Source organism: Oryza sativa, chromosome 8 (genome assembly GCF_034140825.1).
Source record: "Oryza sativa Japonica Group chromosome 8, ASM3414082v1".
Classification (NCBI taxonomy): domain Eukaryota; kingdom Viridiplantae; phylum Streptophyta; class Magnoliopsida; order Poales; family Poaceae; genus Oryza; species Oryza sativa.
In genome coordinates this window covers 4,607,448-4,745,155 of record NC_089042.1, presented here as the reverse complement: position 1 = coordinate 4,745,155, position 137,708 = coordinate 4,607,448, and the positions used below count along the sequence as shown (strand labels likewise).

At 41.0% G+C, this 137,708-nt stretch overlaps 14 protein-coding genes, 2 long non-coding RNA genes, 3 other non-coding genes and 1 pseudogene across 29 annotated transcripts in view; 9 read left to right on the top strand and 11 right to left on the bottom strand.

Moving 5' to 3' along the window:
• LOC4344819 (histone-lysine N-methyltransferase ATXR3) overlaps positions 1-10,259 on the bottom strand; it is an 11,454-nt gene extending 1,195 nt beyond the window's left edge. The window contains exons 1-19 of the mRNA XM_015794437.3: positions 9,973-10,259; positions 7,837-9,846; positions 7,015-7,059; positions 5,559-6,716; positions 4,915-5,285; positions 4,284-4,829; positions 4,092-4,192; positions 3,186-4,002; positions 2,891-3,094; positions 2,735-2,806; positions 2,532-2,642; positions 2,325-2,425; positions 1,306-1,405; positions 1,133-1,228; positions 846-1,013; positions 627-752; positions 500-553; positions 127-374; positions 1-32 (exon numbers count right to left, since the gene is read on the bottom strand). The exon at positions 1-32 is cut by the window's left edge and continues 77 nt beyond it. Coding sequence (XP_015649923.1) covers positions 1-32; positions 127-374; positions 500-553; positions 627-752; positions 846-1,013; positions 1,133-1,228; positions 1,306-1,405; positions 2,325-2,425; positions 2,532-2,642; positions 2,735-2,806; positions 2,891-3,094; positions 3,186-4,002; positions 4,092-4,192; positions 4,284-4,829; positions 4,915-5,285; positions 5,559-6,716; positions 7,015-7,059; positions 7,837-9,727 — 6,241 coding nt within the window. The 5' untranslated portion in view covers positions 9,728-9,846; positions 9,973-10,259. The remainder of the gene's footprint in view (positions 33-126; positions 375-499; positions 554-626; positions 753-845; positions 1,014-1,132; positions 1,229-1,305; positions 1,406-2,324; positions 2,426-2,531; positions 2,643-2,734; positions 2,807-2,890; positions 3,095-3,185; positions 4,003-4,091; positions 4,193-4,283; positions 4,830-4,914; positions 5,286-5,558; positions 6,717-7,014; positions 7,060-7,836; positions 9,847-9,972) is intronic.
• A 4,777-nt stretch (positions 10,260-15,036) lies between these two features.
• On the top strand, positions 15,037-19,174 carry LOC4344818 (mRNA cap guanine-N7 methyltransferase 1-like). The gene is made up of 13 exons (NM_001422465.1): positions 15,037-15,238; positions 15,357-15,502; positions 15,625-15,693; positions 15,782-15,853; positions 16,292-16,390; positions 16,731-16,787; positions 17,184-17,322; positions 17,428-17,492; positions 17,586-17,636; positions 18,260-18,322; positions 18,520-18,643; positions 18,726-18,787; positions 18,868-19,174. The coding sequence occupies exons 1-13, from the start codon at positions 15,169-15,171 to the stop codon at positions 18,958-18,960; spliced, it is 1,110 nt and encodes a 369-aa protein (NP_001409394.1). The 5' UTR covers positions 15,037-15,168; the 3' UTR covers positions 18,961-19,174.
• Positions 19,175-19,491: 317 nt separating this feature from the next.
• LOC112936241 (small nucleolar RNA U3) lies at positions 19,492-19,714 on the top strand. Its single transcript, XR_003238368.1, has one exon. It is a non-coding gene; the product is annotated as a small nucleolar RNA U3 (small nucleolar RNA).
• A 358-nt stretch (positions 19,715-20,072) lies between these two features.
• LOC4344817 (uncharacterized) lies at positions 20,073-22,688 on the bottom strand. Its single transcript, NM_001422463.1, has 4 exons — positions 22,249-22,688; positions 21,269-21,413; positions 20,727-20,820; positions 20,073-20,601 (listed from the first exon to the last, which is right to left on the bottom strand). The coding sequence occupies exons 1-4, from the start codon at positions 22,629-22,631 to the stop codon at positions 20,321-20,323; spliced, it is 903 nt and encodes a 300-aa protein (NP_001409392.1). The 5' UTR covers positions 22,632-22,688; the 3' UTR covers positions 20,073-20,320.
• A 2,707-nt stretch (positions 22,689-25,395) lies between these two features.
• Positions 25,396-25,617, top strand: LOC112936240 (small nucleolar RNA U3). Its single transcript, XR_003238367.1, has one exon. It is a non-coding gene; the product is annotated as a small nucleolar RNA U3 (small nucleolar RNA).
• Positions 25,618-46,436: 20,819 nt separating this feature from the next.
• Positions 46,437-51,083, top strand: LOC9271688 (transcription factor bHLH112). 2 transcript variants are annotated; one of them, XM_015793334.3, is made up of 7 exons: positions 46,437-47,110; positions 47,339-47,855; positions 48,227-48,346; positions 48,562-48,627; positions 48,767-48,832; positions 49,175-49,225; positions 49,992-51,083. In XM_015793334.3, the coding sequence occupies exons 1-7, from the start codon at positions 46,710-46,712 to the stop codon at positions 50,163-50,165; spliced, it is 1,395 nt and encodes a 464-aa protein (XP_015648820.1). In that variant the 5' UTR covers positions 46,437-46,709; the 3' UTR covers positions 50,166-51,083. The 2 variants fall into 2 exon arrangements, with proteins under 2 accessions (XP_015648820.1, XP_015648821.1); XM_015793335.3 differs by having other exon boundaries at positions 46,439-47,110; positions 47,339-47,837.
• Positions 51,084-56,528: 5,445 nt separating this feature from the next.
• Positions 56,529-60,768, bottom strand: LOC9270084 (G-type lectin S-receptor-like serine/threonine-protein kinase B120). 3 transcript variants are annotated; one of them, XM_015795650.3, is made up of 9 exons: positions 60,619-60,768; positions 59,830-59,939; positions 58,606-59,630; positions 58,276-58,374; positions 58,018-58,199; positions 57,719-57,929; positions 57,390-57,627; positions 57,144-57,297; positions 56,529-57,073 (listed from the first exon to the last, which is right to left on the bottom strand). In XM_015795650.3, the coding sequence occupies exons 1-9, from the start codon at positions 60,631-60,633 to the stop codon at positions 56,780-56,782; spliced, it is 2,328 nt and encodes a 775-aa protein (XP_015651136.1). In that variant the 5' UTR covers positions 60,634-60,768; the 3' UTR covers positions 56,529-56,779. The 3 variants fall into 3 exon arrangements, with proteins under 3 accessions (XP_015651136.1, XP_066159722.1, XP_025875664.2); XM_066303625.1 differs by lacking the exon at positions 60,619-60,768 and having other exon boundaries at positions 58,606-59,704; positions 59,830-59,897; XM_026019879.2 differs by lacking the exon at positions 60,619-60,768 and having other exon boundaries at positions 58,606-59,933.
• On the bottom strand, positions 60,709-62,857 carry LOC107281898 (cysteine-rich receptor-like protein kinase 10). Its single transcript, XM_066303626.1, has 7 exons — positions 62,830-62,857; positions 62,609-62,719; positions 62,258-62,440; positions 61,905-62,159; positions 61,426-61,687; positions 61,181-61,328; positions 60,709-60,932 (listed from the first exon to the last, which is right to left on the bottom strand). Exons 5-7 carry the CDS (start codon positions 61,644-61,646, stop codon positions 60,738-60,740), a joined length of 564 nt encoding a protein of 187 aa, XP_066159723.1. The 5' UTR covers positions 61,647-61,687; positions 61,905-62,159; positions 62,258-62,440; positions 62,609-62,719; positions 62,830-62,857; the 3' UTR covers positions 60,709-60,737.
• A 94-nt stretch (positions 62,858-62,951) lies between these two features.
• On the bottom strand, positions 62,952-64,840 carry LOC136351192 (S-locus-specific glycoprotein S13-like; annotated as a pseudogene).
• Positions 64,841-75,035: 10,195 nt separating this feature from the next.
• Positions 75,036-77,946, top strand: LOC4344814 (glutathione S-transferase T3). 2 transcript variants are annotated; one of them, XM_015793619.3, is made up of 4 exons: positions 75,036-75,224; positions 75,377-75,710; positions 76,409-77,469; positions 77,586-77,946. In XM_015793619.3, exons 2-3 carry the CDS (start codon positions 75,598-75,600, stop codon positions 77,463-77,465), a joined length of 1,170 nt encoding a protein of 389 aa, XP_015649105.1. In that variant the 5' UTR covers positions 75,036-75,224; positions 75,377-75,597; the 3' UTR covers positions 77,466-77,469; positions 77,586-77,946. The 2 variants fall into 2 exon arrangements, with proteins under 2 accessions (XP_015649105.1, XP_015649104.2); XM_015793618.3 differs by having other exon boundaries at positions 75,036-75,710.
• A 4,688-nt stretch (positions 77,947-82,634) lies between these two features.
• Positions 82,635-84,915, top strand: LOC4344813 (uncharacterized). Of its 3 annotated transcripts, none has more exons than XR_001547928.3 (4): positions 82,635-83,315; positions 83,543-83,787; positions 83,899-84,002; positions 84,533-84,915. XR_001547928.3 is itself a non-coding variant. In XM_066303618.1 (4 exons), exons 1-3 carry the CDS (start codon positions 82,725-82,727, stop codon positions 83,962-83,964), a joined length of 852 nt encoding a protein of 283 aa, XP_066159715.1. In that variant the 5' UTR covers positions 82,635-82,724; the 3' UTR covers positions 83,965-84,002; positions 84,533-84,915. The 3 variants fall into 3 exon arrangements, 2 of the variants coding, with proteins under 2 accessions (XP_066159715.1, XP_015648392.1); XM_066303618.1 differs by having other exon boundaries at positions 83,949-84,002; XM_015792906.3 differs by lacking the exon at positions 83,899-84,002.
• A 5,873-nt stretch (positions 84,916-90,788) lies between these two features.
• Positions 90,789-95,723, top strand: LOC4344812 (diacylglycerol kinase 1-like). The gene is made up of 13 exons (XM_015792632.2): positions 90,789-90,909; positions 91,188-91,416; positions 91,528-91,650; positions 91,755-91,883; positions 92,094-92,179; positions 92,457-92,580; positions 92,708-92,756; positions 93,040-93,122; positions 93,615-93,682; positions 94,109-94,186; positions 94,611-94,698; positions 94,830-94,946; positions 95,109-95,723. The coding sequence occupies exons 2-13, from the start codon at positions 91,195-91,197 to the stop codon at positions 95,448-95,450; spliced, it is 1,509 nt and encodes a 502-aa protein (XP_015648118.1). The 5' UTR covers positions 90,789-90,909; positions 91,188-91,194; the 3' UTR covers positions 95,451-95,723.
• A 2,940-nt stretch (positions 95,724-98,663) lies between these two features.
• On the bottom strand, positions 98,664-99,703 carry LOC136351283 (uncharacterized). The gene is made up of 2 exons (XR_010734251.1): positions 99,463-99,703; positions 98,664-99,009 (listed from the first exon to the last, which is right to left on the bottom strand). It is a non-coding gene; the product is annotated as an uncharacterized lncRNA (long non-coding RNA).
• A 3,019-nt stretch (positions 99,704-102,722) lies between these two features.
• On the top strand, positions 102,723-103,460 carry LOC136351318 (uncharacterized). Of its 2 annotated transcripts, none has more exons than XR_010734326.1 (2): positions 102,723-102,792; positions 102,897-103,460. It is a non-coding gene; the product is annotated as an uncharacterized lncRNA (long non-coding RNA). The 2 variants fall into 2 exon arrangements; XR_010734327.1 differs by having other exon boundaries at positions 102,723-102,826.
• A 762-nt stretch (positions 103,461-104,222) lies between these two features.
• On the bottom strand, positions 104,223-108,919 carry LOC4344809 (uncharacterized). 2 transcript variants are annotated; one of them, XM_015792630.3, is made up of 9 exons: positions 108,743-108,919; positions 108,297-108,574; positions 107,309-108,182; positions 107,160-107,224; positions 107,005-107,060; positions 106,057-106,160; positions 105,733-105,805; positions 105,461-105,641; positions 104,223-104,578 (listed from the first exon to the last, which is right to left on the bottom strand). In XM_015792630.3, exons 2-9 carry the CDS (start codon positions 108,514-108,516, stop codon positions 104,493-104,495), a joined length of 1,659 nt encoding a protein of 552 aa, XP_015648116.1. In that variant the 5' UTR covers positions 108,517-108,574; positions 108,743-108,919; the 3' UTR covers positions 104,223-104,492. The 2 variants fall into 2 exon arrangements, with proteins under 2 accessions (XP_015648116.1, XP_015648117.1); XM_015792631.3 differs by having other exon boundaries at positions 108,297-108,567.
• Positions 108,920-111,969: 3,050 nt separating this feature from the next.
• On the bottom strand, positions 111,970-114,027 carry LOC4344808 (sugar transport protein MST5-like). Its single transcript, NM_001422455.1, has one exon. It carries the CDS (start codon positions 113,953-113,955, stop codon positions 112,396-112,398), a length of 1,560 nt encoding a protein of 519 aa, NP_001409384.1. The 5' UTR covers positions 113,956-114,027; the 3' UTR covers positions 111,970-112,395.
• Positions 114,028-114,715: 688 nt separating this feature from the next.
• LOC4344807 (vacuolar sorting protein 18) lies at positions 114,716-124,437 on the bottom strand. Its single transcript, NM_001422454.1, has 23 exons — positions 124,190-124,437; positions 123,894-124,106; positions 123,639-123,778; positions 123,438-123,533; positions 122,969-123,036; positions 122,472-122,573; positions 121,485-121,623; positions 121,217-121,357; positions 121,013-121,132; positions 120,818-120,874; positions 120,656-120,715; positions 120,142-120,249; positions 119,121-119,281; positions 118,584-118,662; positions 117,924-117,986; positions 117,625-117,758; positions 117,164-117,269; positions 116,683-116,871; positions 116,293-116,520; positions 115,932-116,087; positions 115,460-115,624; positions 115,247-115,363; positions 114,716-115,170 (listed from the first exon to the last, which is right to left on the bottom strand). Exons 1-23 carry the CDS (start codon positions 124,371-124,373, stop codon positions 114,994-114,996), a joined length of 3,003 nt encoding a protein of 1,000 aa, NP_001409383.1. The 5' UTR covers positions 124,374-124,437; the 3' UTR covers positions 114,716-114,993.
• A 913-nt stretch (positions 124,438-125,350) lies between these two features.
• Positions 125,351-129,114, top strand: LOC9268720 (uncharacterized). 3 transcript variants are annotated; one of them, XM_026027450.2, is made up of 10 exons: positions 125,351-125,477; positions 125,564-125,864; positions 126,280-126,438; positions 126,982-127,029; positions 127,147-127,209; positions 127,368-127,460; positions 127,559-127,702; positions 128,144-128,251; positions 128,543-128,594; positions 128,674-129,114. In XM_026027450.2, the coding sequence occupies exons 2-10, from the start codon at positions 125,769-125,771 to the stop codon at positions 128,706-128,708; spliced, it is 798 nt and encodes a 265-aa protein (XP_025883235.1). In that variant the 5' UTR covers positions 125,351-125,477; positions 125,564-125,768; the 3' UTR covers positions 128,709-129,114. The 3 variants fall into 3 exon arrangements, with proteins under 3 accessions (XP_025883235.1, XP_015648429.1, XP_015648428.1); XM_015792943.3 differs by having other exon boundaries at positions 125,351-125,480; XM_015792942.3 differs by having other exon boundaries at positions 125,351-125,864.
• A 293-nt stretch (positions 129,115-129,407) lies between these two features.
• Positions 129,408-129,488, bottom strand: TRNAL-AAG (transfer RNA leucine (anticodon AAG)). Its single transcript has one exon. It is a non-coding gene; the product is annotated as a tRNA-Leu (tRNA).
• Positions 129,489-130,087: 599 nt separating this feature from the next.
• LOC4344803 (sm-like protein LSM7) lies at positions 130,088-133,104 on the bottom strand. Its single transcript, XM_015794252.3, has 6 exons — positions 132,945-133,104; positions 132,804-132,842; positions 132,600-132,681; positions 131,220-131,291; positions 130,804-130,856; positions 130,088-130,394 (listed from the first exon to the last, which is right to left on the bottom strand). The coding sequence occupies exons 2-6, from the start codon at positions 132,804-132,806 to the stop codon at positions 130,308-130,310; spliced, it is 297 nt and encodes a 98-aa protein (XP_015649738.1). The 5' UTR covers positions 132,807-132,842; positions 132,945-133,104; the 3' UTR covers positions 130,088-130,307.
• Between the last annotated feature and the right edge of the window lie 4,604 nt (positions 133,105-137,708).

Below are 137,708 nucleotides of genomic sequence, written 5' to 3'. Positions count from 1 at the left end.
TGCATGAAAGAGTTCTCAGCTCATCACGCAACCTGAAGAAAAGGGCGGTCAGATTCCAGATACAGGTGACTGGAGGGAAGAGTCAGATTAATGGTCAAACAAAACAAGAATATATTCTAAACTCACCATAAAAGAGAACTTCGGATTTCTCCCTCAATGTCCTCGGAACCAGATGGATCATGAGCACGAATTTTGGCTTTGAGGTCAGTAAGTACATCTTCCTCAACATGAGGTTCCATTGACTCAAGAAGTTCATCAACTAACGAGCCTTCCCCTTTCCAGATGGCAGAAACTAGACTTCTCCCAGTTAGCCTCACCAGTGGAGGAGGAGCATTCTTGGGATCCCCAAATATGCATCTCATGACATATCTTACCTGAACATAACAATGATCCATAAAAATGCATCAGAAGAGACTTCTTTTGGGTTGTTAGTGCATAGTGCATGTTTTTTGTTCACTTATACTGAATAACTTCAAGCTAGGGGGCATAAAATGCGCACCTTGTCAAGTGTATGAGTCAAATTCTGTAATCTTGAATTCAGAACTCCCTCGGCCTGAGTAGTGATGACAGAATTAGATCGATTTTATGTAAATTACGTTGCAACTTGTAGCCGTTCGAAGACCCACCTGAACCTCGGCATCATTCTTCTCGGAATCCATGTTTATATCTGTGAAAAACTGGCGCTTCTCGTCCACATTGTGTTTAAAGATCTCATGAGGAAGTTTCTGTCTCTCAAAGAATATAAACCGCACCTTTGTTTACAGGAAAAATAGCCATGAGGGATCACGATACTGATTACTGTATCAAGAAAAAAGAAGCTTTAAGAAAATGGTAACTACAATTACCAGGTGAGCAGTGTAAGCAACAAGCCATCCAGGCAAACCAGCAAGCAAACAGGTACCAAGACCAGCTCTCCCCAAGTCAATTAAGTCTTGTTGAGAAACAGAGTTTGCTTCACAAGCCTGTAACAGAAGACTATGTCGATCGAGCACACCATGGAATTCCATCAAGACCTGTTCCAAATGATATTAGTAGATGAGAGGAAATGATGCAGTATAAAATTCAGTGTATGACAATTTGATAAACTGCAAGTGTCAGTTCCTAAATTACTGTAAACAAGAATGAAGTTTACCTTTTCAAAAGCTCCTTCCCCAGAAAAATTTAAATAGCTGCCCCTGCATATTTGACTTCCACAGAGACAAACTGACGCTTCGTGCTCTTCTTTACTCTGGCATAATTAGAATGTATTCATAAGATAAAGCAATTTACGTTAGAACTTATACAGAAACTAGAAATGGCAATCACCTCAGTAACAGAGTTGTAATCAAAAGTGATTTCCTCGCCTTCTGCAATTGGTCGAACAGTGTAAATTCCAATCTGATAATGACCATCCACAGCCGTTACTCTGGAAATATATTTTAATAATCGTGAGTTATTATTACAGGTATAACATGTAATCTTATGAGTGCATTTTACTAATTTATAAATTTGACTAGCATGGAAAGTGGGCTTTGTGGAAACCAATATGGGCCAGTTCTCCTTCAATCTTAAGAGTCCTTCAATATTAGGTACAGGTGTACAGAAAATGCTTAAACTATAAATGTGCAGTTCAGTTTTTATAAATTGTTAGCCATCCATTGATTGCTGCCCCCTTCCCTGTTTGTTCTCAATTTCTGAATTTCACTACTGGAACAACAAAAACAGGCCATCAGGGACTTTGTTCAGAAAAAAATACAACAGCGCATGGTGAACCAAATAGAATGAAGTAGACATGCAGGAAGAGTGAAATCGCATTCCCCCACTACAGTTCAAAGCATAGGATGGATCCACCACAGAATACAACAACAATGAAGTCACAAAGGCCTTTCAAAATATGAAAAAGACAATAGAAGGTAGTTGCGTAAATGATAGGGCCAAGCATATATCACGTGCAAACTGCAACACCACATATATAAATTTAGTTAACAGAGTAAACCCCTTCCACAAATACAGTCCAAAAGTACAGGTCAACACTAAAAAGGTACTCCCTCTGTTTCAAAACAAAGGGCATATTTTGTTTCGTTAGGACGACTTTGACCAACAATCGCTCTATTAGAATATCATTTGTGATACAAAAGTATAATCATAAGTACTTCTGGATATGAATCTAATAAATTTATGTGTCGTAAAAATTATATCATAATAGAGTAATCGTTGGCCAAACTCTTGTCCTAACGAAACAAAATGCACACTATATTTTGAAACAGAGGAAGTACTATAGGAGGAGTGATAAGGCAGTACACATACACCACACAAGGTACTAATCTGAAGATTAAGAAGCTTACTTTGCTTCACAGTTAGGGTTGCAGGAGTGACAAATTCTGCTCGCATAGTTAGCCTTATGCATTGCATCAACGAAAACCAAGTCATACCCATCACGGTCTCCCTTTTTATCATAACAAAGGTAAAACGATCAGTTATATGTACCTTGACCTGGAATAACATAAGTCACATGCAAGGTCACATTAAAAAATTTGAGATTGCACTAATACCTTTGGCCGTTCTAGCATAATGTTGTAAAACTCAGGAGCTTGATCGTCGCTATTGTTTTGTATATGCTTAATGCCATCTTGTTTTTCATACCATCTCCAAGAAGGGTATACCTGCAGATATTGCAATTTCACAAATATTATACCATTGTTATATCCCTTTGCATGTCATCTAGGAAGATTTGTTGATCGTAAAAATCACATACCTCCCCAAAGAACTCGATGACAAAGTCGTCTACACCAAATCCACCCGTTTTGTTACAAACAACTCCAAGACCCTGAAAGAAAATGCAGAGAAAAAGTTAAAAAGACTGAAGTTAGTTAAGATGGTATGCAGGGATTAGTTATCACGAAATGCATGCCTTCCTATAGGCGACATAGTTATATTCTGGGTGGTTCCTCATGGCCTTTAGCATTCCAAGGCACATCTTTGAAGTCCGTCTGTCACCACTCTCCTCTGCAGACTTTTGGATTTCTTCAATTACAGGTTTAAGGGGGTAAACCATGGGAGTATTTCCAGAACCAGTGAACTGCCTCACTTGCTTATTCAAGGTGTTCAGAAGCAACTGCAGTGAAAAAAAAATAGTACAAGTGCAAAGAATTAGGCCTGCATGTAAACTAAAAACGAAATTAAAATGGCTATTCACCAGGACAAACCTCTTCAACAAAGGTATGTTTGTCAGAGGATGGCCAATCAAGTTCAGTAGGCATCATTTCAAGTAGGAGATTATGTGTATATGGATCTATTCCATACACTTCTTGCTCAAGAACTTCATCCCCAGGTACTTTTCTAGGTTGATAATCCTTAACCTCTGGTAGTTCCAAATTTTCAGTGCCGTTCTTCTGCGAGAGCAGTTTCTCTGAATAGTCATCAGGTAAAGCGACCCGCATCTTTCTCAGTACTTCCTCCTCATCTGCTACAATTAGGTACTTCTCAATAACCTCATACTTCCTAGTCACTGGGGGAACAAGGCTTGCTTTTGTCATGCGAGCACCCCATCCACGATCATCCGTCAAAGACTCGCTTGATTCAAATAACTTCATACCATTTCCCTTTAAATCCCATGCTCCCGAATTTACATCAAGATCACTCTCTGTATCAGAAACAGTAGTTTCACTCTCAGTCTCATCACCTTCAGAGTAGCCATCATCATCATCAGATGTTTCACTACCAGAATCGATATCCCTTTTCTTTAATTTAGAAAGACTTCTTTTGATTTCACGGTCAAATGCACGAGATGACGGATCTGCTCCAGCAGTAGTCCAGTTTGCTCCCCTTCTTTCTGACATAGTTTTACTCTGTTTCTTTTTGAGTTTCAGATCTGAAGAATACTGACTCATGTCAGAACTGTCCTTCTGAACTGCTGTCCCATCTCTATCAGAAATCAACCTTGGGTTCTCAAGTTTCTTTGCTAGCTGGATGAAGGCCACGACAATCTGTTTCATATCTCCCAAGTCACTTCGACCTTTATATCTGTAATGGCATATCAAATGTCAGATAGTGCATTATCACATAAAATTCAACTACTTTGCAAGCCTTCATTTCATTTAGACCCACTTTACCTTAATGCATCTCGGCACATAGAACGGATGTCATTCTTGATATAACTAAAGCCATGGCGAGCATAGTATCCATTTTTCAACCTAACTTCAATTTTCGCAACCTGGAATAGAAAATAAAGTACCGTGAACTATTATTAGGGTCAACCAAAACATCAAGGTTCAGAAAATTGTATTAAAGGATTTCGATAGTACCTTTGGAACAAAAAAATCAAATCTACTGCTCTTCATGATTTCTTTTAGTTTGTTGATGACAAACTCTTCCATCTTCCGGTAGCTATTCTCGGCCTTCCGCTGCATCAAACGCCTCATCTGTGCATCCCTTGACAAAACCGCAGACGACTTTCTAATATCAAGCCACTTTGATCGTTTATAGAACCCTTGTCCAAAGGAAAGGGTGGAACTCTCTCTATTTGAAATATCAGCAAAATAGCCATCAAGCTCATCAGAACCACCCATCTGACTGGTCAAGATCCTTCCAGCTTTGGATGTGCTGTTGCTCCCATCATCTATCTGCTTCAAGCTTCTAATTTTCTGGTATGATGCATCTGGATTCAAAGAGCTCTTAATCCATTTTACATGCTGAAATTTGTTTTTAAGATCCCCTAGCTGACTGCAACCTTGAATGTGCACATATGATATGTGCGGAAAACGCTTAAGTACTTCCGCAAGGGCAAGAGAACTAAGATTTGAACACCCTGTTAAAACAAGTGTTCTAATATTTTGCATGTCATAACCAGCCTGAAAGGAAGATACATGATTTTGAGCCCGAAGTTAGAAGATGACAAAGGAAACATCTTGAAGTTAGAAAGATGAGCGAATATACCATGATGTCGTGGAAAACATTATCAGTGCACTGAGGGCCCAAAGAAGACAAATCAATGAATCTACAAACACTCCTGTAATACTTGGCTGCAGTGTTCCACCAGCTACAGGTAGCTGCAGAAGAAATAAGTGACTTCACGTCTGCCCTCAGAAAATGGAAAATTCTTGCTAACACATGTTCATTTAATAAACCCCAGCTTTCACTTTCCGTTCTGGAATTCAGAGGGCTTTCTTTAACATGAGCAGCCCCCTCAAATAAGTCTTCAAAACAACAATCATCCTTCTGACTGGCAAGAATGTCCTCAGACATATCAGTATATTCATCACTTTGATCAGGCAGCAACCTTGCCCTTTTTGTGGACCCGCCATCCTCTACATGAATCAAAAGGGAAAAGGAGAATTGATGAGAAGGTCCACAAATCAAAATGCAGGCCAGAAGAAATAAATGACCAGGATAACAATTGCATTACTAGAATAAAAGAAATATAGCAAAGAGTGTGTATCGTGCAACTGGAATGACTTGAAAGCAACAGACGAAGAAAAGATAAACTTGCTTCTTGACATGCGTCATGATAGCTGAGAAGAAAATTTTTACAGCAAAAGGTAGGGGAATAAGTTGTATTTGGACAAGACCTGATACAGTACCTTGCACAAAATTCTTTGAAGCTGAACTGTGAGAAAAAAATGTTTCTAGTTCTTTTCTGGGCTGCTTTGTTGCAATCCATGGTTCCAAGACCTCATTTATAGCCAAAGTAAGTTCCCTGCTCTTGAAATACTTCATGACTAGTTCATGCAGTTTACCACGAGTATAACCCACAAACTGTGGATGCATCTCGTGGAAGTTGGACTGGTTTGAGTGTGTGAGAGCAGAGGTAGAACTTCCAGCCTCCCCATTCCGAGCAGAGCAACCAGATTTTAAATCCTTAAGCACTGGAAGCCATGTGTTATCAATCTTCCGGAAAACACTGCTCCCTTCAAGGATAGTGCCCTTCTTAGCTAATTCTTGCAATTCAGAATAAGAAAATGGGCCACGCTCATGACCAGTTCCATCCAGGTAGTACCAGTCACCTACTTTGACTGACAATTCTTCAACAGTACATACATGGTCCTTTGGAATGTTTGGAACAGACTTGGACTTGTGCAAACTTTGTGAATCGTGTTCATGATGTTTCTTAGAATGAGACGAACCTTCATGGGTAGAACTCCTATCAGTCCCAATTGAATGGGAGCGCGAAGATCTAGAAGGTGGCCGATCAGCTACTTTGGGCTTTATACGGAGTTCAGAAGAGGATTGGTCCTTAACAACACGGGCATTTATCTTAACGACAGGAAGCGTTGTCCCCTTCACTCCCTTAGGAGGTTGTTTAGTCTGACCTGACCTCCCAGGCATAACACCACTTTTACTGGCATCATCTACAGTGTCATCATTTTCTTCTGTTGATGAGAATGCCCACAACGGCAGATCAAGCTTTTTAGCACGTAAAGGGTAGTAGAGGTCATCCTTGCAGCCCCAACGAGGATCCTCATGATTCCCTTTTGGCATTTGACAAAGAGGATAGCCTTCATTGAGAACAAGCTTCTTCCTGTAAGGCTTATCTTGGCTGAAATCATCATTTCGCTTCCAGTCACCACCTTTGCATGACCATCTCCCAGAATACCATTCACTAGACTCAATATGAGGCTGATAGGTATCCCTCTCAGCAGGAACAACGCCATAAATGTGTGCAGTCCTGCTATCTGGAAATTCAGTGCTTCTTTTGGTTCCATCATCTCTTTCCAATTTAACTTGGAACCTTGAAAGATCTAGCATAAGAATTTTAAAACATGTTAATGGTAACAGAATGAAGGGTAACAAAAAGAAACTTAATTATGGTATCATGACATCATATTCACGAAAGAACACATTAAACTTTATCTGAAGGAAATATTATGCTCAATTAACTGATTAAGCTTTAGAAATTAAAAAAAAAGAATACAGTTACTCTGCCTAAGAGATGAATGGCATCTACATAATTGAAGGAAACCATACACTAGTATTGAGAATTCAAACGTGTATGAGAGCACATCCTAAAACCAAGTGAAGAGAAAACTGATTCAATACCTTCGCTTTCCCAGTTGACTGGCTCAAAATGTGCATTTAGAAGCTCTGCAATTTACAAATGACAGAAGGCGACAACATTAGTACAACCATGAGGAAGTGGAAGTAATTGCGGGAAAAAAGGCTTCTGAAGAACAACCAAATAACAAAAATATAATTATTTGTAAAGCTTCTGGAATTTCTACACTTCTAACACTCATCAAAGGTTTATATTTAAAAAAAATGAAGTCAAAGATGCAGGTTAACTTCACACCAACAATCCAGAGTTGCAGAAAATATGAATCCGAGAGATGAAGAGAGAGCACGAAGTGATGTCATAACTCATAAGAATAATTAATTTCCAAAAGGAGACATGTATATATAAATAAATCTGAAGGGCATTTGTGGAAATCGTTACTTTTTTTTCATGACAGTCAAACTAAAAACAGAAATACATGGGGGTGCATATGCAAAACAAAGATGCAACGAAAAAATCCAAGAAAACACAAGGTCCGCGCTACTAGATTTTGCAACGGAAAAAACTGTATCCAAAAGAAGATCTATACACCTTATAAAACCCGGGCCCAACCACGTGGACAGCATGAAACACCTCACCATTAGGTTTAAACAGCAAAATCACGGATGAAGCATCACCCGCCCCTCTACAAACCTACAAAGAAATCGAGGGGTGTACCAATACCACCAAGAATTATGCAACCCCAAAAAGGATATAACCAAGCAAACTGAAGAAAAACCCAAATTGAGCTAGCCCATTGGCACCAAAAGAGAACGGGAAAAAAAAAACATTTTGAATCTCAGGTTCAAACGACAAGGGAGCATTTTTACCTCCAAGAATCTCAAGCTCCTGACCATCCACCATGATAGATCCATCCATCAATGCATCAACCCTGTCATCAATGTAGAAATCTTCCTGCTCTTCTGCAGAAGCTTCCTTCATTTGTTCATGGTCAGTACCAGATGCCTCCTCTCGAGCTTCATCAAGTAAATTACCTGGGGCTTCTGGCGGGCTAACCAGCTGTGTTGAGACATCTGAATATACTGAGGGGAATTCGGATGGAACCAGTGGTGAAGCTGCATTCTCAACAGTCACCCACCGATTGCTGTCAGCATGCTTTATTAGATGATCAGAAAGAAGATATCCATCTTCCACCAGCTTCTTCAAGTCAGCAAGCTTAGAAGGTCCTTGCTCAATACCGTAATGGTCAAGATAAAACCACTTCCCCACATCGCTTGCGGGTGGTTCAGTGGGCCCAGGTGCTGAGCTAGTAGTGTGAGGTGGAGTGTCACAGATGTCCATGTCTTCTTCCATTGAGACATCTTCTGCAGGAGCTCCATTCAGTTCAGGTTCTGGTGGTGGAGGCAGGGGAGGAGGCATGTTAGGCGGTAAAGGCGGGGGTGGCGGCGGAGGAGGTGGTGGCGGCGGGGGTAGAGGGGGTGGTGGTGGCAACTCAGTGTACTGAATGGTCTCAGTTGCCTTTTCCTTGGATATCTTCTCATTACTTCCATTGCTACTGCTCTTAGACTTAGTTGATTGCTTTGTTGATTTACTTTTGTGTTGTGCCTTTTCCAGGCTGTTGTTTTCAAGCTTAGCACCTCTGCTCTTCTTGCCTGCTTCATGGCTTTCAGTAGTCCGTCCTCGTTCAGATGGCGATTTATCACGACGAGATGGGCTTCGGTCTCTGAAGTCCTCGTGCTGAGATCTCCGAGGAGAACTATCAACGCGGCTCGGTGTGTTATCCCTGTGATGGTGCATCTCACCACGGCTCGGTGTGTTATCCCTGTAATGGGATGGGCGCATTCTGTGGCGTGGAGAAATGTATGGGCTGCGGTCTCTGTTGTCATAGTGGCGACCGCGGTCCCGTGGGGAGGGCTCCAAGCGGCTTGGGCTCCTGTCATGGCGGAGGCGATCATGAGGAAAGCGCCCCAAGATCCCTGGGCTCCTCTCATGTCGATCCCGTGTCATTGGCGAGATGTCACGATTCCTTCCTGACAAATGCCTGCCAGAACTCTTTGCCTCTCCCTTCCTGCGACTCTTAGAACCTGTTTGATCACATGTATCAGCTTGGTGCTTGTGGTTGCTGTTCTCAGGCTCTGTTGCCCTGCTCTTCCTTGCACTGCCAGTGCTGCTGCTCTCTGGCCTAATCTCACCTGGCTCCTCATCTGAATCCCGCGAGGAGCCCTTCTTGCTGCCGTCATCGCGTACCTGAGCCGACGAGCCGAGCTTCTTGTTATGATCCCGGTCCTGCTTCTTATCTGGTGGAGCAACTTCCCCTGGTTCCACCTCATCCTTATTCGACTTCCTCCCACTCTTATCAGACTTGTCCTTCCTCTGTCTCTCGGGGGCAATCTCCCCCTTCTCGAGCTCCCCGTTCTTCCTCGCCTTCTTGGAGGGCATCACAATCTCCCCCGGCTCCACCTCTGCAGCAGAGGAGGCAGCCAGCACCTTCCGCCACTTCTTGGGAGGCATGCTCCTCTCCAAGTCCCGGCTGCTGCTGTTGTCAGCCTCCCCATTGAGCAGCTCCCCTTCCTCCAGCTCGGCATGATGCTTCCGGTGGCTGTGGCTGTGGCTGTGGTGGTTGTTGCTGGTGGTGTGGTGTCCCCTCTCCCCCTTGTCCGGCATGGCTTCTCCCCCTGGTCTCCTCACGAGGCCCCCGGCGCGGAAGCCCTCCACTGCACGCTGCGGCGGGACGGCGCACGCGACACCTCCATCTCCCATGGAAGACCTAGGAGCTTGTCGGGGCGGCCGTCGTCCCGGTCCCGTCGCGCGAAACCCTAGCTCCCGGGGGCTCCTCCAGGGCTCTCCACGCTCATCTCCGTCTCCACCGCCGCAAAACCCTAATTCCAAGCACAGAGGAGAGCAGGTCAAAAAAAAAAATCCAAACCAAACCAAACGCAATGAACCACGAACCCAATCGGGATCGAGCCCCGCCGCGGATCGTGGGGGGTGGAGCGCGCGCGCACCTGCGGGGGAATTGGCGCGGGGGCCCCTCAGATCGCGAGATCCGGCGTCGCGCGAGCTCCCCACGGGCGTCGCCTCCTCCTCCTCCTGCGGCGGCGGCGGTGGCGTCGCCTCTTCCTCCTCGTCGTCGGCGGGGCGGCGCGGCGGAGGCGGAGGCGGAGGCGAGCTCGCTATCGCCTCGGGAGGAGGTGGAGGCGGAGGCGTGTGTCCCCTCCTCCTGTGTGTTTTGCCTTTCTCTCTTTCTCTCTCTCTCCCTTAGTTTTTGGGGGTGTAATGGCCTGGTTTGCTCGTAAAGCCTTCCTCCGCCCTCGCCTCTTATGGGGAGAGAGACGGAGACGGGGGACGGAGTCTATCTCTTTTGGAGGAGAGGAGTTTGGGAGTTGTGTTGGTGAATGGAGTACTACTTGTGAATTGTGATGTGGTTTTTATTTTGGGGGGTTGCATTTTACCGGCTAACGAATTTTCCCTTTTGGGGGCCCTTGTGTTTCTGAGTATTTGCAAACGAGTCCTTGGTATCGTTCTTGTGGATTGCTGACTTGCCCTGTGGCCTGGTCTACGGTTCGTTTTTCTCAGCATTTTGTGACGGTAGAGGAGAGGCGCTACTGAAGTATGTAACTGATCTCCGATGAAGGTTCAAGCTTTAAATCCCACAAATCAACTGTACCAAAATGATTGGAACGGTAAAAAGAAAAAGTTACCAAATTATTCGGCACACATTTGATTTTCTCTTTTTGCCCCTGGGGGGGAGAGCTTTATTGACTACATAACAGGATCAAGAATAGTGGTACCAAATTATTTGGCACACATTTGATAATTTGCTAGCAATTAGTCAATCATATCAGATAATTTGGTAATAATTCAAACAACAACATTATGAGAATTTTGTCAATGGTTAAATCTTGTCGTTTGAAAAAAAAAGGATAAAGCTAACAATGGCGTTAAACAAAGCACGTCTTTGGTTTATATAGCATTTTTCTTCACCACATGTAGGTATCTCTAACATGGAGGAGGTGATGATATCAATTCAATGTGATGTAATTCTTGGAGTAAAGCATGTCATGTAGTATGTTTTATGTTGTATTATCGGTTTTCCCGACTGTATCGTCTTGGCTATTTATATTGGTTTTGCTAGTACGACGATAGCAATGGATCTACACTTTGATATGACAAATGAGTAGATGCCCGATCCATGTTAGGTTCCGTTCGTTCAACTAAAAGCAGATAATGGATTACGGAGTATCAAGCGGATTATTCATGCCATGCTTTGAAAATTTTGTTTTCTCTAAATAAACTTTTCATCAACATTGCTTTGATTACTTTTTCAAGCTATTGGTTAGCTTTATATTATATAAATTTAACTAAACCCCACGATTATCCATCATCTGCCATTTTATTTGTTTCATAATGGCCCTACGTTTTGGGTCCCCTTACTAGATTGGGTGTTACCTCCTTCGTATTGAACCAAAATGTGAGTGCATATTCTGTTTATCATCCTTAACATTATTCTTCATCAAGCGTGAGGTCAGTATGCTGGAGAACAAGTGGACGTTTTGAGATGGGTGATGGAATAAGAAGGTTTAGGTCTCCTTTCGATTGAAGGATTTTTACGGGAAGTGCACGTTTTGAGATGGGTGATGGAATGAGAAGGTTTAGGTCTCCTTTCGATTGAAGGATTTTTATGGGAGTTTCGGAAGATCCAAACTCTTAGAAATAAAACCATGTGAGGCCCTTTGCACACAAAGGAATATGATGCAAATAAATCCTATGAAATTAATGACCTTCTATGCCCCCCAATTCCATAGAAAAGTGAACATACGCTAAAACTTTTTTTCCCTTTGAAAGTCCAATGCACTATCTAGTTTTTCCCTCTATCGCGTCACGTGCAAGTTTCTTTGAAACTAGATGAAACACTGCGCATTGTTGCAGGAATTTTGTATGATATTAGTAGAAATAACATGTAAGATAGCTATATTTTATATAACTTTTATCTCTAATTTACTATTAAAAAGCTATAAACAATTGAGATAGTGTGGCTTATATCAGTTTTAATTATATATGAATTGATCGTTCAAAAACAAAAGTAAGGCTATATGGATCAATGAGAGAATGAAAACAAAGAAGGTAATATATATTAATCATCCAAAGACAAAACTAAGGTGATATGACTTTATAAGAGAAACATAATTTAGACCATAGATCAATCATCTAAGGGCAAGAAATAATTGAGGTGATATGGCTTAATGATAGAAGAGAGGAATAACATTAACTACATTTAGTGAGGATGAACTTTACGCTAGTGTTTAATCACTGCGAACTATCCAAAGGCAGCACGCCTAGTGTTCCTATGTTTTAGAATCATATAGGATTCTATGGGGTGTGACATCATATTCCCGTGTTTACCTATTAATGCGTTTCAAATGAGCTATTATTATACTTATGAAATTTTGATCTCTTCCATTACTCTTGAATAGTCATAAGATGTATACCATACTATACAATGTAGGGCTTCACACCCTTGTATAAAAATGAAAAATAATAAAATAGAGGAGCTGTAAAAATACTGACTGCAAATGCCACTATATTAACGGTTTTGCTGGAAATGCATTGAAAAGATATCCCATCAAAACAAGTGCATTGAAAATATTACAAGGTGTTAAAAGAAGTGGTTGGACTATTGTTTTAGTCATCTTACATTGTTTCGGAAAAGCCTAAGTTTTTTAAGCGAAGAACGTGAAGAAATGACTAATCATATGTATACATTTGAAAACTTTTGGAACAAACATATTATAAGCGAAAGATATTGAAATGGTACAATTCCATTATGGACAAGGGATACACAAAATCATTATGTCATCAATTGCTTTGTACAAATGGTTATGCTGGCAACATTCATTTTAAATGCCTGTATCACTAGAGTATCTTCTCCATCACTATATGAAAATTATCATAATTCAATATTTGGTAGATGAATAATATTTGTTTTCTATACTCTTCCAAAAGGGAACAATTATGGTGGCACGTTAATCAACCAACTTTGTTCTATACTCTATTTTATATTTTGTTTATCAACTACTCAATGCACTTTCATATTACAAAATCATTCTTGAGCATATTACATCATTTCATCTCAAGTTATTATGCAAAGATATATGCGGAAATGAGTTGTTCTAGACACCTCATAATTAATTTGCTCCAAACAATAGTAGCATAGGTATAATTCATATTTTTAATAATATAATGAAATATACTAGCCTTTGCATGCGTATAATTCATACTTAACCATAGTAGAGCACGGGTATTTAGCTAGTAGTACTACGCAGTATTTAGTAAAGGAAGAAACAAGTTTGTTAGAGAGAGAGAATTTTTCAAATCATTGGAGCTATAAACTGAGCATCAAGATTGGGAAAGAAATCTTAAAGACTGTCAACTGAAGAAAATCTCGCCATGCATGCCATCACAACTGCAGGTTAAACATTGCACAATTCAAACTTACATGGAGTCCTCTAATCTAATCATGTGATGTGACGCTGAGATCTGGTTACATTTCAACCTTATTTGAAACACGAGAGAACACTACACACAGCCACAGTCATGAGTCATCTTCCAAAACTTCCCCCCAATCCACCGAACCCGAGCTTAACAAGAACACCGCCACGCCACGCCACGCCACCACTCGACCACACCTGACCCCGTTTAGCCCAAGCCAAACCTCTTCGAGACTAGGGATGGCAGTTTTGCCCATTTACCCGTTTACCCGCGGGTAAAAACCCTAATAGAGCTGGGTTTGTTCTCCATTTAGTACCCATGGGTATTTTTTTGGGTCAAAACATATACCCAACGGGCACACGGGCACGGGCATGGGTAGTCACTACCCATGCCCGCTTCGCCCGTTTACCCGCGAAACCAACTGACATGTGGGCCCTCAGTCAACTTAGTATAAAAACCACCGTCTAAAATCTTTAGGGTTTCTCTCCCTCCGGCCTCCTCCCACTCCCACTCCCAGCCGCCTCTCCTCCCACTCCCAGTCCCAGCCGCCTCCCAGCCTCGACTCCTCCTCCTAGCCACCCCGGTCTCCGCCGGCGCCCCTACCCCCGCCGCCGGCGCCCCCACTCCCGCCGCCGGCCGCCGAGCAGTCGTCGCCGTGAGGGGACGAGAGAGGACGGGAGGGGCTTTGCCTCACGGCCGCAGAAGGGGACGGGAGGGGCTTTGCCTCCGGGAGGGGCTTCACCTCTGCGCCGAGCACCCCTCCGGCCGGTCGTCCTCCATCCAGGCCCCCTCCGTTTGCGGCCGCCGTCGCCGCTGCTTCCTGCCTCCACTGCGCCGAGCCGTGGTCCCCCCTCCCCCCGGTCGCCGCCGTCTCCGGTCGCCGCCGCCTCCGGTCCTCCGCAAGGTATTCCCCTTCTTTTCCCCTTCTATTCCCCTTCTCTCCTCTAGATCTAGGTATCTATTTTTTTCGATCTAGTCTCTCCTGATTTTGATCTATTATTTGTGATTTGATTGCTAGTGATTTGAACTAATGGCAACTCCAGCAAGCAGCAGCAAGCATACAAATACTCCGGCGAGTAGCAGCCGGCGTGCTACTCCTCCGGTCAGCAGCAGCCAGCCTGACCGTGAGCAAGCCTCACAAACTGCTCCTCCTGTTGGTGTGGATGCATCTGCAGAACATGCTGAACAGGAAGAAGAAGAAGAAGAAACTTTACATGCGATGGCTTGTTTGGCTGCCTCAAAACTATGTCATTTGAAGTTTGTTGATTGTGCTAAACTATGTCATTTGAAGTTGTGATTAATGAACTTGTAATGCTTGTATTGAACTTGGTACTATTGTACCATTTCTTTAGATTCTTTAAATTGTGACATTGTCTTTGCTAGTGGGAAACTGGGAATTATAGTTGAACTGATCTTGGACGGGTAAACGGGCATACCCGCGGGCACATGGCGCCCGCGGGCAACGGGCATGGGAAGTACTCCTTGCCCGTCACGTAGTAACGGGCATGCCCGCGGGCATAAATTACCTCGCGGGCACGGGCATGGGTAGTCACTACCCGTGCCCGTCGTGCCCGACTGCCATCCCTATTCGAGACAGACGCAGACGCAGAGCCGACCGAGCGGCGGCCGAGCCGAGCCGAATCGAATCGAATCGAATCGAAACCCTCCTCCTTCCAATCCAGGCGGCGGCGGCGGCGGCGATCGCCGGCGGCATGAACAAGCGGCCCCGCGACGAGCCCTCCTCCTCCTTCGCCTCCGCCCCCAAGCGCCAGTACGGCGCAGGTAACTCACTCCTCCTCTCCACCAACCCTCTCGTCAAATCAACCCCTCAATCCAGCCAAAACCGATGCTGCGGGTGGTAGCTAACTACGGTTTTGGCGTTTTTTTTCTTGGGGGGTAGGCGGCGGAGGGTATGGGGGGCATGGGTACTCGGAGGAGCGGAGCAGCGCGCGGCGGGTGGCGGACCACTACAGCGCGAGGTCGAACCAGACGCTCGAGGAGCGGGAGAACAGCCCCATCATCCACCTCAAGAAGCTCAACAACTGGGTATTTCCTTCCTATCCGTCCACCCCTAAATTCCTTTGACGAATTCAGATGTTTATTGATGTTTGGTACAACTTGCTAAGTGGCCGTCCGGAGCTTAACCCTTCCAATCTCGATGTGGGCAGATTAAGAGTGTTCTGATCCAGCTCTACGCACACCCCGGAGACTGCGTTCTTGATCTGGCTTGTGGAAAGGTGATCAGCATGCGGAGAATTGGTTGGAAACATAATGACTTTTTTAGTAAAAGTAGTGTTAACCTGTTTCAACTGTTTTGATTCTCAGGGAGGTGACTTGATAAAGTGGGACAAAGCCAAGGTTGGATATTATGTAGGAGTTGATATCGCCGAAGGCTCGGTTAGTTTTCTATCAAGGGACATCTGTACTATATGCATTCAACTTATTGTCATAACATGATATGGTGTTCAATGAATTATTTGTCTGCTTATGATTCTTGGCAATGCATACCCTGTATTTGCTTTTCTGCCTAGGTAGGATGGCACCATTTGGTGATTTGGTGTAGTTGTATATGTAACACATACTGTATTTTTCTCCTAGACACTTAAGACTGTCTGAAGCTTGGAAGTGTGTGTGCATATATTCAATCTATATTCCACTTCATCTTTGTTTGTATCATTTCAGTCCTAAGAATCTTGAATACTCTCTTTTGCTTTTTAGTGAATTATTTCTGTTCTTCCAGGTCTCAAGTAGGCAATAATAGATTGAATGCTCTTATTGATGTATTTGCATTACTTTGGAGTTTGGACCACGAAAAAAATGACATTACAATTTCAGATAAAAGATTGCATGACTCGCTATAATGGTGACACTGATCAACAACGAAGGAAGAAGTTCAGTTTTCCTGCACGGCTTATTTGTGCTGATTGTTACGAGGTAAAACAGAAATTAAATGCTGCAACACACCTGATTTGCTATAACCAGATGTGATATTATATTGTTATTATGCTTTGTAAGCACAAACATGCTGATAATGTTATTAGCACAGTGCCTTGGATTTTTTCCCCCAAAGTACAAGCGCACTTTGTGGAGTTGTGTCAAATCATATGCAAGCTGTATGCATTTTCATAGTCTTGTTAACATATTCATACATTTTGCTAATGGCAGTTGTTTTGCCCTATGTTTTTGCTCCACGAAGAACATGCTTCACCCTTCACTTCTAAATTCTCTTCCATTGTTATAATGATGTGACTAGTTTTTTTTATGTATTCCTTAGGCTCGTTTGGATGAGCATTTATATGAGGATGCTCCGTTTGACATATGTAGCTGCCAGGTGAGTGACCTACCTTTATATTTCCTAGCTATGTGCTCTTATTTGGGTCCATTGTTTTTGTTGTTGTGTGTGTGACTGATTATTTGGTAATTTCTAGTGGAATTTTATATTTCTTTGAATTTTCTCTAATTACACATGTTTTCAGTACATTCACTATTGACAGTTAGCAATAGAATTTTTTTTTCATGAGATGTTGAAACTGAAAGGATCGTTGATTCATTAAATGTTCAGACAGAGCAAATAAAATGTAACAACGGTGGCTTTATTCTGTATTAACTGATAAAACCTAAAAATATCTAAATATTAAATGAGAGTGATTATAGTGAGCTATGTAGTTATCTCCTTTGAATTGCTTCGGCACTTTCCAAAATTTTAAGTTCTCTTTGTATTTTCCAGTTTGCGTTACATTACTCATGGTCAACTGAAGCACGTGCAAGACAAGCCCTAGCTAATGTATCTGCTTTGCTTCGTCCTGGAGGAGTTTTCATTGGGACAATGCCTGATGCTAATGTCATCATCAAAAGGCTTAGAGAAAGTAGGTCACTGTTTTCACTGGCGGGCCTATATTTTGATTAATTTTGGTCTAACTGTACTTGCGATAAAGCTACATGCCTTTTTTCTCAAACTTTCCTATCCTCAGCTGATGGCATGGAATTTGGGAATGGTGTTTACTGGATTAGTTTTGGCGAAGAGTATGCTGAAAAGGTAATTGTGTTCATATGTTCATAATAACCACTTTCTGTTGGGTCTTGATACTAACTAGCCTGTTTTCTATTTTTGGTTTTCACAATGGTGTAGAAATTCCCCGCATCCAGACCTTTCGGTATCAAATACAAGTTTCACTTAGAGGTAAGGGATTACTCATAATTTGTAATCATGTTGCTTTAGTGTGTGTTTCTATAGGGTGATTTATCTTAGCACTTGTTTCTTAGTTGCTTTAATTGAGTACTGATAAACTAATTGAGTAATTTTACTCAACCAGTAACTAAGTAAAATTAGAGAATTTGTGATGCAAACAAAATTTGATATGTTTGCATTCTGGTGGTTTTGTATGCTTTGCTTTTTCTGATGCTTGTTCTAAAGTATTGAAAATACTCAATTGATGTGCATCCATTTACACTATTTTGATTTTTTTTTAACAAACTATAGGTTCTTCTAGGTCACACAGAACATAATGTCGATATTGGCAATGATTACTGTTTATTTACCCTAGACATTTTCTTTGGAGTTTAGAAGCAAATGCCTCTGGTCATTTTACTAACATATATGTGCTACAACTTGTTTGGGCGTCCTGGTCCTTCATTTTTTATGGTCTTCGTTGTCCCACATTTTGGCTTCATACTTGTGTTGTATTGGAATGCTAGAATTTTTGTTTCCCTCCAGACTGGACTTCCTTCTTTGTGTTCTTTCTTGTTGGCTGCATTGGCTGTTGGGAAACTTATGATGTATAAGACGTCTATGGCAATATGCAGGATGCTGTTGATTGCCCGGAATGGGTTGTTCCATTCCATCTCTTCAAATTGCTGGCAGAGGAGGTATTCTCTTCCTTAAACTATTGCGAGTAACACTCTGCTGTTTTCCCTTATTTTGCAGTAAGTTGATTGTAAAATCTATGGAAGTTCATTTTATTTCTCATGTGTACTACTGCGTGTACACCTTTTTATATTTTGTATGCGCATATAAAGTTGCAATCAGATGCATGTAGTTCTGACACGTTTTGAATGTATTGCAGTATGACCTGGAGTTGGTTCTGACGAAAAACTTCCATGAATTTGTACACGAGTACTTGCAAAAGCCAGAGTTTGCTGAGCTCATGCGGAGGCTGGGTGCCCTAGGTGATGGAAGGCAGGACCAAAGTAATTTTCACTCGGAACCAAGTAAATTTCCTACCTCCAACATAATCCACTCTCGCCACCACTAACATCAGAAACTTTGCAGGTACACTGTCACAGGATGAATGGGAGGTAGCCTATCTCTACCTCGCATTTGTTTTGCGCAAGGTACAGTACAAAATTTCACTTCTCATTCTGTTAACTAGATGGAACCACATCTTCTGCTTCTAAAAATGTTGTTATTACAGAGAGGCCAACCCCCCTCCCAGCGGAGGGCCAACAATGCAAACAGAGGAAAGATGTTTCTCACTGAGAACGACATCGATTTCCTTGGGGTATAAAGCAAACAGAACTGTACTCTAGAGCTTACTAACAACTTACCGATTCAATGCTTCATACAGCATAAAAAGAAGAAAGTTGTACCTTTAGTAGCTCACCAGTTATTCCTCGAAGCTGTACCTGTTGTATACTAAATGTATAAACCCTATAAGGACTCTTGATGCAATTTTGCAGAAATGAATGAAATGAATAATAGGTCCCGTAATAATTCTTATATAAGCTTTGACACGTTTTATTTTATATTGCACATTTCCACCAGAACATCCTCGTTCGGTAATACCAGACAGATACGTCTACATATGAAACATAGAACAAATGGACAAGTCGTATCCGAAAGGGTAGATATATAAACAATGTACACGGGACGGGACTCATCGCGACTAGAGATCATCTTTTAAATGGGCTGGGCCTTTACCTTTTTGTCAACCTGGGCTGCTTCGAGTCCTTTAGTTGAAAGGACATAGTTTAGTACCACCTCGCCAGTTTGGAAGAAGCTGGAGCTGCTTATAAGTTGGAGCGCGGGGCTTTGTGGCACGACCTTACTTGAACAGGATCTGTTCTATAGGCTCGTACCGTTGCATCCTTTACCGATAAGGAGGTAAGCACTCAAGTCTGGTTGATGCGATATGGCCTCTGGGCCAGAGCGTGATTAACGGGCCAGGATGAATCCGATGCGGTCTCATCCGACGGCTGTAGAGGATCGTTCCTGCCTGGTTCACTCCAGTGCAGGGTGGCCCAGAGGTTGTCTGACAGACATCCCCAATTTTTTCTTTTCTCATCTTTTTTTTTTCTCTTTTTTCACTATGACAAACAACCTGATTCGTGGCAAATTAAACGCTCAAGAAAATTTGGACGGCGAAGGCCGAGTTCAGTTTACCTTTTAAACTTGGTTGCCTGGTTAACTTTGCGGACGAGTTTATAATCGGTTCATGCATGGTTCATTTACATTTATGATGACATAACCACCTATATGAGGGTCTTTTTTTTAAAATTCAGACCCAGCAAGTTCTTTTTTTTTTTTAAAAATAATGTCTTTCGCAAGTTCTCCCTCCCAACATTTTCTTAACACACCAGTTCTCATTTTTGGAATGTCCATTTTATCAGTAGCCTAAATACACAACGAAACGACTATGCTTCGGCAAATATAGACGATATTCAGCCATTTACATAAGGTACTGTACAATATTAGATATTAGATAAAACGATGTCTTTATTGTACTGTCCTGTGTCCTCAAATATATTCAAGGACGCAGTAGACACAGCTATATAGTATTACATTGTAGTAGTACTTAATAATACGATGCCAGTTATTTTCGACGAATTTAAAGCACAATCATTCCCAAGGGAGGTCGAACCAAAATCTCACGCCTTCTTAAACATAATTAACAGGATGACTGCTATGGCCAGAGCCATGAATGATCCACCAAGAATCTCGGCTTCATTGGGTTTGCGGAACATATCTTGGAAAAAGTTGGTTATATTGTTCACAATGTCGATCACCGTCTTCCTTGCATTATCCATGAAGTCTGCAAAAGGGGAGCTCTCAGGCTTCTCCCCGGAGGATGAATTCTCTGAGGAGGCGTCTGCAAGCTTCTCAGGTGAAACTACCGAGGCAGTGCCCTCAGGGAAAGTATAAACCAGACCTGTGTCATAGGAAGATGTAATTATTGTATCATCTCAAGAAAGGAAATAAGGGTAATACAGTTTGGTTGAAAGACAAATAGGAGATATAAAATGGCGAATGGTTAGTAATCGAGGTGGTACATACTTTGCTGGTGCGTCTTGTAAAATTCCATGACCTTCTCATTTTTCAACACTGCGTCCCAGACATTTTTATCAGAGGCAAGAGATGCAACAACACCCTGGAGACCAATAAAAACAAGATTAGTGAAACATGAGCCATCAGAATGAATCAAGCTGAATTAAAAGTTGCATCCATGGTGAGCAATCAACCAACACAAAAATTATGCAATGATGAAGTGCCATGCTCATATGTGAAGTCTGAACTACGAACCCTCAACATGGAGTGTATACTATGTAATCACTGAAACATGCAAAAATACTAAATATAAAAAGGGCACATGATAACAGTAAATACACAAACCAAAAACTGATTGATGACTTCCAAGTTTCTAAACACAGTACATCCTCAGCAACAATAGTGCATAAAGTTTTCCTGATGTATATATTCGTTCATAAAAAATATATGAACACAAATAATATGAGATACCCTAACTCAGAAATAGATATGATCATAATAACAGCTGACGGAGATTGATTAAAACAACAATAAAGTAATATAATACAAACCTGTGCCTCTGGGCTTGATTTCAACAAGGTAAAAGCTTGCATCACATGTCCTGGCATAGCAGGAATTATTGCATCGGCTCCCAGCTTGCTAAGATCTTTATCCTGTTCTTTCACAACTTCTATGGGAGCCTCAGAAAAATAAACCCTACAGCAATCATTTCATAACAACCAAATAAATATGTACTAATCTCAAATTAAATTTAAAGATAAAGAAAACTGTGCATATGCAGATTACAGTACTCAGTGCAGCATTCGAAATTTAATGAAATGCACAAAATATTTTCTCTTGCCAACAAAGCATGAATAGGCGTAGGTATATTCCATGATTAGTTGCTGAATTAACACATGAACGAAGGCTAGTTATAAACCTAAAACTGGATTCATCTTTCAATTTAAGCTGATAGGGTTGGTACAAAAAAAAGCTGATAGGGGTAGTAATGTGTAGAGTGCTTAGCAACAACGGCAAACAATAATTTTGTCATATTTATCTAGACTTTAGAACACAAAAGATCATTTCAATTTCGTGTTCTAAAATATAGTAACAACGCAGCATAATCTATCATTTTTAATGTATTTCTCAGTTTTGAATGAGGAGTCCCCTGAACTGGCCCATGGTTGATCACCACACAGCACGATTTTAATTCCACAGTTCGACGCTCTAACAAAATATGTGACCCATTCCTTAATCCTAAAAGTCTAAAATAGATTCTGCAAACCATCCAATCAGTAACATCCCCAAATCTAAGACAGTATGAACTCCGAAATCCGAACCCTAACCATTCGAAATCCAAATCATAAGGGACAGGTCACCAAGTGCTAATTGATAATCGAGACAATCCCAAAAAGCATCTAAGGGGGAAAAAAAATCCCCAATTTATCCCCTCTCAACAGTAAAAAGGGGAAAAATATACGGCCTCCCCGAACCCTGGTCAATTCGACGAATTGGCAATCAAGGCTCCTAAAATCTTGCAATCTTTCACCTGTCTATGGCGTCCCTGAGCTCGGTGGTGGCCTCCTCGGCCTCCTCCCGCGACGGCGGCGCGAACACCAGCCTCGGCTTCCCGGCCGCCGTCACCTCGGGCTCCGCCGCCGCCACGTCCCTCCAGTCCGCGAACTCCCAGTCGTCCACCTCCCACGACGACGCCCACTGCGCCCCCGACGCCGCCACCGCGGGGACCTCGCCACCGCCGCCGCCGCCCGCCGCGGACACCAGCGTCGGCGCGGCGGCCTCCGCGGAGGCGGCCGTGGCGAACGCCGGCGCCACGTGGCGGAACCTGCCCCCGCCCGCCGCCGCCGCCGCGGCGGCCGCGCCCCCGGCGATTCCGACCTTCGCGGCCGCGGTGCGCATGACGCCTCCTCCCATGGCGATGGCGATGAGCTCTCTCTCTCTCCTTCGTTTGGATTTGCCTCCTCCTATAGGTGTGGAAGAAATTTTGCAGATTAGTCCATAAAATTATGTGAAATATAAATTTGTTGATCTCGAGACATACTTCCTTCATAAAAAAAAGTCAATTCCTGGCATCTTAAGGTAAAATTAGTGAAAAGTAAGAATGAATAAAATACCTTTAATTATTAAAAAAGTATAATAAGAGTGGTAGATAGGTAAAATATATTAATGAAATAAAATTTCTCGTTTTACATGTTGAGGATAGGTAAGATGATAGATTTTTTTTTATAAAATTTAAACTGAGTTGAGTGGTTTTTTTTTTGACGGAGGAGGGGTGTTTTGGTGGTGATATGTTTGTTCAGGGTGTTTTGTGATAATTGTGTAGTGGGGGGAAAGATCTTGCGTGTGGTGAGGAAGGGAGGTGACGAGACGAGACGGTGTAGGGGGAGATGAGATAAGAAGAGTGGAGTTTGACTTAACGGCGAAGTTATCCGGAAGGGGACGGGTGTGTGTGGTGGATGGCATGTGGGGCCTATGTGATTTACTCCCTCCATTTTTTAATAGATGACGCCGTTGACTTTTTCTCACTGTTTGACCATTCGTCTTATTTAAAAAATTTTATGCAAATGTATAAGATATAAATAACACTTAAAGTACTATGAGTGATAAAACAACTCATAATAAAATAAATTATAATTACGTAAATTTTTTAAATAAGACGAATGGTCAAATATGTGAGAAAAAGTCAACGGCGTCATCTATTAAAAAACGGAGGTAATATTATTTAAGGTGCTTTTCGTTGGGGATTTTATTTTTCCTTCGAGAATGTGTGGCGGAATGCCGAAACTAAGGTGTCAAAAAAAAAAGAATGCTGAAACTAAATTTTTTCGTCAGTTTCCATTAGCCCGCTTTTTAAATTACTAAACATTTTATCTTAAAAAAATTCTATATAAAAATTGCTTTAGAATATCAAATTTCCCTATTTCTTAAATTTGTACTGGTATCTAAAACTTAATTAATTATATACTAATAGATAATAGATTTCTTGTTCTACACGTCAGCATTTAATCTTAATCAAAGCAGAAACGAACGGCAAGCCAGAGCAAGGGAATACTGGAATAGGGATATGTACAAACGGCAACTATTTTTAAATTATTAAATGATGCATTTTAAATATTTTATGTAATAGTTTCTTTTAAAATATTAAATAAATTATTTTTAAAGTTTGTACTAATAATTAATACTGCGAAAGGCTTACTTTTTTACACGTCGTCAAAAGGCTATAATAGACCTAAATAAAATATGATATTGTTAGGTCGTTTTCGATAATCATTTTTAATACTCCAGTGGAGTATTAATAGTTTTGTTGAGCGCTGACTTCTACTGCATACGCGTAGCTCGTAACAAGAACTGAAAAATTGTGAATATTTTCTGCGATTTTGGTATTTCCTTTTTTATATATAAAATAAATCGCATATGACCTATTGCGGAAAAATTAAGAAATATATCACTTACGTTTGCCATCCATCGCATATGCTCTCGCCCTTTTCTCGGATACTTGTGAACCACACACTATTCATATTTAATACTTTGACTATATATCCGTTCTTCATAAAAAAATAAATATTTAGAAATTGACGTATTATGAAGTGTATTGTATTTTAAACATAAGCATTAAGTTTTCATCAATAGTAGTATAACCATGTACTACCTCCGTCTTAGGTTATAAGACTTTCTAACCTTGTCAACATTCATATATACGTTAATGAATCTAAACACATGGATTCATTGACATATATATGAATGTGGGTAATACTAGAAAGTCTTATAATATAAAACAGAGGAAGTAGTAAATATTAATGATTAAAGTCGAAGAGTGTCAGTGAAGTAGTAGTATTTGATGAAAGGTCGGAAGGAGGGACAGGGAGTACTTGTGTTGGAAAATATGGGCAATCCTTTTGTGGTGAAATGTTAGCATTGGGTTCAAATCCAAGATTTGATACGAGAGTTTATATTTATGATTAATTTTTTTAAGTAGTGGGCTATGTATTCGTTAACGGTTTCTTGGATGTGTTTATAAAAGTACGATGTGCGTTTGTAGCGGTGAGTATGCATGCGTATATTTGAGTACAAAGTAATAATAAATATTTATACCATATACCATATTTCTATAATAATAATAATAATAATAATAATGATAAGTATTTACTCAGTACAAAGTAATGAAGTGCAAATGAAGAACTCGAATGTCTAGGATAACCTATATTCATAGGACACTTGGAAAATGATAACTTATATTTTGGATCGAGTGTGTACAACAAATTAACCGTGACAATTCCAATGGTATGGGACATTGATATATCACTGTAAAATAATTTATCCTAGTATCCTATATGAGAAACTCGGACGCCGTTCACACACGCGAACTAAATATTGGTATGAAATATAATGAATAAATATTGGTATCACTGTAGTGAATACTTACTCCTACTTGAATAGAACGACAGCATCGCGTTTCTGTCTTAGAGCTGAGACGGTCAACATTTGTAGAATTCAAACTCGATAGGACATCCTTGGAGTGAAAGCCAACGTGGGCCTGTACAACTTGCAACATCTTTAAACAGGGCCGGCCCATTGCACTATCAGCAGAGCGCAAGCGGCGGAGCTAAATATTAGTACCACCTCGCCACTTCACACGAATCTTGAGCTACTTATAAGGTGTAGCCGGGTGACCCAGGGCACGACCTTACTTGAACAGGATCTGTTCTATAGGCTCGTACCGTTGCATCCTTTACCAATAAGGAGGCAAGCACTCCAGTCTGGTTGATGCGACATGACCTCTGGGCCAGAGCGTGATTAACGGCCAGGATGAATCCGATGCGAGCTCATCCGACGGCTGTAGAGGATCGTTCCTGCCTGGTTCACTCCAGTGCAGGGTGGCCCAGAGGTTGTCTGACAGACATCCCCAATTTTTTCTGTTGAATCTTTTTTTTTCTCTTTTTCACTTTGACAAACAACCTGATTCGTGACAAATTAAACAAGCTTACCGCTTGGTTAACTTCAAACCAATTTATTACTAGTAGCATGTCCATGCTAACGCTACGGTAACATTCGGTAATATACGTAGTCACGCTTTTACAAGCATATATATGTAACAAATAATACATAATCATATTCGCAAATAAATCGCGACCGAAATCGTTCATAAAAAAAATTCAAAACATCTAGGAAACAACAAAATACAGAAGTAATTATGCTAGCAAACAACAACTAAAAAGCAAAATGCTTAGAGATGTTATATTAATTGATCCACTTCTTTTCTCCGACTCGACCGCCTTCCATGACGGGCCTTCCATGACGAGCACATGATATTTTGGCTGCTTGATACAATCTCTATAGCACATGCTGGCTGCAACGGAGGAAGTATTATTTTTCATTTGGATGTATACAAATAAAACTCATTACAATTTGCAAGTGAGGTGAATCAAAAATACCATAGCTTGGCCTTACAAAGAGAGAAAATCAGAATATTCTAGACCAAAAGCTTTCTAAATCAGCATACATGATATTATTACTATATGAAAATAATAATCCATGACCATAGACAATTATATATAATCACTTCAATATACAATATATGTCCACACAAAAAGAAACAGTAGAGTTATTTTTATAGCTATTCATATAATCTTGTCAGTTTTGACAAGTATAATTCAAGACCAGAATCTGGATAATTTTTCACACGATTTCCATGATCCGCATCAGAAAAACAAATAATCCTTACCCTAAAATCCTAGGCAACTTGGTAGTCCTACTAAAATCGATCCTTGTAAGTTGCAACCTGAAATTTATCGGATCTGAAAAATAAGAATGCTAATATTAGCCATAAAACAACATTTCCAATATGGCCCATGAAAATATATACAATGTTTGATGTTTGATGTAATTTGGTAGAAAAACACTTGGTAAATTACCATCATTTACGTGATTTACCATTGTCATAGTTGCCCAAAGGAATTTTACTGAAAACACCTTAGCAAACAAATGGTGTATCTAGAGCTTGGCAAACATCTTGGCAGATTCACATCTTCCAGTGTATTCATATTTCTCATTCTAGTTGAGAATGCCAAAAAATCTGGCGTTTTCTCTCACGCTCCTCCCTCTCAAAGAAACATGTATTCACAGACAGCACAACGCCACACTGCCCTGACATGTTTTCCAGTACAGAATCCTCAGTAGACAAACTACCAATAATCTGGGACATGAATTAGCAATCTGGGAAGCTTGAGGTTACAAACAAAAGAATAAAAAATAATATTTCAGTCGATATAACACTCCATATACTGCAAACTCAAATCGTTGATTTGTTTCTTACCCAACACATTATGAAGGCGATGGATCGACGGCAACCTGATGTCAGGGTGAAGGAGACCCCAGCAAGCCAGCACCCTTGACCACATAGGAAAGATTCCCTGCTATTGACTGCATTTACACCAGAAAGGCTATAAGCATCTCATTAAATCATAATATGGTCGATAGAACGTGCACTTGGAGTGATCACTGTTTGAAGTAGAGGAATGGATTTTTTTTTCTAAAATGAGCTCATATTTGTCTTAAAAAAAGGTTTCTTTGAACAATTATGTACAGCAATTTTTTGTCTGAATTAACCACATGATCCACATGAATTAGCCTGATATGTAATTTGTTCAGAACCTGACTATATACATGATTTTATGGTTGCAATTTTTTTTCTGTTACCACACATACAAATTTTCATCATATATTTTCGCTAAACAAAAATGATATATGAGCAAAAGACGATGCTATAATTTGAAACATATATACAGAAACTCTCTAATTGGAAACAATAAAATTGGGGAAATTTGACCTAATCTCAATGGAGATTAGCAGCACAAACAGGGGAGCACAAAGATCGTTAGAGCTGCCACACTGATCGGTCGTCGGGGAGCGCCATGCTACTGTTCAAGCCGCCACTTGCCAACGAGGAGCACAATTGCCGATGGAAGATGGAGCAATGGCGCTGTGATGTTGCCGAAGATCCGCTGCAGTCCACGTCATGCCGGCGAGGCGCCTTTCGTTCCAGCCACCGCGCCACCTCGGTCAGAAATGAATTGCCGCGCGCGCTGCATGTCGATTTCGCCGGAGATCACCGCGCCACCGCTTCACCACCGTCGAGGACTCACAGTGGGCGGCGACAGGGGAGAGATGAGGGCGGCGATGGAGACCACAGCGAGCCGGCGCCCTTGACCACGGAGGATTGAAGGCGGCCGCGGCAGGGGAGAGATGAGAACGGCTATGGAGACCGCGGCGAGCGGCGCGAGCCGGCGCCCTTGACGACGGAGGATCTAAGGCGGCGGCACGCGGCAGGCGGCGATTAGGGCGGCAGCGTGGTTAGGGGAGGGAGCAAGGTTGCGGCGATTAGGGCGGCAGACGGCGACCTTGGATGAGGCCGGACCGACGGAGAGGAGACGCGGATCTGGGAGAGCGAGAGAGAGAGTGGGGCGTGCGCGATTCAGGAGGTGGGAGGTGGAATCGGCGATTCCGGGAGGGGGGAGGTTGGATCGATCTCCATCGTTCGATTTTACACGGACGATCTGAACCGTTGAGTGATGAATGTAAGAGTGTAGGAGTGAAAGATGAGTAAAATGAGTTAGTGAATTATAGGGTAGATAGATAGATATGCTTCACATAAGATTCATTTATAGGACATAATCATCTATATGAGGGTCTTCTTTTTCTTTTTTTTTTGAAATAAAAAAATTGATTGACTATTTTACGTATGAGTACATGCAGTTCACCTGAAAAAAGTCTGAAACAATTTGCTGGAGGGGGAAACTTCTATGTTTTGGCCCAATCGGCACAATACATATGGCCGCACTGTAGTGTTTTGGTCCAAATATTTTGGGCTGGTCTGTATTTCTTGATTGCTCCGTTATCTACTGTAAAGGTGTATGTATTCGAGGGGAATAAGTTCACTTTACATATCTCATCCTGGCATAGTGACATCTTGTTACATCCTCAAACCACAATACTAGAAATGTTCAACCCTCGTCTTACAATATGGATAACTGTTTTGGCTTACGTAGTATCTAGTAAAAAAACATAAAAAATATCATGCGGGGGCTCACATAGTCACATGTAAGTGGCTTCCACCCCTTCCCTCTCTTCCTCGTGAGCTCGCAGACGGGGAGAATCGCAACGGTGGCAATGATAGTGAGAAGTTGGCGGTGAGGAGTTACTGGTGGTCCACGGTGGACGAGGAGGGAGGCGAGGGCATCGGCGTGCGGCGCAACGAGCTGTGCCGCCTCCAGTCCATGCATGAGGCACCTTGTTGCACCAAGAGCCCCGAGCGAGGGAGGCAGACGGGGGCGCTTGTGATGGTGCGGGAGGAGAAGGGAGGAACGGTGCGTGTCCTTGTCGTTATCGTCGTTGTTGCCACCCACAACCATGTGGCGTTGAGGTGGAGGCGAAGGGGGGGGAGGAGGCCGAGGCCGAGGCGTCGGAGTTGTGTTTTGCGGAGGAGTTGGACAATCAAAAGTGGTTGTTAGTTTGATTAAATTCTTGGGCTTAAAAATACTAAAAGCAGGCTGTGCAGGATTAAATTGAGAAAAGTCTAGGGGGTCTTTCGGTTAGCTGTACAAGATGGTGGGCTAGCGGCTTGGCTGGGTTCGAAGCTCACCCCTTCTATTTGTTTGATATTAGGTCATTCCCTAATATTCACGTTTTTTTACAGGATTAAATTGGTTGACCAAAACGAGGAAACTAAAAGATTTTCATTGTTCCACGGTAACCACTCCGTTAAAAAAAAAATCCTCTTCATAGCTGATATTTCAGTTTTTTTTCCTAACAGAGGGTTTACTACTCCCTACATTTCAGATTATATTTCATTCTAGCAAACTTCACACCAAACAAAGAGAGATGGCAAATTACAATATTACCCTCATTAACTTCGATTAACAATCGAAATGACTGTATTAATAAGATATGAGCATCGAGAAGAAAGGTCACCACTATAAAATGTTTGAAATATGGGAATGAAAGGTACTCTCTTTAAGTAAAATATATATTTTGAAATGTGAGAATAAAATGGAGGGGTTTGTCCTTATAGTAATATGAAATGGAGGATCCGTCCTCTCTCCCAACTTAGGAGGTGGATTGATGGTGCTGTTAAACTATTTATCGCCCCTTATGATATGGGATATGGAGCTCATGTGCCTAGCATCTTCGTCCTCACACAACCTTATCATCCTTGAATAAACGAAAATTGAAGAGCTAAGCGCCAAATAGGCAGGAACTGTTTTTGGTCCCCAAGAAGAAAATATCTGCGAGTAGACTTTGGCACTAAAAGTCAGGGATCTCACAAAAAAGATTTTCCAAGGTTGACTTTGTACTACCGAGAGTACTTCGAAGAAACGACACATATCCATGGGACTATAGAATCCAAACCAAACATTCTTCCATCATCTAAACAGGTCGATCTAGCTAGCTAGCTGCATGCTGGCGATCGATGGCGATCATGATCAAATTCATGATGAACACGGCAAAAACCAAAAGGTGATAGATCGATGGATCGAAAGCTAGATCCTCATGTTGACCAATTGAGTCCACACAATGAGATAATCAGAGGGCTAGAGCCAGTCATGCCTGCCTCAAAAACTAATAAAAGCCTTAAATCATCATCATAGCTCTCGCGTCGTGTCAACGCTGGACACATCAAAGCATATGTCAAAGACGTCGTCCTTTCTCTCTCCTTTTCTCCTCTCTTGACAGAAACATCCACTTTGGTTTGCTCTCCTAGCTCTCGCTAGCTTTTGCCAACCACACACGTTTTTTATTAGTCAACCCCAGTTGACTCTTTCAAGTGGTGCACGCGTGTGATTGTGTTTTGTTTTAAGTGTATACGAAGTACCTTGTTAATTTGGACGCAGCTACGGATCGAACGTTTATTCTGAATAAATTTGTCAGACAGTTCAAATATGGTAGTATATGGCCAAAACATTCTCAATCGAGGCAATTGCAATCAACGCTTGTAACAAGGATATTCCCTCTAAAATAATGTACACAACTTGTCTGTACTAGTAATATGTTATTAAATCTTTGTTCAAGAAGCCTCGACAAACATCATTTTATACATGTATGACTAGAAAGAGACAAAATATTGACCCATTATTAATGTAGCAATTTTTTCTTCTGTGAACGAATTGAACCACTTCCAGCATACTACACTTGGAGTCATTGTCTCTGCCTTTTTCAAGAGAGATCGGTCTTGCTCATTTCGACCATTTTATGGTCTCATGGATCATAGCTAGAAGTGGTGTTGTGTATAAGCTTGAGAGTATTGGCTAGTTAAGGCTATATACATTGACAATAAATGAATTGGTCCATAGCATGTGCAACTAATGCTGACACGAAACGATAACACGTAGAGAGAGAGAGAAATAATCACTCTTCGAGGCACAAGATAGGAGGAGAGTTTCACGGGAAGAGGATAGCTAGGGAAGATAAAGCAAAAATATTTTTTTAACATGCAAAAGTATTATACATGCTATTATGTTAGAAGAAGCAATTTAAGTTTATACAATATATAGGAAGCCATCGCACAGGAACTCAAAGGATTAAGTGAGCTCCAGACTAAACAAGGGAAGAAAGAGAGAGAGAAAAAAAAAGCCTAACCTCATCCATTTTTAAACGTATGGCGACGTTGACTTTTTTTATAACGTTTGTCTATTTATTTTATTGTGTCTTATTTTATCATCAATTAATATAGTATAATCTTAATTTATACTTTTACATTTTTATATATTTTTTAAAAAACGAATAGTCAAAATTTAAAAAAAAGTCAACGACGTCTTACATTTGTGAAAATGAGGTAGTATAATTTCTAAACTAATCATTCGTGTCAAGATTCATCTAATTATTGAATCGATGGTAGATTCTCGATGACATGACAAATCTTAGGGTTTGAACCTGTTTCAACTGTTAAACTATACTGTATATAATTTATTCTATCGGTTGTGATGCAGGGCTTGCAACCGATCGAGTAAGATGAATGGGGAGTGTGTCAAGTGTGTGTGTGCGCTGTGTAGATTACGTATGAATATATCAAGTGCAGCTAGCAAACAGGCACGCGTGCGTGCGTCAGTGCGCGGGGTGGATCGCTATCTGGAGGGGGCACGCGTGCGACCCCGTGTGGGGCCCACTGCAGCGATACATTCCCCAAACCTGGCCTGCCTGCCTACCTACTTTACCTGATCTAAGCCTGACGTCACCGTCTTCTTCCGTATTCTCCCGTACTGTACGTCGGTATTCTGGCAGATATACTCCTTTCGAATGTACTAGTGTCCTAAAATTTAGATATAAAATATGAATATAAGCTACTACTATGTTAAAATTCGTGTATAAATTTGTTGGCAAAATTGGTTTTAGAGCATATGAAGTTTATATTTTTGACTTTATTGAACTGAAAGTTACCGGTCCATTTAAATAGATTCCAAAGGTTTTTTCTGCTCCTATTTCTTGTACTTCTGTTACTTTTCAACCCATTGCTGTATCAAAGAGAACAACCGATCGAACCCATCACTCTAATGTCTAGATCTAGTATCCCAACCTCTCTCACTGCTGGTGGTACTGTAGCGACCTCGTCCATTCCGCTGATAATGTCTGCCCTCAACTTCTCCTCCGTGCCAACCCATTGCTTGGCTCGCCATCAGCCATCGCTCGCACATCAGCTAGTTTTCAGTGACAGTAATGAAGCTTGGCCGACATCAAGCTTGGGCTAATCTAATTTGCACCTGCTTAAATTGCATCAAGATTTTGACTAATCAAGTCTTGGTTGTGCTAATGTCTTCAGATTTATAGCTGATATGAATGGATGAATTTAGTGCTTGGATCCTGTATTGTCGTCTGTATATTTGCTGCCAATCACGGAGGTCACCAGATGCCACTTCAGTTGTTGCAGTTGGAGATACTCTAGCTTGTTGACAGTGAGACGGAGCTTCAGCCCGCCGATGTACTGGGGCACGAGCCTTCGTAGTTCACAGATAGGAGCAACACGATGAGGTGCATGGATGGGCTTCACAAACATCGCAGGTTGAGACCACTGGCGGAGCGGCCACGACGGACGTCACGGAAACAATTCTTCTAGCCAGTAGCAGGGACAATGCATCCATGACGCCACCGCCAACGAGAGGTTGGCTCGCTTGATCTGAAGAGATGTTCGATCTCTTTGATGGCAAAAGAGAGAAAAGTAATGGAAGTATTAAAAGTAGGAATGAAGAAAACTTTGGATGCTATTTAAATGAACGGTAACTTTGAGGGATATAAACCTAGAAATGCAAACTAGTTTTACCAAATTTATTTTAGGACGGAAGAGTGGAAGAGTAGTAGTGCATCATATCATAGTTCTATCATTAACTAAATTGAGCGTATCTAAATCGTGTTGCAATGCTCCACATAAGATGTACTAGTGAACATATACTCCCTTCATTTTTATTTACATGACATTGGTCGTTAGATCTATTCTGAACTAACCAACATTAAATAAAAAATAGAAGTAGTATATATTTGTAACTGTCTTGCAAATTGGTTATATGGGAACATTAATTTGTTGATATATACTCTATCCGCTCTAAAATGTATGATACTATAACTTTCATATAACGTTTGATCATTCATTCTATTCAAAAATTTAGTATCAACATGTAAAGTATAAGTTAAGGTTTTAGTTTTCTTTGATGATAAAACAAGTCATAACAAAATAAATAATATTTATATAATTTTTTAGTAAGACGAATGATCAAATGCTTTGTGAAAAGTCAACGCCTTTATACATTTTTGGATGGAGGAAGCATATATCGGTAGTATGTATGAGAGTCTAAGATTGAAAATGGCAAATCACTAGTATGCTCGGGCTAATAAATTTTCAACATGTCTTTTTCACTGTTCTGGTGTGCGTATATCTAGTAGGCATGACATAATGAAATGTATCGAGTTTCGGGTTATATGTAGCTCAAATATAGTACTACTTTGGGTGAAAAAACAAACATGTCTTTATAACTAAAATGTACGGTATACAAAATACAACTGAATTGATCGACGGTTTCTAATGCAATTTGAAATAAGTCTATAGAAACCCAAAGACCTATATAATACTGTTAAAATACTTTATGAGGCAAATCTAAATGCATCACTTCTTCCATCCGGCATACTATTTTAAAAGATATCGGTACCCATTTTTAATTTAAAAGTTGAGACATTTTGAAAGCAACATATATAATACTATGAAAATACTTTATGTACGGTTTAATGAACAATGGAGTATCATTGAATATAGAATCAAAATTTGGACGGAGTTTATATTATGTGGTGTTTTACAGCACTATCTACCGGTAGTAGAACCAATGTAGACCTTTTATTTTTCTAATTCAATGAATCATATCTATTTATACTGCCAAATTAATTACTGATAGTATAATAATTAATTTTTTTCTACTAATAGTAGAACTCATAAATCAATGGTTTAGATCACTTCTATTGATGATTATATTATATATTTGGTTTCAAGTGAATTAATTTGGCAAGCATTAATCATTTATACTTCGTGCCAATAGTTTGGTATGGATCAGTTTGTTCCAATTGGGATTTTGAACATCTAAAAGGGTCAGAAGAAAAATGCAAAATATAATAACAAATTAATATGATGCCGATTAGTATGGAACTAAAAACCTATTAATTGATTATGTTTACATCAATTAGACTAGAATAGAGAGGACCACAACACATATATAAACTACTAGCGTTAGGTGTAACACTACTACTTTCACCAGCATGATCAATTAATCTTATCCCATGTCAAACATGAATTGTTATTTATCAAGCATTTTAGAGCTTATAGCTACTTCCTCCGTTTCATAATGTAAGTCATTCTAGCATTTTCCACATTCATATTGATGTTAATGAATCTATGTCTAGTTTCATTAACATCAATATGAATGTGGGAAATGCTAGAATGACTTACATTGTGAAACCGAGGGAGTAGATCATTTGTTGCCGAGGCCACGTGTGGTTTTCATATAAATCGATTCGAGAGAGGCCACTCAAGATTGTGGAGCGATCTCTCTAGAGAGTGTGTCACAAATACGAGATCATCCATCGATCAGTCCACATATATAGGCCGGTATTTAACTTGATTGGGATTATTCTTGGACAATTGATTACTAGTTTCTTAAGTAATCGTACATACCACTACTACAGAAAGCGTTTTTGCATACGGGCGGAATCGATCTTCACATGCGGTTGGCCGGCCCGCATGCGCGAAATGGTCTGCGAAGATTACCATTTGCGCATGCGGCCGTCGCAGCCGCATGCGAAGATCGATCTTCGCATGCGGTCACTTAAGACGGCCGCATGCGAAAATAGATCTTCGCATGCGGTCCATCTAAGAAGCCGCATGCGAAGATATATTTTCCCATGCGGTCGACCTAACAAGACCGCATGCGAAGATCTATTTTCGCATGCGGGCGTCTTCAGTAGACCTTTCCGAATAGCTAAAATAATATTTATTCTAGCCTTTTGGTGAGATGTGTCTCGTAATTAATATTAAATTATTGAGGGATTTATTATCGTATTTTGGAATAGTAAGCATATAAGATAATACAAGTGCCGCAGTAACAAACATGTAATACATAACCATTAATTCAATCGTAATTTACATACGAAATATATAATACAAGTGGCACAGTTTTTTCATCATATGTATAAGTAGTGTACATGTTATTGCATATGTTCTTTCTCCCACTCTCTGAGAGGTTTAAATTTGTCGTCCATTGCAAGTTCACTCTGGTTGTCGTAGAAGAGACCTCTTGCGTTGCAGACATCGCGACGGATGAATCGGCAGAGGTCAGCGGCCACGTTCAAGATAGTAGTGTCGTTGAATCGTTGTGCAATATATGGGATTTCGGGGATCTGCGCACAGAAAGGAAAATAAAATGGTACTCAGTGAGAAGTGTGTGCGAGATGGGTTTCTTTGTAGAGAAGAGTTCGATGACTTACTCGGTTACTGGTTGTTTTGTACCTTCCATTTACTCTGAGCATCTCGCACACGTAATAACCGCACAAGTTGGTTCTTGGTGGTTGTTTGTAGCACTGCGATATAATTATGGGGACCGATCTCAGTAGATATATTTAGTATATATGTACTGTTCGATAATTAGTTGTATTGGTATAAATTTGATAGTACCGGCCAGCCAGTCCTGACGGATAACTTCTTCTGGGATGGAATATGTACTGGTCCACCTCTTTTGCGGTAGTACTTGTGTGCTCTGTTTGAAGGAAACAATTGTTTTATTAGTAGTTAGAAGACTGGTGATCGACCTAAACAATTTATAGTAATGAAATGTTTATCACTTACAAATTCAAAATAGTGAGGAATTCCATAAATGTCTCCTTGTCATAGTGTGCGGGGTCCAATGATATGATCAATTGGTCTTTCGGATATACAAGGAATAATATGTAGTGGTCTCTACATATAAGATAGGCTTATTGGAGACAGAAAATTCCGAAGAAGATAAATTAATTAAACAAAAAGAAGAGAGAGCTTACGTGAACTGGTAGGGGACCATTAAGACATCTTTGTCGGCGTGCGCCAACATTGCTATTGCCAAGTATGTTGCTACTTCTAGTTTCTTCCTCTTGTGTAATGTCTTCACATATTCTTCCTTTTCTTCAGGGGTCTTGCCAACCAATTGCTCGCAGTCCTCTCTCAGCTCTACGGTGTGTTGTGTTTTGCATATTCTTGTTGGATCGACATATCCAACCTTTGCTCCAGTTCTATCAGGTTCGTGGAATTGCATACTGTACAATGAATAAAGAAGAAATGAGATTTGGTTTATTTGTTTGGAATGAAACGTGCAACATGTAATAAAGAGTTTAGACTTACAGACAGAACGCCGCAACGAGATTAATGTCCATTTTATCTAGCTTGTAGAGGGCGTAAAGGTCTCGGAAAGAGATAAAAAATATCCCATTAGGACCACTCATGAAAGCGCCTTCCAGGACGGCGACGCTTATGAAACCGAGACCTTTCCTAGATGCCTTCATATACCATTCGTGCATTACCCTCATTTCCCATGGTAGCTTGTTCATAAGATAAGTTGGCAAGAATGGCTTGCCATACTCATAAGTTTCAGGCACATCGGCAGATAACCAGGATTGCACTTCATCTTGGGCTGCTAGTACTGACTTCTGGGAGTCTGACAAGACGTGAGCAAGTTCTTTTCTCTTCTCAGAATTCCTGAAAGCTGAAAACATGAACTTCTTATCCTTGTCAATCTCCTTTGGGTCGTATGTCGATATCAACTTTGGAATTATACGACGAGGTTCCAAAGGATTAGACTTCGGTTCGGATGTAGTACCATTTGGTATGTGCACTTGTTCTACCAGAGCAGATTGGGGTGTAGGTGGAGAGGTTTGAACTGAGGGCGGAGCCGGGGGAGCATGCTGTTTAGCTGGGGAGGTGGGAGAGGCTTGAACTGGTTGTGGGGCTGGGAGAGGCGGCTGTTGAGAAGGGGAGGGTAGTGGTGTAGGTTGGTGTAGACCCCCGATTTTGGAAATCGGAAATCTTCTATGTTTATCCGTACCAATCCCTGGATCAGTAGTTGGTACACACACACATAGTTGGATCACAACATATCACGAATGAATTTAGGCTAAAAGAGTTAAATACTTACATTAGGGCCAGGTAGGCCAACAACTATCAGAGAACAACAGCGGAAGACAAAATAATATAAGGGCCCGGTTAACATGCCACAGGCAGTCGACTGGGGAATGAGACCTAGAACAAGACCGCACTCCGATCATCTTGTTGGATACGCAAGCGTACCGACAAGGGCTTCTCTTCAACACTCTCCTAAAAGATATATGAATAGCAAGGGTGAGTACCAACCGTACTCAGCAAGCCACCACAATAACAATGCATATGATAGAGGGTATTTCAAGGAATGGCTTCAGGTTCTTTTGCATAAAGCTAATTTTACAATTCTTTTCACAAGCCTAAAACCTAGCATAGACTGATCAAATTTTAGTACCAGTGTTCACTTTAAACAACGACGGTTCTGTCCACCATCCATTGTGATCCCAAGGATAGCTTCCCGCCATTGATTCGTCATGGTTTTCTGAGGATGTCCACCTTCCCTCCTCTCGGGAAGTGGCTCCATCAGCATAAAATTCATCATGCAATATCCCATCCCCCACAAGTTAAGAATTTAGAGTCTAGCCAAGTGTAATACATGTCCCGGTGCTCAATAACCGCGAGCACGGCTATTCGAATAGATTTGGTTTACTCACACTGCAGTGGATGTACACTTTACCCGCACTCCGCGACTGCCCAACACATGAGCCTCGTCCCAACACATGAGACGCGTCACGGCAAAGCTTTTCGATAACCTCGCATTGGCAGTACCCGCTCCATGAACTTTTCATCCTCATGCACTCTAGGCGTACACGGTTTCTAGCAGTGAGAGGAGTTCTGGCGCACCCGGGAAGGGAAGACTCACACATGCATTAAGTTATAATTATGTTTTAGATTCTCACATGGCAGTCCTACCGATGGCGACACCACTGTAGACACCCGCCTCGCGGTCCTACCAATGGCTGCCCCACCGTAGAGCCACTGCCTCACACATCAAGAAACCACTATGCATGGATACTGCCTCTGCTCAGCTATCTACTCCGCTAGGTCTATACCCATACGAGAAGTGCGGTTGTACGGGGGTCGTTTCATGCTTAACTTCATGGCCCGGTCCTTAATTGACCAGGGACGGCACTAGCCTTTTCCGGACACCACCCAAGTCCTCCAGCCACCCCAGTCGAAAACAGTTGTTTTACTTTATTTTCCTTTCACAAATTATGTCATCAATATCATGGCAATGTGGCGCCCATGTCTCCACATGCCGCACCTCAATTACCTTCCCAAAGGTAATTGCCCAAGCATATAGCATTTGATAAATATGAGTATGCATGAATCTAAAATAGCATTTCTAAGCAAGTGTCATAGTTGACTAGGGACTCGTACGTATCTATGGTTACAAAGATTTAAAGGTGAACAATAATCAAGGCATGGTATAATCACAAGTAGGAGGTTCATAATTGCATGCAATTTTATTTGTAAACAAAACAATTTCGCAATTGGGATCAACATGTTCAAAGAATAGTGATGACTTGCCTTGCTCAGGATAATCCTTATTATTGATATAATCTTGATCAACCTTCACCTCCTGGAAGTTGCAGACGTTGCCTCACGACTAACCGATACACAAGGTCTATAATACGCGAGAAAAACCAATATTCAAACAACAATCAAATATGCGCAACAAAATGCACTATTCGTGTTTGCTAATGGATCCCAATCATGCTAAGGCTAAAGTTTCTTAATCTTTCTATTGTCATCGTGGCCTATTTAGGAGTTAACTAACATAGCATTTATGGGATACATATATATTTGGCTAATCAGTGGTTTAGTCTATCAAATGGCTATGGAAGGATTTTGGCTATGTATGCATCTATCTAAATAGGACGGTTATATACTAGAGGTTCTGTTGCTAGATGGATTTAGGATCAATCAAACAATTACAGTGAATTATTTGTATTATTATTTTATTGACGGAAGCTTTACTTTAATTATGAACATATTTTACTTGCCATTATAAATTATAAAAGGGCTAATGATTATCCATGCTCTATATGTTAAATTCGGGAAGTTTATAATATTATAGTTACAGATTATCTCTTAATGAACAATCCGGAGTTACAATTGAACTATGAACATATGAGGTCAAGATTTATAATTAGTACTTATCTACTATTCATGTTTGTTATATACTTCCTAGTTTGATATATGAAAAAGATAAATTAATTGTGTAACTATAATGGGATGTACAAAATATATGTGTGCAACAACGTATAAGGTTCTGGTCGCCTACTGTTCATGAGCTTATTTAGAAGGTTTACTACCCAATGCTCCAAGTGATTCCTGAGTATATTGTAGTTTAATTATACATTAGCTAGTTTCTATGAGTGATATTGTATATGTGATGCGACAAGTTTAAGCACTGGTTCTATTGGGTTACTAATAAGTGGTAATCAATTTAGGCATATATAAGCTATTCTATATGGTATTGCATTGATTAATTTACTTAGTGATTCCTCCACATCTAGCTCTATTATTATTCTCCTAAACAGGTTAAAGATTCATCTATGTGTGTTTATATTTTAGTTGCATAATCATAAGGCTACACTTGATTTAAATAACCTATAAGCCATGGATTTAATTATATGGCCATCGAATATTAAATAAGTACTAGTATTTTCCTATACATCCATTCATTTGATACATCACATAAAATTAGTTTGTGTGGTTGTTACAGTGGCAAGACATGTTAGAGACAAATATTATTACATCTACTCTACGGTACAATACTAATTTTATTTATTAACATATTTTTAAGTTGACTATTATGCATCATCTTGATATTAATTATTTAATATTTATAAATATATTTTATCAAATAGTGAATTATATATCATTGGAAAGCTTATGAATTTAGATGAATTTAGGTTCAAGTTTCACTCAAATTGGAGCTAAATATCGAACGAAATCCTAGAAATATTATATGATTTAATTTAGTCTATGACTAGATGATTAAATATAACACCCGTCTAAAATTCCTAGCGATTAAGTCCAAATTTCTACCGTGAATCGATTACTTATAGGGTTTACCCAAAAATAATCTATAAGAATTCATCTATTTGTTTAGTTATTAATTACGTCTAAATTACTACCGCGAATTGATTTCTTATAGAAATTACCAAGAATAATCCATAATTTATATTAAATTTTGCAATTCTACGACTATAATTAATCTATAATTAAATTCTAATTATTTTAAATTTTCTAAACTTCCCTAATTTCCTATTTATTTCCTTTTCCTTTTTCTCCCTTTCCTTTCCTTTTCTTTTCTTTTTCCCTTTTTCTCTCTTTTCCTTTTCTTTTCTTTCTCTCCTCTCTTTCCCTCTCTTTCTTTTTCTCTCCTTTTTCTCTCCTCCTTTTCTTTTCTTTTTCCTTCTCTCTCTCCCTTCCGGTTTCTCTCCTCCTTCCCTCTTCTTTCTCTCCCTCGGCTTCTTCCTTCCTCTCTCTTTCTCGGCTCCCTCTCTACCCGGCGGCACGGCGACAAATAGGGGGGGAGGGCGGCGGCTTACTTACGGCGGCGGCGGCGACGGCGGCGTAAGGCGGAGCGTCGCACGGCGCGGCGCGGCGGCACCGAGGGTGGCGGTGCGACGGCGCGAAGGCAGCTGCGCGGCGGCACGAAGGCGGCGGCGCGGTGGAAGAGAAGGGGAAAATGGGGAAAGAGGAGGTGGGGTGGTGTGGGGTGGAATGGCGACCGGGGGGGATTTATAAGGCGCAGGGAGGGGTGGCCGGCCCTAATGGCGATGGGACGTCGCGGCGCGACGCGGCGAGGGTGACGGCGACGGGTGACAGCGACGCGCGCGGCGCGGTAGGGGCGCGGGGGAGCGAGGCGGCGCGGCACGGGGCGCGACGCGGGGGCGACGACGACAGCGCGCGCGGAGGGGAGGGGCTCGAGACGATGCGACCGACGACGGCTACGGCGATGTGGGCGGCGACGCGACGGCGATGGGACGATGCGCGGCAGCACGGGGCTCGGGGCTCGAAGGTGCGGCAGCGCGACGGCGACGGCTCGCGGCGCGCGGCGATGGCGACGCGACGGCGACAGCGCTCGGCGCGGCAGCGGGGACGGGATGCGACGGCGACGACGCACAGCAGCGGCGCGGGGCGCGAGACGGCAGGCTCGCGTCGCGGTCGACGGGACGGGCGAGCGGCGTGCGGGCGCGAGGCGCGAGGCGACGCGACGGCGGCGCGGCGCGGCAGCGGCAATGGTGACGGCGCGCGGTGCGGCGGCGGCGACAAGACGCGACGGCGATGGCGCGACGGCGACGGCGGTGCGGTGGCACGGGGCTCGGGGCGGCCGGGTGCGCGGCGCGCGGCGACGGGACAGAGGGGGCCGGGCTAGGGGACCACATCAAACACCTAGGGGCTAATGAATAGTGTATTTTTCTAATTAACCCGATTTTAGTGTATTTTCCATATAAATTTGATTCCACAATTCCTAATTTTTGCATATATGTATTTTACTCAATATTTGTGTTATCTTAACTAATGAATTCACCCTAAATTAATATTACTCATATTTTATTGGTATAATTTATTTGAATTTTTAATTAGGGTTAATTCTTGTTCCGACACTTTTAAATTTAATTAATACAAATATAATCGTAAGAATATTTTACTCATTTCTATCCTCACCAAATATTATTTTAAGTTGCACTTTAGTTATTTACTTAGTCAATTTACTTTTTAGGGTTTATTCCTAAGCATTTGGGTGACCGTATTAAGTGTTCAAATGTGAATTTGCCCAAAATTTAATATTGTCCAATATTTAAGGTTTATTAAAGATTCTATAATTTTCTAATGAGACCGTTATTAACACAATAGCACATTAGTTCAATTTATTTATATGTTAGTTTATATGGAGGGGTTTAATATATTAAATTTCAATCCCTAAATGCAATTAGGACTTGGTGTAATATCGATCTATATATCGAATTAAATACTCCCATAATTCTATTATATATACAGAGAGCTCAGTTTATTTGAATAATCATCATTTCATGTGTACTCATATTATGGCACCCACCTACATTATTCAAATATTTTAATATTTGATAAAATAGGTTAATAATAACTTTTATTTTATTTGATTTTAATATCTTGTGCATAATTATTTGTAGGATTAAATATATTCTCGTAAATCATATCTATTGCTTAAATGTAGTTCTTTTCTTTACTTTCTTGGTGATCATTTATGGTTTGGCAAGCAACAGGAATCATAACAACCAGCATGATGCAAAAGTTTTAAAAAGTTTTTGAAAATCCGTATTTTTAGAGTTTTGATTTTGTCGGTCGAATTTTCAGGGTGTTACAAACCTACCCCCCTTAAAGAAATCTCGTCCCCGAGATTTAGTGGGACTACGGAGACATTAAACTATTTTGGCTTAAATATTGTTCGACAAACAAACATGCAAATCAAAAGTAGGAAATCCCGGGTCTTCGTGGCTTCTGGATGTCATGAGTCGATGGGCGAAGCGAAGCGACACTCTTTGTACTTCCGCCGTCTTGGTCAGCAACGGACTTAGTTGACAATCTTGGGGCACATGATCCGTCTTTTCGCAGAGGAAGCACGTGATCTTCGTTGTTGGGCATTCTCCGTTTGGATGGTCTTCGTCACAGTAGGGGCATTGAGTAATGCAATTACTACTGTAGTGTCCTATCTCTCCGCAACGACTACATGCCTTAATCTTCGAAACTTCTTTGGATGGGTCTGGAACTCTATCCTCTTCCGGGCCGATCTGTGAGGGCAGTGTTTCTTGTTCTTCATTGGTGTCTTGAGTACAGCCTATCGCATAATGTCCAAATTGTCCACAAGAAAAACAACAGCCATCTCTCTTTCATTGCCATAGTTGTAGTTCTTCAACTTCTTCAGGCAAATCACCGATTTCTATTCCCATTTTACTGAGGTCAAGTTCAGCATATGTTATTAGTGATGACGCTTTTCTTTTCCGTTTTCGATTCCAGGTTGGTTTGGACCTTGTATGAGGATAGTGAGAAGAATGTACTTTCGTTTCTGACATATCCATGTTGGAAGATTATACATTGTGAGAAGGACTGGCCATGTGCTGTGCGAGCTGCTTAAGTCACCAAACGGGTTCATTCCATCAGTGCTCAACGCAAACCTTACATTCCTAGAATCCTTAGCAAATTCTGGGTGTTTTACATCAAATGTCTTCCACTGGCGAGCGTCGGCGGGATGTCGAATCATACCATCTATTTTCCGGCTCTCTTGATGCCATCTCATCAACTCAGCTTCAGTCGGGTTTGAGTACAGACGCTTCAGGCGGTCCTTAATTGGTAGGTACCACATCACCATTGAAGGAATCTTTCCGCGCTTACCCTTATCAGAATCTGGATCGGTACACTCTGAATCTACGGGCCCATTCCCCGTTTTATACCGACTTGTGCCACACGTTGGGCAAAATTCCAAGTCCGTATATTCTTTACGGTATAATATGCAGTGATTCTTACAAGCATGAATCTTTTCTACACCAAGAGATAAAGGACATATGAGTTTCTTCGCTTGATACGTGTTTGATAGTACAAAGTTAGGCTTAGGAAGCAACACACACAACAAACTCATCAGATCATTAAAACTTGTGTCCGACCATCCATGTTTAGCCTTCAATCTCAGAAGTTCAAGCACTGAACGCAAGACTGTGAAATCCTTATCACATCCCTTCGTTTCATCGTAAAGAAGATCCTTCGATGCCTTCTCTAATGCCTGCCAATTCTCCAATCCTCGTGACCTGCCCGCTAGCACCTCTGGTTCGACATGGCGTAGCATATCCTCTAAATCAAAACCACCATCGAAATCATCACTATCGGTGGAAACATCGACATCCATTCTTTCACGCGACATGTCTTCGATTATAAAATTCTCTGCCTCATTCATCTCGAAACTTAACTCTTCATCGTCATCTTCCGGATTGGCGAATTCCCCGTGATAGGTCCAAACCTTGTAGTTATCGGTGAATCCGTACTCCATTATGTGACCCAATATTTCACCAGGATCTACCAACAATTTCTGATTCTTGCAATGACGGCACGGACAAAAGATCTTTGTCATATTCTCCCTCAAAGCATGTGCCTTAGCCTGATCAATAAATTTAGATGCTTCCTTAATAAATATCGGCTGCGTTCTCCACATCTCATACATCCATGACGACCGATCCATCTAATTATATAAATGCAAAAAAGTTACAGATAAAAAAATAGACCGCAGGTATTTCATACAAAAGTTTAAATGCATTTGTCTCCAAAAAAAAATTACAACAATACTCCCTCCATACTCATAAAGGAAGTCGTTTAGGACAATGTTTAAGTCAAACCTTGGGAATATAAATCATGAATAACTCTCAAGTTGTTGAGTTTGAATATGAAATAATTATATGAATAGATTTGTCTTGAAAAATACTTTCATAAAAGTATACATATATCACTTTTCAATGAATATTTTTATAGAAACAAGAAGTCAAAGTTGTATTTTGGAGACCGCGTCGATGTCCCAAACGACTTCCTTTGTGAGTATGGAGGGAGTACATGTAACTAGTATGTACAAGTGATTACATGCAAAATTTGCCCATCAAAACATATATTTTGAAGCTAGATTTTGCAAAAACTAGTTAGAACAAACCTTGTCAAAATATTAAAAAAACTCCACTTTCCACCAACGAAATATAACAAAAATGGAGCCAAATGAAGGAGGATAGAGAGTTCTTCACCTTTCGTATAGAGTTCAAGCAAAAATTTCGAGTTGAAAACCTCCCCCCCTAATTGGTGCTTGCTTTAGGAGAGAGAGAGCTTCGTTTTCAAATGGTCAAGCTCGGGCCTGGAGGAGCATATATGGCCGATCATCGCATGCGGTCCCTTAAGCCAGCCGCATGCGAAGATCCATTATCGCATGCGGCTGCTTAGGACAGCCGCATGCAACAATGGGCCTATTTTCGCATGCGGCCGTCTTAAGGAGCCGCATGCCCTAATACATGCGGCCCCTTAAGACGGCCGCATGCGAAAATAGACCTATTATCGCATGCGGCCGTCTTAAGCAGCCGCATGCGATAATGGATCTTCGCATGCGGCTAATCGACCCGCCCCCGGGGGGGCGGTTTTTGCAGGCGCCGCCACAAGCGGCCCACATGGAACCTACCGACCCCCTCGTACAGAAAAACGATTTTTGTAGTAGTGTACTATAAGGTTTCTGAGGATGTACGACCAAATTGTACCAGCAGTATCAAATTTCTCTCTCTAAAAAATTGTCATAGTCTCAGCTGTTTAGTAACTGCTAATCATGAAAGGGAGGAAATGGCATGTGATAATGCGTCACCGTCATACCGTGGACGACCCGATTAACCTTTCCTCTTTCTCCTGCCGGTCAGAAAACCTAAATTCTCTTCTTCTTCTTCGTCTAAGTCTACTCGATCCATGCATCATCCTCTTCAATCGTACTTTGATTTCAGTGGCTTATATGAAACCACGTATGATCATCATCGCCTCCCCACTCACCTCTCTAAATAATTGTTAATTGATCGAGTCCCATTAATTACTACTCCCTCTGATTTTAAACATAAGTCGATTTAACCTTCTTAACTATTTCTTAAAAGCAAGCTGTTTGGAACTTGTATGTACTTTAACTTTCATAATTCTTTTCCATGCTCACCCTTCTATAACTTCACACAAACAACGGTTCACCTTTTCTAATTCAGTACTCCCCCGTCCTATTTTAAGTGCAGTTTTGGGTTTCTGTATTCAACACTTAACCGTCCGTCCTATTTGAAAATTTGAAAAAAAATATTCAAAAATAGGTCACACATAAATTATTATTCACGTTTTATCATCTAACAACAATAAAAATACTAATCATAAAAAAATAAATAAGATGGACGATCAAACGTTACATACGAAAACTCACAACTGCACTTACAATGGGATGGATGGAGTACAAATGAAGGACAACAAAGTCATTTGAACCGCGTCCACGAGTCTAAATCAACATATATTCATTTGTAATTAGGGAGAATATAATCGTCCAAATATTTTCCTATAGCTACTTGCCCACCACACCAGATAGGCGAGCACTAGGATAGATACTCAATTGCTCACCACTAGCTACCTGCATAGCTAGCCCAACCTCCTCTAGCTCTTCCATTGCTAGCTATTAGCTCGAAATTCTAGCGAGAGAAAAAAAACCCAAATCAACAAGAACAATCCAATATATATACATATATAGACAGATATATATACATATCGTATTAGCCACTTGATTGCTAATTACCGAAGCTAAGCTCGTATATATGGCAGATCACCAGGAGATGATCCACGCCGCGGCGGCGCCGGCCATGTACGGCGGCGGCGCGGCAGCGGGTGGTGCTACGACGACGACGGGGAGCCACGGCGGCGGCGGCGGCGACTGGTGGAGCGCCGCGGTGTCGTCGTGCTCGGCGCCGGCGCCGGAGACGATGCAAGGGTTCGGCGGCTGGTCGGCCGCGGTGGTGGCCGTCGACGGCGGTGGCAACACGTCGAGGTCAGCTGCTGGTAACACTGCTTCGTCGGAGTCGCCTGGATCGCTCGCCACCGGAAGCTCCATCACTTTCCAGGAGCCCGCCGGCGGCGTCGCCGACCCGGCCGCCATCGCCGTGCACGCGCAGACGGTGGCCGGCGGCGGCGGCGGCGGCTGGAATCAGCAGCCTTTCTTGTGAGCTCTAGCTATATGACTCATGATCATATGTGTATGCATGATGAATTGATAATACACATATAATCAACCAAAGCATATATATAGATTTCATATATACTCTACATGCTTAATTAGTTGCTCATGATCTTAGTGAGATTGATTTATTTATTCATGCATGTTAAGTTGGTGAATAATTATCAGTGGAATGATTTAATTATATGCATATATGTGTGATTTCTGATCAAGGGATGGGAGTGGTTTCCATGGCTACATGAGCTCATCAAGAAATGATCACCATACCAATCATCATCATCATCAGATCAACACGCCGAGTTTGATGAGCAACTCATCATCAAATAACGGCGTGATGCTGCAAGAGCACCAACATGACCAGAATTACCAGTTCCTCTCCAACCTCGGCTTCGAGCTGCTCTCGTCGCCGACCTCGCCGTACGGCGGCGGTGGCGGCTTCCGCTCCTCGCTGCTCAGAAGCCTCACGGAGCCGGCGGCGGCAGCGAAGCCTAATGACTCGCCGGGGTTTCAGCAGTATCATCATCATCAGCCGGCGATGAACCTGCAGCCGCCGGCCGCCGCCGCCGGGAGAGAGCCACTGCAGTTCACCAACAGCACGGCGGCGCCGTTTTGGAACCCTTCCTCCAGGTTCACCGTCGCGGCGGAGGGTACAGCACTAGGTGGTGCCGGAGCATCGCCGGCGCAGCCTACGCCGGCGAGCCTTGCAGCTAAGGTTAATTGGCACACACTTGTACGTATATGGACATAGTTGATAGTTAATTGTGCGCCTATACTAACTAAAAGTAATTAACACAATATCACAATTAGCCACACCTCTTATATAGTATGAGTTGTTATTGGACATAAGTGAATTGTGCATATTTACTCATCAGCTTAATATTTTGGGTTAAACTAATTAGTAGTATAATCTTATGCTTAGCTGCGGGATATGTGAATATGAATATATGTTATATATTATAGAAATTATAGATGTATATATTTAAATAATGTAAAAATAATGTGGAGATAATGATTTGACATTGTTTAAATATTAAGTTTGGTGCATGCATGCAACTGATCAATAGTTCACATTTGTTTATTTTTTTGTGTTAATATGTGTAGAGGGCATTAGAAGGAGTAGGAGACTCCAGCTCAATCATCACGAAGAAGGCGAAGGCTGATTCCACGCCACTAAAGAAATCCAGAACCGGGACGCCATCGCCATTGCCGACGACCTTCAAGGCATGTGTCTACATATATATAATATTTAATTTGTCCCAAATGGTGATTGATTTCCTTCCAATAAAGTTCCATGTATGTATGAGTGAGCTGTTACAAATCATGAGAGAAGTAAACCGTTAGAGATCATAAAGTTCCACCTTAATTAGTTCAGTCAAACTGTTAATTAGATGTATTAATGTACATATTGAATTTCACATAAATTATATATGTTTCAGGTGAGGAAAGAGAAGCTAGGGGACAGGGTCACAGCACTCCAACAACTAGTCTCCCCTTTTGGAAAGGTGAGTGCACCATATATATAGTTCTTGAAATTAAGAATCTTATTAAGATCGATCAAACATGCAACTCTGATCGATCCCTTTACAACAACAACAACAACAAAAAAAAATGATGGATCAACCTCGGCGTGCGTGCGTGCAGACGGACACGGCATCGGTGCTCCACGAGACAATCGAGTACATCAAGTTCCTGCACGATCAAGTTGGTGTAAGTGCGCCATCTAGCGGCAATATTTTGTTCTACCCTTCCCCTTTTAATCATATACATGTAGAAATTAACAACATTGGTCCATGTTCTGATCCAAGTATCCAGTGCAACACCTAGCTAGCTACTGCCTTAATTATTGCACTAATTAATATTTCTTTAAAACATTTCTTCTTGCATAAATGCTCTCTGCTTATATATATATATGTATATATAATTTCCTCAAACATATTCTTCAAACATGTAGTGCACGCATACATTCTGCTTTGCACTATAATATATTCAAACATTGTTCATATATATATAGTGTACTCATGTATGTGTTATGTGTATTCATATATGCAGGCACTTAGTGCTCCTTACCTAAAGAACAGGCAACAAGTGCCCCACTTGAAGGTACTATATATATACAAGCTAAACCATGCAGTGCTAGCTCACATATACTACACACAATATAATGCTTTTCTCTTCTTCTTTTCACACACATATTGCTATATATCGTCATTGTTTGATCATCAAGTACGTATTGCATATATTATCGATGCATGAGGGTATATACCCGCATAAAAACATGCAAGCTTGTTAGTGTAGTTCATTCCAACTTTTGCTAGTACAAATTTTGGAAGAAAAAAATAACTAGATTTGAATAAGCAGGCAAAGAAACCCTGCTTGCTTGCCCGGTCAACTTACATCGATCCCTAGCATATATATACATTATTCATGTTAATTTAATTACTTTACATGCTTCCTTTAATCAATCTCATTTTTTCAATTATGCTTATGCTTATCAGTTAAAACTTGAATTTTCAAACTTAAATTTGGAGTTAATTAATTTTGCCATTTTTCTCGTTATAGTCTATTTTCCAGTGTTTGCTTTTAAATCGTTAAGAACACATATATAAAATTTTTATTTATAAATTATTTTTCATTTGTAAATATGCCGTTTTCATTTCTTCCTCCAATATGCCAAACTATGGAGCTGAATATTTCAGAACTCCGGTGACAATATTTACTGTACATGCTTTTAATTTTTTTCTTCAGTTCACGCATATATATTGCTATATATCGTACGTCGTCGTTTGATCATCAAGCTTGAACGTATATAGTGCACATATGCTCACTATATACATGCTAATTAATTCGTTGATTAATATTATCTCAGAACTCCACCGGCGTCGACAACGATGGCGGCGGCGGCGGCGGCGAGGCGACGGCGGCTAGCAAGAGAGACCTCACCGGAAGAGGGCTGTGCCTGGTCCCGATATCGAGCACCTTCGCCGTCGCCAGCGAGACGCCGGTCGATTTCTGGACGCCGTTCGGTGCAGCCTTCCGGTAGCTCGATCGATCGCTAATTAACTACTACTACTACCACCAAGCTACTTGCTCTGTTTCACAGTCCTCTGTTTCATAATATAAGTCATTCTAACATTTTTCATATTCATATTGATATTAATGAATCTAGATAGATATATATGTCTAGATTCATTAGCATCAATATAAATGTGAGAAATTTTAGAATGACTTACATTGTAAAACGGAGGGAGTAGCTAGCTAGCTGAGATCAGCCAGAGCTCAGCTTAATTAACAACTAGTAATTAACTAGAAATGCTTCACACAAAAAGCTAGCTATATATCTAGCTAGATTGCTAATTAAGTTATATGCTCACACCCATATACATGATGGCAATATATAGCTAGCAACAGCTCCTACTGTTGCATATATATAGCAGATACACACATTGCATACCCTAATTAATTATTAACCGATCGCAACTAATAGTACTGAACTAATCAAAATAGTACTACTAGCTAGTACTAGTAAGAATGAATGCGTATAATATATGCTGTAACTGAATTAGGTATATATATATATATATATATATATATATATATATATATATATATATATATATATATATATACTCTCAGAAAAAAAAAGAGAAAAGAATTAGGTATATATATAGATGAATCGCTGGAATGGGTGCGTGAAGATTGGATTCATTCTTGAGGTTCATCGATAAGAGAATAAGGGGATCAGATAATATACTGACTGCAGCATGCAGAGTCTTTATGTATAACTGATCAGGCATAATTAACCATAAATGTATGTTGTAATATATATAATTGGTGGGGTATATATATAGACATGTTGAGTACATAACTACATATGTAATAAGTCAGGAGTAGTAACTGATATGATTAACTTGTCAAAGTGTTGACATTTTCATCTCATCATCATTTTTTGTTTAAGAAATCGGTTTCTCTAAAGAGAACATATATATCAAGTTTATATAGCAGTTCCAAATATAAAAAAAGCACCACATATTAGCAGGGGTTCAATATTTCGTATCCCAATTTCCGAAATTTCAGGTCTATCAGTTCTTCGATATTATGTCGGCTCAAATATTGCAAATTTCTTTCAAACTCAATCAGAGTATATATGTTCAAATTTCAACTTATTTCAGCCCAAGATCCCCCCCCCCAAAATTTTTTTTCCCGTAATTTCGTTCCCCCAACCTGCCAAAAGAAATGTGCAAACCGATATATAGAACACACTGCAAAGTAGCAATTTTCTTCGTAATGTCTTTATATATGTTAACGCGCACATGTGTAATACGCAGGTGTGCTCGATAAGTTAGAATTGGGGCCTATATCATATACTTTCTCAAATTGAGGTGCTCATTTTTATGAGTTGACAATTTAGCTACAGCTTGATATCCATTTCCACAAATCCGTTATGATCAGTTGATAGTTCAACTCACAGGCACACCAACCAATGATGGTTGGCCTTAGGGGTGGAAAAAAAATCTCGGGTTTGGCTCGAGCTCGCTTAGCTCGGCTCGGCTCGATTGCCAAACGAGCCAAGCCCAAGCTTTCTTTTCAGCTCGTTACTGAAATGAGCCGAGCCCAAGCTAGCTCGTGAGCCGCTTGTTTGGCTTGTGAGCCTAGGCCATTACGTACTTATATGGATTAATTTATTTTCTAGTGGAGTTATTATTGGTTAATATGCAATTTATCATCTAGATTTTGATGAATTGAATATGTAAAGTTATTTTAATTTTGCATGTCAATGATTTGTTCTTGCGTTTCTTAATGATTACAAACTATATATATGAAGAGGTGCTTCAACGGGAAGGCTCGCAAGCCAGCTCGATCTGGCTCGAGACAGGAAACGAGCGGAGCCGAGCTCATGTTTTAGCTCGTTTCCCTAATCGAGCCGAGCCAAGCCAAGCCTATCTTGTTGCGAGCCGTTGCAAGCCGAGCCGAGCCAGGAAAATGGAGCACCCTGTACTACCGGATGAAGGAAGAAATCTTTTGTGATACTATGGCTTATTCTTTTATGATTAAGATGCAAATTTTTACCTCGGTTTCCGTTAGTGCGTTTTTCAAACTACTAAACGGTGTATTTTTTTAAAAAAAACTTTCTATATAGAATTACTTTTAAAATATCAAATAAATACATTTTTCAAGTTAGTAATAATTAAAACTTAATTAATCATGTGCTAATTACCTTTTCGTTTTGCATGTCCTAACTTCATGTTAATCTTAATCTATGTGCTAAGGTTCGAGCGCTTCAACTATATTTTCTCATGAAGCAATGAGTTAAGCTATATATGTAACTAGCACAAAAGGTACACATATCTCTTCAATAAAAAAAAGTCCTCAAGTTCCAACTTCTCAAAACACGAGTTGTTTGATTTGGACGGTGGTGAACAATAATTATCTGGCATAAATTTAATACACTAATTGCTATAAATTTAATATATATAAATTGATTCTAATTAATCCCCTACTGAAGCGAGCATAGACTCTTGCGTCGCCCTCCCCCGGGGCTACTCGGGAGGCGATGAGCTCCGGCTGCCCCCTCTCCCCCACCTTCCTCCTCCGCCTCGCCGCCGCTTGAGCGGCCACCGGCAAAGCTGCGCGGCCGCAAGGACGGCGGCGGCGGGGCTCTTTGCTTCCCGCCGGCGGGGGCGGCCAGAGGAGCCACCCAGGGCAACGGCGGTGAAGGCCACCAGACCTGCGTCTGGCTGCGGGATAGTGACGGCGGGCCGGATCCGGCTGCGCCGGAGGCGGATCCGGCCCCTTCGGAGGCGGATCTGGCCCCCTAGCGGCCAGATCGGGCGGGGCAACCTCAAGGCAGTGGCGGCGACGGCGTCGGCAACAACAGGGCTCGCTCGCGGTGGCAAGGGCGGCGACAGCGGGTGGCCGGCGTCGGCGTGGCCGGTTGGCAGTAGTGGCGGTTGAGGCGCGTCGGGCCGGAGGCAGAAGCGGCAGGAGGCGTGGCCGACCGGCAAGAGCAGAGGCTGGAGGTGCGGCCAGCAGCGGCGGCGACCGGTGGTCCTAGCATCTCGCGAGGTGCCGCCGTCGCCGCGGCAGCCTCCGCAGCAGCTGAGGGCAGCCGGAGATGGCCAGGAGCAGAGGTAGACCCTCGTCGTCGTCTGGCCATGGTGGATGGCAGCAGACTTGAGGAGGACAGTGGGATGTCTCCTTTGACGTTGACCAGGCAACCCCCTCTCTCTGTGGACGTCCTCCCCTCCTCTGTGGGGAGCTCCATTGGAGGATGGAGGTAGTGGCTTGACGGCAAGGGATGGCTTAGGCCACCAAAGCGGTGTGGCCGACCTCCTGGCTCTCCTTGTCCGGATTCGGCAACGAGGCTGGTGGGTGGTAGAGCGGAGGAGACCTAAGACAACGCATAGGGAAATGGTGGCGGGGTAGAGAACGCTGGCGGCGGGCAGAGCCGTATCCCTTGATGTCGATCGAGTGCACTCTCTGCTCGTGGAGCATCTCCCCTTCTTTGTGGGACGTTACATAGGTAGGTGGGGGTAACGGTATGTCAACAGGGGAAGGCTTGGGCTGCCGAAGAAACATCGTCCATTTCCGGGCTTCCTTTGCCGGATTCAGAAAGGAGGTCGATGGACAGCGGGGTGGAGGTAGCCCAGCAGCCCAGCTCAGCGTTGCGAGGGAGTGGCAGCGGGTAGAGGGCGATGGCAGCGGGGTGAAGTGGAAGTCTTGCGGCGGCAGGACTGGAAGTCGGTCGGCGGTGGGGCGTTGGACCGGTGCGGTGGAGGCCACACGCTACCGATGTTTGGCTGGAGGTAACAGAGTTGGCGGGCGACGGACCACAGCGACGGGGCGAAGAGGGTCTCAGGCGAAAGCCTAGCCTAGTTCTTCATTGGGCCGGCAGCTGCTACGCCTTTGGGCATAGTAACCCTCTTGGGGGCGTTGTCAAGGAACCCTCCTCCCTCGACGAGGATCTCTAGGTGAAAACCATGTCCAATTTCTGGGCGGACAACGATGGCGTCTTTTGGTGTCGCAACCTTCATGAATGCGTTATTTTTGGAGTATCCTTTCCGTGGTGTTGTTGTATACCCGACGGCTACCGGTCTCGCATAGCGGTGGCCGGTTTGCCATTCGGCTCTCCTCTCTGTAGCTAGTGTCTGTGTGGTTGGCGTGTGGTGTCGGGACATGTGCTTTGGTGCATACCCTTCCTCGATAGCTCGCTGTCGATGAAAAACTTTCTTGTTAACTTTTTTCCACCATCTTAATTATATTTGATGACCTCCTTCGGTCATCCTGACAAAAAAAAATCCCCTACTAGAAGGGACGTCCACGAGTGTCCATGCATCTCTCAAATAAAATGCAGATGAACGAAAAAAATCCAACTAGCTTCTTTTTAACAGCAAAGTACGAAATTTCAAGTCTAAACTTGATACACATAGCCAAAAAAAAAAGGGAATGAATTGGTTGCAAATCATATGCAGGTAGGATATAAGCTGGTTTAATTAATTTCCAATGAGAAATGACATCGTTGCAACATGCAAATGGTTCGGGGACTTGGAATATCCACACGCCGCATATATGGAAAAACGAATTGCACGCAGTACTGAAATTTACACACAGACACACGCATGCTAAATATTTTTTTCATCAAATTCCTACAAGAATTAATTTGTTATACACTGTAACTATAATAAGGGGTAGAACAATATTTATAACGGGGAAAAAGTACACCGAAAGTCCCTCAACTTGCCATCGAGTTACAAAATGGTCCCCGAACCACAAAAGTCGTCCCCGAACCACAAAACCAGATATATGATATCCCTCAACTTGCAAAACCATTTACTTTAGATCCTTCGGTGGTTTTGTGTCTGGTTTTCATTGACGTGGCAGCTGAGTCAGCGTGGGACCCACTTGTCATAGTGACCACATCATCACTCTTTCTCAATCCAATCTCCTCTCCCTTCTTCCTCTCTCTCATTTTTCTCCTCCGTTTGGGCAAGCCGGCCGGCTACGAGCAACGCGGCGGCGACGACGATGACGTGGGAGCAGGAGGGCCGCCTCCGACGCCACTGCCACCTCCGCGACCATGGATGACGACGTTCGAACGGCAGCGGCGAGCAGCACGGGGCGACGGTCTCGTCGCTGGCGCCCGAGGCGCCGTCCTCGCAGAGCACGAAAGAAGACAAGCCGACAGGGAGCACGACGGGGAGAGCGAGGAGGTCCGTCGTCATACATGGCCGCAGATCTGGTGCCTGTGCCATTGGCAACGGCGGTGACGGCTGTGTGGGGGCGGCCCTCCTGTTCCCACATCGTCACCGTGTCGCCCGTCGCCGGCCGGCTTGCCGAGACGGAGAAGAAAAATGAGAGAAAGGAGGAAGGGAGAGGAGAGGGGAAAGAGAAAGAGTGATGAGTTGATCACTATGACAAGTGGGTCCCACGCTGACTCAACTGCCACGTCAGAGAAACCAGGCACAAAACCACCGAAGGACCTAAAGTGAATGGTTTTACAAGTTGAGGGATGTTTCTATATCTGGTTTTATGGTTCGGGGACGATTTTGTAACTCGATGACAAGTTGAGGGACTTCGGTGTACTTTTTCATTTATAGCGAGCATTGCATATTGAATGGGCAACGATTTTGCTATATCTCACTCGAAAGATTTTTTTTCTTATCTCTTACTCGATTTTCTTACTTAAATTTATAGTGTATTTTCCTGTAAGTTACAGTGTAGTTTATAAAACTTACATTATAAATTTTGTAAGTTACAGTGTAATTTTTGAATCTCCGTATGTAAGTTTTAAAATTTATATTGGATTTGATCTTTTTCTTGAAGATATGGTAATTTAGTGTCTATTATGGTGTTTCTTAGTTGCTTTTTGTCTTTTACTGTGTATATTGAATTTTAATCCAAAGATTAAAAATCTGTGTGACATGAACATAAAAATCTTTCGAAAGATGCATAGATACTCCCAATGGGCAATTGCATCACACATGTTAGGCCCCCACCAATATCAGAGCCCAATGGGCTAGAGGCCCATCATTCTTTGCCCTATTCATGGGCTGCCCAGAGTTGTTCTCCTTTGTTTGGACTGACAAAAGTAGCAAAAAAAATGTCGTAATGTGATACACCTCAGCATTGGTTACCTTAGCTTTTGGATCATCTAGCTCTAACTAATCCTAACAGAAGATGTGATTGGCATGGAGAGGTTGAGTAGAGCCTGTCACAGCACGACATTACCATCCATGGCAACTTGTATCCAACAAACTATTAGGCAATCTTGCTGGCAACCATCCATGAAACAAACAGTTTCATGGACAAAAAATATATATACTTCAACACCATTCGCATGCGCATCACTTATTCTTGTCAAAGTGCTGATGATTTCATCACTGAAACCGTTAACTTCAGATTGCAATTTCCTGACAGAGAAAGGTTTCGCCTAAGCTTTCTTGATATGAGCACTTGGGGTACAGATACAATACAATGAGTCAATGAACATATCAGAGCCAATCAGGCCAAGATGCCATTCAGACAGATACAGAGCTACTCTTTGCTCACCACAAATATTTGCTCTCTCTCACTATTTTTGAGCTACCACTTGGTTCAATAGATATGAAAATGAAATACCTTATCAAAGCTACTATACATATATAGTTTAGATAATTTCTAGCGCGCTTCCACCGATGCAATGCTCATGTCATTCACAAAGCTTTCGCCTGCTCCATCAGCTCCATAACTCCTGTGTGCAAAGTACATAGGCTCTTTGGGCTCTGGGAGCTCGATGTCTTTGTTATCCAAGCTCGAAACCACCCACGACATGAGTGGCCGAGCATTCGGGTTGTTTTGTATCGACAAGAGCGCTATATGGATGCATCTTAGAGCTTCATTGAGTGAAGAACTCTCCGAGATCGAGGCGTCAACAAAAGTACTCATGTTCCCGTTCTTCCATAAGCTCCATGCCTAAATCAGTTGATCATCCCATATTAAGGGTGAATCGTTAGTTAAGTTTTGAATACTTCAAACCACTTACATAGGCTATGAGGTTGGAATGGCCCGTGGTTGGGTCTATGATTCCGCTGATCTTCAAGCCACTCACAATCTCCAGGAGTAGCACACCGAAGCTATAGACGTCTGATTTGACGGATATTATGCCTTCCAGTGCATATTCAGGCGCCATGTAGCCACTACATTGACAATTCACCACACGGGGCACACACAACTTAAATCTCGAAGTAGAAAGAAAAAATATATATATCTGAAGTGTGGAGGTACTCACTATGTTCCAACCACTCTGTTGGTATTTGATTGTTGTTCGTTCCCACCAAAGATCCTGGCTGTACCAAAATCAGATATCTTGGGGTGCATATCAGCATCCAACAATACATTGCTTGCTTTAAGATCTCTATGAATTATTGTCAGTCTTGAGTCCTGGTGGAGATAAAGAATGCCTCGAGCAACACCTTTTATTATCTTGAACCTTGTTGTCCAGTCAAGCGCTGAATTTCTTGAAGCATCTGTCAATGATAGAATCACATGTGCATTATCAATACACCCACATTCATTCCACTAAAAATTGGGCATTTGCAATAGGTGGCCAGAACATACTGAAAAGGAAGGCATCCAAGCTTTTGTTAGGTAGGTATTCATAAACTAATAGTTTTTCATCTCCATGAATGCAGCAACCAAGAAGTTTAACTAAGTTTCTGTGTTGCAACTTGGCAATCAGAAGTACTTCGTTTTTGAATTCCACTACACCTTGTGCAGAACCTTTACTGAGCCTTTTGACAGCAATTTCCTTATCACCATCCATTGTTCCCTGAAAAATTGAATAAATCTCAAACCAAACGAGTTATAAATTCCATTAAATTTCTAGTGCTGAGATTAATCTGTGCCGGCCTCATTACCTTGTAAACAGTGCCAAATCCTCCATGACCAAGTATGTTGGAATCAGAGAAATTATTTGTCGCGGAAGCAATTTCTCTGAAGCTAAAAATTGGAAAATCTACTTTTCTATCAGAGAGCTCACGGGAGGTGCTAATATCTCCCAGCATCAGTCCACCGTAGATCTCATCGCCCCTTTGTTTACCTGAAAGGAATGTAGGTGCCACTAATTTGTTTGGAGTTAGGGACAAATCAAAATGACAACACTTATTCGTATGTACCTCGAACGCCGCAGATCCAAATAAGCATGCATATCAGTATCAGCAAACTTGCCACAGCTGGTAGTACAAATTCTAGGATATCGGTTGTTTTCCTGTTACCTGTATACGATTCATAGAGAACCATCCATCTCACACAACACATATAAGGTAGAGTAATTAATGTTCATACTACCTCTCTGATTTTTTTCGTCTAATTGTTTAAAAAAGACGGCCATATTGATTCCTCTTTCCCCACTATCAAAAGGCCCCTCTCACTAGGGCTCGGAAGAATTGAAAAATGTCTGTATGAAGGTAAGCAGTTAGCAGATGAAGAGAAGCAAGAACTCATACCGTTTAATCTGTTAGCTCGAATATAGAGGTTCTCCCCTCCTTGGGTAACCTTCTCCATGTCGATGAGCTCCCCCGTCCACAATAGGCACCTCGTGTCATCAATAATCCCGCTGCTAATGTTGGAGTAAGCATATGCCACACAGGAGCAGTTGCTCCTGCATTCCACCATGCACTCGTCAAAGCTTCTTTTGTGAATGTAGATGAAGTTGTCAGGGACCTTCATGCTCGGATAAGTCAAGAAACTGTTCCCATGGTGACATCTTAGGGCCTTCCTGCGGCGGCATCCCAGCAAAAAGCTTCTGTTGTTGGTCCGCCTTTCCTCCTCCCTTGGCTCAAACCCATCAAGGCACTTGCATGCTGGGACAGCATCTGTGTTGTCGCAGTAACTGTTGGGACCGCAATAGCCGTAGATATTGCAGTCATGCACAGGCTCCGAGTACAGGGTTGTCCATGCTGAGATGTTGCTCTGCCAACCTAACATATTTACCTTGCCTAGGTAGGTTATTTTCATCCTGATCAGCACACTGAAGGGGCCAGTTGGCATGCCAAAGGACATGTACACCTCATCGCTGTCATGGTTTATCGCCATGTAAATCGTGGAATTGAGGTTGTTCATGTATTTACCAATGAGGAGGTAGTTGTTCCACACAGGGCTTCGCCGGTGCGGCACCGAGCCATGCCAGATGAAGCGCTGAAGCAGGTTGTTGGGGTCTGCACCGTAGGAGAAGGGACCAGGGGATGGGTCTCGTATGTCTTTCCAAGAAATGAGGCGCTGCAGTGGGTGTGTATTGTGGCTGAGCCTGAGGTTCATGCCAGGCAGGAGAGTGTCGGTCGGGTGGTCGAAGCTCTGCCATATGATGGCATTGTCAGCCAATGACCGGAGAATGAGGTTTCCGGTGTTGTCTAGCATGGCTTCTGTTGAGATGTTTTTGGTGTTTCGGGGGGAGCTGATGCTGATTCTGCTTTTGGCCATTGTCGTCCAAAGGACATGGCCATTGCCATCAGACAAGGTGAGGTTGGAGCTCCTGGTCAAGGTGAACACTGCAGATGAAGGAACAGTGATTGGCGCGGCACGGTTCGCTACCCACACAACGGTGAACTTGGGGATGTTATTGTACCATATGCCAACATAATAGTGTTTCTTGGGGTTGGATGGGGAGAAAAAACCCAGGGCAAATGTTCCATCATCAGAGATAATGGTGCTACCAGGAGAGATTGGCTTACCAGGGACAAGGCGGTTGTCGGATGCACAGAGATGAATTGAACTGAATATCCAATAAAGAAGAAAAATCATGGTAGAGGCATGAAGGGAACACATTGGCATTCTTGGTGCCCTGCTTGTAATGAAATGGGTTATGCAACCATGGATGCTAATGGGATATAGAAGCAATCAAAGGGTCAAGTTGCCTTAAAAGCCAGAACCAAGGAACAAAAGGGAAGTTAAGCTGTTCTAAAATTGGTACTGGCTCCTATTGTCAACTGTTTTCTGGAAATGATACTAATCATGATGTGACATTCTGAATGCTCTACTCATCCCCTCAATTTTAAGTTAAATGCAAAAAGAAAAATCATTTCAAGCAAAAAATTCACACCAGAAAGAAGACAAGTTATTCCTTGTAGCCTTGTAGGTCACTTAAAGTTTTTTAATACCACGGAATTAGGGAAATATCTGGAGGGAAAGGTCTTAACGTATTTTCTCTGAAAGTTAAAAAGATTCAGGTTTCGTAGTCAATAATTTCCAGGTTTCAGGTGGTAAGGTTCATTTAATCATCATTCCTAGTCAATAATTTCCAGATTTCCTTCTCTACTACATATTCACATGATGGAACTAAAGGTATATGAAGAGATTAAAACTTGTGTGTGTTAAGTAGAATCCAATTCAGATAAACTAACAAGTTTCTACTAGGCAACTTGTAGGAAATGAGAACAAGACAGGTTTCATTTAATAGCATATTAAATTTATAATATTTAATAGGCTAAACATCTGGTTTATTTTACAGCAAAGCAACTTACCCATGCGAAAGCCATCCAGGTTCAGATCCATCTTCGGTGCTAAGCTGGGAACAATTGACATATTTATATTTTAGCAAGTTCAGAAAAAGGTTAGAAAACTAGAATATGAACAATTGATATTATCCCCGCAAAAAAAAAGAACAATTGATATTATACTGCTGATGTAAGTTCTCTATTGGTCGAGAATTTGGGTTGTCCTGAACACACAAAAGCCCCAGATGGATACACCGTGAAATTTCATCAAGTGAGCAACTCCCTGAGATTGACGAGTCGACTAAATCCTTTGTGTTCTGATCTTTCCATGAACTCCATGCCTGAATAAATAAAAAAAAGGATATAATTCTTAAGGGTGTGTTTGGCAAATGGGATATGGGAGGTGGGATTAGAAAATGGAAATGGATGAATGGCTAGGATTAAATGAGGTGTGAAGAATGGATGGTTAGGATGCAATATTGCCCTTTAGAGGGTGAGATATTATTTCCCAATCCCATTTGCCAAACAAAGCCTAATTGCACAAAAGTTAAAATAAATTTTGAGACTTTGAACATTTTGCAGAACTTACGAAAGCTATGAGATTGAGAAAGTCTGTGATTCGGTGTGGATGGCTGATCTTTAAGCCAGAAACAATTTTCAAAAGTAACACACCGAAGCTAATATAGGACTTCACCGAACAAGTGCCTTCCAATGCATATTCAGGTGACATGTAACCACTGTTTGATGAATCATTTCCCAGAAAGAAACACAATTGATTTAGTTTTCAGTGAAGATTATTAAACTTAAGTACAATTTACGTATGAAATTACTCACTATGTTCCAACTAATCGGTTAGTATTTGCTTGTTGTTGGGCACTACCAAAAATCATTGCCATGCCAAAATCTGATACCTTGGGGCTCATGTCAGCATCCAGCAATTTGTTGCTAGCTTTGAGATCCCTGTGAACTACTGTTAATCTTGAATCTTGGTGGAGATAAAGAAGTCCTTTGGCTACTCCCTTTATTGTCTTAAACCTTGTTGGCCAATCAAGCATTGATTTTCTTGCATCTGCGTTTGAGAATTTTCTTGCATCATCTACCAAGGATAGAAATCAATAAAAAAAACATAATCAGCCATGCATGTTACTTAACTAATTATTTATTGAAAAGAATTTTATGCATTCCAAAAGGAGATGATTACGTAAGTTTAAAGAAATTAAGCAGTAAGTAGGTAACAAAGTGGGTGGTTTGCTTTAATAAAAGTTCTTTAGAATCTCTATAACTTTTTTACAGGAGTTTATTTTAGAGAAGACCTTATCGTCTGATCTATCTTTGCCATCATAATCACCAGAACATACTGAAACGGAAGGCATCTAAGCTTTTGTTGGGCAAGTATTCATAAATCAATATTTTTTCTTCTCCGCGAGTACAGCAACCAAGAAGCTTAACTAGGTTTCTGTGTTGCAACTTGGCAATTAGAATCACTTCATTCTGAACTCCTCTAATCCTTGGCCAGAACTCTTGCTTAGCCTTTTCACTGCAATCTCAGTACCACCTTCCAATGTTCCCTGCCAAGTTGCATATCATTTAAACAAATAAAATGGGCATAAGTTAATAGAGCAAGTATATCCTACAAACTTTCTACCAATATAAGAATTATCATTACCTTGTAAAAATTGCCAAAACCTCCTCGCCCGAGAATATTGGAATCAGCAAAATATTGGGTTGCAACAGTAATTTCTCTAAAGCTTATAACAGGAAATTCTACCTTTGTTTCCCCCAAGTCCTTCTGAAACACTCAAAGCTCTTTGCATTTGTCTTTTTGAAATCTCCTAGTTTTCTTGTTTGCCTGATAAGAATAGTTTGCAATGCCTTAAAAAAAACTTGTGAATTCACAAGGACAACATGAGTACATGACTGTTAAAAAGTGAAGTGGCTAATGCAACTGCAGTTAGACAACATGGAGAGAAAAAAAAAGGATAAGCGGATCAGAATATAACTAAAAACTCCGCTTCACCTTTGCAGTTGCAGATCCATACAAGCCATAGACATAAGAGCATCAGCAAGCTTGACACAACAGGCAGTACTATTTCCATTATCCTCCATTTGCTCTTTCCGAAATTAATTCCTGGTGAGAATCAGGATTTCAAAATATTTTTTTAAAAGGATTTCAAAATATCTACTATGAGAAAATTTAAACATCAAGAATTTTTATTTATTAACATAATAAACATTTACCATGAAAAATATATTATTCCAATTTCCATCCTCTGGCAATTGCTTGTGGGGGTTCGAATTAAAGTCAAGAGGACACAAATGTTAATTAATAAGTAATATCCACATAGTTTCTTTTGTATGTCTTCATGAGAACAGACCTTGGTTTCAGAATAAACAACTTGATCATGCCTTTTTTTCTCTCTTCCTGCAGGCCATTTAGTGATATGCCCGAAGTGACCAACATCAAGGTAGAGGAGAACATCCAATACAAATTTCACACACCAACTACATTTTATCCTACCTACAACTGGACTGGCAAGCCGGAGATATAAATTCTCACCATTTTCACCAAGCTTTGCTGTGTCAATAAGCTCTCCCATCCATAGCAAGCACTGGGGTGGAAGTAAACTTGTTGAATTGGTGTAAGCATAAGCTGTGCACGAACAGTTCCTACTGCATAACACTGTGCACTCCTCAAAGCTTATACCACTGATGTACACGAACTTATCTGGCAATTTCATGCCAGGCAACAGCAAGAAATGCTCATGATCACCACATCGCAGCTCCTCCTTTCTCGACAGCCTTGTGAGGAGTTACCGGAGACAGGTTCAAATCCATCAAGGCACTTGCATGTATGGACGCCTGTCAAGTCGCAATGACCATATGGGCCACATGAGCCATAGCGACCGCAACCTTGAACAGATAAGATGTACTGTACTGCCCACAGTGAGTGACCAGGGTCCCAGCTCAGAAACTGCACTTTGCCGGAGCTGTCCAGTACAAAGCGCACACTTGTTGAACTGTACGATGTAGAGATCATCAGGTATGAGTAATTCTTATCCCTGATAGGAGCCAAATACAACAAAAAGCTTTTTGAGTAAAGGTCCATTCCACGTTGAGCCTGATCCACGCCAACAGGGATTAAATCCATGCCGCACAAAGAGCTGAGGGTATGGCTTCAAGCCACTACCAAGGGAGAAGTCACCATTGGAAGGGTCATCGGGGCTCTTCCAAGAAATGAAAGGGCTCAACGGCAATATGATCATCACGGAGCAACCAGATTTTCATGCCAGGTAGGAAAGTGTCAGTTGGGCGATCAAAGTTCTCCCACATGATGGTTCCATCGAATGACCGGATGACCAGGTTCCCCGTGTTAAGCAACACCGTCGCGGATGATCTAGTACCTCCACCAGCAATGTTCTTGCTGCTGTTCATCTTCCATAGAGTGCCACCTAATGAATCAGACGCAACTATCTCGCCCTGGTCGGTCAGTGACAGCATCGCGGACGATTGATTCATGATGGGGCTGTTTCGATTGGCAACCCAGACGACGGTGCGGTTGGGGATGTTTATTGTACCAAATGCCAACATACAACCTTGCGCTTTTGAATTTTTTTTCTCCCTTCAATTAAAATTCCGGCAGGTCTTCTGTCGTCGTTCTCCTAAAAAAAACAACCTTGTGCTTGAGTTGCTGCTGCCTAAGGGGAAGAAACCTTGCCAGGAACTCATATGAGCCTCCCCAGCAGGAGGAAATCAAGCCCAATCACTCCCCCTCAATTCTCTGATCCTGAAACAAAAAAAAAAGTCTCAATCTCTACTGCTCACTATGCAGCACGAATGAGGCATACATACAAGAATCAAGAACGGACGCATCGGCTAGTCAGAGAAAAAGGAAAAAAAATCGTTAAAATTTGGTTAGGTGATGTGTAGGGAGGACCAATTAGAGATAAGCAGAGAAGGAGAAAACATTGATGTTCACACTCCACAGCCGGACGAATCTTTTTGTACAAAAAAAAATAAGGGTAAAGTTATCCCAAAAGGAATCATTGCTGCACACACAGAAGTGAGAGGGGGGGGGGACCTTGGAGGTCGGAGTGGTCGGGAATGGTGGTGCGGTGGTGGCCGGCGACCTGAGGGTTGAGGCGGCGAAACCACGCGAGGTCGGCCGCACAGCGGCGGCGGCGGCGGCGGTGGTGGTTGCATTGTTCGAAATGGAGAAGGACGAAACGGAACCGCGGTAAGGCACGGCCATGGTAGTGCTCATCCGGTGGCGCGCGCCCGGGGTGGGGTGGGGTGGAGGGCGGCGCCGCCGCCGGAGCAGCAGCACGGTGACGAAGACGACGAGGCGTTTCGGCCGGCTTGGGTACGGACAGATGTTGGGCCGACCAAATTGTTGTTGGGCTGAGCTGCCTACTATGCCAAATTAGCAGGGCTCGCGACTGCTATTTGGCGCGCGCACAAAAAGTCTACTACAGGTCCCTCCAATTTTTGGTCTAGTTTCATTCGTGTCCCCAACCACAAAAAAAAAAGTATAAAGGGTACTCCAACTTCTAAAACCAAGGTAAATCTAGTTCCACGAGAGTATAGATAGTCAATTTTGGTTGATAAGGTGTCTACGTGAAAAGTTAACCCGGTTTTTATTCGAACGGATGAATGTGGCACTCTAATCTAAAAATATATATATATGGTGGGTCCCACATATCAGTGAGACATGTCATCTTCCGTCTATATCTTCTCACACGGGAGGACGAATGGACAAAGTCAAGGAGCTCACTGGTCGACACGGGCACTTGTGTAGGACCTCGCTGGCCCACACGCTAACATGTCCAAGTATCACGTGCGGAGGCACTAATGTGTCCGTTGACCTCAACGAGAGAGGTTGTTGCGGAAGAAATAGCAACCTAATGGTAGTCGAGCTGCTACAAAGGGCAGCGGCGTGCGATGATGGATCACGGCGACCGAAGCATGGCAGCTCACTCCTCCTTCCATTTAACCTTCACCACTCTAATTCAATCATCGTCGCTACCTCGCTCCTCCTTCGTGAGCTTCATTGCTGCTGCAGCTCGCCTCATGCCTAGGGAGGGCGACGAGGCGATGGAAAAGCAGTGGTGCGCCTGAGGGGAGTGTCACTGTCGACACAGCTCCGTGCATAACCTCTTAGACTGTGGTAGTGGAGACAGAGGAGATCTACAAGTTCGTGCCCCATCGGTCCCGTCCTCTGAGATTGCCACAGATCCACTGTATAACAACCTGTCCTCCAAAATTAAACCGCACTGCCTAACCCATCTGATGAGTGGCCCCACTTACACAGCACAAACTAATATGGTTGAAGCGACAAACTCTTATAAACTCGTTATACCCTGCTAAACTAGCAACACGGTACTAAACATGTGCATACAGCTCTTAAGTTGATTCTACCCTTGCTAAACGCGGTACTAAAGTTGTGCTACTCGTCATTGTATCAACAACAAATCAAGAAAAACTCTTGATTCAGTAATTCAGAAACCAATTGTTTCTTGTCTTTCAATGGAGGGATCATTTTATAGCGCAAAACGCATGCAGGCAGCTGTTGCAGCTACTCTCATCCACTCAGAAAATGTCACTCTGATTTACCACAGCATGAGCAGACGGTTACCGGGAATGCAGATTGCACGATGAAATGCTCCATATATATCCTGATGCTCAGCATTGGGTTGTTGCTAATTAATCTGATCCTGCTTTTTGGACCAAACTTGCATAATCTCATCTGCAGGAGATTCCGTTTTGGGGTTGGGATGGACAGAGATCCCATCTCATGTCAGAGGATAAGTTCTTCAGGATAAGTTGGTTGGTGTGCGTGTGTGTCTGCAGGACAGATCACCATTCACCAACCAAAAGGGCCAGTGGCTAGCAGTAGCAGAAGCAAGCAACAGATCGATGCCTTTCTGACGGAATCGAGATCTGCTGACTTGGTACTAGTACTACTGAATTCATCAGGAATTGATTTTTTTTTCCTTTCTTTTGGTGTAGAAACAATCTTGCTGTGTTTGCAGCCTTGCAGGGGTCACAACAAATGCATTGGATTAAGTGATTATGGAGGAGATTTAGTTAACCTTTTGCGCAGGAGAAAGACTTATAATAAACTATGTAAAACCCAGTACATTATCGTGGGAGTTCCGTATGATAATAGTAGAAATAACGTGTAATATAGCTAGCTAGACAACGTAAGGTAATAGAATTTGTATTTTTTTTAATCGATCATTGGAAAAGAGTATAAACCACTTGAGTTGATATGGTTTTTGATAATTTAAATAGTAAATAGATTGATAATCCAAAAGTAAGGTGATGTGGCTTTACGAGAGAAGAAAATAAGGGGAATAATTTGGACTATGATTAATCATCTAGAGGATAGAAACAATTGAGATTTAATGAGAGAAGATAGAAAACATTAGCTAGGATGAAGTATATAAGGATATTGTAGAAAATGATGGAGAGATATACGTTAAAATATTATGTAAATTATGTGCGATGATGATTTAACATGTTGTATTTTATAACTTTAAAATATAACTAAATATAAATGATATAGCATGTTTGTATGAGGATTAACATGTAATAAAAGCTAATGAATGATAACGTAACATCTTTGCATGTTAATCTTTAGAATGTAATAGGTTGTAACTCTATAGATAATGGCTTCGTTCGGCAACACTGTATGCCGCATATGATAGTTGGGTTTCAACTGGTTGTGGCAACCATGGCTTCCGAAGAGGCCCAATATAGATCTAAGGGTCTATTTGGGAGGGCTTCTAGCAGCTACAGCTTATCCTGTAATCAGAAAACCCCCCTTCCAAACAGTTTAATTTTTCGTCTAGATTCTGAGAAGCTGCAATTATGTATAATTTAGAAACTAAACTAGAGACCAGAAACTAAAAAAAACTAGCTTTCCTAAATTCTCAGAAGCTAGCTATAAACCAGCTGTTTTTTAGAAATCTTAAGCTCCCCTAAGTACGTGAGGATGCGATCGAGCAAGATGATACATCCAACTCTTTGCAGCACCCATCTCCACACTAAGGCTACGTTCATTTGTGCCGATGGAACCTCCCCTCCGGCAGAAAAAACGGAGTAGCTCATTAGCGCAGTGAGTAATTAACTATTAGCTAAAATTAACTTGATAAATGGCTTAGGAACTTTTCTATAGAACTTTATTTTTGCAAAAAAAACACCGTTTAGTAGTTTAAAAAGCATGCGTACGAAAAATGAGAGATAAAAGTTTAAAACATTAGATATAATTTATTGAAAGAAAAATACTCCTTTCTCTTTTTTCATTTTAATATGTCATTGGTTAATTCATGAAAGAAAATGGAGGAGTACATTAGACTTTGAGAAGTGAATGTAATTTAACTAGCTAGTTTCCTTGTGGCGAAACAAATCCGCTCGGGTTCAAATTCTAGACTCGCATTATGGCTATTTAATCTTTCAATGGTAGGTGATGTACCCATTAACAACGAGATGCTTATGGTGATTTCATCAATCTTAATATATATCGGCTTTATTTGTTGAAAATGCTCATAAGGATAAGGTATACGAGTGTACATTCGTAGAAATGATCGTATTCGTATTGTGAGTGTATGCATAACTGTGTTTATATCGTGCTTTTAGAAATAAAGTATAGTACTCCGATCCCTTCGTCCTAAAAGTGGGGATTTGACACCATCTAAAACGATAAATATGAAAAATCATTTCTTTAGATTCCTTGCTTTAGACGGTGTAAAATCATCAACTTATGTTGTCTTTTTTTTTAATGAAGGAGGGAGTATACTTTAGAAGTACTGTCATGGGAGCTAGCTTGTGCGGTGCAACTCCATAATTTTATTTTAGGTGGTGAATCTTTTTCGGGCCTGTTCTTGCGGGCGGGCCCACCTCGCAGCTGCGCAAAGCAATCCGGCCCACGCCGCCTTCACGTGGCCTCCCCTGCCGGGCCCACCTCGTCGCGACCCCCCACAGCCACAAAAATTCATCTTCCCTTTCTTCTTCTTCTTCTCTTTCCTTTATCTATCTATCAATCCCTATCTGATCTACTAGTATTGACACTTGTGTGCACATACAGTGTCAGACAGCTCTACTCTGCTTCACTCGGTGTGTGTGTGGCCAATGCTTCTCTCTTTGAGTCACTGTCATTTCACCCTCATGTGCTAATTAATTACTCTTCTATATGTTCTTTTAACTTGTCGTTTGGGATATCGACAGTTTTTAGTATGCATATTTTAGCATTGTATTTCCATGTCAAGTGTGTTTGGCGAAGATTATTAAAAAAACAAATGTTTAAAATATGTTTTACGATAGATCATCTATCAATGTCATTTTTACCGATCGGATTATATTTTTACCATTGTTTTCGGAAATTTGTGAGTTACTATAATTTTAAGGTTTGACTGCGTGCATCCGAAAGCAGCAGTAATCGAGAATTACTATCATAAAAACTTATTACTATGGATGAAAAATCTTCTCCAAGCCATATCTTGGATAGATATGCATGCATGCATGGAATAGAACCATCTTCATAGCTGCTGTGCGTCACTGTGCTGATCTTGACATATAGATGTAGATTGGCCGTTGATTTAATTAGATTAGATAGTGTTTAATATAATAATTGGAACGTGTCGATCGATCGAGTGGGTAGTGGTGGTAGCTAGCTGCTTACTGCAGCCGAGCAATCTACATCAACCGTTGCCTGTCAATGTTGCTAGCTACTGGTACTACTAGAGGGTTGGTTGTTGGCCATACATGCGGTTTTTATTTCTCTCCATGGGCTGATCGATCGATTCAGAGGAGGAGAGGAGGACAAAACGGAATCAATTTCATGGCCGTAATTGTCCACACGTACATATTCATTTGTGCTCTATTGGCACGTGTGCGGAACACGTTTACGATTCAACTTCAGTTCTTAGTATATTATTGTGAGGCCAAGAGTTAAAATCAGAGAAACAGAAAGAGAGCGTATGAGCTATTATATATACTATATATTGATGCGAACAACGAAATAAATATATTCATAAGGTGATGTTAAGTAACGAGTTAGATATTTACAACAAACCTAAGATGCAAGCTATATTTAATTATTTAATTACTTCCTCCATTTCATAATGTAAGTCATTTTAGCATTACTACATTCAGATGTTAATTTTTTATTCATTAACATTTATATGAATGTGACAATACTTGAATGACTTACATTATAAAATGGAGGGAGTAACAAAGAAGCCACCGAAAAATAGATTAAGAAAAGATAAACCTTTAGATCAAGCAAGAAAACTTAAACCAAAAATAGATAAAAAAGCAGCATTAAGCTTTAACCAAAGACATGATCCAGTCAGTTAACCAAGTCGGTGGGGTCGTTCGGCTGGATTAGTAGTATTATTTGGCGGGGGAACAGGTGAGAAACGGCGGGAGAAAGAAACAACCAACGGAGGTGGGGCCCACCAGGCAGTGACCCCACGCGGCCGAAGCGGTGGGCCCGAGCACCTCGGGGAACATGCGGCCGCGGTTGGGCTCCGTCACGTGGGCCGTGGGCCCCACGCGATCCGCTCCATCCACAGCCACCCGTCCCCCGCCTCGCCTCCTCGGCCACTAGTTGCACCGGACGCCATCCCAGCCGTCCGATCTTGATCGCACGGTCAGGAGGAGCTCCTCCCCGCGGCGCCAACGTGTGGCCACCGGCGAAACCAACCAACGGTGGGAAAGGGGAGCTCTCGAGCAGACCAAATCATGGTGCTCCCTTTTGCTCCGTTTTTTCTTTTTCCTTTTGATAAAAAGGAAATAAAGAAAGAATGTCGCTGTTCTATCAATGTTTGTCTCAATCAGGGTTGCCGCCACAGATCATTTCTTGAAAAACCAGCAGCTTATTAATGTCCCTGTTTGGATGCTTCGTGCTATTAAATAGCTCTCCAAAATCTTGCTATTTAGGAGTATTAAACGTAGATTACTGACAAAACTCATTCCATAATCCCTAGGCTATTTTGTGAGACGAATCTAACGAGTTATATTAATCCATGATTTGCTACAGTAATCATCCGCTAATCATAGATTAATATACCTCGTTAGATTCGTCTCGCAAAATAGCCTAGGGTTTATGGAATTGATTTTGTCAGTAATCTACGTTTAATACTCATAAATAGCAAGATTCCGGAGGGCTATTTAATAACCCGAAGGATCCAAACAAGACCAATGTGTGAAAATGAAAATTAGATAGAGCAGAACTCTCAATTTATAGAAGGCGATCTAAGTAAAAACTCAGAGATATGGATGAATTTCTCTCTAATATGTTTTTTGGAGTAATTAATACTCATGTTATGTAAGTAATGTGTTTGAGTGTTGGGTTTGTATCGAAATTAAAATGCTATAAAAGGGTTGTTTGATAATCATGGGAGACACACATATTTGTTCAAAATCAAGCAAAGTGGATCAAGTGGTTGAGAACTTGAGACTAGTGGCTGGCATGGGTGTAGTATGTTAGGATGAATGTATTGATGTTGTCTTGCCTCCTTTCACTTTTCCTCCTCACTCTTGATGAGAGTACATACATGTGTATATGTGATTAGTTGTGCAGTGCTCAAAAGTTGCTTCCTTTTTTCTTATCATGCCAAAGCTAGCTCTAAAAAAAGGATTCAAGAATAATTTAGCTTTGTAGTTCAAATGATGCATGTGTTGTTTTCAACAGTTTGGATTGTCCGCTTGAAAATCGACACAATGGACTAATGCTGAGTTCAATTCTACAACTCAGCTAAACTATTTTTTCCATTTACTGTAAGCGTGTTTCCCAAACTGCTAAATATTACTTTTTCAAAAAAAATATAAGTCTTTTTAAATCAAATAAATGTTTTTTAAATTTTTAATATTTAATACTCAATTAACAATTCTTTAATAGCTTTTTCCGTATTACATGCCACTGAAAATATTTGACAAGGAACACACCCTAAGAGGGTGAAGGGGAAAGGGGTGAAGATATTCTCCATGGATGGTAAGGGAAACTTCACTTGAGACTGATGTGAACCAGCTATCTGATATTCCTGATAAGGTCAAATGGTCCATGGCTTTGAGAATGACATGTTCAAAGATAAGTAATTTGACCATGAGTCGGCTTTTCAGAGAAGCCGGGGAAAGAATAGTTATTAGCTTTAGTTGGAACAAATGAGTGGCTTCAAGCTAGCTCCCTTCAAAAACCATGTGTAGATCAAAATTTGATAGTGTTATCGCTTTAAGGTTCATAAACATCATCCATCCATTGTACAAGAGTAATATAATCCTGTGGCTGAAATTTATAAAACTATGCATGGCAAAATGATGTGCCTCCTTTGGCCATTTGTTCGTCCTCATCTTCTTTCACTTCTCATATCCTCTTTTCGGGATCTATACATCGTGATCTTCTAGCGTCGTTAGAACTTTTCGCCCTCACTAGCAGACCATTCACATTTTGGTCTTCTTGTCTCTATGCAATTGCCTCAACAGTGCCACCCCAGTCATGCTGCCGTACTATCATCTCTTTGGACTCGGGAAACTATTCTAATCCCTCAAGAGGATGTTCCCTCGTTTGCTCAAAAACCATCTAAACGGTTATGAAAAATTCTGGAAAAATTTAACAACATTCATACAACACATATATACAATTTCACAAAATCTTAAGTCCAAACTCAACTCACACGTCGAGATATAAAAAAGACAAATTCAGCGTATGAATAGTAGCGTATTGTTTATATCTAAATTTGTCTTTTTTTTTCTCGATGTATAGATCGAATTTGAACATGAATTTTGGTGGACTAGTAGGTATCATTATACTCTACATTGTCAATTTTTTTTAGAATTTTTCATAATTATTAGCATCGAATTTGGAAGAAAAAGGTATACGAGGGGATACTGTTAGTGATATGCCCTAGAGGCAATCATAAAGATGATTGTATCACATACTATGTTTACATATTTATCCGACTTTGTTCCTTGAAATAGATAAACTCATTATTGGTTAATAAATATGTGATTATTTCATGAGACTCTTTATGTTATGTGTCGCTATTTCTAAAGGATCCCTGATCAAATATCATGTGTGGAATAAATATGTTTATATGATCAGCACATGTATTAATTGATGATCATATCTCATGGATCATGGTATAGAGATACCAAATTAATAATGTGGACACATGTTGGTGAACATATTGTTGGATAGACCCAACATAAGACACTGCAAGAGCCATGTGTGTTGTGTCATCAATGATCTCATTTAGTGTTAGTGTTGAATCCTTAGACCTGAGATTATCATGGTTCCCAACATGTGTAGTAGCTTACTTAGGGACTGCTAAACGCTGCTCCGTAATTGGGTAGTTATAAAAGTAGTTTTCGGGTATGCTATGAAACATGTAGTGGGATATGAATAATCAAGATGGGATTTGCCCCTCCTATGGAGAGATATCTCTGGGCCCCTCGATGTTGTAGATTATAGAAGTGCATGGCCATGCCAAAGGTGATTGAGGAGTCAATCGCAAGTTATATAATCTATCAACAGATTCGAGTGAATGATTGAGCTATAAGAGGATGGCACAAATCTAGCCTTGAGCTTAATCGATATCGTGAGGCAAAGGGGTTCATACAAGTATACACTAGAGGTTCAGCCGATATGATCTTTATGTATGCCCGGTGGGTCAATACGTTCTACTAGGGGCCGCTGTTGACGCGTGGACCGAAAAGGAGTTTTCGGGTTACAGCCGAGTATATATGAACTTATAGGGTCGCACGCTTAATGGGCCGGAATAAGGGGATTGGATAGAGATCCAATATGAGCTTAATTCAGATAGAGATCCGAATAGGAGTCCTACGGGCCTTGGAGGCCCGAGTGATGGATCCTATATATTCGTGAGGGGTGTGACCGGCGGAGGTATTGCATCACGTGAGAAACCCTAGCCGTCAATTCCCTCCCCGAGCAAAACCCTAGCCGCGCGCGAGTGCTAGCACATTTGTGCGTGGCGTTCCGTCCCTGTACGTGTGGATACCGGTAGAGGCGCCGTTGGTTTGCGGTGCTGATCGGCGTGGAAGTACGGCGAGGAGTACGCACAAGGAGGAGAAGGTCGAGCCGGTGCGATCGACTACTTCCTTTACATCGACGCGTGCTACTTCGCGAGAGTTCCTTCGACTTTTCAGCGTCTTCTTCCGCTGCGCAGCGCGTCGAGTGGTAACGATCTATGATCTAATACTTGCATGGTTCCTGGTTTACGCGATAGAAATTTTTGATTTATGCTATCGTAGCCTACGCGACCAATAGATATCCCCTCGAGGGATTAGAATCCACTCCCCTTTGGACTGCCTCTAGGCTGAGTTCTTATCTCCGTTTTTCCAACTCACCTCCCTTGTTTTCCACGCGCATGCTTTTCAAAATGCTAAACGGTGTGTTTTTTTAAAAAAATTCTATATGAAAGTTACTTTTTAAAAAAATCATATTAATTCATTTTTCAAATTTATTTTAGCTAATACTTGATTAATTATGAGATAAACGCTGCTTTGTTTTATGTGCTAGGGAGTGAGGTTCCCAACCCTCACTCCCGAACACAGCCTAAGTGTTATGTTTTAAATTTAGAACTTTATTTTGAGAGTTTTTTTTGGTGGGGTGGCCGGTGGGGGAGGGGTTGCTATATATTTTGTCACCCAACTTTATCTTTGTATAGAGAAGGTATAAATATCAAAGTTTATCTTTGTTTTACAAACATGTGAAATTTAACACCTGAATACTTGGTACAATCGATAGAATTTATTAACGCACTACTCCGTACAATATACAACACTATATTATTAATGCAGTCCAATCGATATAATTTAAATAAGATTAGGTATATACCGTTGGTTTTTTGTCTTTTTCAGTGTGTTGGGAGACGTATTGATAGTGTGTGAGAGACTGGGTTTGGTGTTTCATATGTAGCAGTGTGTACGGGTTTGTCCGCCATATAATAAAAATAAAGTAGTGCAATCAGATATACTACTCCTATGACGCCGTTGAGTTTTTGAAAAACGTTTGACCTTTCGTCTTATTCAAAAATTTATGTAATTATAATTTATTTTATTGTGACTTGATTTATCATCAAATATTCTTTAAGCGTGACATAAGTATTTTTATATTTGCATAAATTTTTTAAATAAGACGAGCGGTTAAACGTTGGTTAAAAAGTCAACGGCGTCATACATTGAAATATGAAATATGCAGTACTAAAATAAAAAAGGAATGCCCGAAATTTTTATTTGCTAGGAGAATGCGGATGTACGGATCGGAATAAAATAGATTCCTAGCCCAAGTGCTGTACTCCACACAGCTTGCAGAAAATCCAGATCAGGGTGGATCAAATCGTAGGAGAAGATTAGTACTCCCTACGAGAAGATTAGGGCACGTACAGCGGGTCTTTTTGCCCCGTCTTTGTGATGCCTTTTATGCAAAAAAACCCCTGGTTGAGTCAAGCGACGGGAGCTGCGTCCTCTCGCGAGGCGACGGCGACGACCCGTGCTCCGAGGCGGAAGAGGCAAGCTCAGCACCGTTGTACGAGCTCGTCGTCCCGAGGCGACGGCGCGGCAGGATCCCGCGCGGAGAGCGCGAGCGCGGGAAATTTCCCCGCAAAATCCAGGTTCGTCCAACTCCCCTCCCACTCCCCCAATCCGGGAAATTTGCCCGCGAAATCCAGGAAATTTGCTCCAGCATATAGCGCAGCAATCTCTCCCAATCTCCAACTCCCCTCGCTTGATTTGGGTGCTGCTGAGATGTCCACGGCGGCTGCAGGTAGGAAGAAGAAGGGAGGCACACCTGAGGCCTCAGATGCGGCGGCGGCAGCCCCAGCCCGTACCCTAGGTTGTGGTGTTGGGTCGGCGACGGCGGCTCTCCCCTTCAGTCGTGGCGGCCGCGGTGTCGGGTTAGCACCGCCGCCCCGCTCTCTCGGCCGTGGTGGCGGGCCAGCAGTGGCAGCAATCCCTCCAGGCGGCTTCCCCAGTTATTCAGCGTCCATGGATGGATTTCCCTTCCCTCCACCTTTTGATGGATCCTACAGAGGTGGATTCCCCAGCTCTTCAGCTTGGTTGGATGCGTCCGGTGGTGATGAATCTTCTCCTGGATCATGGTAATCTTTTATTCTTGTTCTCTGTTCTAGCAGAATATGCTTGTGTGATTTGTTTCCTTGTGGATGTTTGATTCATGAACTGCTAATGATTCTTGTGGGTTAAAAATTGCCCCTTACATCACAAGAGAACATAGAATATGCTTGTTTTTTCCCATCTGAATGCCTACTATGTTCTGTGTTAGAACTAATTTTAGTGTTACAAAGTCATAAAAATCAGGCTTTATTGTACATCCCCTGCCATGTGATGAGCTTCTCTGCATTCTGCAACTTAACCATTCACAGTTTACTTAAATGTTTATAACTGCTAATTTAGTACTGATTGGAAAAGGCATTCTACAATTTAATTACTTGACTCTGGAATTTTTTGCATCATGTAGCATGTTATCCTAATGTTATTGAGGTTATATTCAACTTTTGAGAGAAATAAAAATCTGATGGTTGTTTATATTATGAATTTCTTGTGGATTGGATGAAGCTATCTCTAGATGTTACTTTGTTTATACTACCTGATTAGTAATGTCAGTAATCCCTTCCTTTGTTATATGGTCACAGTAGTTAGCTAGAACCCTGTAACTGAAATGAACTAGCTGCCATGAGATAATTCGCAAAAGCGAGCCAAACTCAAATGCAGAGATTATCCCTGTGATCTAAGATATTATCCAATTTATTTGCCTCAAATATATGCTATTATCCTGCAGTGATAAAGATGTACATCCACGTGGTGGTTTCATGAGCTATTTTGGAAATCATGCACAAAACTCTCATTTGGTTGGTGCGCCTATTTACATTGCTGATGCTAGTTCACCACCAGAGGTGGAAATTTTACAAGGCAATGATGATGGAAATGGCAATGGCAATGTTAGGACTGAGAAGAGGATACTGTGGACAGAGGAAGAGGATATCAGATTGATGAGTGCTTGGATAGAGCATTCAACTGACTCTACATGTGGAGCAGATAAGGGAGGTGGCCAATATTGGGGTGAAGTTGTTGAATCGTACAACAAGACTACCCCACCTCTCAGAAAAAGAAATCTGAAGCAATGCAAGGATAGATGGCACAAGATTAATAGGTGGACGGATCTCTTTGAGTGTGCTTATGTAAAGGCTCGTAGAATTTTTACAAGTGGATATTCTAATCAAATGTGGATTGATGCAGCACACAAATTTTATGTGGATGACAATAAAGAGGCAAAGCTAGGACCCTTTGTGCTAATGGAGGTTTGGAAAATATGCCGAGAAGTCTCAAAGTGGAAAACATACAATGAAAACATGAGGAATGCACGTAAAAGGAAATCATTTCACTTGGAAGGAGACTCTGAGGAAGCTGATGACACTTTTGATGAGATGCCAAAGCGACCAATGGGTCAGAAGGCCGCTAAAAAGGCAGCTCTAGATGCAAAAATCAAGTCAAATGGTTTGGGCAGTAGTGATGATGGTCACTCAAAGGAGTCTCCTATTCAGTTAGACAAATTTGATAGATATAGCAAATTCCAGGAGGAAAACAATGACAAGCGCATGAAACTATTGGACAGACAGGAAAAAATATCTTCTGAGAAGCTAGAGGCCACAAAAATTGCCCACCTTACAGCACAAGAGTACAAAGAAGGAAGGAAGCTTGAGAAAGAGTCAAAGATGATGGAGACTTATAACAGCCTCATCTCACAAGATACAAGTTCAATGTCTGCTGAGGAAAAGGCGCAGCGAGTTAGTATGATGAAGTGTCTTATGAAAACTCTTTTCCCTGAATCTGATTGAACAGGTAAACAATTATGCAATATCTGAAACTTACATGTTATTGCCACAAATATGTGTGATTACAAGTGTCTTAGGCAGTCCCTTCAGTGTCTAATATGAACCTTACTGTTATTGATACAGATATGTCAATTTTGCAAGTGGAGGCTACTATCTTTGGCTATCTGGTGAATGCCAAATTATCTTGCTGTTTTTTCTATCCTAAACCAACTTTTCCACTTTTTCTATCCTAAACTCTGGCTATTGGCAAGTTATGTTTAATCTTTCAGCAGGTTCAGTGTATGTCTCAGTTTATATAATTTTTGTTCATGCTCAATCCACTAAGCCTATTTTGGTGCTTGTTCAGTGATACACTATACTACTAATATGGAGTATATATAATCTAGGGAAAAAGATGGGCATATTAGCCTTTTATTGCATTCCTTTTCTTTTTGTACTCTCTCTATATACATATGCAGTTATGTTTAATCTTTCAGCAGGTTCAGTGTATGTCTCTATACATATACATCCTGTGAGGTCAGTTGGAGTGCCGAGAGGTCTCATTCAGTTTCAGTTTCTGAATTAATGTGAATGTGATTTGTAAATGCGAATGTGCACTTCAGTTTCTGTTGGAATGTGAATGTGCATGCTTCAGTTTCAGTTTCTGTTGGAGTGCCGAGAGGACTTATTTGCTTATGTGAATGTGAATGTACCCTTCAGTTTCTTTCTGGAATGTGAATGTGCATGCTTCAGTTACAGGCATTATGTATATGTGCTCCTTTATGTGAATGCTTCAGTTATGTGCATGCCCGTTTCTGTGAATGTGAACGTGAATTCAAGCCTCACTTTTATACTATAAAATTTGCTGAAGGGGTGATTGAAAAGTTTGGCGACGAAATTAGACTAAAGGCATTGTAATATAATTATTATATTTATGGTTCCTAAAAATTATTGTAATCATGTATCTTATTCATGCTTGATAGTATTATTTCAAATATATAGCCACACAATGGTATACACAAACGTATTTGCAATTGATCAAAGCTACATGCAAAAGCATTAAACAGCTTACAGACAGATCCTCTGTCTATGGGCTGTATGAGCTGTCTTTATATCTGTCTGGATGATAACTTCGAGGTTCTTGGAGACGAACCCCTATCTGTGGGTTGTACATGCCCTTAGTACTCCCTCGGTAAAAAAAGACAAACCATGGTTTCCGTGTCCAACGTGTCCGTCTTATTTAAAAAAATTATGAAAAAAATAAAAAGACAAGTTACGCATAAAATATTAATCATGTTTTATCATCTAACAATAATAAAAATACGAATTATAAAAAAATTTATATAAGACGGACAATCAAAGTTGAACACGAAAAACTAATGTTTGCCTTTTTTTTTTTTTAAACAGAGAGAGTAGGGTATAAATAATAGTACTACTAAACAGATTTGACACGGAATCTGATGGATCAGTCATCGAATCAGGTAAACTAAGATCCAACCGCGTAACAATGTCGCAAGTGTATAATGGGTCAGTAGTAAGGCCAAAATTGGTCCAAATTAAGGAATTGAAAGCAGTCTCAAAACATAAAAATGAGGCCACATATATAATTATGCTGTTGCAGGGTTAGTTTTATCGCATGAATTTCTCTAAATTTGTTGTTGAAACTGGATATGGTATTCTATTTTTAATACTTCCATCCCACCATTCACAGTTTCATCATAATTTTATTTTTATGAGTCACCCGTATTTGAAAACAAATTGTAATCGTACACCCTAGAAAATTGAATTAATTTTAAAAATTCAAATAAGCTTGTGCTTAAAAGCGAAAGCTATATCGAGCATTCATTTGAGCTAATTTTGAAATTTACAGTCTGATATCAGGGTATGAAAAGAAGAAAAACGGTTTGATGAAATAACTCATGGAAATAATCCTAAATCAAATTTGAAAAATTCAAATTTAGCCATGCCAAGTAGAGATGCTCGCGATCCCCACTCTCTCTCTCAAAAAAAAAAGGAAAGTAGATACTCACGATGTAACCAAGGTTTTTTGCAGTCATGTTTGCAGTCAGTGAATTTCGTTCGATATTTATAGAAATTAATTCCAGGGGTTAGTGGTCGTGAGGACCAACCTTTTAGCCGAAATTAGAATGAAAAATTATGTGCCCTGGATGTGACTCTGCAGAAAAAATAGAGAAAATGAGAAGGAATTTAGGACGGAGAAAAGAAGAACTTCGAAGTGAACGCAATAAACCAGAGGACATCCTCCATCCTAAAATTTTTTTACTAATAGCTATGAACATGGACGGAGCTAGTGGTGAGTACCGGGAGTTTTTTTTTAACGACTTGCACTAGATGCTAAGTTCATATTGTTATAGCAGAAAAAAATTACAATATTACGATCTTGTGAGGTCATAGCTAGGAAAATAAAGAAAAAAATAACCACCACCCACGCACCAACAACGCCAACACACTGACCCAAGAGAAGGCTAGCACTAGACCAGTCATCACTAAACGTGACCGGTTGCAACTAGGTCAACAAAGGAACTACAATTGAGATCGCCCAAAACTCAACCCTTACAGCTGACACCAAACTTCACTCTAAACACATCTTTGGAATTGAGAGGGAGAGGGTGAGGCACTCAGACGTGGCCAATTTACATAAGTTAGAACACCGGCATAACAGAACAAGAGTTTAGAGCGAGCTTGCACTAGATGTTTGGAAGGTTTCGTACCGAGAGTTTAATTTGTGCCTCCTTTAATTTCCTCAATACGAAAAGGATGTAGATGCAGGAGAATGCTCCACTACGCAGCCACTATCGTGGGCAGCTAACTAAACGAGATTAAATCACGATTAGTACTTGTAGCAGGCCTAATAAAAGAATTAGCAACTTGGTTAGCGAGAGAGAAAGCAGATTAATCAAGGCAGGCCAGGGTGATGTAGTGGTGGTAGGCAGCTTGTAGGCGGAGAGATATGGGAGATGAGAGAGTCGAAAAATATCTGGAGGAAGGGGAGGGGGGCGTGGGGAACGAGGAATACGAGGTGGTCGTCACGTGGGCCACCCCCACCACCTCAGCGTCCGCCGCACCTTGTGGTTGTGGCCTTCCTCGCTCGCCGCCTCTCTCCCCTCTTGCTAGCCTCATGTCCACGGCTTCCACCAGTCTTCTTCCTTTTCCTTTTTTCTTCTTTTTTTAATTTCTTTCTTCCCACCATCTACGACTGCTAGCAGCCTACTCCTTTCATTCCAATAAATATAAATACGTAGTACTACAACTTAACACGTAATAAAATATCTTAGAACTATTATTTTAGTCATAACGGTTCGAATTCATAGTCGTAAGATATATCACATATATACTTATTATGCTTATATTGAAATGAAAGAGTAATACATTCGTCATAAAATATATCAATGAAATTAGTACTCATCAGTAAACTAGATGCACACAACACTTAAAAGAGTTGTTTTTTTTTATTTATTTATTGTGAAAACAGGAACGTGTTCTGTTCGTACTACCCTGGAGTATTTTATTTCATAATTTTAGCTAACCTTTTTTTAAAAAAATATTTGATTTTCATGAGAAAAATATCAAGGAGTGCCATTTCGCACCGACAATTCATTAGATTTTCCAATGTCCTGTTTTTTTCCTTGGTTTTATCTTTTGAAAAAGAAATTAAGGTATTGTTTTGTACATCATAAAATAAAACCTGCAAAGGTACATGTTGACTGTCTACGCCTCATACTAATATTAGGAGGCAACTGCAAACAATAGTGGGTCAACTGATATTCCGTTCAACATATGGATAACTCTTTGTTTATTCCAAAAGTATAAGATCACTTAAATATAAAAGATAATTGAGTAACATAGATTACATTATGTTAATTTGCTCTATTTCACACTAAATGTTTTAGGTTTTAATACATTTATGTATGAATATATATGTGTCCAAATTTATATAAATATTAGTGAATTTGGAGAAATCAAGAGGTCAAAACATTATATAAATGTGGAACTGAGGGAGTACAATACTACCTACTCGATAGGAGAGCTCATGAACATAATACAAGAATTAGGTTAACTGTAATTTTCAGACCCAAGGTTAAATGCCCTACGCTGCAACCGTTGGCGATCCCCTTGAAATTCTATCTGATTAGAACAGCTGAAATACTGTAACTTATAACAAATACTCCTACTATCCATAATCAACTTTTGTTTGGAGTTTATGAGTTGTTTAGTTGTCAGCCACAGTTAAATACAACTAAGGTTACGCAAGTTGTAGTATATAAAAGTATGATGAATAAATTGCTAGCAGCAAAAGTTAGTAAAAAATTAAATCAATAATATATGGGACATGTTATTGAAAAAGTATGATAAACCACACAACCAAATATAAAAAGAGTTCCTTTGAAACACATGATTGATAAAACGGAGCAATAAAAAAAGGATTATGCAAGAATCAACGTGCAAAACATATGATTATGAAACACAAAAAATAAAGAAATGATCGCTTAATTGGATCGAAAAAAAGATGTAGGAATTGTATAGGACAGATGAACTCATAAAACTACTTTTTATGAGATTGGACCTCGTATTAAAAATCCTAAAAAATTTATATGAATCGAGACATTCCTCAGAAATTTCATAGAATTCAATTAGTTTTCAATTCTTCGTTTCAAATTATCCAATAGGAAAAACATCCTATACAAAATTTTAATATTTTTGTTCAAATCCACATAAGAGAAGCATGACCATAAACCAAACAATCACTTATAAACCTTTAATAGATCCTCTACTGCTTATGGGAAAGCAAGTTAGATTTTGCAGTGAAACTGACTGTGTTTAGTTCAGATCAACATTGAAAGTTTGTTTGAAATTAGAATGATATGACGAAAAAAATTGGAAGTTTACGTGTATAGAAAAGTTTTGATATGATAGAAAAGTTAGAAGTTTAAAGAAATATTTGGAATCTAAACACGGCGTGAACAAGGGGCCAAAAATTGACCGAGGAACAACAGCAAGCAAAGCATATAGGAAAGGGAAGGGAAAGACAGAGAGAGAAAAATAAAAGAAAGCAGGGGGAAGGGAGGGAATGTCCACCTGGAGCCTCCACCGCCAGTAGTGCCCGTCCCCAGCGCATCCGCAGACGATCCTCCCTTCCAGGCTCAAAACCACACCACCCCCACCCTAGAGAGAGAAACAAACAGACCAACAATCAAACATACTAGTACAAGTCGAGGTAGAGAGAGAAAGCTCGAGACAAGCTAAACTAGCTAGAGAGAGATCATGTCGGTGGCGGCGGAGGGGAAGGAGAAGGGGGTTGGTGGTGGGGGTGGTGGTGCGGGTGCGGGGGCGTGCGAGCTGTGCGGGGCGGCGGCGAGGGTGTACTGCGGGGCGGACGAGGCGACGCTGTGCTGGGGGTGCGACGCGCAGGTGCACGGGGCCAACTTCCTGGTGGCGCGGCACGCGCGGGCGCTGCTGTGCCGCGGGTGCGCGAGGCCCACGCCGTGGCGCGCCGCGGGGCCCAGGCTGGGCCCCACCGCGTCGCTCTGCGAGCGCTGCGTCCGCCGCGGCGGTGGTGGCCGTGGTGGTGGAGGAGGTGGAGGCGCTGCTGGTGGTGGAGGCCGTGGTGGTGGGGGAGACGAGGAGATGGGCGGCGAGGGCGATGAGGAGGAGGAGGACGAGGACGAGGAGGTGGTCGTCGAGGAGGAGGAGGACGAGGATGATGAAGACGAGGAGGGGGAGGGGGAGGGGGAGAACCAGGTGGTGCCGTGGGCGGAGGAGGCGGAGGCCACGCCGCCGCCCGTCGCGAGCTCCACGTCGAGCAGCAGCCGGGAGGCCGCCGCCAACGGCGCGAACGCCGCCGACCGCGTCAAGGTGCCCTCACTTCTCCTTCTCCCTCTTCCTTTGATTTGGCTTCTTCTGATCTTGCAAACCTGGATCACTCTCGCCAATTTGGGCTACACAATCACGGCACGGCACTATTCGGATCGATCGATCGGTTGATCATTTCTTCCGATTTCGGAGGCAAAGATCACGCGTTCTTGCATAAGGTTTTGATGCTTCGTGTCTGATGCAAATGCCGATCGATGTGTCTCTTGCAGGAGGACCAGCCGTGCTCGACGTCGCAGCCGAGCTTGTGCCGGTACGCGTCCTCGGCTCACCATGGCGGTGGTGGCCGGAGCGACGAGGCCACCTCCTCCCGGAACGGCGGTGGCGTCGGCGGCCGATTCCTTGCCTCCCGGCATAGGAAGAGATCGCCCTCGGATTTCCGCCGGTCGGGGTTGGCGCAGTCGGTGAGCGGCGTGCAGGGGAGGAATTGCTCCAATGCGGTCGTTGGTCGAAATGAGTGAGTTCACAATCCTACTATTCCCAAGAATTCCTAAGCTTAGCAACCATAATTTCATAAAAGCAAGAGAAAAAAAAATTCAACTTATCGAACAATGGCACGATGATGTAGTGTTCTTGCAAGCATGATGTGAAAATATCAAGATTTTTTTTATGGACCAGTGCAAGCATGATGTGAAAATATCAAGAAGTGAGCAAGAAAGGGAAAAAAAAAGGGTGAGTAAATTTTTGATGTAAAAGTTGTAGTGAGAGGTTGATAACAACCTCTAGGTTTACTGTCATGAAGTTGCTACTGCTGAAAAAGATGGCTATATGCCTACATCATAAGGAGATAGCTTTGCTTGCCTTGCTTGCTGAACGCCATCATATGATGCTTGGAGTGCTCTGCAATCCCACTACTGTTGTAGTTGATTGATAGCAAACTAGCTTTTAGATTCCAAGAGCATTGCAAATCTACTTTTCCTTCATCCAGTTTGAGTATATTGCCATGTACATGGCAGGTGAGCCAGTGCGGTGTCGAAGTGGCATCGGATCGTGTCGAACATTGTAGTCCTGTTTTTAGTGCTTATCTTTCCAACCTTTTAACTTGAAAGGGTCTATGCATGTATCTGTATTAAGATTGGCACTAGGTCGAAAGATTTCCATGTTCTCCTTTTTGCGGCAAAAATTGGGCAACCTTGATCAGTTAGTGAGTGCTGTTTTATTTTAACAAGGTAGTAACTGATGTTATCCTTTTTGTTATGCAGCTTTTCCTGAGGCAACTGAAACAATGATGTAGATGCTGATGCTAACTACATTAGAAGGTCACTTTTGGTGTATCCAGGCATTTGGGGGGAGATGTGGATCACTGCAAAGATCAAACCTCCACCGAGCACACACATCTTCACATCTTTTCCGTCGACAACTTGCAGAGTCGACTTATCACGCGGCCATCCCAGAACTCGGTAGTATTCATAATCGCGACGGCTTGCTGGAGCTTGTATATGTGCCCCCACTACTTTCATGTGTTTAAATCCCTTTTTGTCCTTTTGGATGAGGCGTTCTGGCTAACTTAAGAAATGATATAGGTTTGCATTTGCAGTGCCATTCTTCCATGGTTTCACTGTCTGAATGCTTCCATTGTGCCCTATGTTCAGTCTCAAACTTGTTCAGAAATCACAATCTTGGCTGAAATGTGTTGAAATCTGTAAATTCGATGGCTGTCGAATTTCTGTAGTTCTCATGGTTACTGGAGCCAGAAAGAGAATACACGTTACCCACAATTTGCACAAAATGCCACATGTATATTCTACTGAACTTATCTCTAATTCCAGGTAGGCTTTGTGGGATTAGGATGGGATTCTTGTTAGGATATTTATGTGGTCGATTTCAGTGTGTTCTTAAATGGAAAAATCCTGCTTGGTGGAAGAAATGGATAAGTAACCTCTTCTGAAAAACTTTGCCCAAGGTTGAAACTCTTATGAGGTCAGTGAAAGCAACACACAAGTGCTAATAACATTGAGGCTAAGTCTCCTTTTCCTTTTCCTTGTTCAGGGCATCAAATTCTTCATCCTGATCTTCCCCCATCACCCATGTCATTATCACACATCCCTCACCACAGAAAAAAAGGACAATAAAAATTATATAAAGAAAGATGCATTGCATGCTTGCTTTGTGGTGTGAAAGTAGTAGAGATCCATTGGCGTTTGGTAAGGGGGACATCATGCATGCCACATGCTTGATGAAACTGATCTGGAGATTAGAATTTGCTTGGAAATGATCCACTTGGAGAATAAGATAAGTGGGTTTGGGTCAATAGGAGCTCAGGACCGTGCAAGAAGGAAAAGGGGATAATAGGTCCTATCATTTGACCCTCTTCTCATTTTAAAAGACCTCTCATTTCACATGGCTAACCTCTCGTCTCATTTTAAAAGCATGTATAATTAATTTGATACACAGTTATGTATTTTGAGAAATTTTCCACGAATTACACCCTTCCTGTTTATTGGTGTACGTTTACACGCCATACTATTTCCACAGATTTTTCAAGTCATGTCATTCTTAAATTACACGCTTTTATTATTACTAGTAGCATGTCCATGTGTTAGAACCAATCATGTCCATATAATTAGGGATATACTATAAGGGTGATTGATGAATATTAGATCCAGTGGTTATGCAAGCGAAGACGCACTGAGCACGGTGGGAGAAGGGGATGGAAAGAGGACGACTTTGCTTTTACAGTAATAGTGAAATTTGATATAGACTTGTTTGTTTTTTAAAAAAATTACATGAATTATAATACCTCCCTATTATTGGAGATCTAAAAACAAAATTAAACCAGACCAACCGATTCGTAGAAAGAGAATAGTACGCGACTAAACTGATCCGTACAAAGGGAATAGCGTGCGCCTCTAGATTGATCCTCAAAAAGAGACGGCCCAATCACGGGTTACTCGATCATGTGGTTCTAAGGGGTTGTACTCTGCCTAAGGACAGTCCTTGCAAAAAAATTGGTCCCTCTCCATTGCTGCCAACCATAGGAGGGAGGATGCATTGAATTGAATTGAAGGGAAAGAAGAAGGGTGGGAGGGCCATCCATGGCCATGGAATGGAGAGGAGGGGAACATTTGCCACAACCTTTGCTGCTGCAGGGCAGAAATCCTAGGGAATGTGGACCATGCAAAATATATGAACCATATCAGTTGCCGATCTGAAAAGATCTTTGCACAAGGGAACAGGGAAATGTAGGCCACTAGATATCCACCGCACGGCATGAGCTCTTGACAGAGTGAGTTTGTTCTTTGACGTCTACTCCCACCGGCATAAAAATAAATCGTGCTGGGCATCAATAGGAATTTAAAATTGTAATATTGACGCGGTTGATTTTATAAGAAATATGTTTTGACTATACGCTTTAATAATAATAATAATAATAATAATAATAATAATTTATTTTATTGTGATTTGTTTTTTTAACAAAGTTTACTTTAAGTATGATTTTATTGTTTATATTTTCACAAAAAATTAAATAAGATGAATGATAAATGTATGTCAAAATTTAGAGGCATCATGTATTAGGGCATTCCCAACCCAATGACTAGGATGGTGTCCATAGCATTAAATAAGCTGTCACTTAGAATGAAAAATGATGTGGCAATTGAATAAATGAGGAAAAAGAAGGAAATCATATCTTGCATGAGACATAGTTTCTACGCAACATCCAAGACATCATCTGAGATAAGTAACATTAAATTTAAGTATGGAATATTGGTGTTTGCATTGGAAGAGTAGTGTCTAGTACTAGTTTCTTAATGATGTGGAGTTTATGGAAACCATGTTTAGTGTCTTGGGTTGGGAATGTCCTTATAAAATAGAGGGAATGCTACTTCCTTGGAGGCGAATCTGTACGGAATTTTCATACATCAACCCCCTATAAATATATTGATGTCATGGTTTTAGAATTTTTAACTTCGAGACATGTCAAAACGACATCAGTATATTTTTGAGAACAGGAGTAGAAGACCACAAGAGACCTGCTACAAATCTGCAGCTCATTTTGCAACTTAAGTGCGCATGTAGATATCTCATGTAAATAGCCATGATTTTTTAAGAAAAATATCGATAACATAGATTATAATGTTATAAGCCACTCCACTAACATGCACTACTAAGTTCAATCTGCGCACTGAAAAACAAATTTGGGCATGATTGGTATGGTACAATTCAAGTATTCATAACCAGATTTGGGCTTAACATTTTGCAATATGGTACATGCCTATTGTATAAATGTTGTTTGCATTTGAATTGTAAAAATATAGCTCCAATTATTGTTGCTTGATTCCCTTGGTTTAGGGGTTTAGGCCCTTTTAGGGAGTAAACAAAGGAGCTGGTGAGGGAAAATAGAGATAAGAAATCCAAAGAATAAAATTAAAATAATTGGTCTGTTTTGATCATAGGTAGACTTTGTCTTGGTGAACTTGGCAATCTTATTGGGCTCACCGGTGGTTGCCCTGGCCCAAGAGGATCTAAATCGGCCTAGTCGAAGGAGGCACTCCATGAACCTATTTAAATTGGGGACATTTAAGTATTTACCACTTTTAAGATGTGTTAATTAAGGAACTTTTTTAGGCACATAAGTAGTAACTTTGTATACTTGGGTGTTTGTAATTATGAAAACTATACTTTAAATCCCAGTAGGTGGATCTATACACTATAAATTTACCATGGTACCTTAAAAAAGGGCTTTCCTTATTTGAAAGTGTATTATTAAATAAACAAAAGAATAATACGATATTAACGACATTTGAAAGTGTATTATCTAAGTACTAGTTACATTAACGACATGTCATATTCATAACAAACATACGGTGGCATGCTTTGGCTGCATAACTGTTACACATAACTTAGTTTTGAAATGTACTAATTTCGAGACAAGTAGAAATACAAGTTGCGGAGATGTGGTTTGCAAAAGTAATAGATGTAATATATATAGTCTTCTCTATAGCTACTAGAAATTACATCGATAGCAGCATAATCAATTATTTTTCAATTACAAACTTAGCTAACCATCAAAGATAGATGATTCTCAACGAAAGGCAGGTAGAATTAGCTAAAACAGAGAGGTTATGGATTTTTAAAAAGTTACTTATGTGCCTATATGCATTCTGTTGGTTTTTTATATATCTGTATTTTATCTTGTCACCTAAGTATCCCTAAGAAAATAGAAAGGTTATGTTTGTTTCCGTTGGTTCTCAGGTAAGATTTGTTCGTCTAATCCCTAAGATAGAGGGATTGAAGAGTATTGAGAAGGAATAATTTCACATCACAATACGTGTGGATTAAATTCCCTTCAAATCCCCCTCGATTTCTCTATGGGAGGGATTAAACAAACAAGACAATATGATTTTGAAATACAGTGGTAAACTGGTAATTAACATCTCATACCGACGATGGCAAAAGTACATCACAAATTTTGACAATTTGACTCTTTGCAAAAACTATTTTTACAAATGAACCGCTGTCTAAACTTATTTCAAATCTGACCCTTTTGCTCAATGCCAAATCATGTGGCGCTGAACTTAGACACCTCAGCGCCACGTCAGCTGGCGCTGAATGCCGTGCCACGGCGAATGGGAGACTAAGTCAGCGTGCCAACGTACATTCAGCGCCATGCTATTTGGCGCTGAGGTGTCTAAGTTTAGCGCCACACGATTTGGCGTTGAGCAAAATGGTCAGATTTGAAATAAGTTTTGGCAACGGTTCATTTGTAAAAATAGTTTTTGCAAAGGGTCAAATTGTCAAAATTTATAAAAGTACATAGTATCAAAGTCAAAACTATAAGCCTGTTTAGATTGGTGTCATTTTAAACCATACCATCTCTTTTGATAAAATTGATAGATACATGGATGCATTTAGTTTGTTACTAAAATACTGGTAATGACTAAAGATTTTTAACAACAACATATTTAGCCTATCCTACAAAAATTTGATAATATTATTAACGTACCGAAATTGTGAAAATGTTCATTTTGATAGTTACATGAATAGACCCTACGTGAAACTTCTAGAATAAAATATGAACCACACTATGAAGCTGTCAAAGTTTCAGCCTGATTAGACAAAGTTTGACCTTTCAAAATGATCAACCTACTGTACAAGAGACAAGACCATACGTGCAATGCGTCCATGTATCTAAATTACCCTATTTGCTGTGGACTACTCCCTCCGTCTCATAATATTAGGATTTTGAATTTTTATTTATAGAGTTTGACCACTCGTCTTATTAAAAAAATTTCATAATATAAGGGATTTTGAGTTTTTACCTATAGAGTTTGACCACTCGTCTTATTCAAAAAATTTATGAAAATATAAAAAATAAAAAGTTGTGCTTCAAATACTTTGGATAATAAAGTAAGTCAAAAAAAAATAAATAATAATTCTAAAATTTTTTGAATAAGACGAGCGGTCAAACAGTGCAAACAAAAACTCAAAATCCTATATTATGGTACGGAGGGAGTTCTATAGTTACCTGCCTAGAACACACTGTCTAGACCATCAATGTACCAGATACATCCCCAATCTTAGAGACAAAAGTAGCTAGATTTGTACAATTAATTAAGTGAACTACTACTTTGCACTACTCCAGCAGAATAATTAGCAAAATTCTATCTTCCAATCAACTTCGCTTCAGATGCGAAAAGGCGACAGCCTTTAAGCCTCATTCAACTATTCAAGCCACTTGACATTCTCATAACAGCACATACCCATCTGATGTGACATTATGCAATAAATAAATTTATAATTTTATCATCAATACTGTTTCAGATAGCAATATCTGTACCAAATTGCTATATGATTCTAAGTCCAGCCCAGACTTGGGTTGACCCAACATGTGCCGTCCATCCACGGATTTAGCCACTAATCCGCGCAATCCAACGGCCCATATTTCGTCTCATATCTGGCCAGCAATTGCAGCAAATAATTTCATCCTCCCTCTGTTTTATATTATATAAGTAGCTTGATTTTTCTACTAAGTATATTTTTAAGTTTAATTAGATTTATAAAAAGTATAGCGATATTTTCGACAGAAAACAAATCTATTATTCAAATATATTAATTGTTGGTTTTAATGGTATTAATTCTTGAAATTTGACTTAAAAAAATCAAAACGAACTATTCTAATTAAATGGGTTTAGTTAATTAGTACTTCCTTCATCTCATTTTGATTATCCTACAAGAATTTTGAGTTATTCTCAAATTGATCATATCTAAGCAGTGTGTCTATTCGCTTACTAGGAGCAATTGCTATGGTTGCATGTCTATTCGGTTATTTGTACTTGATCAAACTTCTTTTAAGTTTGACTTTAAAAGAATCAAAACGATTAACACTAATTACAAGGGTTTAATTGAGTACTATTAGATTAACACTAATTACATGGGTTGCCTCTAATTATTAATCACTCGCGCCTCATCCTGCGGAGAAGAGCGAACACTTCTCCTTCTCTCTCTTCTTCTTCCCTCATCCCCGCGCGGCCTCCCGCCTCCGCCTCTGCTCGCGAGCCACCCATTTCCCGGCGACAGCGGCCTCCCTCCGCCGCCGCCGGCGATCTGACACTGGCGCCCGCGCCACCGGCCGAGAAAGGTAGTTCCTTTTCCAGTCCTGGGTAACGATCCAAAGGCGGTTTCTTTTTTTATCTTCTCTTGTGGATGATAAGTTCGAATTTTTCCCTTTCATCCATGGCCTCCTGCGATTTATGATCTGTTGCGAGACAAATCGACACGGGTGTTTGTGGGTTTGGTGTGTTGGATTCGACTGTTTCTTGGCCTGAATCATCTCAGGAGAAGGAATTGAATTTGTGGTGGTGGCATTTGTTGTGGTGTTCTTTTTAGGGGAATTGAAGTGTCATAATCGATTTGCAGGAGCAGGATGGAAGGGGAGATGGATACTGTGGTGGGTTCATCATCCAAGCCATGCGGGCCGCTGACGGATTACCGCATTCCGGATTACATCCTGAGGCCGGATGCGCAGCGGGTGCTTCTTGATCATGCGCCCCCGTGCCCCGTGCTGGTGTTCATCAATTCTGGATCTGGTGGTCAGCTCGGGAGCAGCCTGATCAAAACCTACCGTGAACTTCTCGGTGAAGCGCAGGTATATCGTCTGCGTGTTTGGAAATGTGATTTCCTTTCTTGCCTTGTGGCGTCAGGAAAGGAATGTGGCTTTTGTTATATCAGTTGTTGATGGCTGCTGTGTTCTTTTCAGGTTTTCGATGTCTCCGAAGAGGCTCCGGATAAAGTGTTGCACCGTTTGAATGTCAACCTTGAGAAGCTCAAGATGGATGGAGACATTCTTGCTGTTCAAATTTGGAGAACTCTCAGAATAATTGTGAGTGATGATGCTTTGAGGTTATATTATGCAGATTTGCAGAGTAGGAAGTCTCTTTGGCTTTCCATTTCCATTTCTGTTGACTTAAAAGAGGTTTCAATTAGGTTGCAGGTGGCGATGGTACGGCAAGCTGGCTGCTTGGGGTAGTCAGTGATCTCAAGCTTTCACACCCTCCTCCAATTGCTACTGTGCCTCTGGGAACCGGAAACAACCTTCCATTTTCATTTGGATGGGTAAGTGGTCAGAAATTAATGTGTACTTAACAAATCATCTTCTTGTGTCAATTAGTTTTTGAAGGGAGGTGGCAAAAGTGATGTACTTAAACTAGAGTCCATTATGTATAAGTTGTTCTGTGTTAAATGATCTTTTAAATGATTCTTGCCTGAACTTTAACCTGTTCCTGATCATGGTCTTGTATACTTTTGCTGAATTAAACATCGCAGGGAAAGAAGAATCCTTGTACTGACCAAGAGTCAGTAAAATCATTCCTTGGGCTAGTGAGGCATGCAAAAGAGATGAAAATTGATAGGTAATGCCATAAAGATATCACTTTACTTTAAGCTTTGACTTTTGCCTTGATCCTGCTCATAAGGGTTAAGCGGCTGATTAACTTATTTAATATTTGCCATAAACCCCCAAACTTGCAATCAATCAATACTGAACTCTTTTAATGAACCTTAAGTAGTTGAATAATTACCTCTTCAAATCTGTTTGTCCTTCCTCCCAGTCTAAAACATGATTTCCCTTTTATACCTCATTCAAACACAACAGAAGACTACAATGTAATGTGCACATGAATGTTTCAGCTGGCATATCATGTTGAGGATGCGAGCTACAAAGGAAGGTCCATGTGATCCAATCGCCCCCTTAGAGTTGCCTCATTCATTACATGCATTTCACCGTGTGTCAAGTAGTGATTCCCTCAATATGGTAAGACAATCTGTCCAGTTTTTCTAAGTTACTATGTTTCTTGTTGACGAAAATTGTTATATGTCAAGACCCAAGTGGCATTGAATTTAATTCATTTCCTCAATTGGTCTTTTTTTTTCCCCTTCAGGAAGGTTACCACACATTCCGTGGAGGATTTTGGAATTACTTTAGTATGGGTAAGGCTTTGTCTGTTCATGGCCACTTCCAGTTATGGACCCTAAACAGTCTGATGGTTTGGTTTCTAGTTTACCGTGGAACTTGATGTTGCATGCTAGTTTGTGCTATGAAGATGCAGGCACCTGCTGGTTCCATGTACGGCAAGTACTGTGGGACTCATGATCACTACTGTCGTAGTTTATTATATTTGGAAAAAAGATCCCAAGTTTCTTCAAGAACCTAGAGCATATATTGATTCAATGACTCAGAAATTCAAATTTTCATACGTGATGATCTTTGCAGGTATGGATGCAGAAATTTCTTACGGATTTCATTCTGAAAGGAAGAAAAATCCAGAGAAATTCAAAAACCAGCTGACAAATCAGGTATATTATATTCTTATTATTGTGCATTGTGATGATTTCTTTTGTACTGTTTCGCTGTGCTGCAGATTCTGAATTACTCGTAAGTTTAAAATTGTTCCAACTGAACTGCCTCTTTATTTGGCAGGCAGAGACTTGAGACGTACAATTGACCTTATTTAGATTCTCTATGTGCTCAACACCCATTTCTTATGTCTTCCTGTGGGATCTTACTATACAGAACTTTTATGAGCTATGAGAAGTGAGGAAGTGTCGAATGGGACCAATACCCATTGCATGTTACTGGAATTCTTAACTGTAGTTGTTACAAAATATTGCACTTACATCTCTAGTTCTGTCAAATTGATTCCTAAATATGTAATCCTTGATAGCTAATATACCTGTAAATATGTGAAATTTACTTCTATATTGATTTAGATAAATGTCCCTCTAGTCAATTTCAATCTGGCTGAATGACTTAACTTTGCCAGGTGTTAATCCATTTAATCTATACAGGGTACATATGCTAAGGTTGGACTTAAACAAGGATGGTTTTGTGCTTCTTTAAGTCATCCATCTTCAAGGTAGCTTGTTGATTTATCATTAACATATTTCATGGTATACCTGTTGTGCTAGTTGTATACTTGTATTGTGTTATCTTTGCAGTCAAGGTGTCTCTAATTTAATATTATACCACCTAACTCCTATAAATATCTGTGAGTAATGTGGAGAGAGAAGTTATAGGGAGTATACCCACTCCAGCATTTTTGGGGGTGTTCAATGTACATTGCATTTACAAACTACACCAATCAATTCATTTGTGCCCTTTTTTGTTCCTTCATATTAGCACCATCCTTGCAGTTTATAGATTCAGTCCACAAAATTTATTGTCAAAGCTTAAACCTGTACTTGGCAATGTTAAATTTGAAATTTGGTGTAATCAATTTGTGTGCGTTCAAGTTGTTTCCTTCTTTTCGTTTTGGTTGTAAGGTTGAGTGCTTCATTTCCAGGAATATTGCTCAACTTGCAAGTGTGAAAATCATGAAAAGAGCCGGTAGCCACTGGCAAGAACTTAACATTCACCACAGGTAAACATTGTTCATTCCTTTTGTTGTACTATGAATTATTTTTTCCCCCGTGTACTGTTATTTGAGCCTACTAGTATGATATGATACAAGAAAGCTTCTCATTTGCACTTGGAATATTTTGCTTATACTGTTTCTTTTTTGGGATACGCAAAAGGCTTGCGTATCTTTTCTATTAAGATTGGAAGCAGTATACATTACTTTGAAAGCTGTAAAAAGAACTGAATCGAAAAGAAAAGAAAACAGAAGAGAAGAAAAACTCGGATATACTGTTTCAGTTTTGCTTCCTTGCAAGTTACAATATGTTCCTTGGATTTCTTGCTTGCACATGTTGGCAACATTTCTGATTTATGTTCTGCTTGTTGATGGAGGATGCTACCATAATCTATGAGCAAAGTTGTGACCTGTGTACTACTGCCTCTTGCAGCATTCGATCAATCGTCTGTCTCAACCTGCCTAGTTTCTCTGGAGGTCTGAATCCTTGGGGCACACCTGGCACAAGGAAAGTAGAAGAGGTGAGTTTACATGCACTACGCTTGTCATTCAACACGTGAATTTCGCATTGTAGCTATTCACAGATTATTTACTGGAAATCTTCAGAGGAACTAATAATCAAACCTCTGTCTTGAAAAAACAAAATCTACAGAGGGAGCTGACGGCACCTTTTGTCGATGATAGACTTATTGAGGTTGTTGGATTCCGTGATGCCTGGCACGGACTTGTCTTGCTGGCCCCAAATGGACATGGTACCCGCCTTGCGCAGGTATGAAGTATATGTAAAAGTGCTTCCATTTTGTCCATTTGACATCCCAGAACTGAAAACCACTTCTTCCCCATTGTGCCGTAGTCATAATTTTCTACGTCAAGAACTAGAACTAGTATAGTCCTCTCCATTCAAGCTTATGTGGACATCCTTCAAAATCAGGCCCAAAGGATCCGTTTCGAGTTCCACAAAGGCGCAGCAGAGCACACCTTCATGAGGATCGATGGGGAGCCATGGAAGCAGCCCCTCCCAAAAGATGACGACACCGTTGTTGTGGAGATCTCCCACCTTGGTCAGGTCACCATGCTTGCCAACGAGCCCTGCAAGTCGAAGAGCGTCCATGACGACCAATCCTCCCACGCACAACACAGCGGCCATGGCAACAACGACGACGACAAGGACAGCATGGAGGACGAAGATGAGTGGGAGGATGGCAGGAGGAAGTTTGGTGCCGCAGATACATTCAAGATCCCTGACGAGGTTGACATTGCTCACCTCAGCTGAACTCAGAATTGGTATCTTTTCTAGGTTGCATTCTTGATGTTCATAATCTTCTTCAGTAAAGTGATTTTTGTCTTCGATTCCTTCAACATTATAAGAGTGGAATTTAGTAATTCGTTCACTGCAAAATTTGGAATGTATAGACCATAGGTTTGGAACATCTATAGTAGAACCCAAGTTGGTAACATTTCTGATTTCTTGTTTATTGTTCAGCAGAAATTTGTGTTATTTTGGGAAGAAAATAAAGTTATTAAACTGTTGATATTTATTTTTCTAGATTGTATATTTGTGTACCATTTGAAATGTGTTCAAATTCAAATGTGGTGAGAAGATAATGACTCATGCTTATGTTTATATCCCCCCCCCCCCGGTTCCAATGTATAAGGCCTATATTTTTTTACACGATATTCAGTAACATACTTTGACAATCCATTTATTTCATGTTATGTTTTTAACAAATATGAAGTTACTATCACATGAAAGTACATTGAAATGTGAATTTAGTGATATAACACGCATAATACTTAGCATATATATGGTTTATATTATTATTAGTAAAAAAATTACTGAGTTTAATTTTCCATAAAAAGATGACGCCCTATAATTTGGGATGGAGGGAGTAAGTTATAAGCCAAAATTTAAATTTTAGAACTCAATTTTGAATTTTGTTTTTTGTTTTTTCATTGTAGTTTATTTTACACTATCTGCTTTTAATTGCTAATAACATATATAAAGAAACTTTACTCAGAAATGATTTTTTTTATTTGATATTAAGCGATTCGAATATTAATCATACGAGTAAGAGAAACAAGAATTTTTTTGGGAAATATTATTATTTTAATGAAAAATCGCAAAAATGGTGGTCATCGAAGATTTTTCACTAAAATAGGGGCCTGTCGAACTGCGGTAGTTTTTATTGTTCTTTGCTAGTTGTAGTTTTTATTTGTTTCTTAAAATATTTGGATTAATGAGGTATTGTTTATATACAAATTCTTTATTATTTTCATTGCCATTTTTGGTTTCATGGCTTTGCCGCAACTTCGTGCTCCTTTATTCTCCTATCCCTACTTGCGTTTTAGCTTCAGTTACTCTTCCGCCATCATACGTCGGGTTGACCATGTCGATCTACAAAGTGAATCCACACATCCTTGGGTTCTCCTGAGGAATAAATCAAATTATAGAATGGGATATGTATTGCATTATGGAAACGCGAGCAAAAATGAAAATAAAAAATTAAGCAATGACATACAACTAAGTTGTTGTCTATGTTGGGACAGACGGAATATCACCTTCCAAATGTCTCTTGTGAAAAGGATGTAGCAATTTGGCAGCGATCTCTACAACCGCATTTTGGATGCTCAAACCATTCAGGTAGACATAATGGATTGGATCTCCAGTGTAAGTTTGACTACACTTGGCGCTCATACTCCATCAATGCTTGAATAATTGTGTGGTCATCTCAGGTTGTGTTATCCTTGCACCAATGGAAGTTACTCTCGCCGTATCGATCCACTTTACGAAGCCACATTTCGAAAGCCCACTGTGGGCCCAGTCGAATTCCCGTGGTTAAATTGGTTCTGTCAACCTCCCGCCGTTCGAGAGCACCCGCCTGTTGCTACACGGCCGTTCGATAGGGTCCTGTCGAACTACCGCACTTCGATAGGCCCCTATTTTGAAAAAGAGTAAATTGCACCCACGGTGTATCAACTTGGCAGGTGGGTGCAATTTGGTGCAAGAACTAGAGAAACGAGCGTTCTAGTGCATCAACTTCGCAGGTATGTGCAGTTTAGCTAAAAAAACTTTATAAGTGATTGCATAAATGCAACAACTTGCAAGATATGTACGATTTTGATACAATAAGTTAAGAAGTTATGCGACAACTTAATTATTTGGAGCACTTTTTTATGCATATTCAATTTTTAAGTTCTTATTTTGATAATATACTAGCGTGGATTTGTATATAAGCATATTTATATTTTTATTCTAATAACTAATAACTAAAAGTCAATTAAACTAGATGTAGAAATTATTATATTTCGGTTGAGATTTAGGAATGTGAAGAAAACAAAAATTCTTAAAGGTAATTGGTTATAAATTGGATATGCAGTATAATTCTTAAAGATAAAATTCAATATTACAAGGTAATATCCGTATGATTGCTATGTAATGGCATATTGATATCGTGAGAAAAACTCACCTAGCATATGCTTAGCTTAGTTGATGCACCAAAATACTAAATTGTCAAGTTCTTTTACTAAAATGCACCTACTTGTGAAGTGTTGCATTCGTACGTTTAATTCTCAAGTTCTTGCACTATATCGCACTCACCTACCAAGTTGTTGTACTGTGGGTGCAATTTACTCTTTGAAAAATCTCCAACGGCCACCATTTTTGCGATTTTCCATTAAGATAGTAATATTTCAAAAAAATTCAGCCAAACAATGAGGGTGACAATTTCCAGAAAATCTGGGCCATTCATTTGGGCCACGTCAGCTAGCGGCGTGGGGAGAAAACCGCGGGCAGGTTTGAGCTTTGGCCCGCCGTTTCGCCGGCGTAACCAGCGGCGCCGCCCACCGCACCGCGCCGCCTACAAGTACGGCAACCGCGGCCCCTTCCTCTCCCTTCACTTCACCGAGAAATGCGAAGAGCTTAGCGGCGGCGGCGATGAGCGTGAGGTTGGCGGGTCGCGTGGGCGGCGCTCGGGTGGCTCCATCGCCGGCGCCGGCGCCGGCAGGGAAAACGCGAGACGGAGGCGCCGCCACGACGTGGAACGCGAAGGATAGGGCGGCGGCTGCGGCGGGGGGCTCGCTGTCGTCGAGGCAGGCGATGAGGGCGGCGAATGCGGCGGAGGAGGAGGAGGATGATCGGAGGAGGAGGAGGAAGAGGGAGGAGGAGTCGCTGCGGGCGTTCATGTTCATCTCCTTCTGGGGCCCAAACTCCTGAGGCCACATCCATTTCCATGTCCATTTTCTTGGGCTTTGCTTGTGATTTTTGTTTTCTTGATTTCTTTCTTCCTGCCTTCCTCGATCTCCATGGATCAAAGACGTGAATATTTTTGCCAACGGAAAAAGCATGTGATGTGAAGGTTTTTAGTTTTTTCATCTCCAGTTCTTGCCTGAAAATATGATGTGTTTCATTGACAAATTTTGCGAAACTCAGAACCTGAGTTTGATGTGCTTGAACTGTGGCGCGCTTTTAACTTTTCAAACGACAAAAGAAGTTTCAAGGATCTTTTATTCGAAATCATAGATCGACTAATGGCTGTATCCAATGTTTCAAGGATCTACCTTTCTTCAGAAACTGCAGCACAAGTGCATATGCACAAGCAGAAGCAGAACTGAACATTCTTCAGGGCTCTCCAGACTCCACTAGCTTGGCCAGCATGCATACATACATTTCACCAAAAATTCTAGTAGGATTTACATACATTTCACCAAAAGCTGTGGTAGGATTTACAGGAACAGAAGTCCAAAAAATGCGGATTGTGGCTTGCCAGAACAACTATGCTGCTTTGAAACTGAGTTTGCTCAGCTTGAAGCCTTGAAGTGCAGCATGTTATAACCTGACAATAAAATATATGTAGTATTGATCAGTAAAATGTAAGATCAGGGAATAGCAGTCAACACATCACATTTGCGAGTTGCGACTAAAGATTGCCTTGTTTTAAATACTAAATCTCGGATTATTTTTGCAGCCAATCTTTCAAGAATCTACCTTCTGCTTGAACTGGACAAGTGCATATGCAGAACTGTCTGAACATTCTTCAGATCTCTGCACTAATCTGGCCAACAGCCCAACATATATACATGTAATTAAACAAAATTCCCAGGATCTACATAAACACAGTCTAAAACTAATCCTGGTCTTCCTGGCCACAACCAAGCTCTGTAGTTTTTAATCGCAGAGGCAAGAAAAGGAAAATTGATCTTCAGAAACTGCATATGCAGAAATAACTGAAACTAAGCATTCTTCAGGTTTTGCACTAGCTTGGTCCCCAGCAGACGAGATGCATCACCTTCTCGTCCTTCTCCGCCCTCCTCCTCAACCTCCTCGCCTTCTCCTCCGCCACCGACTTCGCCGCCGGCGCCACCTCGGCCGGCGATCCACCGCCGGAGGAGGGAGGTGGCGGCCGCCCGGCGTGCGGCGGCCGGCGGCGCGTCGTGGCCGGCTGCTCCGCCCGCACGGCGGCCTGCACCGCCCTGGCGCACAGCCTGCTCACGTAGGCCAGGCTCATCCCGCTCTGTATCTGGGAGATTGATTGCTGATCAGATATTCAGAGATTTATGCTGCTTGCTCACCTCGCCAAATCTATCTTCTCCTGCTTCCACTGCATCTGAAAGACTGAAACTTTTTTAGTTTCTGATCTGAAAGGCTGAATCTTCTTTTTTCCTGTGTTTTTTGAGCTGAAACACTGAAACTTTTTTGGTTTTTGATCTGAAAGGCTGAATATTTTTTGTTTTTTGAGTGTTTGATCTGAAAGGCTGAATCTTTTTTTTTCCTGTGTTTTTTGAGCTGAAAGATTAGAGGGGAGGAGTAGAAGATCGAGCAGCAAAATGATCAGAGGACTTACTGAATTTTTATTCTGAGATGGATTCACCACTCCAATGTGTAATGTTTTTGGATGGTGATACAAAAAAAAAATCTCTGAATTGAAGGTCATGGTGATTTATGCAGTCGATCGCATCCTGCAACTTGCTGGACAAGAATATGTATAAATGGAAGAAATGCTTATTGCTCAAGAAATCATTAAACGAGATAATCAGTGCTATGTTTCCTATTAAATAAAGGGACTAGCTATATTTATGGCGTCATATTTTTCACAAAATATAGTCGGCATGTGTTTACATTGTAAGTCACTAAATTACATATGTAATTTTAGTGTATTTACAATGTAAGCCCCAAAATTATATATGTAAGTCTTAAAATTACATATGTAAATCCTAAAATTACATATGTAAATAGTGTATTAGTGAGGTGTAACTATTATGTAAATTTATATAAATATATAATTTACAACAACAACAAAGTTTAAAAAGCATATCAGTATGCATCTACGCCGTGTCAGAACCAATACAGCAAAGCGTGTGTGCTGATGCCCCGTGAGCACGAATCTTCATGCCAATCCTAAGGTTGAAAATTCGACTGCGTTTGTGGAAAAAATCTATCGCCATAATTATGGCCGATCCATTAAATAAATGCATTTTACTACTTTGAAAGACTGAAACGAGACGGAGCAGCCGATAAAATTCTTTTGGATAATGAGGTGGTATAAACAAGAGGCTTTAATTTGGATACTTACTTTGTAGTAAGTGGCAAAATATTTTTTTTTTAATATGCAAAAGTATTGCTATCTTTATATTAAGAGTAAGTGGCAAAATATTGTAGTAGAAACTTAAATGTTACTCTCTTCGTTTCATAATGTAAGTCATTCTAACATTTCTCACATTTATATTGATATTAATGAATCTAGACATAAATATATATATATATATATAGATTCATTAACATCAATATAAATATAGAAAAATACTAGAATGACTTACATTGTAAAACGGAGGAAGTATTTATTACTATCTCCTAACAAAACAAATTTTTCTTTCAAATGCCGTTCCACCATTCTCATTTCGACCCAAGCAGAGATCACAGTTTAAATATGCCAAAAAAAAAAAACAGCAGTAGTTTTGGAGATTTAACGCTTCTCTCATCTCAGCAAGGATATATACTAAATTAAAATTCACGACATGAGAGGAATATTTTTTTTTGTTTCCTTTCAATTTGCGACTCAATTTATCATCATCATCATCATCATCGTGGAACATTTACAGACACGAATCACTTAATCAGCATCTTGATGCTTGCAAAGCCAGCTTCAGATTCCCAAGTAATCAAAAGTTCAAAACTACCTACGAAATCAAGCAGCAAAAGAAGCAGGATAGTATCAATCTAAATGACAATCTTAGCTAGGGCCCCAGCAGCAGCTGAGGTACATCACCCTCCTCATCCCCTCCTCCTCCGGCCTCTCCGCCGCCATCGCCGCCGCCGGCGAGGAGGCGCCGGCGCCGCCATGCACCTGCAGCATCAGGGTGTCCATGGCGGCGCCGTGCAGCGACCGGAGCGCGTAGTTCCAGCGGCAGAGGCCCGACTGGTCCTTGAGCCCCTCCACCGCGCCCACGCTCATCGCCGCCGTCCACCACGCCTTCGCCGCCACCGCCGCCGCCGCGCTCGCCATTGCTAATTTGCAATGCCTCTCTGAATCAACCTCTCGAACTTGATCTATAGCTGTTGATGCTTCGACGATTCGATGAAGCAGTAGTAGCTGAGGAGATGATCGAGATGGAATTGGATTGAGAAGTGCAAGAAGAGTGGAGTTTATATAGAGTTTTCGTGGGCGAAACAGGAGGCGGGGAGGCGATGGTTTTTGCCGTTTTTCTGAAGAAACTGGAGGCTGGAGATATCTGCTTATGTCACTCATCTCATCTGCTAAATTTGGCGCTATGCTTCTGTTTTTTTGTTTGTTTTTCAGGTGCACAAATCATAAACAGGGCATACCAATTTTAAATTTCAGTATTTGATTGATTGTATAATTATTTTCTGAGTTTTTTTTCTCCCCTTACGTTTTTTTCTATAGAGAACGGCATTTTTCGCCCCTTTTGTCACTGAAACACTTCACCGGATTATTTACTCCACGTCTTTAAAAATATATTTTCTCAAAAAAAAAGTTTCTTATACCGTATTGCTTAAATCTATTGTTATAAGTTATTTTGCTAATGCTGAAAATGTAAGCCTTACACTATATTTTGTTTTCTTCGAGTTAGACAACATCTGGACAATAAATCGTAGAAATATTTTGTATCCTTTTCCATTTTTACCAGTTAACTCCGTATTGTACTGTCACCCTAGAGTCTGGACTGCTAAAAGGACTCACGGATCAGACATAAATCGCCTGTTATGCTAATGAAATGATTGGTCCACGAGACAGAGCCACCGACCGACACTTGGTTAACTGCAGCCGTCCAAAATTAGTTTTACTAATCTATGTTGTTGGACTTAAACCACATGCTGTCAAACACTAAAGATTCCATGGCCGGCGCCGCGTGGGTGCCATCCTGCCCTGCTTTCATCCTGCACAACGGTCACAGGTTCAGAGTAGGAATGTGCAATGCTTTCTAGATTTGGGTATAAGAGATTTATCAAATCTTATAAGTATATTATAGGTAAGGAGGCAGTAATACTTCTTCAGTTTTATAATAAAGATATTGGGCACTATTCACTTTTGATCAACACGCGTTCCTCCTTGTCTGACCCCTTCCCTTCCATCTTCAGCGACTTTCCGGTCGTCAGTGAGGTGGGAGGGGGTCCAACTCTCATCCACTAGTAGGGTTAGTTTTAGATTTTATCGGGTTCATCTTGTTTTCAGGTTAATCCTTTAGTTTCCCTTTTCATGATCAGCTCGAGGTCGTCGTCAAGCCATCGATGAACCTCTTCCTTCGGACCTCTTTGGGCGATGTTGGTGGTGGTCTTCGCTACTATTGTTATTCTCCAACAAGACCTAAAGGTGAGCTTAAATAAGAGGCTTGTTAGCTCAAACAAGGCATATGGGAATGAGTCAGTTCAACTCCTGCGTCAGCCACCTGTTCCTTCTCCGGCGACCCTCCTGCTCTAGCGACGGTCTTCTTCCTCGACTACGACGATGGTTTAAAAGGGCAACTGAAGTGTATCTCTACTTGTCTAGGTTGCTTTAACCTCCATCCTTCGGAGGTCCCATTTGGGTTCGCAACTGGGTTTCATCTTTTGCCGCTTGCCATGGTTTTTCTGCTCCTATCGTTGTTATCTGAGTTCTGGCTGTTGCAGTTGCAAGAGATGCAAAGTCAAGGACCTGATTGCTTTTTCTTCTCGTTGTTGAATCCTTTGCATTTTTCAGAACTTATGTGTAATTTGCTCATTCTCAAGGGACCTCTCTGTAAAACTGGATGTATTCCCACTTTGCTTATATACTATATGCTGATTTGCTGAGGTAGTATCTCAGTTTATGTTTTAAAATCAGTTTATGTTTTTTTTTAAAAAAAAATACTATTCACTTTTAAATTTTTAAGTACTTCAAATACTGGAAATGATACCATGTTCTTAAAGTGGGTATGCCCAAAATATAAATATAAAACTTTTCTTCACTTTGATCTAACAATATAAGGGCAGTTAATGGTCAAATTTCACATGGAGAAGTTAAAATTGTCAGTTATTAAGAATCTGAGTGAGTAATGAACTATAAGAAATCGCCTGATATGATGCATGCATCCTGGAAACTTGTTGCATGTTGGCTTTCTTAATTAGTTCCCAGCCACATGGTTGGAATAACCATGACCCTTTTTTTAATCAATGATTCAGACTCCTGGATTGGATTAATTGAGTGGATAAGGAGCAAAGTTGTGGGAGACTGGCAGGCCTGTATGTAGCTATGATAAAACCAGTGGCTGCAGGCCATGGTTTCCAGGATACCAGGGGCAATTTGTTGGTTGCATGATTAATGCGCGTCCGTTTCTAACACAAACGGTTTAATTACCTTCAATTGCTGTTCTTTACAGATTGTTTGGCTTTGTTTGCATCCAGAGAAGTCATTGTGGTGGTTACAAATATGCTTCAACATTTTCCACATTGTCTTTGCCAAATTTGTGTATTTGCCGTCTGCTTGACTGCAAAAGCTGACCAGAAGAATGCAGGCCATCCACAATCAGGTTAATGAAAACTGTATCTCTGTAATTAAACATGACTAGAAACATATTTCAGAACTATTTTTTCTATAAAAGATCAGCTTCTAATTCCGAGTAAAGATGTTCATCGATGTTACAAAATGTTTTTAAGAGTGGCAAAGAGAAAAATGCCAAAAAGATTTCAACCAATGCACAACAAGTTTGATTCTACATTTGAGTTTTCAAGCACGCTGTGCTACGCCGAGAGGCCGTGCTTCCTTCCTTCCAAGCATTTTACAGTATACTACTTCGTTTAACAAGGCACACAAGCTACCTTGGCTTCTTTGAAGAACAGCTATGCTCACATATCTGCGACAGACCAAAGGTAGGCCTCTTGCTCCGTTGCTTGCTTCTCGTTCTTCAGCTTAAACATATCCTTCTCAAATCCTGTGAAATCACGGGAATGCTTTGTAAGTGATAAGAGACCAGACTACAAGATGCAAAACAAACTTCTAATGGACACAATCTGATGCCTGAACCACTAATATTGGCCAGAAAGTTGCACAAGTTGTCCAAATTCATGTATAGTACCAATCTACCAGAGAACATAGTGAAACTGCGAGGACATGATGGACCAAGAAAAGAGAACGTGAACATGTTTCAAGTTTCTATTCCCTTGCGCAGCCTTCCCCCCTATTATAAAACCAGGTCCACCCAATCGTTTGCAGACACAACCCTCTGGTTTTGAATATTAGGGTAGAGAAAAATATATCTTGCTTGAAATTGGATAATGGACATTCTGCTGGGTCTATTCAATAAGATAAAAAAAGAGACCGTAACAAACAGCTTCACTGTTAATCCGCATTATTTCAACAGTTTTTTATCAGGTTGTCACTGCAGTTGTTGACTTATCCATTGTGTGATACTCCCTCCATTCCAAATTGATCTACATATAGTTTTTTTTTAGATTATTCCTAATTGATCATCATATTTGTGTTCATTCATTAAATCTATTCGTTATTTGTGCATTGGAGTAAATGGACATTGATGCATGCATCTATGCACATAAGTATTTATAACCCACATGCAATATCTTGATTTACTATTGGCTAGGAAATAGTGGGGATGGTACATGCATCGAGTTTGTTGCTAGAGTAAATATAGTATGAGTGAGTTATTAGTTTTTCTTGGTCTTGGTGTACCTATGAAATATGTAGATCAATTTGGAATGGAGGGAGTAAACGGTAAGCTAATCTTTTTGTCATTCCAAGCAACATGATGTTAAATAACAAGAAAAGAAAATTGGGAATGAATTTGGAAAGCACATACCATTGCTGCGATCCACTCCGTCCCAATGACGACCAGGCTTTATGCCGTAGCGGTTTGGAGGAGGATCTACACCACGCTTCAGCCAGCTGTGACTAGGTATATTTTGGGGAACAATGAAGCCAGATTCTTTCATCTTTTCATCATCTCCCAAGTCCTCCAGAAGGAGGTCTGTATCATTCCTCTGCAACATATGTACACATAAATCAGCAATTAGCCAGGTGAAGGTGTTCAAGGGTTCAACTGAACCACTCAAAATCAAAAGTGGCAGCTACCTTGACAAGATGAGCCATAGGATCACCCCACCGGATTCTGTTTTTTAGCATGGTGTCGAGCTCAGGATCATCCCTACATGCAAAACAAGTTCAAATTATAAATATTTGCAATGAATGTTTCCACACCTTCACAGTTGACAAAGAAATAAACATATTTAATAAACACACACACACACACACACACACACACACAGAGATACAGTGAGGAGAGGGAGGGAGATTTTCAACTCAACATCACTAGTTTGTTCAAGGCAATTAAGCAAGAACAACGCTATCGAGTAGGCAAAATCTGAATATTAAGGCAACAAAACTTGTATTAAATACCTTGTCCGTGCAAATGGCTTACTCTTTTCAGATTCAAGCTCCTGTAATCTAGCCTCAGCTTCTCGCTTCTGCACCAACCCTTTACCCCATTCTATATGTATTTCCTGCAACCATGTAGAACATCAGTCATTAGCTACAAATGGCAGCACCCAATACAGAGATCATATGTTGAAAAGAGTCCAAAGGAGTCATGAAGAAGGAATAATTCAATCATCATTTGATGCAATCTGTTCCATGCTACTTCTGCAAAAAGTGATCTGATTCTGATAAAAATAATCATATATTTCTCCCAAGTCCAACTATTATCTTTCATGGATTTGTCTGGACAAGCTTGCAGTATGAATCAAATGCCCATAGAGAACACCCCCCCCCCCCACCCCCACCCCAAAAAAAAAAAAAAAAAACTTCCCATTTTCTATGGTAATCTTTTAACCCTGCTGATAACAAAATTGTAAAGACAAATTTAAATAGAGCATTCTTTTGGATAGAAGACAGTGACAACCAGTGAGAAAGTTTAATGGCAGTAATAAGGCATTCTTTGCTGTAATGTTTATTAGTACTTGGTGGTAGCTGTTGATATTTCTTAGCTCCTGTATCTTTAGGGACCCCACACGTTGTAAATCTTCTATTCTGACAGCTCCATGGTAAAACTTGTGCATAGAACATAGCGACAAAAGGAACAAATGTTGTTTCTTATCCAAAAAAAAATGCATATGAGGTGCTCGAAAATGTAGGAAACAACAGGTCCCTTAGAGAATAATTTCTATAGTTTTGCAACAAAATTCTCCCGATCAAAGCAATGTCTGGGTAAATAATTTGCACAAAACATGTCCGCTAATCTATATCTGTTGATTCTGTTCAACCCGAAGCATATTTGAACTTCCATGAGCCATAGAACATTTAAACAGAAAACAATTGAATTCTCATAATTCAAAAGCATTTATTTACCTTTGGTTTCGTGTCTTCCTTTGCCTTCCTCATATCTTCTTCACTTATTCGTTTTCCTGGAAAGCATCAGAAAGTGCTGTTAGCACAAAAAGTAGCATGGGTATATAAGTAAATAACTGAAAAAACAGCAGAAATAAGCTGTGTGTAGTGCATACCTTGTTTATCTCGGAATACTGCTTTTGCCCCTTTCCCAATCACTGAGGGATCCTGTGCAGCAAACCTATCCAGATGAAACATAAACATTATTACAAATCTGACCAAAAGGAGTAAGCATCTTTGCTGCAAGATGTGAAGTACTACTCACTTGAGCCTCTCATCCTCCTTAATCTTCCTGATGTCCTCTTTAACTTCCTCTGCTGTCATCAACCCAGCTTTCCTCACCTCCTTCGGAGCCACTTCCTTCCTACCCTTCCTTGGAGGTGAAATGTCCCCATCACCCAAAGCCTGCCTTTTCAGTGGTGGCAATTTGTCCTTGGGTTCATGAGAGTCGTGCCGCGTCCGTCTGCGTGGGGGAGAGAGGTCTTCGGGCTCTTCTGAATCATGTCTCGTGCGCCTCCGTGGTGGCGAGAGGTCTTTGGGTTCCTCAGAATCATGCCTCACGCGCCTCCATGGTGGCAAGAGGTCTTTGGGTTCTTCAGAATCATGCCGCCCCTTCCGGCGTGGTGGAGAGAGGTCCTGTGGCTCCTCTGAGTCATGCCTGGTACGCCTTCGTGGTGGTGAAATGTCCTGGGATTCCTTGGAGTCATGGCGAGAGAGCCTGCGTGGAGGAGAGGGGTCTCGTTGCTGCCTAGACTTCCGCGGTGGTGACAAATCATCATGCCCCCCAGCTACCTCACTACCCTTTGGTGACGGCGTGTCTTGCCGCCTTCGCCTCTGCCTCGGCGGCGACAGATCCTTACCCGCAGCATCTCTCGGGTCCGGCGAGGGCGTATCCTGCCGCTGCCTCCGCCGCGGAGGAGACAGATCCTTCCTTCCAGCACCCCCGCGCTCCGGTGAGGGCGTGTCATTTCTGCGGCGGCGACCGGTTAAACCACCATCGGAGTCCTCGGGGGCGGCCACGGTGACCCACCCGCTTCCGTCCTCAGCGATAGCATTGTACGGCCGCGCCGCGCGAATCGCCTCCAGGCGGCGCATCCGCTTGACCTCGATGTCCTCGTCCACCAACGGTCTCTCATCCCCTGCAACCAACCAATCACAATTCCAATCAAATCCAGCACGCTGCACGCCAGATCGAAGAACAAGACCAAACCACGGGGGGAAATCAAAGCTAGGGTTTGAAGGCTATCGCGTACCGGACGACGCGGGCTCCTCCTCGATCTGGACGGGCTTGTGCCACGTGGGGTCCTCGTCGACGATAAGCACACCTCCGCCCACGGCGGCCGCGGGCTTGGGCTTCTTCTTCTTCTTCTTCTTGGCCTTGCCCTGCGCGTCGTCGGATTGGTACCTCTTGAGGTACTCCTTCATGGACATGGCCGCGCCGGACGTCGAAGCGTCCTGCTGCTTCGTCGCCATGGCCGGCTTCTCGCCGCCTCCGCCGCCGCCGCCGCCGGTGAGGGAAACCTACTGGAAGCTACGAGGTGAACAAGGGTTAGAGGCGGAATCGGTCGCGCACCAAATTCAAAATTGCTCGCAAAAACCGTAGTGCACAAGCCGAGAAACGATTCGATCTAGATCCCAAATCCAGACGAATCCCAAGGCTAAAAGGGCAAGCCGAACGATCGAGCACGAGGTAGCTTACCTGCTTGTTGCGTGTGCCTACTCCGGCGGCCGCCTTCTCTCCTGCGACTGGAAGCTTGGAGGGGGGGGGATGGATGCGGCACGGGGAGCGTTGCCGGTGGTGGAGTAGCCGAGCCGAGCGGGAGAGCCCGTATGGATGGCGGCGGTGGCGGTGATGGAGGAGGAGATGGAGGTGGACGCCGGCGGGTGGAGGCGGCGGGGGGGAGGATGGCGGTGGTGGGGGAGTGGAATTGCTGGACTGGGCCGGTTGGCTGGACGAGATGATGGTTGATGGCCCATGCGGCCCGTCTCGTTTTCGCATTTTTATTACAGATTTGCTAATAACTGTGTCGTCATATTTTTCATTGAAAATTTGTAGTATGTGTTTACTTAAGTCACTAAATTAGTTGTATTTATTATGATATAAATTTCTAAATTACATATATAGTTTTAAAGTATTTATAATATAAGTTCCTAAATTACAGATGTAATTACACTAGTTATATATATATATATATACTAAATTTATACTATAATTACCATTTGACATATTTTTATCAAAAATCAGATAGACCATTTATATATGTGCGTACGTTACAGTTGTATAACGGGATCTAAGAGATTATTTTGGGGCGGTATTTGAAGGATTGGGATTCGGTGACATACCTCCGTGACATTCTCAGTGACGTTGAGTCACTGACATTCTCCGTGTCACCCATGTCAGTGACTCAACGTCACCGAGAATGTCACGGGGGAATGTCACCGAATCCCAATCCATTTTTGAAGGAGGGAACCATATCCTCTGACATTTACACAGTAATGTTACGGTGTGACATTCCTTCAATCCACACCATCCATTATAAATCAACGGCCGTAGATTATTTGACATGCAATCAACCAAACTAATTAGTAGATTGTGTAGTGTCCCTAGATCAGATATTGCATTTTCAAGAGGCAAACATCGTTGACCGATGGAAGAATCGACATATGATGATAATTATGTTTCACTTACTTGTTAGATGTAGCGATTAGCACATTATCCTGGAGGAAGTGAATCCCTGTGCATCAATTTTGTGCTGCCATCCTCCGTCAAAACGGGGCAATTCTGAATCTTCAAAGATGAAGAGACTGCTTTAGTGCTAACAAAAAAAAATCCTTCCCACCTATTAAGTACATATACCTACATGATCTGCTAGTTATTTTGATTAGTTAGATGCCAATTAGTCTGTGGCCGTTGATTTAGAATGGATGGTGTGGATCGAAGGAATGTCACGCGGTGACATTGCTGTGTAATGTCAGAGGATACGGTTCCTTGAAGAAGAGGGAGCGGTTTTTTAGAAGGAGAGCAACTATGTTTGTTTTTAAAGTAGTTAATAAGATATTTTTACCCTTTTTTCATGGTTAAACTCCTACAAAGTTTGACCAAATCTATGGAGAAATTAAGCAACACTTATAACATCAAATTAGTTTCATTAAACTTAACATTTAATATATTTTCATAGTATATTTGTTTGGTATTAAAAACGCTGCTATGTTTTCTTATAAAGTTGCTTAACTTAAATAAATTTGACTATGGAAAAACATCAAAGCATATTGTAATATAAAACTGAGGGCGAGGAAATAAATATTTAATGGCTTGTCTGATTCTTGGTAGAGATGGAACTGGGTTTGTGGACTGTTATATTCTTCTTTTTTTTTAAAAAAAAAGAAGAATGTGGGCTAGGTGAGTGGGAATTATCAAAATTTGGAAAAAGATCCTCCCAAATAAAATTAATAAGTCCTTGAAAAAACAGAACATAAAGAAAAAAAATAGGGAGTGTTTGTTTCACTACTTCTCAAATCTTTGGTATTAGTAGGATAGCTAATGAAATGAACTGCTTAAGTATTGTGTTTTACCTTTTTTGCAAGGGAGGAATTTATCATTCTTTTTACAATTGGACTAACTTGTTAAAAAATCATGTAAAATTCATGAATTCGGATGGAACACCTAAGTATTTTTCAAAATAAATCTACTCTACATAATATAGGGCATGTTTGACACAACTCCAGCTCTCAGCCAAACAGTTTCAGCTTCACCTAAAATGAGAGCGGAGTTGGGTGGAGTGCTCTCACAAAATGAACTAGAGATGTGTAGCTAGGTTTAGGGCCTGTTTGGCACAGCTCCAACTCCAACTCCACCTCTCTTGGAGCTGAAGCCCAGCCAAACAGTTTTAGCTCCACCTAATATAAGAGTGGAGCTGGGTGGTGCGCTATCACAAAATGAATTAAAGAGGTGGAGCTAGATTTAGACAGCTTCATATAACTCCACTCAGATTCAACCCCTGAAGCTAAATTTAGGAGTTGAAGCTCTACCAAACAGACCCAACTCCTAAAGTTAAATTTAGGAGTTGGAGCTCTATCAAACGGGTTATTCAGGAGTTGCGCCTGGAGTGGAGTTGTGGAGCAGTCTAAACCCAGCTCCACATCTCTAGTTTCATTTTGTGATAGCACTCCGCCTAGCTCCACTCCCATTTTATGTAGAGTTGAAACTGTTTGGCTTGGCTCCAGCTCAACTCCAAGAGATGTGGAGCTAGAACTGGAGTTGTGCCAAGCATGCCTTTAGCCTTGATTAGAACATATTGACACTTTTAGCTTTTAAAAAGTTTGTCCAAAATAATATGTATTTCAATGGAAGTTACCATAATATATACCACAAGGAATGCTCACTGAAATTTATTTTTCAAAAAAATAAAATAAAAAACTTCAAACCGAGTAGCTAGTGTCTGTTTATCCCAACTCATGTTACCTACTACTCAAATCCTAGGACTAACAAATATTTGCGCAGGTGTAACTCTGTTTTTTAAAAGAGGCCACGGCAGCGGCGCCGGTGGCGGCAAACGTGGAGAGAAAGGAAGTGATGGACGCCTAACAATACCACGAACAAGAGAAGGAGATGCAGAAGGATATGGGAGCGATGGTGGTGGCTGGTTGTCATCGGAGGTACGACGAGGCCCGGCACAATGCCCTCTAGCTACAGTCGAGGATCTCACCGACAAGAACTACATGTGAGTTCTGAGGGATGGCTGGGGCAGAAGAAGAAGGCAAAGTTTGTTGTTTTTTTTTTCTCTTGGAGTTCAGCGATAATTGCAATCCATTATTTGCTTTTGTTTCACCAGGTTGTGGTATAATGCTTCATTGTATTTTTTTTATTGGATATTCCACGTATTGTTTTCTTTGTGTTGCAATAAGTAGTTTTCAAGTGTTGCATCTATAGTTAAAACTGTTTAACCCGATCGATGAAACATTTCTCAAGAGTAACGAAACATTTTTTATTTTCAAGATACACATAACTGATACATTTTTGTTGAAACATTTTTTATTGGTTAGAGAAACAGTACTCTACATGCGCGGCAACACCATGCGATATTTGTAGCGCTCTCCAAAGAATTTACTACATAAGAATTTCATAAAAAGAAAACACCTATAAAATTCAAAATCTATACAACAAATACCCTGAAATTAACCTGCCCCGACCAAATTCTAAAGCTCCCCCCTCCCCGAATTAATTAATTAATTAAAAACCTGTCCCTTGAAATTAATTGGTTTAATTAATTCTTGCATTACCTAATTACACAACCTACCCATTAATTCTCTCTCTCTCGCGTAACTCGTAAACGGTAATAGTATATGTAAGAGCTAGACGTTGTGGCTTCTGCGGTTTCCTCCTCCTCCGGCGCCGGCGCCGGCGACGTCGTGGGCGGTGACGTAGCTGCCCCAGAACCAGTGCCGGCTCCAGACGTGGTTCATCTCCTCGATGGGCACCCCCTTCGTCTCCGGCAGGAAGAGCGCGACGAAGGTGGTCATGACCAGCATCCACCCGGCGAAGAAGTAGAAGAGGCCGAACTTGAGGTGGCACAGCATGGTGAGGAACGCCTGCCCGATGACGAACGTCAGCATCATGTTGACGCACACCGCGATGCTCTGCCCCGCCGACCTGATCTCCAGCGCGAACACCTCGCTCGGCACCAGCCACCCCAGGGGCCCCCACGACCACGCGAACCCGGCCACGTACATGCAGATGAACAGCACGAGCAAGATGGCGTACGACCGCGACATCTCGCCGACGCCCGCGACGCCGAACTGGAGCGCGATCAGCGTCCCGACCACCACCTGGGAGATGAACATCTGCGTGCCGCCCTGGAGGAACAGCACGCGGCGGCCGAGGCGGTCCACGGAGATGATCGAGACGACGGTGGCGAACATGTTGACGAGGCCCGTGATCACGGCGGACATGAGCGACGCGTCGCCGGCGAAGCCGATGGTGAGGAAGAGCACCGGCGCGTAGAACATGATCACGTTGATGCCGGTGAGCTGTTGGAAGCACGGGATGAGGATGGCGATGGTGAGCTGCGGGCGGTACTTGCGATGGAGGATGTTCCGCCATGGGTGCTCGATCGAGGCGGCTTCTTCGCTTGCCGCTACCATGTCGTCGTACTCGTCGTGGACGTCGTCCGTGCCGCGGATCTTGACGAGGACGCGCTTGGCGTCGCCGGCGTAGCCGCGGGCGATGAGGGAGTTTGGGGTGTCCGGGAGGACGAGCGCGCCGAGCGTGATGATGAGCGCGGGCACGCCGGCGAGGCCGAGGCCGATGCGCCACCCCCACCCGCCCTCGATGCTCGACGTCGCGTAGTTGATGAGGTTGGCGGAGAGGATGCCGATGGTGGTCATGAGCTGGAAGCCGATGTTGAGCATCCCGCGGAGGTTCGCCGGCGCCATCTCCGACAGGTAGAGCGGCACGGACTGGTTGGCGAAGCCGACGCCGATGCCGAGGAGGATGCGGCCGAGGATGAGCATCATGACGTCGGTGGCGGCGCCGTTGAGCGCCGAGCCGGCGAGGAAGGTGACGCCGCCGCAGAACATGGACCACTTCCGGCCGAACACCCGGGTGACCCACGCCGCCACGAACGACGTCGCCAGCGCCGCCAGGTACAGCGACGAGGTGAAGAGCGTCAGCAGCTGGCTGTCGAACTTGCAGTACTGGTTGGTGTCCTTGCTCGCCTTCGCCTGCGCGTACACCGACGGGAAGAACTCGCTGAGGAAGGAGTCCATGGAGGTGACGCCGCCGGAGATGCCGATGTCGTAGCCGAAGATGAGGCCGCCGGAGGAGGCGACGAGGCAGGTGAAGAACACGAACGCGGTCATCTTCCCCGGGTACGTCTTGCCACCCACCGTCTGGACCATCGCGCCGCCCGCCATTGCCGCCGCCGATCAGCTCAGCTCAGCTCAAGCTCAGCCAAGCTCCGGCGAGGAGGGAGGAGGAGGAAGAGTAGGAGGGGGGGTGTGGGGTTCAATTCCTTTTATGGGCAGAGAAAGCAGCGTCGCAATGCTGTCCAATGGCTGCACTGATGGATGAGACTGTTCTTTCTATTTCTGTTCTTGTAGTTTGTGTCCTGACAAGTTGCTAAATTTAGGAGCATTTGTTCAGAGACAGTTCTCTCTTGGTTTGTTCTTACAGTTGGTTTATTTACCCATCTTTTACCCCCTACCCATGTGATGCTGTGGGTTAAGATTGATTAATTGTAATGCCAGTCTTATCCTTTTCAATCCATTTTTAGACTTTTACTATTTCTTTCTTGGCCTTTCCACAATTACTGCATAATTACAATTATACCTCTCCACAAATATTTTTTCCTAGACAATATTACCCTTCCACGATTCTACTACCGTTATATGAGATGGTAGTAGAAATAGATCTAAACCCTTGGATCCATTGAGATCAACGGTTTAGATTATTTTCTACTTCCAGTAAAAAGCACCGGAGTGAAGGTTTTTTTTTTTCCAACGAGGACGTCTGTGCTTTTTAATTTTAAGTAATTAAAAAAAATCAAGTGACAAATAGTGCCCCATTTTGCGATTGTTTCTTGCAGGTTTACATCACAAAAATGCTTTTCTGTTTTTGTTTTCTGAAGTTATCAAATCTTATTTCAGATATTGAGGAAACATAATTCAGCGCCTATATGCCCTAACAAATCGCAACTTTATTATGAGCAAAGTTGATGAAAGGAGGCATGTACAAGAGCCCAAGTGAAGTGGAAGATGATGTTTCTGTACACAAACTATTCTGGATAGGATAGCTAATGTTCTGCTCGTCAGAAAGATACACGAGCTGGGCAATTATCAAAAACCAAAGCCACCCAACCAGAAATTGGACATGAAAGAGCATATATTCAGCATTACAAAATCACATACAAACTCGAAAAACATTCTATTCCATCTCAGCTTTTACTAGTAGAATCATATAGACATGGTCATTGGAAGAATTTTCTGACCCGTTGGTTGCGGTTTAATTTCCCACGAAGCCTTTTCATCAGACTCTTCAGGGAGAATGAAAGGCAATGAAATCTCCTTGATCATCAGATCGCCGCAGAAGGGGCACTCGCTCGCTACAGCATCATCCAGCTGGGACCTCAACTGTCACAAGAAACATGCATGGCATTAGTACAAGAAATGCAGATCTCGGGATTTCGTAGTTTGGATGTGACCAAACCTTGTCAATTGGTGTCGCACTGATAATAGATTCACCATTCATGTTTCCGCCATTTTCCTTTGCTGCTTTCCTGTCCATTAGGCTAAGCCGCTTTTGGAGGTCCAGTATTTTTTCAGCCTACAGGTAAATGAATTCATCCGTAACTAATTGGTACAAGAGATTGAACTATCAAAATAAGGAAATGAACAATTGAAATGTTGCATAGGGACTTACTTGTGTTTGGCTGCTATTACAACGAGTTACATGTGCGATCAAACAATTCGCATGAAAGGCATGTCCACAAGGAAACACATAAAAGGGGGCCATGTGTCCGGTAGATGTGTAGCTTCTTCCTACCTGGTGCAGTCCTCCAGCAGTCAATATTTTGCGCTTGCACACCTGTTAATGCACAGTGAGGAGTTAACACCATGATATAGCAGCGAAGACAGTTAGTACATAAGTTCATAAAACCATCTGAATCAAAATGGAAAAAATAATTTTAAGTGTACTTGAGAAAACAAGCAATACCAAGAACACAAATATTAAACAATATAGCGTGGGGGTCATCTTTCCTCTTTGTTGCATATTTGCATCTTTACTTATTTGAAACGAAAACAAGGAAACTCATGTAACACCATATAAAGAAAAGAACAGGCACAACATTAGTTAAACTACACCATTTTGGGTATCGTGAGCAGTTTCTTACCCCACATTCCTCCTCACGATCAATTACAGTGTATCTCTGAGCAAGGGCACCAATATCACTTCTGATGTTGTCTGCCCCACGAGTAGCATCATCCATCTCCTGTTTCAGCTGATCGATTTGGCTGTCATAGTCCTTGAGAGATTTGCATATTTCCTCCTGTTTAGACAATATTTTTCACTGTTAATGCTGAGAAAAGAGGTAATGCAGAAAATGTGGACTAGTAATAATTAACAACGAAATTTATTCATTCAGATAACTTTTTTGTTAATAAGAAAATTGCAGTTGTGGATCTTCAACAGAGAAATGGACATTAGGAGGAATTTTTCTGTAAAGCAGCTGACTGCCTGGACTTATATCTTACTTTAAAGTCATCGATCAATACGAAGTCTGGGAAAAATGGCAGGATATCCTCAATCTTCAACAAGTTGTTAGTCTCTGATAGGAATTCTATAGCTTTCTTTATGTTCTCCCTCTTGACTCCCTTCTCTTGCTCAATGACATGCTTTGCAACCTTAAGCCACAGCTTCTTTCTAAGTTCTTCATCATCTTCAACTTTATCTGCTTCTGCTTTTGCAAGCTCTAAGTCCACCTAGCAAGGACCAAATTGAGTAAAGGAATAAGAAAGCCTCATAAAAATAAGAACACTTCAAAATCCTACACCATCAATATGCGAAAGCGCAAGGGATGCTTATTGAATGGAATTAGTAGACTCTTAAAGAAATGATGAGACTTAGTGAGGAATGAGGTTTACCGTTAATGCAAGTGCAACAGCTTCTTCATGCATGGACATCATGCTGTAAATACGAACACAAGCACGCATTCTCTTCTCTTGAAGACATAGACGCAGAGCATATTTGGGGTCGTAAAAGAACTCAGGGCCATTTGTCTGTCCTTTACCAAACTTAGTGTCCAAGAATTGCAAAAGCTGAGACTCATCGTCCTGCACATGAATAAACCAGAGTACACATACAAAATCATTAGTTATATGTGTTGACAAATATACGCTTGACTGGTATGGCATTGACAACCTCATAAGAACCACCAGAAACATGAATGATGAATTGAGTGCAAAGTAAGCAATTACTGCTATTACAGTTTAATGTTTCCAACACATAAAAAAGAAACATACACAACAAAATTAATTACATGATATTTTTCCTACTTTGTAAGAATATAAAGTGTAATTTCACACACAGCAAGAGCAACAAATAATGCACTACTGGAAGAGCTACCTTCTTGGCATACAGTGAGAGCAACAAATTATGCACTCCAGGATCCTCATTGTTCAAATCTTTTACACAGAATTCCAAGTACTTGATAACTTCATGTGTTTCATTCCTGCAAGAGTTGAATTCATCACATCATCCTGATTATGGAAATCAAGTTGGCTACATAGAATTGCAGTTTGTTCCAGAGCTTCTGAACATAGGGAGTTTAGGCATTCTTAGGTTTGATTCGAATTATCACTATCTGATATGGGATTTAAGTGTAACAGATCTAAATTCACTTCCACCAGTAGCAAAATTCGTTTCAATAGTAACAATGTTTTTATATATAGCATTCAGAGTTCCCTGGTGTGATAAAAGACGGTAAGGCTGTCAACTGTTAAGATATCACATAATATTAAAGGATTCATATAGTATTATAGCAATAGGGGAATAGGAACGTATAAGAAGCCATTAGCATATCATACTTGGCATGTGGTTCGCTCACATAACGCATCATTGCCGGTATAAGCTTCCCTGGATTCAACTTATTTCTTGCCATCATCCATGATTCAACAGTTTCATAAGCATCTAACATGATTAAATCTGGAGCAAATTTATACTGCACAAAAACAAGTTAAAGAGCAACGGCTAGAATTAAAAAATATTAAATGTGTAATTTTGTGTAAAACAGAAAATGTAACCTTGTTGTGGTAGAATCAATAATAAACTTATTTTGAGTTCTATACTGCAGCATTCAAAGAATAAATGTAAAGCCATTATGTACCACAAGGTCTACTAGAACATTATGTCGCTGAAGAACTTCCAATGCCTTTCTTGCTTCTCCTTGCTGACAAAGTAAATAGAAAATGCATAAGGACTTGACATCTCAGCTAATGCCAATGGGTTCCAAGTGCAAAAGGTACCTCATATAATAAGTAAAAAACTTGTATTTTCAAGATAACTGAATGCAATGATTTTGAAGCAATTGGCTTCAAAGAAAGATGTGCAACGAACTCCAGTAATATTATAAATGTTTCCTTTCCAACTATTCTACAAAGAAGAATGATATAGAAACTACAGTTGCTCAAGAGAACAGATAGAAGGGAAATTTGATGTTAGACTATGGTAAGAATGCAAGATCATGCTGGCATTGAGCCTGCTCAAAGCATAGCCTAGCCTGAAATATCTGGCTGGCACAAGCCCCATCCCAGCACATGTTACATGAACTGTTCTATAAAATAATCAATTAGTTTGTGGCATAAACAAGCTCTTATCACCCATTATAGGCCGATAATCAAGGTATGCATATCTTTGCTTGCTCAAACATATTAGCAAACATAATGTTAATACTAGCTAGCACTTGGCAGATTATACTATTTACTATTGTTATGCTCGACACAAATTAGTATTTAACACCTTTAGATGATAAATGCCTGACACTGACCTGAATGTAATGATGAACCACAATTTCATGTTGCTCCTTTAAACCAGCAAAATAAACCAGCTCATCCACTCTCCCATAACTGCAAAAGGTTTCAAGGTACCAGTTGGGGAACACATATAATCAGCAACACAACAAATGGAGAGAACACACCGCCATCTTATTCATGACAAGTCAACAGAATTGCATAAACTAAATAATGAAATATTTTATAGTCTATCCATTGATGCAGTTTGCAGTCTTGCTGCATTTCCCCTTTTAAATAAATGAGCTATTGAAGGCTCAAAGATGATATCCTTCTTAATAGAACAAATCCTACTGGTTGTACACAAAGCCCTGAGTTTAAAGCAAATGGACATTAAATCAGGTCCTTTGTTTGGCAAATGTTCAACAATTTTAAATATAGTATTAATGTATGGAATATTAAAATTATGCAGGTTCTATCCAAAGATATGTAAGTTACCTGTACAATACATATATGAGAATTTAAACAACCTAAAATACCAGTGAAGCATATTGTGCAACAATGGTACCACATACCTTTCCAACAGTCTCATTGTTGTTGCCTCATCTAATACATCTTTGCTATCACTTAGAAAAGCACGGAATTCATTTACTATTGAACGATATTCCGAGTCTTTAGAATCTGCTACAGCATTTGACGTGGCTCCTGTGCCATCTTCCAACAGGAGGCGATTAATCTACAAATATTGCACCAAATATACTGGATAAGCCCCCGCAATAATCACAAGTACAAGTATACTGAAACCAAGACTGAAGAAAGATTTCCAATAGCAATGGAACATATCTTGTATTACCCAGGGCCGGTCCTGGGGTTTTGGGGGCCCAGGGCAAAAACTTATATGGAGGCCCCTACATATATACATAAACTAATTTATATATTTATATAGTCTGATAAACACATACCATTTAATATTCGATGTGACAAAATTATCTATATATAACATTTTAAAACTCCAATGAGAAATAAATAGCAGTAGCGAGCAGAGAAGTCGACCGGCGGACGATTGACACGAGCGTGGTTACTGGCGAGTCGCGATTTGCCAACTTGCTGTTTTCGTTTGCGAGACGCCGAGAAGTCACCGAGAGCGCAGGAGCAGCGTGACGTGATCGAGGCGGCATGACGTGAGTGGCGTGATGTGATCAAGGCAAAGCGACAGGAGTCAAATGAAGATTGCTTCGGCTTCGTTAAAACAGGCCTAACGATGGACTAAATTTCATTTTCTGTATTAGGCTATTCAGCTATCTAACTTAATATAGATCCATGGCACGTGGACTAGAATTATACAATACATAGTATATATACTGTATGTGCATAGGGGGCCCCTAGATTTTGGGGGCCTCGGGTGGCCGCACGGCCTGACCCCCCCTAGGGCCGGCCCTGGTATTACCTTTTTCTCAACAATACAGAGGACTGTGTATCTTTGTATTAAGAGCAGGAAAAAAAGGATACGTACAAACAATGAAAATAGGACACCAGCCTTCTTGTCATGAAGACTGTTATATTAGTTTAGAAGGTTGAAAAACAAACAATTGGTACCTTGTCCAAGTACAGCTCAGTAGCCCAAGTTGAGATCATTGTAATCTGCATTCTGTCATCTTTCGTTAGGTTATCAAGCCTTCTCAACAAGAAAGTCCTGAGAGCATCCTGTCAAGTTGAGGAAGATAATTATTTCATAAATAAAATCACAATATTCTCATGTATCATGTAAATAGTTACACTAGAATGAATCTTAGATTGTACCAAAGCATGACAGAACATTTCCTCTATGTTTTCACAATGTTAACGGCATTATATTATATTTCAAATTATCAATCTTGGAACTAGCAACACTTGAACTTTGCATCAGTGACAAAGATCAGGGAAAAAAAAAACAATTGAATACATCAATAAGCAAAGATATCTCAGAGAAGCTCTTGACAATATCAAATGGCAGATGAGTATTTTAGAAAGATAGATCTTACACAAACATGCAATAATATACCATATTAGAAAGTTCAGACTCCTCACAAAAAAAAAGAAAAAAGAAAAAAAGAAGTTCAGACTAAACTACCTGCTCACCAACAGATATAAATTTTAAGCTGATCTCCTCAAATGATAGGATATAATTCATCTGAAACCAAGAGAATATATTTTTTAGTATCAACGTGAACAGGACAACAAAATCTTTTTTTTTAAAAAAATAAGGAACAGAATTAAACAGTGTGGGTTTAACCTTTGCATAGAAGGAAGCTGCTATATAGTACTCTTTTGTATTGAATGCAGTATCAGCCTACAAAAGAGAAGATATTTATACAATAACAGAAGTCATTGATCATCACAAAACAAAAAAGGTCCAGCTTATCATAGAGGGGAAAATAATAAAGGAGAAAAAAGTAGTGCATGGGATCGAAGTGCAAATAAACATCACCTGCACTAGATAGACTTGGTCCCTCTGGAAGGAGTTACGACAATGTGACAGTGCCGTAGCATATTCTTTCATGTCCAGGTATACTTGCCACATATCACGACCCTCATCAGATGATGAAATCTAAATATATAGCTTCATCAGCAACACAATTCTGGACTCTGAAGGCAATTATTACATCAAAGCAAGAATCAGATAGTCTCTAACCTGGAATATAGAATTTTCATCGTATGCATAGAAAAGCCCAGTTGATGCATCACTACAAAGTCCAATTATTCCTTTTGTAACTTCTGGTGAACTATCGACTATAAGTTCCTCCACTATTTGCTGGCTGATTCTGTTCACTACCTAAAAATCACAGGTTATGCTTTTGCTTTGTAAAGGAATACATAAAACAACAGGGAAGACAAAATAGTGACAGAAAGCAAAATGAATCACAGTGAAAACAGTATAGATTTTTTAAAAAGAATTGTACCTTAATCTTGTCCCTGATGAGAAGCAGAAAATGGAATTCAGACAATGCAAATGACCTTGGCTTGATACCAGATTCTCCCAATTTTGAGTAGTCAAAAAAACCTTTATTTTCGACAAAGTTCTCATCCCCACTTGTAGAGCTGCAAAACTAAATTTAGTTTAACAAATTACTATAGAAAATACAGAAAAAAGTAATTATATGGTTATTATTATAGAATGGGAGACAAACTAATAAAAGAAGTGCTGCAAGTTATCCCAAAGGAAAGAAAAAACAGTGTCATATTGAGATCCTAAGAGTTCATGGAGCCGAACTTCATAAAACTGTAAAAGTAGTTCTTTTATATATAATCATCAAAATACACTTAAGTAAGAAGGTGCACACATGCAGTGTGCCAGTGCCAACACCTGGCTCAGTGAGATTGGCATGCATGTCTCTAAAGAGAAGCTCAAACAGCTAGCAGAGAATTATCAAGTTTGAAGTGCATAAGGTTTGCAATATATAAAACCCTGAACATTCATTAGATATAATCTTCTAAGGTACTCATGTAGTCCTATAGTTCTGTTCATAGATAATATCCAGTGACATGATTGACATCAAGTTCTTGAAGGCATAACATTGATCATTAATTCTTGTATGACTATCATCATTCTACCACACTTTATATTTATATTATTAGTAAGATGACAATTTGATTATCTTGATGAGAAAACTATTATTGTTTTTCCTGAGGCCAAAGTAGCTACTTTACATTTCCCTAAAGAACTTATGTTTAGGAGTGGGGGATTACATTACTTGCCACATTTCTTATAAGGTCAAAAGGCACACCAAGGCTCAGTCTATTAGAAAAATATGCCCACTAAGAGAATGCTAGCAGCTTAGCAGTTCAATGACATTTGGATTAGATAACAAAGAAAACATAAGTTAATAATCCACTTCAGTTACATGTTACATGATGGAATCAACTTAAATCCAAAAACTACAGTTCACCTGTGTTGAGCTCCAAAATTCAGTTCACCATGGTAAATTCCAGCTCCAGAAAGCCATCCAAAATGCTTAGCCCTTCTTTGCTTGATAAAGAAATGTAATTCACTGGATTCCATGCAATGGATACATTGTCATAAGCTCACTAAAAGAAAGTATTCTAGTGGGTGGCACAAACTGTAGTTACCACTGTATAGTACTGTATAAATCACATAAAGTTAGGGCAAGTACTATAATGACCCATATGTTGCCCCTAAGAATGCCACATTGGATTGAGTGATGATGTGAAGGAAAGAAGTGAGGAGAGAGATGATGAGCCACCCCTAAATCAAGAGGCAACCTCCACACAAATTTCAAGAAGGATGTGAGAGTATTAGATATATTGGTATTTGTGTACTAGAGGTGATACATTGTATGGATTGCCTCTTAGTTTATGAGTGAATAAAATAGATAAATTTGGAGGTGGTAGTCACATCTACCATAGCACTTGCCCTTATACTCACCTATTTGGAATATCTCCTGGGAGCTCCATAAAGTGTATCGCACGATCAGAATAGCTAGCAAAAACAGTCTGTGCAATATAGTTGTTATTAGATATTACATCAAGAGAAAATGAGTAAACAAATAAATCTTGTAGGGCTGAAATTCTGGAAACCAAGAGAAAATCTTCTATAGAAACTGTTGGCATGCAATGCTGCTCTCTAAAATGGCAAAAGGCATCACAAGCTGTTCTAATCACGCATATCTCTCTGTAAGAAAAGAGGCATACTGACTTCGCGTAGTATAGCACTTTCGAGGTTACTGAGTCACGTTATTAAATCAAGAAACACCGTCCATGAGGACTTTGATATCCGAAGTGAAAAATCTGGGTCTTTCTTTTCACTAAATTCGATCTAGATTGCTCCCATTACATTCTATAATGGTGTATGTCTCCGAAATTTGGAGCTGATAAAATTGAGCAATTGTACTTACTTCTAATGAACCGATGCCCGTGAATGAGTACAACCGTGTTGGTGTGACAGCCATCACATAGAACCTTGTGGCGTTCCCAACCACGGCGGTTTCCATCTGCACAACCAAATTCCTCCATCACGCTCATTCCAACCAAATAACACCAACACAACACAAGTACAGAACCGCAGCCCTCGATGGCCTCTGGCAACAAACTCGAACCTGCAGGCCCTTGATGCCCTCCTGCAGCTCAGAGAGCGTAAAGAGCGACTTCACATACTTCTCCTTCTTGTCGGCCTCGTCTACTGCAATCTCGAAGATCTGCCCATCCTCTGTCCCCAGGATCACCTCCTTGGTCGACGCTACAGCACCGAAACCACAAACAACTCCACAATCAAGAACAAATACACAGCACGGACTGCCGGAATCGAGACACAATTCGATCGAGGAACAGTATATGCAGTAGTATTAGCTCACCTTCGGTGATGGTTTGGCGGTTCCACGCGACGGCATTGACGAGGACGTTGCGGAGGCGGGGGAGCAGCTTGGGGCGCGGCCACCTGGCGTGGTGGTAGTACGTCTCGGCGCCCCCCGGGTGGACCACCGTGGCGACGCAGTGCTTCCCGCCGGGGTCGAGGAAGACGCGGTGCACGGAGTGCTCGCCGGAGCGGCCGGTCCCGAGGTCGAGATCTGCAGCAGCAGAGGAGCGATCAGCGGAAGCGCGAGGCGGCGGCGAAGATGGCGGCTGCGAGGGCGAGGAGGGGAGGACGTGCCATGGGCGTCCTCGAAGGAGAAGTCGTGGCGGACGAGCCATCCGCGGGAGGTGCCGAGGACGATGACGTCGCTGCCGGCAGCCATGGAGGTGACCACGCCATGGCCCCTCGCCGCGTGCCGCTCGAGGGGATCGACGGAGAAGAGCTGCCCGCCGGGGGCGAAGGCGGCGGCGGCGGCGTCCATGGTCGTCGGAGTCGCAGTCGCCTCGCCGGCCGGCCGCCGCGAGCTCGTCGGAGGCGATGCGATTGCGGAGAGGAGACGGCTCAGCCCGTGGGCTAAACGGAGGAGAGGTTTTACGAGCCACGCCTTCATGGGCCGTGGCCCAATTTCAGAAGCCCAATACTCTGGCCCATTATTGTAAGAGAATTCAATAAACAACGAGTGCCCAATTCCAATAAATACCATCAATAAACGTGAGTTCTATCAATGTCATCGTACGACTTTATCCTAAAAATATCGTTGTTGTTAGAGTTTTGTCCCTTTCCATTAAATACATTGTTAATCCTATAGCACTTAACAGAGGGATGGCAATAAAACCCTAACGACAATAGTATTTTTGGACAAAGTTGTTTGTACAAATGATATATCCTGACTAATGAAAAGTGAAACCCAACATACAACTAAAATATACCATATCTGATGAATATTAGTCATTGGATTCACTAAATAAAAAAAAGCTATAATCAATTTTGGCCATACGATGAAACTTAAGTAGAAAAAAACATAGGGTGTTCTGAACCCTTCTAGCAGGTAAGAAGAACTACATACGATAGAAATGTACACCACTGAAAAACCGATCTTTTGCTCGATCGGCGAAAATTACAAATATCTCGGTTTTCTTAAGAACCGGTGCTAAAGAAGGTATTTAGCATCGGTTAAAATGTCTAACGGCACATTGCTATTGTTAGTACCGATACTAAAGATTATTTGTATTCTCGGTTCAATTTTTGTCGGACCTTGTATTTTGTGAAACTAGCATTCACCGATGGTATTTTTTGACTTGGATGTTTGTCAAGTACATTTCTTGATTTTTCTCTCAATGTAAACGGGCCGAAATATAGTTCGAATTTCCGGCCCAATAGGGCGGCCCAAATCGACCCGACACGAAGCCCAGCAAAGGCAAGCATTCCAAAGTGGAAGTGGAACCCTACTCCGCCGCCGGCGCCACCACTTCTTCCCCCCCGACGACACGCCGGCCGCCGGTCGCCGGAATCGATTGCGGCGCGCTCCCCAAGCAGCAGCAGCAACGCGGGAGGAGAGCCGGGCCGCCGCCGGGGAGGGAGCAAGGTGGTAAGCTCCATCCCCCTGACTGGGTTTCACCCTGGCAGCTACCCAATGAGGAGTTGCGCTTCTTCTCTCTGTGGAATTTCTAGAGTGGCTTGGAGGAGGCACGCGGTGGCCGGAGGAGCTCTGAGCCAGCACCACCACCACCAGCAGCGTCACCTGGTGCTCAGGCCACCCGCGCCGCCGCCCATTGGCCTTGCCCTCGAGCGCTTCTTCTCCGCTTCATCCCGGCGCTCCGCCAAGAGATCCGCCGCCGCCGCGAAGCAGAGCAGCCAGCCACCGCCGCCGCCGTCGATGGACGGAGGTGAGCCGTTCTATGTCGTCCGCAAGGGTGACGTCATCGGCATCTACAAGAGCCTCAGCGATTGCCAGGCTCAAGTCAGCAACTCGGTAAAGGCGACGCCGTCCTCTTTGACTGCTCATTCTAGCATTATGTTTATGTGCATTCACCATCTCTCCTCACAAATACAGAAGTACAGGAATCAAACACTTGCTCTCCTGTCGCATTTCATTTGCTATGAATGTCACACCATAAGCAGACATTTGCACTTCATTGTAGCTCAGCTGTATTCCTTGAACGAAAAGATGGGCTACTGCTTTATAGTACGCATTATGCAGCTTTGTTCATGCGTTTCGCAGGATACTAAAATTATTGTTGTGGTAGTGGGTAGAGAAGTAAAGATTAGGAGATAAGAGTGATGAGTGTCATTGATGCAAAATTTAACCTTCTCTTGCTGGTAACACAACGACATTAACGGGTACCTGTAGTCAAGAGCCATTTCTTATGTGAAGTATATCTTACTAGGTATGTGATCCTTCTGTGACGGTGTACAAAGGCTATTCTTTGCGTAAAGAGACAGAAGAATACCTCGCTGCGCGCGGTTTAAGAAATCCTCTTTACTCCATTAATGCAGCAGATGCAAGAGATGAATTATTTGATGACCTAGTTCCATGCCCTTTCCAGGTAAAGACGATGTATGTTTGTGATTTCAGCTTTTTTTCAGAAATATGCCTCTGCACTTGCCAATGTTGCATAGATATGTTAACGTGTTTCCTATTAAAGGATCATTCTCTGTGCCCCCATAGTGTATTGTGCAATGCTAATTTGTTGATGTACAGCAATTTCAGCCTAGACATTTATAATGGATCTTACCTTTCCAGTTACCAAGCACCACTTCCTTAATTATGTTCGCATTTTCTATATATTTGTTTGACCTTATTACCATTTCACTCCATTTCATTATCTGTTTGAACTTCAATCATGCTACACATTATATTAGAAAGACATATATGATCATCATCAGAGTATAATGGCATGATTAATATAGTATACTTAAATACTGAATGCCAAACTGCCCCCAATTCTCAGGGTCTTAGTTTTTCTCACATGTAGTTTCTCATACCTTGAATGTTGAGTTGATCATTAAGTTATATCCACCAAGGTTGTTGCGTTACTATTTGATTCTGTGTTTGCCCATAACATACTGTGTGCCGCTTTTTGTTTCAGCAACCTGATGGAACTGGGACTTCTACTTTAAAAAGGCCACTAGAGATGGTGAGTATCGATCATTTTCAAGCTAAGTGTTAAGATGTGTTTGTGTTAAAAAGTGCCCGCTGTAGAAAATGTGTTGCCTACATATCACATTCTCTCACCAACAATCATTTGCTGAAGGAAACTGGACCGTCAAAGAAACAGCCCAAAGTCTCCGAACAAGAACCATTACCTAATAGTTCTGTGAGTATGAACAATGGAATGTGCTAGCTATAAATGCTTCTGCCTTCTTGCTTGGTTATTTGTCCTAGATATTCAGTACTAACATTTGTACTTGGGGACTTGTCTTCACTACAACGAAATGCTGACTTGTTCTCACCAGTGGACTTCATCTTATACAGCTCTCTTGTCTTCTTGAATTTGATGGTGCTTCTAAAGGAAATCCTGGGAAAGCAGGTGCTGGAGCAGTAATAAGGCGACTAGATGGAACTGTGGTATGTACACAGTACACCTACAGTACTATACTGGGGTGCTTTCTTAATCTTCAATTATCATGACTAACTGGTGATGTGTTTTTACTGTTTGACTGGAGATTGCTCAACTACGGGAGGGTTTGGGTATTGCAACCAACAATGCTGCTGAATACCGTGCATTGATCCTAGGGCTAACATATGCTGCCAAGAAGGGATTCAAGTATATACGTGCTCAAGGAGATTCTAAGCTTGTTTGTAACCAGGTTTGTGTTTTGGTTGAACCTTCACTACTTCTATTTTTCATGCTTTAGCCTAGAATCATCAGGAGATAACTGAATGTTGTACTGCAGTTTGTTGTGACTATGCACAGTCTATCATTCTATTCAAACATTAAATTTCCAACAAATAGAATTTTTTAAAAGCAAAATTTTTAATCTGTGCTTTACTTGATCTGTCATGTTCTTCAGTTTTCCTCACCAAAGAATTTTTTTATCAAATTATCTGTGCTGCATCCATCAACATAAGTGCAAGTTGAGGCATCAGTACATATTTTGAATCAAGGCCTTGATTATCAATGCCTCAATGGATAACAAACTCTGTTGGAACTAATCACTACAGCTCGTTGAAGAGCTTTTCTAGCAGGTGGCAGCTCTATCAATTTTAACGTTTCTTAACATAAGTAACATGTTGACTTTCTGGAGCAGGTCTCAGATGTATGGCGTGCTAGGCATGATACTATGGCTGACTTGTGCAAAAGGGTTAAGGAAATTAAGGGAAGATTTCATACATTTCAAATCAACCATGTTTTGAGGGTAGGTGTTCCATATATTTGCTGTCTTCCACGCTTGCTGTATTTTATTTTATATCAGCTATCATTCCGGTATGGCATATGAATTTTGGCACCACATTACATTATATTGAATTAACTCTTTATTTTCCATTGGAAATTGGCAACTCCCTTATTTGCCCCTCTGAAACTGCCTCTCCAATGGGCAATCATCACACTTCTTCATGTACTATTAAAATTTTTAAAAATCACTCCAAACTACTGGAAGCGAGAACTTCAATCACTGTACCACTCACGTTTGCTTATTATTATGTAGGAATTTAACACGGATGCTGATGCTCAAGCTAACTTAGCCGTTGAACTTCCTGGTGAGAAATTGCTTTCAGAATTCACTTTGCATGCTGTTACAGTGACTTAGTGTTGCACCTGATATCTTCCTTTCTACAGTTGGCGAAGTTCAAGAGCAGGCGAACTTCCTATGACCTAGTGATTGCGATCGAGAGTAATTTGTGCATTGCACCAACTTTTATCGGAGTGAAGCTATGTGGCAACATTCTATTTCCAGTTGATTCAGATGGTCAGACCCAACGACTCGAATGTGGGGCAAGTTTCACCAAGTTTACAGTTAGCCAGCATGTTTGCTAGCTTGAACTGCAATGCTGACATGGTAATTTCAGTGGGAGGAGATAGTCTCTAAATTTCTGTGTAATGGCGTAGGGATGAATGATTAGAACTGGAGGCTAGCAATTATGCTCGTTCCCAGTAGCAATACTACAGAACTGTTAACTATTTTTGAGCCAATATGAGGTGATGCAGCGAGTAGATCCGTGTAACGAGGTACAGATTGAGATTGGCAGTATAACAAAATACAAAGGGATACTGCAGCTATTTCTGTTGCCTGTTCAATTTATGAATTGAAAGGAGAAAATAACACGGGCTATGTTGTTTGCAGTGCCAAAAAAAAAGTAAATAAAGATTGTCATTGCTAAGGATTTGAAGATAGCTACAAAAAAAGGGTAACAAAGTTGTGTCGGGAGTGGAACAAAATTGTTTGAGTGGACTTTATTGTGAATTAAAAGGAGAAATTAACAGGGGCATTTTTGTTTGCATTGTGAAAAAAGTAAATAAAATGGAAGGATTGGAAAATAGCTTAGGAAAAATAAAATGGTAAAAAAACATTATGTTGAGAGTGGGATTTGAACCCACGCCCTTTCGGACCAGAACCTTAATCTGGCGCCTTAGACCAACTCGGCCATCTCAACTTGTTAGTACGTTCGTGTATAATATTTATTTAACTCTGTAACTCTTCCTTGCTTATTGTTTTGTTGATTCAGGATTCCAGGGGAATCCGGTTTGAATTTCGCGAAGTACAGACTTTCCAGACCGTGTCGAAAACACAAACCACTTGTTTTTCGGTCAAGTTCAAAAATTTTCAAACTGAATTTTTTTTTTGACAATTTATTTGGATTTCACCAGTTTGTATGTTTAGTAACAGATTCCATGAAATCTGATGGTATCGCTCGTGAGCAGATTTTGATGATCCGGTAACAGATTCCTGTCACTACTGTCGATTGAATAATACACAATCCGAACAGGAACTCATTCTAAACAGGGCAGAAGAATATGCAATCTATGAAGCTTCACATGGCTGCTTAAGGTAATGATCTGAATCACCTGATGCAGGAACAGCCACCAAACGGAAGGTCACTCAAATGCCTAAATTAACTCTGTTCTTTTCCATGTCTTTTTCCGACTGTTGCAAACGCAGTTTATGCAGAAGAGACTGCAAGCAAGCTCACAGTCACAGATGGGGCAAAGGTGAAAGCTGAACCAAGCAAAGAAACCAACCATGCACAGTATATGAACAAACCGAACAAGAGCATAATGCGATTCATATATCTGACACAAAGCAAGGATCTTCAGAAATCAGTTTCGAGTGGTACAGAACAGACCACCACCTGGTGTTCATAAGAGACACGAGTCATAAGAGACTGTGGCACCAGATTACATGAGTTAATACAAAGGCCTCTCTACTGGGAGAGCATGGATCTTGACTAGGAGAACCATCAGCTCCTGCAGGTTTATGCACCATCAGATTGGAAGGGGTTGGCAATCTCGTCCGTTCCATCGGTTGGCGATACAAGCATCACCGCTGTACCCCTACAGACCTGCAACAAACAGTCGTTGGAGCTGAGGTGTCAGGATGATGAAACCAGCCAAAAAGAAATCAAATGGCAGAAACAAACTAGTAGTTTGCAAGAAACCAAGCTCTTGATTTTGAGATTATTTTTGTTTAATCACTGTTTTGTTGTAAATCTGATCGAATCAACATTTCCAGAAAAAAAAAAAACTAGTGCAGATTTCAGCAAAGTGCAAAATAATCGTATAGCATGGAAATAAAAACTCTCAGAGCTTCCTTCTCTTAATGAAATGATACACACATCTCGTGTATTAGAGAAAAGAACTATCAGAACTACAATCGGCAAGCAATATAAATAATATAGGACAAAGATAAGTCCTGGATATTGAAATCAATACAGTCCTGGATATTGAAATCAATACTGCAAAGAAACTTACAATAAGACCAAGCTGTCTGGTTTTCCCTGATAGTTTCAATGGATCATCTTGCTCTACAAAATGAGAAAGTATGTATGAGAGCTTCACTAAACTTTGCAGGAAAAGATTTAATAAGGCATTTGTTATCTACAACTGTACCACACCTACATTAGCAAGTAGTACTCCCTCCAGTCATGATTGTTTGACAATGGGAAAACTAAAATTTAGTCTATGTGTAATTATTATGCTGTATTCCAGCCCAATCTTCTTTGTACATAACAGTAGATTAGCACCACATAAACATACAAGATGCATGAAGGATGGAAATTTCTTCTTAGTTAAGATTCCAAATACATAGATTTGTGATTTATACTCAAAACTCCAAACCAATGGGGATCAAACAAAACAATGCAATGTATCAACATATGCAGCAGTACCTCTTTCAAATTCAACCGCTTCATCAAGCACCAAGTTTAGAAGCTGGTCATAGCCCTTCAAAGTCCCTGTAACTGCAGATGTAGAAATACCAAAGTTATGGCCTGTGATGTGGTATTAGTGTATTATAACAAACTGCAGGATAACAAAAACGAGTTTTCTGGAAATTGAAACAGTTCTACTGTCATTTTTTAGTCTATTTTCAATCTTTATCTTAATATCAATGCTAATGGCTAACCTCCTTGCAACTACTATAAACAATGTCAAAACTTAAGATATTACATAAGGGGCCGCTCATCTGCTTGACGGAGTTTCTATTTCAATATACAGTTAGCATATGATATTTTACCACTCTGTCCGTAAAATGATACTGAAAAAAGAAAAAAAATAAAGGTGAAAAGTCATCATATAGTTATCAGGATAGCCAACCATGAGAGTGCCTTCACTATCTAGATGAGGTTAGCTACAAACAGAATACAAGGTGTAATTCAAAAATATGCAATCACAGAATCTGGTATCTGTGAGCATACAGATTGAAAGTAAAAAACTGGAAGAGAAGGCGGTAAGCTTCTAGTAGGGCCAAATCCTCTCCACATGCACATATTGGTGTTGCTGAAATTCTGAATGAATGCAAGTGGAATGCTGGTTTATATGTGGTATCATACAGAACACTGGAATCAATGTTTAAGGGATTGAGCGGAGCTCATTTCCAGACTTATTCATTATGAAAGAATATTAAGGAATTAGGAAGTGTCAATTGATAAAGTTGCTACTCGTTAATTTTAACTGGGTGGCGGATGGCCCTTGGACAGCAGGATCCATCACAAGAAATGCTAAAAGATGACCAATTTGTGACAAAACCTTAATTTACCAACCACCATGCTTGAAAACTCACAATTATGTGCTATAAGCATTCAGAGGACATGTTAAAACTAGCCACATGGATGCTGCGCTCGACATCTCAGATCATTACTGTGGACTGGAGCTGATGCGCACAGTGAATTTTACTGAAATAATTAGTAGCTTCTTCCAACCCCATCATTTAGCCTTCAGCTTATAAGCGTAAGTGAAAATTTGAATTTTAAAACTATTATAGAGTTGATTTTGGTGATTTTTCATCGTAGTTTCTTTTGTTCAGCATTTGCTTTTAAATCACCAAGAACTCATATATAAAAGTTTTACCCATAAATTATATTTTTAATCGCTAATTAAACCGTTTCACTTATAATGAGGCTGTTCGAGCTGGCTATACCCTACTCTACAATTTTGCTGCAGACCTAGGATTTCCTGCCCCTGCCACTGAGGTTTCTTGGCACAAAACTATACCCACATCTACGAGTATTCAAGAATCCAGACCTAAACTGGTGATGAAACCAACCAACCTTGCCTGCCGCCGGTGAGCTTGACCTGGACGCCCTTGTCGACGAACTTGGCCAGGTCCAGCACCGTCTCCTTGCGCCCCGACTGCTCCACCAAGACACGAAACCGGAATCAATCCCACCAAACCAAACCAAGAACTAGCACCCGGGATCGATCCAATCGAGCACCCGAAACCCCAGGAGGGGAGAAGAGGGTTTACAACTTACCATCCCGGACCTTAGCCGCGGCCTCTGGTCGCTTCAAATCTGCGAGGCAAGGAGGGAAACTTTGTCAAATTTCGCTGCAAGATCCGAGACGACGGATGGGAGAAGACACGGCGCCCGCCGGCGACGGCGGCGGCGGCTTACCGGAGTTAGGGGGTGGTGGCGGCGGTGGCGGATGCGGGGGTTGATGGTGTTGTGTTTTTCTCTTTTTTTTTCTTCTTTTTTTTTCTTTTTCTCGCAATCACTTTATAGAGGTATAAGGAGGACTTTTCTTATTGGGCCTTCAGCCCATTTTAGAGATGAAGCCTAATTGCTTCAATGTGTATGATTTGAAGCCCAATTAATGGGGTGTTCCTACTGCACGCGCACGCGCCAGAACGGGAAGCCGCGCGTGTTCCTACTAACCCTAGCGCTTACCGTGTAAAAAAACGCAGTACATTTTTTTTTCATGTTCGCACCTCTTTTTTTTTCTCTGAGCGCGTTTTTTTTCCTCCGTTTCTTTCCGATTTTTTTTTAATCTTTTGCACACCTCTTTACAAATGTAGAATTGGAAAGTTTTTTATTTTGACTTGAAATTTTTTAATTTTTGTATTGAAAGTTTTTTAATTTGAGTTGAAAATTTTCAAATTTGAGTTAAAAGTTTTCAAAATTGACTTGAAAGTTTTCAAATCTTGACTTGAAAGTTTTTAAATTTTGTATTGAAAGTTTTTAAATTTGAGTTGAAAGTTTTTATATTTGAGTTAAAAGTTTTCAAATCTGGCTTGAAATTTTTCAAATCTAGGATGAAAAGTTTTAAATTTGGGATGAAAAGTTGAAAGTTTTTAAAATTTAACTTCAAAAACTTTTCAAATCTAGATTGAAAGTTTTCAAATCTGGATTGAAAGTTTTTAGAATTTGACTTCACATATATATTTCTTTTCAATTTATTACTTAAAATAATCTTCGGAAAAAAGACAAATCTTATCTTAATTATTATCATTACCTAGAACTAACCGAATCAGTTTTATACGTATAGAGAAAAAATTCCGAAAAAAATAAACGCGCGTCTCGCCAGCGCAAGCGCTGAGAATGGCTGAGGATGAGACGTGTGGGCCGGCGCGTGCGCGCCAGGGGCGCGTGCGCGCCAATTAGGATTTGCGCAATTAATGTGATGAACAACTGAACTATTTTTGCTCTAGTGAGAACAATTGAATATACGATACTACCCTGTCCCAAAATGTTGCCTAGATTTATAATGGAAAGTTAATATATTTTGGAGCGAAGATAATAATATTTTTTCCTAATAAAAAGATTATCTTGTTTTATTAAAGGTAGAGATAAAGTTAGGTACGAAAAACAAGAAAGTGTTGCGTTTTAATTATTACTAAGTTGAAATAATGATTTATCATGTATTTTAAAATAACTTATATATAAAATGTTTTCACATGGAATATACTGTTTAGCAATTTGAAAAGTATGATAATAAAAACCAACATAAAAATTACTATATCTTAATGGGGGCAAATGGATTTTTTATACTAAAAATCAACGAAAATAGAAGAAGGGTTGACTCTTTCATGAACTCTATCCAAACCATGACAATTTTTTTAAAGTTTTTTTTTGTCAACTATGTTTCAAATCTAAAGTAGATATTAACCAACTAATTGTTTTAGCTATGAGTTGTGTATATCAATGCATTAGGCCTGTAGTTTTGCTAATCAACTACTAGATGTTAGATGTGTTTTTTAAGCTACTAACTCCGTCTCAAAATATGTTACATTTAATATTAAAATTTATCATAAAATACAACTAATAGAATTTTCTATGAACCGTTCCATCTCAACCAATCACAATTTTTCTGATTTAATTTTTTCACCTACTTTTTTTTTCAACCAACCATAACTATTTCTCACCCTAACATTAATGTTTTAAAAAAGAGAGTAGGTAGTTGTATTTTGAGATAGAGGAAGTGATAAACAACTTTCAGAACAAACTTTTATGTCTGAAAAACACATGGTTGATATGCCTAGTTTTATAGTCTTAACTTTTAATTTTTTGGACCTTAAAAATACTCCTACATTCTTATAGAATATAGAGTTTAAACATTTTTTTAACAAAATGAAACAATCCCAACTTCCTCATAGCTCTAGATCCAAAATAATTTTGAGCTAATGTCATTTTAAACACGAAAGTAGCTCAAAATAATTCTTGAGAATAATTAGAGTTTTAAACACGACATTAGTATAAGTAAAAACTATGACCCTAGTGGCTCAAAATCCTGGCTCCGCCCCTACATCCAACTTTTATTGAATAAACAAAAAGGACCTTAAGCTGTGGTTTTTGAGTTTTAGAATTTAATTTTAAAGGTAATTAGTTTTTTTTTGCCGCTACTTTTTCTCCGTCCTCAATTGTACCCGGCCCTTAGAAGCATAAAATTTCTTCATAAAAAATATTATTCATCTTTATCACATATCTTCGTTTTAGAGCGAGTTTAATAGTGTAGCCAACTTCTTTCCCTAAAAATTTAGATATCATCTACAACCACTTTAATAGCCTCTGTATAGTTTTATATAAACATATATTGCACCATTAATACTTGGCCTACTTTTTATACATACACAATATCTTATCTTAAAGTTCGTGTTATAGCTGGGCTACAAATCTGCAGCACTTTTTTTCTTTCTCCTCTTCTCTCTCCTCCACATGTACTTGTAGCTAACCGCCTATAACCTTCTATTACTCTTACAAGCGTTGCGGCCATAAATTAAAGAGATCTCTAAATTAAAAGTATCTTCCAAAAAGATCCAAGGAATTAATTAAATAGTTGGTGGATTGACCATTGTTTTTTTATATATTTTTTAGCTGCTAGATTATCATGAGCACGCTTCCAAACTGTCAAATGGTGTGATTTTGAAATAATAAATCTTTCTATTTTTCAAGTTTATAGCATTTAATACGTAAATTGAGTATCTTTTTCCACAAGCCAAACGGCTAATCAGCCAAACCGCATATCCAAAATTCTACCCACAAATTTAATATTGATGTTAAAGTTTCTTTTGATCGTAATTAGTTTATTTTGGTAGTAATTTTAAGTCGTTAAAAATACATATACAAAAATCTCGTCCATAACTTTTTCCAATAATAAGCGCTATATATATCCTATAATCAGCCAATAAATGAAATGATTACACTTAATCCTGGATTAATTCTCGGAGGAGTATGAAATGCATCTGCAGTAAATGCTACTCCGATCTAGCCCCCATCATTTGGCTTATTCTAGCCAGACATTATATTTGCAAACAAAAAATAAAAAATAATTTATGAATAAAACTTTCATATATGTGTTCTTGACGATTTAAAAGCAAAGACTAAAAAATAAACTAAAATGAGAAAACCACAAAATCAACTGAAAATTCAAATTTTCCATGATAAGCAAAATCAACTAAGGCCGTGTTTAGTTCTCTGCCCAAAATTTTTTTAAAGTATACGACACACATTTGAAATATTAAACGTAGACTAATAACAAAATAAATTACAGATTCCGCCTGTAAACTGCGAGACGAATCATTAGCAAATGTTTATTGTAGTATCACATTGTCAAATCATGGCGCAATTAGGCTCAAATGATTTGACTCGCAATTTACATGTAAACTGTACAGTTAGTTTTTTTTTGTCTGTATTTAATGCTTCATGTATGTGTCCAAACATTTGTTGTGACATTTTTAGAAAAAAAAAAAGGAATCTAAACACACCCTGAAACGATGAGCCCGTAAGGTAGCTAGGGTAGCCCCAGCTAGCTAGCTATCACCAGCTGAGCGAGGCTTGCTCTGGAAGCTGGAAGGCTGACTGACTGACTATTCAGCTACATATATACGAGCATATATAAGCTAGCTCGCGAGCTATCCTTTATCTTCTTCTTCTTCTTCTTCTTTAGGAGATCTGCTCATCTGATCGAAATCCAGCTCCCCTCGCGCGCAACTAGCTAATCGCCATTGTTTCCTCTCTTCTTCTCTCGATCGATTTGCTGCCGGCCAGCGAGAGAGCTAGCTAGCTAGCTGCATCGGCGAGCGATCTCCGCGGCCGGCCGGCAGATCGACCGTCAGCTAGCGCCGACGGCTGCAGCGACGACGCGGTCGAACGATCGATCGAGCACATTGTTTCTTGTCGTCTCGTTGACGATCTCCACAGATCGATCGATCGAGCTAATTAAGGCGTAAGATATAATACCAAATGTGAGCTCGATCGATCTGAGTGAATATATATTGATTCCCCCCCCCCCCCAAGTTAATTAATTTGCACTTGCATTATTGTTGCATAAATACTGTCATATACTCATATGCTCAACTATGTATGCATATGCTCGTATATATTATATTAGAGTTAATTGGGGTGTTTTTTTTTCTCCTAGATGCATGTGTGAGTTCATTCATTATTTGGGGTTACCTAGCTAGATATATATGTATCTATAGGAGCATCGATGTGCCATCCAGCATCAGTTCTGGTGTCCTGATCTATTAGTTGAGTACCTGTGGTAAATTAATTAATTTACGTGTAATTAATATATGCAAAACTAACTTCTCAAACTAACATCCAAATATACAAATGATCGTTAGCACAGCTAATTAATTAGTGTAAAAATGTAAATGTATATATACCTGAAAATATATATTTATAATGGTAATATATATGCCATTATAAACCAGACGCCGAAATGTAATTAAGATATATACATAATCAATTGTTTATCGCTTTATTATTAGTTTGGTTTTCTACTGCTAGTCAGAAACCCCCTAATTAATTTGGAACAAGTTAAGCTAGTAGATCACAAGATAGGGTTGGGATATTGCATGGCTTGTCATTTCATACACGAATTCAATGATGAATATAGTATGCTATGTATCATATGTACCGCATGCAAGCATATAGGAA

Excerpts from the sequence above, each read along its gene's own strand:
- LOC4344818 (NM_001422465.1), top strand. The coding sequence starts at position 15,169 with ATGAACAAGCGGCCCCGCGACGAGCCCTCCTCCTCCTTCGCCTCCGCC. Across the intron at positions 16,788-17,183 it reads TTGACATATGTAGCTGCCAG|TTTGCGTTACATTACTCATG; the intron begins GTGAGTGACCTA and ends TGTATTTTCCAG. Across the intron at positions 18,788-18,867 it reads TCGCATTTGTTTTGCGCAAG|AGAGGCCAACCCCCCTCCCA; the intron begins GTACAGTACAAA and ends TTGTTATTACAG.
- LOC4344817 (NM_001422463.1), bottom strand. The coding sequence starts at position 22,631 with ATGGGAGGAGGCGTCATGCGCACCGCGGCCGCGAAGGTCGGAATCGCC. Across the intron at positions 20,821-21,268 it reads AATCAAGCCCAGAGGCACAG|GGTGTTGTTGCATCTCTTGC; the intron begins GTTTGTATTATA and ends ATTGGTCTCCAG. Across the intron at positions 20,602-20,726 it reads TTACAAGACGCACCAGCAAA|GTCTGGTTTATACTTTCCCT; the intron begins GTATGTACCACC and ends CCTATGACACAG.
- LOC9271688 (XM_015793334.3), top strand. The coding sequence starts at position 46,710 with ATGGCAGATCACCAGGAGATGATCCACGCCGCGGCGGCGCCGGCCATG. Across the intron at positions 47,856-48,226 it reads AGGTTAATTGGCACACACTT|AGGGCATTAGAAGGAGTAGG; the intron begins GTACGTATATGG and ends TAATATGTGTAG. Across the intron at positions 48,628-48,766 it reads TAGTCTCCCCTTTTGGAAAG|ACGGACACGGCATCGGTGCT; the intron begins GTGAGTGCACCA and ends GCGTGCGTGCAG.
- LOC9270084 (XM_026019879.2), bottom strand. The coding sequence starts at position 59,929 with ATGCCAATGTGTTCCCTTCATGCCTCTACCATGATTTTTCTTCTTTAT. Across the intron at positions 57,298-57,389 it reads AACAGAGTGGTTGGAACATA|TGGCTACATGGCGCCTGAAT; the intron begins GTGAGTACCTCC and ends TTGTCAATGTAG. Across the intron at positions 57,074-57,143 it reads ATTCCAACCTCATAGCCTAT|GCATGGAGCTTATGGAAGAA; the intron begins GTAAGTGGTTTG and ends CAACTGATTTAG.
- LOC107281898 (XM_066303626.1), bottom strand. The coding sequence starts at position 61,646 with ATGCTTGATTGGCCAACAAGGTTTAAGACAATAAAGGGAGTAGCCAAA. Across the intron at positions 61,329-61,425 it reads AACCGATTAGTTGGAACATA|TGGTTACATGTCACCTGAAT; the intron begins GTGAGTAATTTC and ends TTCATCAAACAG. Across the intron at positions 60,933-61,180 it reads TTCTCAATCTCATAGCTTTC|GCATGGAGTTCATGGAAAGA; the intron begins GTAAGTTCTGCA and ends TTATTTATTCAG.
- LOC4344814 (XM_015793618.3), top strand. The coding sequence starts at position 75,358 with ATGTCCACGGCGGCTGCAGGTAGGAAGAAGAAGGGAGGCACACCTGAG. Across the intron at positions 75,711-76,408 it reads GAATCTTCTCCTGGATCATG|TGATAAAGATGTACATCCAC; the intron begins GTAATCTTTTAT and ends ATTATCCTGCAG.
- LOC4344813 (XM_066303618.1), top strand. The coding sequence starts at position 82,725 with ATGTCGGTGGCGGCGGAGGGGAAGGAGAAGGGGGTTGGTGGTGGGGGT. Across the intron at positions 83,316-83,542 it reads ACGCCGCCGACCGCGTCAAG|GAGGACCAGCCGTGCTCGAC; the intron begins GTGCCCTCACTT and ends TGTCTCTTGCAG.
- LOC4344812 (XM_015792632.2), top strand. The coding sequence starts at position 91,195 with ATGGAAGGGGAGATGGATACTGTGGTGGGTTCATCATCCAAGCCATGC. Across the intron at positions 94,187-94,610 it reads GAACTTAACATTCACCACAG|CATTCGATCAATCGTCTGTC; the intron begins GTAAACATTGTT and ends TGCCTCTTGCAG. Across the intron at positions 94,699-94,829 it reads GCACAAGGAAAGTAGAAGAG|AGGGAGCTGACGGCACCTTT; the intron begins GTGAGTTTACAT and ends CAAAATCTACAG.
- LOC4344809 (XM_015792630.3), bottom strand. The coding sequence starts at position 108,516 with ATGGCGACGAAGCAGCAGGACGCTTCGACGTCCGGCGCGGCCATGTCC. Across the intron at positions 107,225-107,308 it reads AAGGAGGATGAGAGGCTCAA|GTTTGCTGCACAGGATCCCT; the intron begins GTGAGTAGTACT and ends TCATCTGGATAG. Across the intron at positions 105,806-106,056 it reads AAGCCATTTGCACGGACAAG|GGATGATCCTGAGCTCGACA; the intron begins GTATTTAATACA and ends TTTTGCATGTAG.
- LOC4344808 (NM_001422455.1), bottom strand. The coding sequence starts at position 113,955 with ATGGCGGGCGGCGCGATGGTCCAGACGGTGGGTGGCAAGACGTACCCG.
- LOC4344807 (NM_001422454.1), bottom strand. The coding sequence starts at position 124,373 with ATGGACGCCGCCGCCGCCGCCTTCGCCCCCGGCGGGCAGCTCTTCTCC. Across the intron at positions 123,037-123,437 it reads CGGGCATCGGTTCATTAGAA|ACTGTTTTTGCTAGCTATTC; the intron begins GTAAGTACAATT and ends TATATTGCACAG. Across the intron at positions 120,875-121,012 it reads ACCAAGTCTATCTAGTGCAG|GCTGATACTGCATTCAATAC; the intron begins GTGATGTTTATT and ends TCTCTTTTGTAG.
- LOC9268720 (XM_015792942.3), top strand. The coding sequence starts at position 125,526 with ATGAGGAGTTGCGCTTCTTCTCTCTGTGGAATTTCTAGAGTGGCTTGG. Across the intron at positions 127,210-127,367 it reads AACCATTACCTAATAGTTCT|CTCTCTTGTCTTCTTGAATT; the intron begins GTGAGTATGAAC and ends CATCTTATACAG. Across the intron at positions 127,703-128,143 it reads CTAAGCTTGTTTGTAACCAG|GTCTCAGATGTATGGCGTGC; the intron begins GTTTGTGTTTTG and ends TTTCTGGAGCAG.
- LOC4344803 (XM_015794252.3), bottom strand. Across the intron at positions 130,857-131,219 it reads AGCGGTTGAATTTGAAAGAG|AGCAAGATGATCCATTGAAA; the intron begins GTACTGCTGCAT and ends CTCATTTTGTAG. Across the intron at positions 130,395-130,803 it reads CCAGACAGCTTGGTCTTATT|GTCTGTAGGGGTACAGCGGT; the intron begins GTAAGTTTCTTT and ends TGTTTGTTGCAG.